At 42.6% G+C, this 116147-nt stretch overlaps 5 protein-coding genes across 12 annotated transcripts; 2 read left to right on the top strand and 3 right to left on the bottom strand.

The window, feature by feature from the left end:
- The first annotated feature begins 5753 nt into the window (after positions 1–5753).
- adam22 (ADAM metallopeptidase domain 22) lies at positions 5754–75676 on the top strand. 4 transcript variants are annotated; one of them, XM_020041230.3, is made up of 31 exons: positions 5754–6182; positions 6517–6677; positions 9612–9694; positions 29245–29311; positions 36220–36302; positions 49161–49224; positions 58564–58633; positions 58882–58958; positions 59622–59696; positions 60259–60330; positions 61466–61632; positions 61726–61810; positions 61920–62010; positions 62120–62171; positions 65401–65500; positions 65642–65713; positions 65807–65899; positions 65991–66122; positions 66206–66269; positions 66406–66511; positions 66640–66759; positions 67745–67913; positions 68142–68253; positions 68975–69065; positions 69195–69248; positions 69377–69577; positions 70051–70151; positions 70230–70296; positions 71378–71467; positions 72375–72498; positions 73088–75676. In XM_020041230.3, exons 1-31 carry the CDS (start codon positions 6098–6100, stop codon positions 73106–73108), a joined length of 2949 nt encoding a protein of 982 aa, XP_019896789.1. In that variant the 5' UTR covers positions 5754–6097; the 3' UTR covers positions 73109–75676. The 4 variants fall into 4 exon arrangements, with proteins under 4 accessions (XP_019896789.1, XP_019896790.1, XP_010900799.1 ...); XM_020041231.3 differs by having other exon boundaries at positions 5755–6182; positions 69377–69484; XM_010902497.5 differs by lacking the exon at positions 71378–71467 and having other exon boundaries at positions 5756–6182; positions 69377–69484.
- On the bottom strand, positions 52514–58127 carry cldn12 (claudin 12). 2 transcript variants are annotated; one of them, XM_010902494.3, is made up of 3 exons: positions 58018–58127; positions 54626–54881; positions 52514–54465 (listed from the first exon to the last, which is right to left on the bottom strand). In XM_010902494.3, the coding sequence occupies exons 2-3, from the start codon at positions 54842–54844 to the stop codon at positions 53632–53634; spliced, it is 1053 nt and encodes a 350-aa protein (XP_010900796.1). In that variant the 5' UTR covers positions 54845–54881; positions 58018–58127; the 3' UTR covers positions 52514–53631. The 2 variants fall into 2 exon arrangements, with proteins under 2 accessions (XP_010900796.1, XP_010900797.1); XM_010902495.3 differs by having other exon boundaries at positions 54626–54849.
- A 712-nt stretch (positions 75677–76388) lies between the features above and the next one.
- gtpbp10 (GTP-binding protein 10 (putative)) lies at positions 76389–80329 on the bottom strand. The gene is made up of 10 exons (XM_010902498.5): positions 80178–80329; positions 79816–80009; positions 78956–79047; positions 78655–78799; positions 78250–78323; positions 77828–77880; positions 77580–77687; positions 77386–77463; positions 77130–77253; positions 76389–76997 (listed from the first exon to the last, which is right to left on the bottom strand). Exons 1-10 carry the CDS (start codon positions 80208–80210, stop codon positions 76756–76758), a joined length of 1143 nt encoding a protein of 380 aa, XP_010900800.1. The 5' UTR covers positions 80211–80329; the 3' UTR covers positions 76389–76755.
- Positions 80330–84682: 4353 nt separating this feature from the next.
- Positions 84683–96244, top strand: osgin2 (oxidative stress induced growth inhibitor family member 2). 3 transcript variants are annotated; one of them, XM_020041380.2, is made up of 7 exons: positions 84683–84825; positions 84962–85136; positions 91410–91504; positions 91661–91797; positions 91899–92090; positions 92207–92301; positions 92565–96244. In XM_020041380.2, the coding sequence occupies exons 2-7, from the start codon at positions 85063–85065 to the stop codon at positions 93766–93768; spliced, it is 1797 nt and encodes a 598-aa protein (XP_019896939.1). In that variant the 5' UTR covers positions 84683–84825; positions 84962–85062; the 3' UTR covers positions 93769–96244. The 3 variants fall into 3 exon arrangements, with proteins under 3 accessions (XP_019896939.1, XP_010900794.1, XP_010900793.1); XM_010902492.3 differs by lacking the exon at positions 84683–84825 and having other exon boundaries at positions 84893–85024; XM_010902491.3 differs by lacking the exon at positions 84683–84825 and having other exon boundaries at positions 84893–85136.
- A 91-nt stretch (positions 96245–96335) lies between these two features.
- nbn (nibrin) lies at positions 96336–114070 on the bottom strand. 2 transcript variants are annotated; one of them, XM_010902489.5, is made up of 17 exons: positions 113883–114069; positions 113048–113169; positions 109628–109755; positions 109360–109519; positions 109172–109275; positions 108194–108311; positions 105490–105680; positions 105126–105226; positions 102709–102847; positions 100479–100690; positions 99859–100033; positions 99195–99729; positions 99018–99107; positions 98794–98937; positions 98546–98659; positions 98033–98082; positions 96336–96755 (listed from the first exon to the last, which is right to left on the bottom strand). In XM_010902489.5, the coding sequence occupies exons 1-17, from the start codon at positions 113911–113913 to the stop codon at positions 96725–96727; spliced, it is 2445 nt and encodes an 814-aa protein (XP_010900791.2). In that variant the 5' UTR covers positions 113914–114069; the 3' UTR covers positions 96336–96724. The 2 variants fall into 2 exon arrangements, with proteins under 2 accessions (XP_010900791.2, XP_010900790.2); XM_010902488.5 differs by having other exon boundaries at positions 96336–98082; positions 113883–114070.
- Positions 114071–116147: the final 2077 nt, after the last annotated feature.

Genomic DNA, 116147 nt, shown 5'->3' with positions numbered 1-116147 from the left:
AGTGTACTGTTGTACAAAGATTATTATAGATGGATAGCTAATAGCTGTACATCCTACTTATAACAAAATAATGACACCAATCACTCCATGGCTGGTTCCTTTCTTTGGAAAACAATAACAGTATAAAACAGGTCACGTAATACAAATATTCTCACAAATAAATGAAAATCATGGTATTTCAGACAGGTATTGTTGTGTGAAGGCTGAAAAGCACCAAGTGGAAAAGCATTTATGAGATACAGAATTTGGAATGTCTGAGAAGGGAATCAAACTGGGGTCACAACATTGAAGGACCGGGATGTTCCCACTACAACACAGTGCCAGCTGGCAGACTGAATAGTCTCATCGGGTTGGGATCTATAATACTCGAAATAGCACACATGCATATTTTGAAAATCCACCAGAAACATTTACAATAATATAACATTTAAAGACAATGGTCCAGTCGTCCTTTACACTAATTGTCATCCAAATCCATTCAGCTGTTTTGGAGGAAATGTCGTTTAAGTGTGTTTTTATCCTATGGCAAAATCGTGAGAAACATCGATTATGTTTATAGCACCCCCAAGCGGTATTTCTGTATGGGAGTTTTCCTGTCTATTCTAAGCAGACACAAGTATGTTTCATTTCGTAGCTATTTGATGTTCCATTTGGGTTTAATGGACGTCTAAAGTCATAGACCCGCCCAGCTCAATTTCGTTCGCTGATTTTGGCCATATTGTTTGAGATATCAACTTTCCTTATATAACATTTAAAGATAATGGTTCAAAGGTCCTTCACACCAAACGGCATGCAAATCCGTTCAGCAGTCTCGGAGGAGATGTTAACGAGTATTTCACAGAAGTCAAAATGAAGGAAAATCCAAGGGGCGAATTTGAAAGACCCAAGATACTTTTTTTCCATGATGTACCCTAGATAATGCAAGATTGCATACAGACATACAGGTGCTGGTCATAAAATTAGAATATCATCAAAAAGTTGATTTATTTCAGTAATTCCATTCAAAAAGTGAAACTTGTATATTATATTCATTAATTACACAGACTGATATATTTCAAATGTTTATTTATTTTAATTGTGATGATTATAACTGACAACTAATGAAAATCCCAAATTCAGTATCTCAGAAAATTTGAATATTACTTAAGACCAAATCAAATTATTTTTAGAAATGTTGGCCAACTGAAAAGTATGAACATGAAAAGTATGAGCATGTACAGCACTCAATACTTAGTTGGGGCTCCTTTTGCCTGAATTACTGCAGCAATGCGGCGTGGCATAGAGTCGATCAGTTTGTGGCACTGCTCAGGTGTTATGAGAGCCCAGGTTGCTCTGATAGTGGCCTTCAGCTCTTCTGCATTGTTGGGTCTGGCATATAGCATCTTCCTCTCCACAATACCCCATAGATTTTCTATAGGGTTAAGGTCAGGCGAGTTTGCTGGCCAATTAAGAACAGGGATACCATGGTCCTTAAACCAGGTACTGGTAGCTTTGGCAATGTGCGCAGGTGCCAAGTCCTGTTGGAAAATGAAATCTGCATCTCCATAAAGTTGGTCAGCAGCAGGAAGCATGAAATGCTCTAAAACTTCCTGGTAGACGGCTGCGTTGACCTCAGAAAACACAGTGGACCAACACCAGCAGATGACATGGCACCCCAAACCATCACTGTCTGTGGAAACTTTACACTGGTCTTCAAGCAACATGGATTCTGTGCCTCTCTTCTCTTCCTCCAGACTCTGGGACCTTGATTTCCAAAGGAAATGCAACATTTACTTTCATCAGAGAACATAACTCAGCAGCAGTCCAGTCCTTTTTGACTTTAGCCCAGGTGAGATGCTTCTGACGTTGTGTCTTGTTCAAAAGTGGCTTGATACAAGGAATGCGACAGCTGAAACCCATGTCTTGCATACGTCTGTGCGTGGTGGTTCTTGAGGCACTGACTCCAGCTGCAGTCCACTCTTTGTGAATCTCCCCCAAATTTTTAAATGGGTTTTGTTTCACAATCTTCTCCAGGGTGCGGTTATCCCTATTGCTTGTACACTTTTTTCTACCACATCTTTTCCTTCCCTTCACCTCTCTATTAATGTGCTTGGACACAAAGCTCTGTGAACAGCCAGCCTTTTTAGCAATGACCTTTTGTGTCTTGCCCTCCTTGTGCAAGGTGTCAACGGTCGTCTTTTGGACAGCTGTCAAGTCAGCAGTCTTCCCCATGCTTGTGTTGCCTACAGAACTAGACTGAGAGACCATTTAAAGGCATTTGCAGGTGTTTTGGGTTAATTAGCTGAGTAGAGTGTGGTACCAGGTGTCTTCAATATTGAACCTTTTCACAATATTCTAATTATAATCAAAATTAAAAGAAATTAACACTTGAAATATATCAGTCTGTGTGGAATTAATGTATACATTATACAAGTTTCACTTTTTGAATGGAATTACTGAAATAAATCAACTTTTTGATGATATTCTAATTTTATGACCAGCACCTGTAGATCCAGGAGTCATAGATAATCATAGAATGTCAGTTGCCCAAGCAACTTGGTAAAAGCTCACACATGACAACAGGGGCATGTTACTATTGGTGGTTTTGTTAACTCAACTCTCCCAATAAGGAATAGAGTCCTGTTCACCTCTATAATACAAGGAGCAGGAGCCCCACTGCTCCTATTAAGACGTACCCCCAAAAGGAAGACTTCTAGTGGTTTCTGCTAGGCCCAAGGCCTAGTCTACCACACATAGATGGAGACTAGGAGCATTACTCAGCCGACATTCCATTCATTACTGCCCCTGAACACAGAGACATCACGAGTTGCTGACAGGGAGAGACAAGTTGTTGAGTATATGTAATGTTTCATGCATACAGAATACAAAGGCCTTCTAACAGAAAATAAAAAAATAAGGATATAAAAATACATTAATTTTCTATAAAATCAATGTGCTGACAAAGACTGATACCCCTACCTGTATGTACTGCATGGATCATGCTTTGTCATCCCATTAGATTCAAACCTGCAATCCTAGCATAACAAGCCCTTACCAAGTGAGCTACACAGGACCTTAAAAATTGCTAATCAGCCCAGCCACTCAAGTCTGCTGTAAGTCTGTTAAGCAATTAATACTGCTGTGTTGATACTTTACCTTTTTTCCTTTTATTTTTGGTTTTAAAAGTGTTTTTTTCTTTTTTGGGGTGGAGGGGCTAAGAACTTTGTTGTTAATGATGCTTGTGAAAAAAAACATTGTATTTGATTTGTAGGTGTAAGTCTCTAAATAATGGCTTGCATAATTTTAGAACTAATAGAATTAATTAGCCATCATGGAACTTCAGAGCAAGCGGTGTCTGCACAGGGCACGCAGCATCATCAGAGATACTTCACATCTATGCCACAAACTGTTTGCCCTCCTACCATCAGGCAGGTGGTACAGGTCTCTTCGTCCCTGCACCAGCAGGCTCAGGAACAGTTTCTTCCCATCTACTGTAACTCTGCTGAACTCTATGACCTATCCCATCACTAACCACACCCACCTGCCCACCACTTAGTACCGCCTCTCAGGGACCTTTTTGCACTACTCCCTTGTACTATTTGTCTACCTCGGGAACCTCATTGCTGCTATCCCCACATTCAGTTGCACAGACTACCTTACACCTCCAACTTGCTCAATTGCACAATCAGAATTGCCATTTATACTTGAATTGGACTCATAACACTATTCATTCCCACTTGCACATACATACACTCACCTAAAGGATTATTAGGAACACCATACTAATACTGTGTTTGACCCCCTTTCGCCTTCAGAACTGCCTTAATTCTACGTGGCATTGATTCAACAAGGTGCTGAAAGCATTCTTTAGAAATGTTGGCCCATATTGATAGGATAGCATCTTGCAGTTGATGGAGATTTGTGGGATGCACATCCAGGGCACAAAGCTCCCGTTCCACCACATCCCAAAGATGCTCTATTGGGTTGAGATCTGGTGACTGTGGGGGCCATTTCAGTACAGTGAACTCATTGTCATGTTCAAGAAACCAATTTGAAATGATTCGAGCTTTGTGACATGGTGCATTATCCTGCTGGAAGTAGCCATCAGAGGATGTGTACATGGTGGTCATAAAGGGATGGACATGGTCAGAAACAATGCTCAGGTAGGCCGTGGCATTGAAACGATGCCCAATTGGCACTAAGGGGCCTAAAGTGTGCCAAGAAAACATCCCCCACACCATTACACCACCACCACCAGCCTGGACAGTGGTAACAAGGCATGATGGATCCATGTTCTTATTCTGTATACGCCAAATTCTGACTCTACCATCTGAATGTCTCAACAGAAATCGAGACTCATTAGACCAGGCAACATTCTTCCAGTCTTCAACTGTCCAATTTTGGTGAGCTTGTGCAAATTGTAGCCTCTTTTCCTATTTGTAGTGGAGATGAGTGGTACCCGGTGGGGTCTTCTGCTGTTGTAGCCCATCTGCCTCAAGGTTGTGCGTGTTGTGGCTTCACAAATGCTTTGCTGCATACCTCGGTTGTCACGGGTGGTTATTTCAGTCAAAGTTGCTCTTCTATCAGCTTGAATCAGTCGGCCCATTCTCCTCTGACCTCTAGCATCAACAAGGCATTTTCGCCCACAGGACTGCCGCATACTGGATGTTTTTCCCTTTTCACACCATTCTTTGTAAACCCTAGAAATGGTTGTGCGTGAAAATCCCAGTAACTGAGCAGATTGTGAAATACTCAGACCGGTCCGTCTGGCACCAACAACCATGCCACGCTCAAAATTGCTTAAATCACCTTTCTTTCCCATTCTGACATTCAGTTTGGAGTTCAGGAGATTGTCTTGACCAGGACCACACCCCTAAATGCATTGAAGCAACTGCCATACGATTGGTTGATCAGATAATTGCATTTATGAGAAATTGAAAAGGTGTTCCTAATAATCCTTTAGGTGAGTGTATACTTAGTACTTGGCCTCCCCTATTTGCCTTCATTGCTCATTTAAAATTGCCATTTTGCACTGTATTTGCCTTCATTGCACATCTATACATACCACAACGTACACTTTACTTAATACTTGTACATCTCCTGCCCTCTTTTGTTTGCAGTTCTACTTAGATGCTAACTGCATTTTGTTGTACTTTACTGGTTCTGTACAATGAAAGTGAAGTTGAATCTAATCTTAATGAATCTCACTTTCACTAAGTATGGCTCTTGGGTGTGTAGTATTCCCTTTTGCTGAGGTATTGTAGATCAAATGAAAATGTCTGGTCTGGTAGGCCAGTATAGGCCTATGTGTGTGGGAAAGGAAGAGTCAGTCGTGTGCACGAAAGACCTAGTTACTGTAGCCTAGATAACTTGCAGCAGACTTGCACTAGAGCACATATCTAGTGAGACCATGCTCAGTACCAACATGCCTTTCCATGAGTGCCAGACCTTGCATGTTTGCTGGTCAGTCGTATTGCACAGGGGTAGGCCTTACTATGTTGAATTTACATTAATATATAACCGATATATACAGTGACGAAGAATAGGAAAGGATGTTTTACTATTTGAAAACAATTGAATAGGCCACAGCAGCGTTACAGTTTAAGTATATTGACCGCGTCATAGCCTTTTACGATTTTTCGCCAAGCGTTCAGTGGATAGCTTGTCTTAATGGAGATGAAGCTGCACACTACATTTCCCAACATTCCATTTGAGTTCTCGCTGTTCTCCACTCATGTTTATGCATGAGCCGCTTCTGCAGTGAGACGCTGGATATTGATTTGCTTTAAGGAGGTGTCCCCTCTCCTCCACCCCTCTTTCCTCTCTACTCCGTCTTCGCTCAGTGGTCTGTAGAGACTCGGTGCGTTCAAATGCATTCGGTGTTCTATAGCAGCAGCACCAGCCGAGGCGTCTCAGTGCAGGGGCAGCACGGGCACCCCGATGGCAGTCAGTGCAACAGACTGCGTTAGCCAGACGACCAGCGCGCGCTTGCATCCGTGCTTCTTCTCAACCCCTAATATCCTCTAACGAGAGGGGTGCCCACGTCCGTTTTTGGATTATCGCTTTCTTTATTTTTTTTTCCTCCCTCATTCAGTCCGATGAGGAAGAACTGGTGACGATGTACGTGCGATGGTGGATTTCCCTTTTGTGGGTCTATGGAGTGTTCTTCATCGTTTATTCCAGCAATCTTATGCCTGAAAATGGTAATGTAGCTTATTTATGGTAACACATTTTGGGATTTATTTTATTTGAATTGACTTGAATGGCCCCCAACCTAATAACATGTCCCATATTAAATATTGTGATGCTGCCGGAGGGAGCATGACTCTTCGACGTAAACAGCCTTTAAAATATGCATAACGTTGCCTTATGAAATAATATAATTGCTATAGTCTGAATTTAAACCCTATAATGAAATATATTTCAAAATCACCTTTTTATATTTAATTTGGATTTATGTTTTGTTATAGTCGCTGGCATGTTTTCTGCACCAGGAGAGATATTGCCGTCATTAAAATGTATTTCCTCCCTATGCAGGAGACGCCTTGTTGAAGACGAAGGCTGTTCGTGATGCGAGCAGGTTCGTTGGGAAGGAGGATACAGTCCCTCTCCGTCTACTTTACAGCATGCATAACCGCAGCCAAATCCCGCACGATGTCCTCAACACCAGAACTAGAGCCAGCACCAGCCCCACACAGGTAGGCTAAACAGCGGCAGAGGTGACCGTAATGATGGAGCCCCGCAGTGTGCACGGATAGATGCCTTTGATACCCGTTGCCATTGGAGACGTCCCGCTTCCTCGTCTTGTTTATGTTTTTGTTGAATCATGGCCTAGTTTGCGACATATTTCCACCAATTTCACACAAAAAATATATCCTATTTTCAGCATTTCAATATCCTATTTTCAGCATTTATTAGCTATATTTTCAGAACCAGATTTGCAATTTCCCCAAATCTAAAAGCATAGGCAGTGCTTTTTAATTGAGCAGAAAGGGCAGCCTAGTGGCATTTTTTCTATGCACACCCACTAACAAAACACAGGACATTTAAGTCTGTGTTTGCTTGGGTCTTATAAATAAAATAGCTTGTTCATGCCACACATTGCTGTAGTGATGCACAATAAATATATGTTCCCTATAAGATTAGCAGTTGGTGCTATTACCATTATAAAGTTAATCTGACCTTACACAATAACGTTTATAATCTTTGAATAATGATATGTTCTTCAAGTAATAGTAATAGTCCAGTAATAACCCAAATGCCCATAAGTCTGAGATGCTCTGACTCTGCAATGGTTAATATAAATCTGCTGCTTGTCTGTTTGGCTGTCTTTAAAGCTCAGCATCTGGTTGGTTGCATTGGCTATTAAATAATCTGTTTGATGAATAGCTACTATAGATGCTCTAATTGAACCGTAAGAGCCTTTGCAATGCATGTAAACCTAATCTTACTTTATTGCTTTTAAAAAAATTTATGTTTCTTCTCATATAAATTGAATACAACGAGAAGTCTGGTGTACTCTTTTGTTGTGTTTTTGTGGTATGCATTTTCATGTTTGTGCCTTGTGTTTTGGGGCATTTAACTCTTAGGAAGCTCGACATGCATTTAGCAGACACTCCAGAGCAACTTACAGTAGTGAGTGCATACATTTTCATACTGGCCCCTGTGGGAATCAAATCCACAACCCAGCCAGTGCAAGCACTATATTCTTAACAAATCAGCTACATGAGACTGCAGATTTTGCTAGTTTTTGCCAGAATCATAAGAGATATGAAGGTTTGCCTATGATTCTTTTTTTCACCAGCTTATACTGTTCTATAAGATTCCCTGTTTAAATTCCCTGTTCAGAGATCCAATAGGGTCAAGAAAAGCATGGTGATGGACCAAGCCGTTGTATTTACACACTCCTGGGCTTTAGAAGAGAAACACAGGCTAGTCAGGATAACCAAACTAGTTGTGACCCCACCTAAGGAACCCAGCTGTACATAATTAGAATCTTGGGACTGGAACATGTGTGCTAGATACTGATAAACTGGTTTGGCTTTAATTGGTTTAAAAAAAGATTCTAGTGTGACCTAAGATCCAGTTTTCATGTAGGGGAAACACTGCGTCATCTTTTCGCCACTCTTTAAAGAATATATGCATCTGTAACTTTGTCCAGGTGCTGTTATACTACTAAACAAATTGAAAAAGCCTGAAACAGAAAGAGTGAGACTGTCTTTGAGTTTCCTGTGAGCATTCTAAACTCACCTCAAATCAGCCACATCATCACACAAACTGAGTTGGAATCTGCGTCATATTGTCTGTTTGGGCTGTTTTTAGCTCTGGATCATTACATCTGAAAGGGACCTGTCAAATCATGCTTATATGTGTTACAAACATTTGTATTTATAGACATGGACTGAGTCTATTATTTTCATTTTAAGGCGTAGCCTAGTGTACACTTCAAAAATAAGGACTGTGAGAGAAGTTCAGCTAAGTGCTGTTTAAGTGTTTCTGTGGAAGAATAGCTCTTATAGTTATTGGCCCGCAGCCATCGGATGTGTGTGTTTGAGATTGTGTAAGTGGGTTTGAGAGTGAGTTTGCGTGAGAGTAAGTGTGTGTGTGTGTGTGAGTACATGTGTATCTGATTGTGTGTGTTTGTGTAGAATGGACAGTTTATGTTTTAGTAGGATAACAGCACTCAGTGGGAGGTTCGTAGCTCGATCAGTGGAGACATGTCCTGCTATGATGCAGTAATCAATGAAACAGGAGTCGTTGATGGTCTCAGGGCCTCGGCCAAACTGTGAAATCTGGTCCGGCAGAAAACAATTACGGGCACCACTTTGCGTGGATTCAGTCTGCTTAATTTCATTTCATTTTCAAGTGTGCCCCTAAAAAAGGGATTGCATATACTCAGCTACTCAGTGGTATTAACGCATGCCTGCAAACACATACTCACGTACACACGCATGCAAGCATCCCCCCCATCCCCTCCAACACACACACACAGAAACAGTGGTGGCTATTGTCCCAGGGGTCTCTGTGGTCTGAGGTCGATGTTGAGGCCCTGTGTCAGCCTGGGGAGGGGGACATCCCGGTGTCATCCTGAGGAGGGGGACAGCCCTGTGTCAGCTTGGGGAGGGGGACAGCCCTGTGTCAGCCTGGGGAGGGGGCAGCCCTGTGTCAGCCTGGGGAGGGGGCAGCCCTGTGAGGGGTTTCCATGTGTCCCCCTGGGGCCTGTAACATAGCGCATGCCATATGTGCCCCACGCTAGGGATGTAAAAGACCCTCCCCCAGCTGAATCAATCAAGCCTGGATGAGCCATCAGGGAGAGCCTGTGAATGTGTACGTGTGTGTGTGTGTGTGAGTGACTTCAGGGGGAGGTGTAAGGGTCTGAGTTATACAGATTTGCATGGTTCACTTCAGCTCTGTTTTTAAAATCAGAGAGAGTAAGATTAAAGCCTTGGTGAAATTTCTGTGGATGTACAGTATAATATCACAGTGGATGGTCACAGTGAGTCTGGGTTCAGTCCAGCTTCCTGCAGAAGTTGTATTTATCATATTTTCTATGTATTTTTGCGTGATTGTAGTACATTTCTTCATTGGTATAAAGATGATGTTGTACTTTTTTTCTTCTTCATGTGTTTCAGTCACAAGTGAATCATGTGGCCCAAGCCAGCTTCCAGGTGGACGCTTTTGGAGAGAAGTTCATCTTGGATGTGGAACTGAACCAGTAAGTATAATGTTTGACCTATGACCTACATTTTGGGTATCTACTATTAAGTCTGTTATGTCAGATTCCAAGTGACCTCCTTTTTCAGTCGATGTCATGGTTTTTACCTGTGATTGTAACTAGATGTAACTAGATGTTATTGTAATACGTGACCTCCTTTTTCAGTCCATGTCATGGTTTTTATATGTGATTGTTACTAGATATTATTGTAATACTCTGTAACATTGGAACTAGTTTCCTGTACTAGATGTTATTGTAATACACCGTAACATGGGAACTGGTTTCCTATACTGGATGTTATTGTAATACACTGTAACAGCGGAACTAGTTTCCTATACTGGATGTTATTGTAATACACTGTAACAGCGGAACTAGTTTCCTATACTGGATGTTATTGTAATACACTGTAACAGCGGAACTAGTTTCCTATACTGGATGTTATTGTAATACACTGTAACAGTGGAACTAGTTTCCTATACTGGATGTTATTGTAATACACTGTAACATGGGAACTGGTTTCCTGTACTAAATGTTATTGTAATACACTGTAACATGGGAACTGGTTTCCTATGTTAGTCAGTACTAGATGGCGTTTGAAATTATTGTAAGCTGTTTAATTAGTCTCTGATGTTCTCTTTACATCTTTGATCTCTGTCAACATGTTAGTGTTATTGCTGTATGCATATGGAATGCACATTCTTATTTACACTATTTAAAATGATGCTTCCAAGCTGATTATTAAACAGGTAAAAGCAGTTTATAAGGCTTTTAAATAAGTTGTTGACACAAGCTTTAGTTGAGCGTATGATAGAACCAGCTTTTGGTGTGAGCTATGTGAATGACTTGATGAAAGTGGAAGGGAATATTTTTCATCTATGGCTAATCTTAGTTCTTCTCATAACCAACAGGACCATAATTTCCCATTCCTGTCTGGTGTTATGGGGTTATTTGGTGAGGTGTATTTTGGTCTGATTGTGGTTTGTTTTGGTCTGGGTGTCTTTTGGTCTGAGTGCGGTGTGTTTTGGTCTGGGTGTATTTTGGTCTGAGTGTGGTGTGTTTTGGTCTGAGTGTGGTGTGTTTTGGTCTGGGTGTGGTTGTGTGTTTTGGTCTGGGTGTTGTGGTGTGTTGTGGTCTGGGTGTTGTGGTGTGTTGTGGTCTGGGTGTTATGGTGTGTTTTGGTCTGGGTGTTGTTGAGTGTTTGGATCTGGGTTTTGTGTGTTTTGGTCTGGCAGTTGTTGAGTGTTTGGATCTGGGTTTTGTGTGTTTTGGTCTGGGTGTGGTGTGTTTTGGTCTGGGTGTTGTGGTGTGTTTTGGTCTGCATGTTGTTGTGTGTTTTGATCTGAATGTGGTTTGTTTTGGTCTGAATGTGGTGTGTTTTTGTCTGGGTGTTGTGGTGTGTTTTGGTCTGGGTGTTGTGGTGTGTTTTGGTCTGGGTGTTGTGTGTTTTGGTATGGGTGTTGTTGTGTGTTTTGGTCTGTGTGTGGTGTGTTTTAGTCTGAATGTTGTTGTGTGTTTTGATCTGAATGTTATGTGTTTTGATCTGCATGTTTTTGTGTGTTTTGGTCTGAATGTGGTGTGTTTTGGTCTGGGTGTGGTGTGTTTTGGTCTGTTTGTTGTGGTATGTTTGTCTGGGTGTTGTGGTGTGTTTTGGTCTGGGTGTTGTGTGTTTTAGTCTGTGTGATGTGTGTTTTGGTCTGGGTGTGGTGTGTTTTGATCTGGGTGTTGTGGTGTGTTTTGGCCTGGGTGTTGTTGTAGGTTTTGGACTGGGTGTTGTTGTGTGTTTTGGTCTGCATGTTGTTGTGTGTTTTGGTCTGCATGTTGTTGTGTGTTTTGGTCTGGGTGTGGTGCGTTTTGGTCTGGGTGTTGTGGTGTGTTTTGGTCTGGGTGTTGTTGTGTGTTTTAATCTGCGTGTTGTTGTGTGTTTTGGTCTGGGTGTTGTGGTGTTTTGGTCTGGGTGTTGTGGTGTGTTGGTCTGGGTGTTGTTGTGTGTTTTGGTCTGGGTGTTGTGGTGTTTTTGTCTGCGTGCTGTGTGTTTTGATCTGAATGTTGTTGTGTTTTGATCTGCATGTTTTTATGTGTTTTGATCTGCATGTTGTTGTGTTTTGGTCTGAATGTGGTTTGTTTTGGTCTGAATGTGGTGTGTTTTGGTCTGGGTGTGGTGTGTTTTGGTCTGGGTGTGGTGTGTTTTGGTCTGGGTGTGGTGTGTTTTGGTCTGGGTGTGGTGTGTTTTGGTCTGGGTATTGTTGTGTGTTTTGGTCTGCGTGCTGTGTGTTTTGGTCTGGGTGTTGTGTGTTTTGGTCTGGGTCTGGGTGTTTTATTGTGATTAGAACCCTGTGTATCTGGACATGCTTATTGTGTGATTTAAGGGTCATATCATAATAGCAGTTGATTTACAGTAAAGGCTGGAGCACTGCCCTGTCAGACACTGATATCGATCATTCCACTGCTGATGGAAGGGAAGGCTTTTACTCTCTCTCCATCTCCACCTCTCTCCATCCCCACCTTTCTGTCTCTCTCCATCTCCACCTCTCTCTCTGTCTCTCTCAACCCTCCCCCCTCCATCTCTGGCCAACTCCACCTCTCTCTGTCTCTAACTCTCTCTCTGTCTCTCTCTATCCCCACCTCTCTCTGTCTCTCTCTATCCCCACCTCTCTGTCTCTCTCTATCCCCACCTCTCTCTGTCTCTCTCTATCCCCACCTCTCTCTGTCTCTCTCTATCCCCACCTCTCTCTGTCTCTCCATCCATCCTTTTCTCTCTCTGTCCCTTTTCATCTCTAAATATCTCAACTTTCTCCCTCTGCTCAGCGTTGAACCTTTACTGTCCATGTCTGCTATCTCTCTGTTTGGCCTTTGTTTCTCCCTTTCTATCAGTCAGGCTGGCCCTTATCCTCTGGTGTGTGTGCTGTGTGGAGTGGTATTCAAACAAATTGGTATTTTATTCTTCATCTTTCCCATTCTCTGTCTCTGTTTGTGTTTTTTTGTGCAGCTCACCAAACAGGTAGTTGTCTTTAGAAGTGAGTGTGCAGTCAATACTATTTAGCTTCTTTACAGCCCAAGTCATTTGTCGCTCGATGAGCATGTATTTCCCCTGTCATACAGAGCCACCAACACATCACACACTGAGAGAAACAGAGTGGATCCCATAGGATTTCTCAAGCAGACAGCACAATAGGGGGGCAGCTGAGCCATGTTTAAGGTTACTATGTGTGTGTGTGTGTGTGTGTGTATAGATACATTTCACACACATATGTCTGTCATATGCAGTGTTTGTGACCTGAGGGTACTGGATGTCATCTGTCATTAGGAGTGTGTGTGTGTTGTCTTCCATGCTGCTCTGCTGTTGGCATCCTGTCCTCCTGTAACCATCATAGACCAAATATTTTAGGTTCTACTCTTTCTTGTTTTCTCTATTTCTCTCTCTGTCCCTTCTCTTCCTTTCTGTCTATCTCTGTCCCTCTCCGTACTACAGTGTGGTGGCTATGTGTGTTATTAGACTATGGCGTGTGCTGTGCTATAAGGGTAGTGACAGCTATACTGGTGCTCCAATCCAAGTCCCAGTTATGCAGGTCTCCTAGGAAGAAATCCGGGCTTGCGGCTGTATGGCTGTATCCCAGATTCCACTCCTATCCTCTCATCTCTATGCATACCCTGCTCCCCTAACGCTGCTCAATGCCCAGGCACAATGCCCTCTGCCTTGTTGATGAGATTATTTTGAGTTGTGTGTGTGTGTGTTTGTGTGTTTGTGTGAGCTGGGCGTTGAGTTTGAATGAGCCTGGAGGTTTTTTCTGCTTTCTGCAGATAGACCAGTTTCCCTAGGTTGATCAATAACCTCGCCCCATACTCTCGGTCTGTATGTGTGTCTGCGTGTGTGCTTGGGTTATTGTGCGTGCACACATCTTTGTTTCCGTTACCAACACAACAACAAGGGTCAGTTGCCGGTTGTCATTCCCACCTTGTTGGAGATGTGTTGTTCCTCACTGACTGATATCTTGTAGTAGGACAGATTTGATGAAAATAACACTTCAGAAACAGGCATCAGGCATTTTCAGTATTCTGCATATACAGTTAAGCCCAAATGTATTCATACCCACGCCAAATTTTGAGCCATAGTGAATTTTTTTATTTTATTTGACCAATAGGTTTGTTCTGGCTGGAAATCACATAAACAAGTGACAAAACACAGTAAGACATTGTGCTGGAGACACAAATGAATGACGGAACTATTCTTTCAATTTTTTACGAAAAATGCCTTGTCCAACATTATTCATACCCCTTGAAGTTGTTGCAAGTCTTTAAGAAAATGCACGTTTCTATACCATTTAATGTGGTCTTGTAATTTCTATCATGAGAGAGCATTCTAATCACCTATAAATTGAGAACAGCTGAACAGTAGTAGTTCTGTAGTCTGTTACTAGTCAACTGCAAGTCATGGCTAATAACAGAAAGAGTTAGGTTATTCATTTGTGTCTCCAGCACAATGTCTTATCGTGTTTTGTCACTTGTTTATGTCATTTCCAGCCAGAAGAAACCTATTGGTCAAATAAAAATTAACTTTGGCTCAAAATGTGGCATGGGTATGAATACATTTGGGCTAAAATTAGTATATATATATACATATACATTTATATTTGCACACTGACACAATTTTCATAATTTTGGCTCTGTACGTCACCACAATGGATTTGAAATTAAACAACCGAGATGTAATTGAAGTGCAGACTTTCAGGTTTAATTCAAGGGGTTGAACACAAATATTGTATGAAACGTTTAGGACTTGCAACCATTTTCATACACAGTCCTCTTATTTCTGGGGCTCAAAAATAATTGGACTGATTTACACAATCATAAATAAAATGTTCATTTTTAATACTTTGTGGAGACTCCTTTGCAGGCAATGACTGCTTGAAGTCAGGAAGGCATGGATGTCACCAAACACTGGGTTTCGTCCTTTGTGATGCTTTGCCAGCCCTGTTTTCAGTTGTTGTTTGTTCACGGGTCGTTCTGCCTTAAGTTTTGTCTTCAGCAAGTGAAATGTATGTTCGATTGGGTTGAGATCAGGTGATTGACTCGGCCATTATAGAATATTCCACTTTTTTGCCACAAAAAACCCCATGGTTGCTTTCGCAGTATGTTTTGTGTCATTGTCCATCTGTAAAGTGAAGCGCCGTCCAATTAACTTCGCTGAATTTGACTGAATCTGAGCAAACAATATATCCCTATACACTTTAGAATTCTTCCGGGTGTTTCGGTCTTCTGCTCATGATCTGTCTGATCTGCTCATAAGCGGTTCCAAGCCTTCTCTATACTTTTTTCTTCAGGTTGATCTTAGTTTCATCTGTCCAAAAAATGCAGTCCCAAAAATGGACTGGCTTTTTAAAATGTTTTTTGGCAAAGTCTAATCTTTCCATTCTATTCTTGAGGCTTATGAATGGTTTGCACTTTGTGGTGAACCCTCTGTATTTGCTCTTGTGAAGGCTTCTCTTTATGGTAGACTTGGATAATGATATGCCTACCTCCTGGAGAGAATTCTTCACTTGGCTGGATGTTGTGAAAGTGTTTTTCTTTACCATGGAAAGGATTCTACGATCATCCGCCATTGTTGTCTTCTATGGACGTCCAGGCCTATTTGTGTTGCCGAGCTCACCAGTGCATTCTTTTTTTTCTCAGAATGTACCAAACTGTTGATTTGGCCACTCCTAATGTTCCTGCTAGCTATTCTTTTTTGCAGCCTTAGGGTGGCCTGTTTCATTTGCGAGCTTGAGAGCTTGTTTGACCGCATGCTGTGGGTTCACAGCAACAATGCAAATGCCACACCTGGAATTAATTCCAGACCTTTTACCTGCTTAATTAATTAAGAAATCTTGAAGGAATTGCCCACACCTGTCCATGAAGCAGCTTTTGAGTCAATTGTCCAATTACTTTTGTTCCCTTGAAAAAGAGGGGGCTACATATTAAAGAGCCGTTAATTCCTAAACCCTTCCTCCAATTTGGATGTGAATACCATCAAATTAAATCTGAGAGACTGCACTTAAAGCCCATATTCATTATTTAACTATATACTACTGTGTTTGTGAACACGGCTTATGGAATTACATTGCTCACCCCTGAGTCATTTTTGTCCTCTGGAGGCTGTATCAGTAAATTATCTTTCCTCAATAAGCCTCCAGTAGCACAGAGCTCATTCTCAGTTCCTCTAGATCCTCCAGTACCTCCACACTGCTGTCTACTGGTGTCTGTGTCCATATGAAGATGTCATGACCTGCAAAAGCCCTTCTGCCCACCTGCTCTTACCATCAACACTGGTGGAGAGGCAGGACACAGGAGCAGAGCTGAAGAACATTTCTTTAATTCCGAATTACAAAAACAAAAGAAACCAAGGAGAGCCACCAACTATTAAATGAAGCATAAACAATAATCCACAACTCAAATGAAAAAAGGAGCAACTTAAATAGGATCAACAATTAGAGACAACGCAGGGCAGCTGCCTCTAATTGGGGACCAGCAAATCTGAAGAGCGGTGGTGCCTCGAGGCACCTCTGCTGTTAGGCCCTGACACAGAGAGTACTTTACTAAGTCCAAATTAAAGGTCCAAATAATGACAAAATGAAAACGGAATTACTGCTCAATTTGACTGCTTCTTTAACAGGTTTCATCCAGGCAGAAGTGTGTCTGTCTTTAATGTGTTGTGTGTTTAATCGCCAGGTCAGAAGTGTGTCTGTCTTTAACGTGTTGTGTGTTTAATGGTTAGGTCAGAAGTGTGTCTGTGTCTTTAACGTGTTGTGTGTTTAATCATTAGATCAGAAGTGTGTCTTTGTCTTTAACGTGTTGTGTGTTTAATGGTCAGGTCAGAAGTGTGTCTGTCTTTAACGTGTTGTGTGTTTAATGGTCAGGTCAGAAGTGTGTCTGTCTTTAACGTGTTGTGTGTTTAATGGTCAGGTCAGAAGTGTGTCTATCTTTAATGTGTTGTGTGTTTAATGGTCAGATCAGAAGTGTGTCTGTCTTTAATGTGTGATGTGTGTTTAATGGTCAGGTCAGAAGTGTGTCTGTCTTTAACGCGTTGTGTGTTTAATCATTAGATCAGAAGTGTGTCTGTGTTCTCATTACTCCCACAGCCTTCTTTGTCCTCTCCCCCTTCCATCTTTGGCAACCTAAACATTACCATTCATGGGCTTTGCGTGGTCCGGCGGGGGGGTTCTTCTTTTGAATGATGCATCTCACCCCTTGCACCCCTTTCCTAATACCCCCCCGACCTCACTCGTCCCCTCCCCCATCCTGCTCCTCCCCTCCCACCTGCTCAAGCTGAATAATTGATGTCCCTGTAAGATTAAGGGGGCCACTGAAATGGTATGCATGGGTCTGTATATGTGTGTTTGTTAGTATAATGGTTTCTGTCTCTGATCCACCATATGGTGAAAATGAAAGATGAAGCACAACGCACACACTCATGCAGGTAAACACACATATTGAGGTCATTATTGCTGCATTCTATTGAGGGCAGGCGTGTGTGTGTGTGTAATTGGCTGAGTTTGTGGCTTTTACTGCAGTAGCAATTAGGACTCAATGTGTTTTTTTTTATAAACCAGGAACCATATTAGAGCCTGGGGGCCCATGGAACAAACATATTATACTAAGTATATTATACTACTTATGTTACAACTAGTACAAACATTATTTACATTACAACTAGTACAAACATTCTATTTACATTACAACTAGTACAAACATTATTTACATTACAGCTAGTACAAACATTCTATTTACATACCACCTGTACAACATTCTATTTACATTACAGCTAGTACAAACATTCAATTTACATTACAATTGTTACAAATGCACTTTTACATTACAACTAGTGCATATATTCTATTTGAATTCCAACTACTACAAGCATTTCAAATACAGCACTTGGTTGTGTGGTTGTCTGCTAAATTATTAAAGCATAAAACACTACAACTAGATTACAATTATACAATGAGGTTACAAGTTCTTTCTTGTCTAACTATGTTATGACTGATCATGAAATATTTACAATGAGTTCTAAGTTCATTATTGTATAAATACCTATATACATCCTATGAAGAACACTATACATAATCATGTTAGTGGTTGACAAACTAGACAAGTGTGTGTTTTGTGTGTATCCCCAAACCTGTCAGTTTATGAAAATGATGTTATGACTGATACGGATCCAGACTGGTGTTATGACTGATACGGATCCAGACTGGTTTTATGACTGATATGGATCCAGACTGGTGTTATGACTGATATGGATCCAGACTGGTGTTATGACTGATACGGATCCACATTGGTTTTATGACTGATATGGATCCAGACTGGTGTTATGACTGATACGGATCCAGACTGGTGTTATGACTGATACGGATCCAGACTGGTGTTATGACTGATACGGATCCAGACTGGTGTTATGACTGATACGGATCCAGACTGGTGTTATGACTGATATGGATCCAGACTGGTGTTATGACTGATACGGATCCACATTGGTTTTATGACTGATACGGATCCAGACTGGTGTTGCGGATCCAGAGCTAAGCATGTTCTTTTCTGGTCCTGTGTGGACTTTCAGGTGTGGACTTTTAGAGACTGAATGTTCTCTTTCCACTGCTCTGCCATTTAAGCTTATGGAGACACACTCTTTATGCTAATGACAGAGTAAATTACTTTTTGACAGAAAATGCATAATGCATTAAATCTACAGAATGTAATGAGTCTGTGTGTTTGGGTGACTGTGTATGTGTGCATATGCTGCACACAAAGCTTGTGTGTGTTTGTGTTTAAGTGAGAGAGGTAGTAGTTGTTCTCAGGTAGAGAACAGTGTTGGCTTACTGATACGTGAGATGTGGAAAATTAAAAGCTTACTGCTAAGTTCCTGTTGTGTCTCAGGTGGAATGAGGACCAATACAGAACTGTCTTAGGGATGGAGGGTAGCTAGTTCAGTAAAAACCTATTGATACCCATCCTGATACCCCACCTACTGATACCCGTCCTGATACCCCAACTACTGATACCCGTCCTCATACCCCACCTACTGATACCCACCCTCATACCCCACCTACTGATACCCTTCCTGATACCCCACCTACTGATACCCGTCCTGATACCCCAACTACTGATACCCGTCCTCATACCCCACCTACTGAAACCCATCCTGATACCCAAACTACTGATACCCATGTTCATACCCCACCTACAGATACCCGTCCTAATACCTCACCTACTGATACCCATCCTCATACCCCACCTACTGATACCCGTCCTCATACCCCACCTACTGATACCCGTCCTGATACCCCAACTACTGATACCCATGCTCATACCCCACCCACTGTTACCCGTCCTCATACCCCACCTACTGATACCCATCCTGATACCCCACCTACTGATACCCGTCCTCATACTCCACATACTGATACCCGTCCTCATACTCCACATACTGACATGGTCTTACATCTCATTCTATTTTGTTCCTTGTCTATTCTGATGGATTAATGTTAGCGGTGTCCATTGCAGTAGGTGATGTGAACCTGTTCATGATTCTGTGCAGTATTCCAAATCCTCTCTATGTCCAAGCACACATCTTCAAGTTCTATCCACTTTCAGTGTGTGTTGAAATATAGGTGACACAACATCCCTGTCAGTAGTATCTCTTATGTTCTCTTATGTTCTCTCTTTTCATTCCCTCACCACTCCTTTTATTGTCCTTGTAAATGTTACCTCAGCGTGTCCTTTACTGACACCTTCACATGTCACCTACCCAAGCTTCACTATTGTTCACTCTTTCCCCCCCCTCCTCTCTCCCCCTCCTCCTCTCTCCCCCTCCTCCTCTCTGCCCCTCCTCCTCTCTGCCCCTCCTCCTCTCTGCCCATACTCTCTGTGATCACCTGAAACTCCTAGCCAAGTGGTCCCATCACATCATTATTGCACAACAGATGAAGGGCCTCATCCGTGTTTATGTTGCCCATCTGACTTTGTAAGCGTGTGTGTTTGACATTGTGACATATGTGGATGTTCTGCTGTTTTCCAGTGTCCCCCTGTGTGCTTGTGTCCCATATAACTTATGTAATATTACATATTCACTAGTATGCAGCTAATGAACTAGTAATTGAACAACATTTTGCTGTAGTTTGGTGGTAGTAGAACTAACTTAAAATGTGGTTAGTGTTTTCCCGAAATAAATATGGGTGAAATGGGCAACCATTTCTTCCTTCTAACTGGAAAAACTATTTTTTATATTTTTCAGAGTTTAAATTGCACATTCTGTTTACATATGACCCCCAGGTGTTTTTGTTCTTGCAATGTGTTGTCTATGCCCTTTCCAATTTACATATCATAATTAACTAAATGTTTCCGCCGATAGCTTTGCCGTAGCTTAACGTCTTCCAGTGTTATGTGGTTTATAGTAATTGGTAATTTCATTCTAATGTCTTCCTCAACCCTGCAAGTATGACACATTCTCTGTCTTTCTCCCTCTCACCCTTTTAGAAGCGTATCTACCATCTTCCCTCCCTCCTCCCCTCTTCACTCCCCTACTTTGCTCCTTTTACCCCTCCTGTTCTCTCCATGAGTGACTCACTTCATGGCTCATCCCTGTTTCCTATGAACTCAGCAGCACTGATCTGATTTACAGGGTCTTAACGAGACACACACAACAGATGAGAGGGAAAAGGGAGAGAGAGAGGAGGTGAGAGTGAGGGGGCAGAGAGAGTCGCTTGTCCTTCGTGTACCCTTGACTCAGTGGTGGGGTGTGTTTGCAGGAGAGAAGGATGGGAGGGAGGGAGGGAGGGAGACCATAAAGTCTCTATCTCCTCATCTCTCTCCCTCTCTCCCTCCCTCTCTGTTTCTGTCTGCTTCCCTGTCTCTCTCTGTCTGTCTGAGTCTCTCTCTCAGTTCTGTGTCATCTGGACGGACAGATGCTTTAATCCCCTCAACATATATGAGCTCCGATGCACCCTGTGTTCTTTGATCATCCCATAATTTGATCGGCATCCACCTGTTGCAAATGTAATTGGCATTTTTAGCAAGGTGCCACACTTCAAAGTGCATGTCACAGCAAACACCTAGGCAAAACAAGTCAAAGGAACTCTCCCTGAGATAGAATGGTGTCTAGGCATTGATCTAGGGAAGTTGGTAAATAAAACAAAGCATTGAAAGTTCCCAGGGGCTCAGTGGACTTCGTCATTCTGAAATGGAACCACAAAGACTTGTCCTAGAGCTGGCTGTCCAGCCAAACTAAGTAATAGGGCAAGAATGGCCTTGGTCATGGAGGTGACCATGTCCCCAATGGCCACTGTAACAGTGGTTCAGAGTTACTCTGCCACCTCCGGGTAAAAGACATAAGACAAATGCAGCCTGAATGATTCTAATTGCTTGAGGAAAAATATTCTCTTGTCTGATGAACTACCATGCTTCTCTTTCTATTCACTATTGTTATTTATATTTTGTATTTTCTGTTATAATTTTTTCTTTCTATATTTCCTGATTACTACGTAGATGTCACGTGCCGTGGCCCAAGAATGTCATTGTTCAGAAGGACCCATGTTATTCGGTGCACTTTACTTTGACTTTGAATGCACAGGGCCATGACTGAGGAAAACAAGGTACTGCTGTAATCACCTATGTAATCCCATCCTGCATCGTGCTATGGGGATGCTTCTCAGCGGCGTTTGAAGACCCATTGAGAATGAACACTGAGCCTCAGTAGTTCTTTCATCCAAATAAGCCAAACACATAATCAGTCAAACACTTAATCACAAACACACACACACACACACACTCTCTAATTAATGGGATTGTCGCTACCCATCAGGGGTTAGAGGGCAAAGGCCATGACCTCATAACACCAACACATGCTTATTATTGCAAAAGACAAATGTGTAATTTTTTTACATTTTTTATGTTGTTGTTCATGCTTTGTTTATTAAATCCAGTTCCAACAGGTGTTTGTATGACTCCACTGTATTCTGGTGTTGAGCGGTTACTGTATGTTCTGTCTGAGTATTGTTTCTAGAATAGAAGCAGTGTGTTGTGAACAAGGCATTGGTCTTCCCTGTTTCACAAGTGATTGTGGAGAGTGAATTATAACTGTGGTCCCCTAATGAGGGGCTGTGGGAGGGGGAGGGGCAGAGCAAGGGGGAGCAGGTGAGACTATATGTAGCTATACCCTAAGAGAAAATCACCCCTTCATATTCTCTGTCTTTCTTTCCCAATTCCACCCCCCCCCCTTAACATACCCTCCCCCAAACTCATTACAGACCTCTGACACAGCACACATCCCATTCTTTGTGTGTGAATGTATGTGTGTGTGTGTGTGTCTGTGTCTGTAAACATGCTACTTTTGGTTTGTATTGTTGTGTATTTGAAAGGTATAGAGGATCTTTATGGTCCCCTTGAAAAAATGTGGAACTGAGGAATACACAGAGAAAAACACTCTCCCTTTCTTACTTTCTCTCTTTGCTCCCTGACTATCTCTCTCTGCCTCTGTGCCTTACTCCCACACTCTCTCTCCCTCTATCTGATGTGACCTTTTTGAAAAATTGTGTGCTTTCTTTGGTCCTTTTTTTCTGCTTTGTTTTCAAGGGAGGTCCACACACAGAAGGTATCTCTCCCTTACACACACAGGCTCACTCATATCCGTGTCAGCAAGTCCCCCAACCGACAGCTAGGTCACTTAATTCTCCACTTGTTACAGCAGTGTTGTATCTGGGTTATGTAAAAGGGACAGCTTGGTTACTTATTTCTCTACTTGTTACAGCCATGTTGTATCTGGGTTATGTAAAAGGGACAGCTTGGTTACTTATTTCTCTACTTGTTACAGCAGTGTTGTATCTGGGTTATGTAAAAGGGACAGCTTGGTTACTTATTTCACTACTTGTTACAGCAGTGTTGTATCTGGGTTATGTAAAAGGGACAGCTTGGTTACTTATTTCTCTACTTGTTACAGCAGTGTTGTATCTGGGTTATGTAAAAGGGACAGCTTGGTTACTTATTTCACTACTTGTTACAGCAGTGTTGTATCTGGGTTATGTAAAAGGGACAGCTTGGTTACTTATTTCTCTACTTGTTACAGCAGTGTTGTATCTGGGTTATGTAAAAGGGACAGCTTGGTTACTTATTTCTCTACTTGTTACAGCAGTGTTGTATCTGGGTTATGTAAAAGGGACAGCTTGGTTACTTATTTCTCTACTTGTTACAGCAGTGTTGTATCTGGGTTATGTAAAAGGGACTGCTTGGTTACTTATTTCTCTACTTGTTACAGCAGTGTTGTATCTGGGTTATGTAAAAGGGACAGCTTGGTTACTTATTTCTCTACTTGTTACAGCAGTGTTGTATCTGGGTTATGTAAAAGGGACAGCTTGGTTACTTATTTCTCTACTTGTTACAGCAGTGTTGTATCTGGGTTATGTAAAAGGGACAGCTTGGTTACTTATTTCACTACTTGTTACAGCAGTGTTGTATCTGGGTTATGTAAAAGGGACAGCTTGGTTACTTATTTCTCTACTTGTTACAGCAGTGTTGTATCTGGGTTATGTAAAAGGGACAGCTTGGTTACTTATTTCTCTACTTGTTACAGCAGTGTTGTATCTGGGTTATGTAAAAGGGACAGCTTGGTTACTTATTTCTCTACTTGTTACAGCAGTGTTGTATCTGGGTTATGTAAAAGGGACAGCTTGGTTACTTATTTCACTACTTGTTACAGCAGTGTTGTATCTGGGTTATGTAAAAGGGACAGCTTGGTTACTTATTTCTCTACTTGTTACAGCAGTGTTGTATCTGGGTTATGTAAAAGGGACAGCTTGGTTACTTATTTCTCTACTTGTTACAGCAGTGTTGTATCTGGGTTATGTAAAAGGGACAGCTTGGTTACTTATTTCTCTACTTGTTACAGCAGTGTTGTATCTGGGTTATGTAAAAGGGACAGCTTGGTTACTTATTTCTCTACTTGTTACAGCAGTGTTGTATCTGGGTTATGTAAAAGGGACAGCTTGGTTACTTATTTCACTACTTGTTACAGCAGTGTTGTATCTGGGTTATGTAAAAGGGACAGCTTGGTTACTTATTTCTCTACTTGTTACAGCAGTGTTGTATCTGGGTTATGTAAAAGGGACAGCTTGGTTACTTATTTCTCTACTTGTTACAGCAGTGTTGTATCTGGGTTATGTAAAAGGGACAGCTTGGTTACTTATTTCTCTACTTGTTACAGCAGTGTTGTATCTGGGTTATGTAAAAGGGACTGCTTGGTTACTTTCCCAGTGAGTGTGTGAAGCAGGGCTGAATGAGTTCAACTTGGCCCAGGACTGAGGTTGAAAGCAGCTCAAAGCAGCCCTCTGAAGACATTGCCCATGTACACACCATGGACCTTCCCCTGTTCTCTCCCCCTCTCCTGTCCCCCTCAATCTCTCTCTCTCTCTCTCTCTCTCTCTCACACACACACACACACACACACACATACACACTCAGAGGTCCTGCCAATCTAGACTCTTTGTGGTCTTTCTTTCCTCCTGGTACCATGACAATGCCCAGTGACTAGGGTCGTGAGAGGATTCTCAGAGCAGATCAGAGCCTAAATTGTGTGAGGGCGCGTGTGTGTATGTGTGCGAGTGCCTAGAGAAGGGTACCTTCAGATATTTAAGCTATTTAGTTGCAGCTTGAATTCAGTGCGACTTACAATAAATGTATTCAGATGAGGAGGCTATGAGTAGAGGAACACTTTTTACGGGCCGAATGACTGCCTGGACAGCTCACCTCAAACCACCCTCTCACCCCAAACTGCCCCTCCTAAAATGTGCTCCATTCAAAACCTTTATGGAAAGTCCAATCAATTAAAAGGGCTTTTGGACACAGCGTTTTCCCATAAAGCAGACATTTTGGCTTCCCTGGTGTTGCAACGTGGTGTTTTGAGGTGCCCGTCTGTCTGCCTCCATGCCCACCCTCCTGTCATCCCATTTTCCCTGTCATCCCTGCCTTTTCTGTATTGACAGTTGCGCTCTAGCTGGCTAACACCTGTTACCAAGGCAATGAGGACACGCACCCAGAGGAGAGAAAATCAAGTGTTCGAAGGGAGGGGTGATTGGATGAGAGGGACTGGAAGAGAGTGATTGAAAGATGGTCATTGGACGAGAGTGAATGAACAAGTTACAGATGGAATATGCTGTAAACGGTGAAAGATAGGGAGATACTGACCATTGTAAACATGGTGTGCACAGTTTCTATTACAGTTTCTATCACATCAGACCATTTGGAGTTGCCGTGGTACAGTAGATATCCTAGCGGTTTAGATCACCTGACCAAGGTGCGAAGTCTGTTTTTCTGTCCTTGAGCAAGGCAGTCCCTAGTTAATCACCTTAGTGGCTCTGGGTGAGTCTCCTAAATGTAAATGTAAACTTCAGATGCCAGCTGTCTGACCTGTGTCTCGCTCTCAGCACTATCCACAGCACCTCCTCTCTCAGCACTATCTACAGCACCTCCTCTCTCAGCACTATCCACAGCACCTCCTCTGGCTCTCAGCACTATCCACAGCACCTCCTCTGGCTCTCAGCACTATCCACAGCACCTCCTCTGGCTCTAAGCACTATCCACAGCACCTCCTCTGGCTCTCAGCACTATCCACAGCACCTCCTCTGGCTCTCAGCACTATCCACAGCACCTCCTCTCACTGCGTTGGTTTCCGTCCTTTTGAACGTTTGTGTACTAATTTACTCTGGTTTGTATGTGTGCAAGGGGATGCGCGTGTTTTTATGTCTGCCTTTTATCTGTGTTTTTCTCTCCTCTCCTTACTTTGGTTACTTGAACCATCCTCTGTGATCGTCCCTCACACTGTCTCTGACGTGACTTGTAAAACACTCCACAAAGAGATCACCTGCCACTAGCACCCTGGGCCAGTGTGCCTGTACATTTGTGTGTGTGTGTGTGACTGAGAGATATGGATATAAGAGTGCGTGGGTGTGTGTGTGCATGTGTGCGATAGAGCGGTTGGTTTTGGGCAAAACGAATAGGCTGACTTTGCGTCTTTGTCTGATAAATTATTTAAATCCCCAAATAATTAAAGCTGGAATCTGTTATCAGTGTCCCCCATTACGTCCCGGTATGTATTCCGTGCCGGCTCGGCACGCGGTCCTGGTCCGATACAGATCAGAATCTAAAACCTCCAGCCTGTCACAACAAAGACGTAGAACTGTGTGTCTCAGTGTCAGCAGACGCTTTGATAACAGCCCTGCTTCAACAGAACCTCTGCCCTGTGGGTTTCAGGACAGCCATGGAGGCTGGGACAAAGGAGACTGAGCTCTCCCTCCCTCCCTTCTTCCTTTCGCTGCTGTTAAAGAATGTCCTTAAGTCCCCAAAGACACACTGACCGTCACCCCGCCCCCCATCCACCACCACCCCCCCCCCCATCCACCCCTCTCCATCTCTCCTTAATTCTCTCCCCTTTCCCTGTTTGTTGATTTCTTGCCAAAATGTGGATTGGGTGTGTGAGTGCCTGACGGTTGTATGGTGTTGCTGTGGTCATGTGATTGAAGACCGCTCTGTTTTTGTGATAGTGATGTCGCAACAGCACTGGTGTTTCTTACAGACAAATGAACACACACACACACACAGACACACACACAGACACACACACAGGCGCACACACAGACGCAACATGCCAACAAACGGTGACATGGGAAAATGCTATAGACATAAACACAGATATCGTAATTGTTTTCATATTATCCTCCACTTCTCAGATGTGAGACACCCTACTCCACTTTTTAGTCACTGGGACTACACTCCCCACATCCACAGCTCTGGGTGTTGATTGGGTGCTGACAGGCGGTTGGAGGTGATTGATGGCTCACTGGACCAGTGTGGTGTGTGGGTCTGTTAAGGCTCAGTGCACTGCTGTGGTTATAGATTTCGGTGTCACTCCTGATGCTCTGACTAATAAACATCCAGGAGTAAAGAGAGATGCTGGGGTACAGCCAGGCATTCCTATAAAGATACACCTTTGCAGGACTTTGATGCACCAAACACTGAACAGTGTAGGTGGAGGCCTGTGTTTGGTGTGTGTGTGTGTGTGTGTCAAGCTCATATATCTTTGTCCCAGATTGGAGCTGCAGTGAGTAGCTCCTCCTGGGGAATCAGCTTTGCTGAGAAAGCAGGAGGTGCACGTATTTACCCCCATAGAAATTAGTCTCTCTCTCTCACTTCCGATCTTTCTTCTTAGTTTCTCTCTCTCTCAGTTTTTCTTATCACTCTCGCTCCCTCCCATTCAATCTTTCTTTTCTAATTCCTCTTGTTCTTTTTTCTGATTCCCTTTTAGAAAACTATACGTTTGGACACTTTCTTTCCCTCTCAAGTACAAACATAAATCCATGACATGCGTTTAAGTCTTAGCAGTGGCGTTTTTATATGTAAAAAAAATTGGTGGGGCACAAACTATTTCAAAATATAGGATATATACCAGTAAAGCTACAAAACTCCCTCTTGCTACTGATGTGTTTATTTAACACAACAACAAATAGCTTGGCTCCACAAAACCCTTTTAACGACAGACCGGCTTGCTTCTACCAAGTGTTGTAGTACACATACTGGAGAGAAAGAGAGAGACCTTCTTTTGTAATTGCTCTCCTTCTCTCTCACACATGTAAAATTACCACTGTCACATTTACAAACCTAAATTAGGAATGCAACCAAGCTCAGAACCAATGTGCCTACAGGGCCATACGCGAACAGCAATGAGCTCAACACCACTGAAGGCCACAAGGAAGCGGAAAGACAACTTCTTTGGGAGATCCATTATATGACAACAACCTTATAAGATAAGCATGGACACACTGTCACTCCTCACCATCTATATAAATCGATCCAGCACAAAAATATGACCAATGCATGGACCTGCACCACAAAGGCAGGATGATAAAATATGCTTTCACTCACCAAGGCTGAGGGCTCACTTGAAGTGAAAGGTCAAACATTTCGATGACTTTGGGAATGAAGTCATGTAGCTACTGAATCAACTGGCTTTCGATGGACAACATGGCCAATGCGTTGAGTCGGGGCTGTCCCATGGTATTGCGAGTGAAGTTTTTATCCTCTTCAAGGTGGAAAAGCTCCTCTCTGACTCAGATGTCGTCATAGGTGTTGTTATGCTAATTTTCAGCAGAGTGACGGTCTCAGCAAAAGCCTCCTCTAGGTTGTTCTCATGGATGGATCTTAACAGAGACAGGGCCGTCTTACCAGTGTGAAGCTCAGTGTGGCGGTACAGAGTGGTCAGCTCAGACTTCAACTTTTCCTCGTTTCCTAGAGGCCATAGTTTCACCGCACAGTCAAGCTCAGATGTAGGGAATGACAGGACAAATTGTGGGAAGAGCGAGCTGTCAACCAGCTTGGCAGCGATCAGGTGGTCACTTTGTGAAATCCTCTACTCCACCTTGGAGATGACTGTGTCGCATACCTCCTTCATCACAGGCGCGGTGTTGGTTACTCCTCGGTCTGGCTCGTCTGATCCATTGTGAACGGTGGCATCAGTTGTCTCATCTGCCTGTATGACAGCAAATGATGTCTCGTCCACTTGCTTGGCCATCTCCTCCCTGTACACTTCATTCATACAGTCTAACAGTTCGTTTTGTACAGTGCTAGATGTCCCTGTGAAGATGGGCTGAGCGTCATAGTGCCTCTGAAGTCTTGAATCGCCCTCACACGTAGTCTCTAAAATGCATCTGAATATTCCAGGATTCAGGGAGTCCACCGACTCGTTGTGCCCCCACAGTGCAGTTTCACATTTTCCACACAGTTTAATACATTATGATCCGACTGAGAACGTACCTGTTTTGCTCCACTTGTTATGCTGCTCAATGGAGCGCCTGTATGCACTGTCAACTTGGGCTGCGACATTTACCCTTCCAAGTAAGCCCAATATCACAGCATTGTCCAGATGACTCACGCTGCTCTCATGTTTTGCAATCCTCTCAAAAAGATGTTTCAAATCTTTGTAACCCGTCCTCAACCAAGTACCATCTCCACCAAACAGCAAACATGGAAAACAGAAGAGTGCCTTCTTTTGTATGCTTAGCCACTTTTTAGCCACAACGAACATGAAATAAAATTTAAATAATAAAACAAATAATATGCAATTCAGGAAGATGCTATATTCATAGATAATAAATTATAGGAAGTAATCTTTGAGAAATAAAAATAACAGTTTTGTTGCAGTTCTTTCTGTTGCCCCACCTGCCCCTAATGAACAGTCGCCCCTGAGTCCTAGACTTTCTCTTGGCTGAGTGTCTGCCTGCCTGCCTGCCTGCCTGTCTGCCTGTCTGTCTGTCTGTCTGTCTGTCTAACTGTCCTTGCACACTGAAAATAGTCTTCTTTCTGTAGCAGCTGGTTATAGGGTATATCAGTGCCAGGATACACAGAGCCTGGAGGTACAGAGAGAATCCTGTCTTTTCATAAACACTCTTCTATCACTTCATCTAGCGCAGAGGTCAAAGTTCAAATGTGTAGGTGTATAACTTCATCTTCCCTCTTTTCTCTATCTCTTCTCTCCTCAGTGATCTCCTGTCTTCAAAATACGTGGAGAGGCATATTTCCGACGATGGGAAGGCTGTCGTCTCCAAAGTAAGGACCTGAGACCTTTTTTCCCCAGAGAGGAGAATGTTGCAGTAGAGCTGGTTATATTGTAGTGTTTTGTCCATAGCTTCCACTATTGTTTATCCTTTAAACCCTCCTCCTGATCCTGCTGGTGTGTGTGTGTGTGTGAGAGAGAGAGAGAGAGAGAGAGAGAGAGAGAGAAAAACTGTGTATGGAGAGTGTCTGTGATTGAGTGTGTGTGTTGTGTGTATGTTGGTGTAACTAATGCTGTAAGGAGTGGTTGTGAGTTTGCCACAGATCAGAGTGCATGGCATGCCATTTTCCATGTTCCTGACCCTCTGTCTATAGACTTTTCTGCATTAGCTTGTAGAGACGAGGTCCTAGATGCCTGGCAGTGTCGTCCCCTACTGCAAACAATATGTAGATATGTCTGTAGCAACACTTCATCATACGTTTTCTGTAGTCAACAACCTCTACATTTATTTACATTTATGTTGTCTTACGAGTCACAACAAGCCGGCAGGCAGACAGACACGCTGAATAATCCATCAATTAGACAGGGCTGTCACTCTCGCACTCCATTTCCCTCTCGCTATCCTTCACTTTCTGTGTTCTTTCTGTCTTTCACGTTGTCCTCCAATGAGAGAGGATAAATAGTTCAAATGTAGGCCATGACTACAACTGCTTCACAAGCGCTCTCTATTTGTCACACACGCACAAGCATGCCCTGATGCACACATACTCAAAGGGCAGTGTGTCCTATCTGTTTATGTATTGTCTATCCTGACCTTCATTGTCTCGCTGTTGCTTTCAGAGGCCCGATTGTTTGAGACGATTAATCACTCTTATCTGGGCCCTCTGAGATCACTGATCACACCGATTTAGCATGTACACACAAAAACACACACGCATGCACTCACACGATCCTATTTGCTGGGTGTTTCTTGCATTTATGAGAACTGGAGCAGAAGGTTCAGGGGAGACGGGAAAGAAGACAGAAGATGAATAGTGGAGCACAGCCCTGTTTAGAAATATCTTCCTCTCTTTCACTATTTCACTCTAATTTCCTCTCCCCTGCCCCTTGTGAGGTCATGGCTGGGGGTCTCTAGGCGTCTCTATGCACCTGGGGGCCACAGTCAGGGCCGGACTGCGCTGCTGTTTTGATTGGCCTCAATTAGAGGCAGCTGCTCCGCGCTGTCCCTGATTGGGGACCCTATTTAAGTTGCCCTTTGAGTTATTTAGTTTGTGGATCATTGTTTGTGTCAGTTGTGTTGTGCCTCAGTTTGCGGCTCCTTTTGGTGTTTTCATGCTTGATTAATAAAAATATTTTTCCTCAATCTCGTTCTGCTCCACGTGTCCTGCCTACCTGTGACCGTGACACCCCTTCTTGTTTGTACTTAGTTTCCTTGTTGGTCTGTTTTTACTTTTTTAGCCACTGTTTCTCTCTCTTGACTCCATCCACTTCCCTGATAGTGATGTAACAGCAGTAGTTCCTCCATAGAAAGGAACAAGGAAGCAGGGGACAGGAACTCGTATTAAAAGACAGGGCTTTCCTCTCTTCCACTGTTAGGTGGTGAAGTAACATAAATGGGTTTTGTGGGCTTTGGCGATCAGTATCTCCCAACCTGTTTAACTCTTTTCTGTTGTCCTTCTCTACACCAACCTCTACAGCATTGGTGGTTTAACCAGTCTTTCAAGAGAGAGAAAGAGTAAGAGAGATAATCCTACGTTCTTGGAAGTAAATGTGTGGTGAAGGACTTATTAAGGACTTTTAAGGTTCTAGACTTTTCCACTACAGCAGAAACATGGGAGGGAGGGGTTATATTTTGAGAGAAAAAAAAGATATCGTATTAGTTGTAATAAAGTATAGGTGTGGCCTGTTGGACCAGGGTAACCTCATCTCATTATTTTCTAGTGACCCCCTGTGGTAGGTTGGGCACATGCAGGCTCAACCATGGTTGTTGTCTGGTGAATATATCGATTACATTGAAAATAAATTCTGCTAGCAGTCAGTTGGTGTACATGCGATTCAGTTAAGCTGGAGGAGCCTGCCGTGCTCAGCACCATAGTCTAAAGTGTGTGCTTTTCAGAGAGGTTTCAGAGAGGTCCCAAGATTTTCTTTTTTTTAAGTTAAACCTCAATTACCTCAATTATAGGTGTGTGTGTACCACAGGCTGTACTATAAGACTGGCTTTTTGCTTGGTTTTATGCTAATTGTACAGTAAAATACATATTAAACATACAGTACATATTGCCCTTTTATGCTGGGTCTGTGTTTTGTTTATACAACCCTGTTTCCAAAAAAGTTGGGACGCTGAGTTAAATTTTAAGAAAAACAGAATGCAGTGATGTGCAAATCATTTAAACCCTATATTAAATAGAAAATAGTACAAAGAAAACATATCAAACGTTGAAACTGAGAAATGTTATTGTTCCTTGAAAAATACACTTTGAAGCCAGCAACACATTTAAAAAATGCTGGGACAGGGGCAATGAAAGGCTGGAAAAGTTGTGTAATGCTAAAAGAAAACCTGGTACAACATTTCACAACTTATCAGGTTAATTGGCAACAGGTCAGTAACATGATTGGCTGTAAGAGCATCCCAGAGAGAATGAGTCTTTCAGAAGTGAGGATGGGAGGGGTTCACCACTCTGTGAAAGTTTGGGGATCTCATCTCCTATGGTACATAATATTATTAAAAGATTCAGAGAATCCGGAGAAATATCTGTACGCAAGGGACAATACCGAAAACCAATATTGGATGGCTGTGATCTTCGGGCCCTCAGACGGCACTACATTAAAAACAGACACGATTCTGTAGTGGACATCACTGTATGGGCTCAGGAACACTTTTGAAAACACAATGAACACAATATGTTGCTGCATCCACAAATGCAAGTTAGAATTCTACCATGCAAAGAAGAAACCATAAATAAACAAGTTCCAGAAACGCTGTCACCTTCACTGGACCGGAGCTCATTTAAGATGGGCTAAGACGAAGTGGAAAACTATGCAGTGCTCTGATGAATCAAAATGTGAAATTACTTTTGGCTAAAGAGGAGAGGGACCATCTGTCTTTTTATCTGCACCCAGTTCGAAAGCCAGCATCCGTGATGGTATGGGGGTGCATTAGTGCACATGGCATGGGTGACAACGCACATTCGTGAATGCACCAATTAATACTGAACAATTTATACCCATTTGCTGCCATCCAGACGATATCTTTTTCATGGAAGGCCTTGCTTATTTCAACAAGACAATGCCAAACCACATTCTGCATGTATTATAACAGCATGGCTCCATAGTAAAATAGTCTGTGTGCTAAACTGGCCTGCCTGCAGTCCAGACCTGCCGTCCACTGAAAACATTTGGGGTATTATGAAATAAGAAATACGACATAGGAGGCCCCGTACTGTTGAGCAGCTGAAATCTTGTATCATGCAAGAATGGATTTTTTTTTTACTACTGCAATTGGTGTCCTCAGTTCCTAAACAATTACAGAGTATTGTTAAAAGAGGTGATGCAACATTGTGGTAAACATGCCCCGTCACAACTTTTTTGAAACATGTTACTGGCATCAAATTCACAGTGGGTATGTATTTTTCCCAATGCAATAACATTTCTCAGTTTCAACATTTGATATGTTGTCTTTGTACTATTGTCAATTAAATATAGGGATAAATGAATGCATATCATTGCATTCACTTTTTAATTGCATTTCACACATCGTCCCAACTGGAAATCAACATTTTTAATTGACAGTTTAATCGATTATCAGAATAGTTGTTAGTTGCAATAAGACCATAAACGCAGATTTGACAAGTTTTGGTGGGGTAATGTGGTAATATCCAGGGGGATTTGGTGATACATAGTATATGTCAGTATTCTATCTTGACATGTGTCGCAGTTGATAGGAAGCAGGAGACGTGGAGCAGAGTGAGGTCGGTTAATCATCCTTTTAATTCCTTCTTTTAGTATCAAATGAAACAAAAGGATACTAAGGAGAGTTACTGATTAACCGATGCTTAACGAATAACATAAACAATGAACCACAACCTGAGGAAAAGAAGGGCAACTTAAAGGGGTCCCAATTTTTTTTGCTTAAAACCACCCCAATATTGCCTCCACTCCAGAGTTCCACTACATTAAACCTTCTTATTTTGTTCCAAGAACTCCTCAACTAACCAAAGGACCAAATATGTACAACTGACCAGCAGTAGTTACTTGAGGATCTTCAGGGTTAGTCAAGTTACCACACATTCAAGTGTGGAGTGAGGAATCAGAGTGCCCGCATTGGACAAGAGAGAATGCAAGGTCAATTGTTATATCATTCAGATATTTTTACAGATAGAACTGACCAGTGATTCCACTTCAACAACTTTGGCACATACAAACAGGGATTAGCTTCATATACTGCCATGAGAATGAGAGGGGGGGAGCGTTTGGAGATAGCGCTTGCAGAATGGGTTGTGGAGAGGCAGTGCAGAGCTGCCTTTCAGTGTCCAGCCCAGGGGAGGATATAGTAAGGCAATTGATCCACTGATAAAAGCTGTTTCTGTGAGGACGGCTTCCTGTCTAATGGCAGTTAGATCCTGAGGAATAGACCAGGAGGAGAGAGCACTTAGACAACTTACACATCTAAACCAATAAATATAGCTTTATGTATCTCATGCAAACTCAGACATGCACCAAGACAGGCATGCACACACAGGGGGCACACTAGCGCGCACACACACACACTCATCAGTATGGGCCTAAGCACTCAGTGGTTTGGAAAAGCTATAAGGACGGAGAGAAAAAGAGGGGGGGGGAGGGTCATCACTACACTAAGCCCTTCCTAAAATGTGCTATATACACATATTAATATACTATATATATATGATGATATGATGCACATGTGTACATATTGGCAAAGTACAATCACAATGTTTGTGATTGTACTTATTAACAATATAAATATAAAATCTATAATCAATAGATACATTGAAAATACAATACATATACAAATCAAATACATGTACAAATACACACAAAAACAGAAAACAGTGAGACAGGTGTGTGCTTTGTCCGTCACTGTCCCTCAATTTGTGGCAGGCAGCAAAATACTGCGCTGCCGATACACAGCTCTCCATGCTGCCGATACACAGCTCTCCATGCTGCCGATACACAGCTCTCCATGCTGCCGATACACAGCTCTCCATGCTGCCGATACACAGCTCTCCATGCTGCCGATACACAGCTCTCCATTCTGCCGATACACAGCTCTCCATGCTGCCGATACACAGCTCTCCATGCTGCCGATACACAGCTCTCCATGCTCGCCCCCAGGATAGGCTGCCATTCCTCATCAGAAAGATTGCTAAAACCTTTAATGATCCCTCAAAAAAATAAATCTGATAGCTTGGTACTTTTTACATCGTGTCAGGAAGTGCAGCTCTGTCTCAGGTTCTGCTATGTTGCAGTGGTCACAACTTTTCCTCTACAGGGAGCCAGGTTTTTCTGTGCCTTCCCTTCACAATGGCAAGGCTGTGGTCACTGAGCCTGTACTTTGTCAAGGTGTTTCTGAGGTTTTGTTCAGTCACCATGGTCAAATAGTTTGCCATGGTGTACTGTCTGTTTAGGGCCAGATAGCACTGCATTTTGCTTTGTGCTTGTGTTTGCGTTTCCCAGTGGGTAATGTAGTTTTGTTTTAACTGTTTTGTAATTTGGTTAGTTCTGACTGCTTGTTTGTTCTGATGATGAGGCCAATTATTTCCAGACCTAACTGTATATATTGGAATGACAATAAAATGATTAAATTACAATAAAATGTAAATACACTGTAAAATTACACTGAAACATTTCTATTCATATTTGTGATTGGATTTTCTTGGGATTGACAGAACCTGGAAAGAGTTGGACTCCAAACAGAAGAGGTAGACTTAGAGTTTAAATGAAACTGGCAGACTTATAGTTTAAATGAAAAAGTTTGTGTTAAAACTCAAGTAAAATAGGTTGTGTTAGAGTGAAAGAGGTAGAGTTTGTTTGCCATGTTTAATCTTATCTGGGCAGCCTTGTGGCCTGCAGGAGACCTCAGTGGGACCCCTGTTTGTCCCGTTGATGCTGTAAACCGGATAGGTATCTGTGAGTATGTGAGTGGTGGAGTGTAAAGACGGTGGTTCTGTATAAATATTTGAGGCCTTGTTTGAGGCCGTCGATTATTTTGTAGTGTGGAGTAAAAGGCCTTATGTTTTGGATTACGATGTGTTAAGAACAAGCTCAGGAAGCACGAGAAGCACTGGAATAAGTTGTGCGTTTTAATAACAACACTGAATGGGCATGTGTGCAACCATGCCGATGTGTATGAGGCTCTGCCCACCGTATAATCTGTCGCATTGCGTGCTGTGACTGGCTGTGACTGGCTGTGACTGGCTGTGACTGGCTGTGACGGGCTGTGACGGGCTGTGACGGGCTGTGACTGGCTGTGACTGGCTGTGACTGGCTGTGGGCGGTGCTCGGTGCGTTGCAAAGTAGTACATCCATCTAGTTGTTTTATTTCATGATTGGTTGACGTTGTTAGATTTTTCGTACAACAAGTTGTTACGCACTGGTAAATGTAATAATGGCCCGTTCATCTCATGAGTTATTTCATTTAGGGGATGCCAGACACCAACACACCACACACCACACACTTACCACACCTCAGTCAGGTTCAGATGACTTCAGTCACGTGTTAAATGGATGGCTGTAGTTGTACCTTTTGCCACACTGTCACACCTTTGGTTGTTCCCGGGCTGGACAGTGTGTGGGACTTGGTTGGATTGGCTCCGTCCTCTAAGACTCTGGGTCTCAGACCTTCAGCCATTGTGGGTCTTCACTGCTCCACTGCTCTTAGTCCCTGACTGTTAAGTCCATGACTGTTAAAAACTGCTCTCCCTTCCTTGCTCTCTTTCAGGGAGGAGAACATTGTTACTACCAGGGGAAAGTGCGGGACATCCCTGAATCCTTCGTTGCCCTCTCAACCTGCCATGGCATGCAGTAAGTAGTGTGTGTGTGTGTGTGTGTGTCCCAGTCTCAAGGCCTAAAGAGCAATTACACCATTTAGACTTTAGGCCAGTATTATTATTGTAATTATTTTTCTCCCTCCCTCCATTGATTACAATGTAAATATTGACAAAGGCTACTTTGTACTTTAATTTACAATGTAACATTGAAATAATAATACAAATCAACATTGTCCACTGGACAATCAGTAGAACAAGGTAAAACAAATAAAAAAGAACAAACCATGTATAGGTTAAATAACAATGTCATTAGACCGGTTGGTTGTCAGTACTTTATGGCAGGCATCACTGTAGTGTACTACAAATCCAGAGCGCCGTCCCTAAAAAGGAAGGCTAATGTGTTTAATGAATAAATATGTCATATTTAAGGAAAAGCAGATCTGTCTCAGGTCTGCAGTAGTGCAGTGATTACACAGCCTTTCCTGTGTCTACTGAGAATGTGCAAATAATTTGGTATGCAGTCGATTTAGAGCCCAGATACCACGGCATTTGCTTTCCAGCTCTACCTCCCCCCTGGTCCTGTGGGACGTCTCTGTTTCACCAGCTGGTATTTTTAGTATTTCTAAACCAGCACGTTCTCTGACAGAGAGATGGGTCAGCTAGAGAAACCCAGCAGTGAGGTGTCTGTGCTTGGGGATTGGGAATCTGGAATGCAGAGGAAACACCTGCCTGAGATGAATGGGGGTCGGTCAGATAGATACCCCTCTTTTACAGCCATATCTCTGCAAAAGTGCAAACTGAAAGAGAGGGAGAAATAGAAGGACGGACAGAAAAAGATAATGGAGAGAGGTTGCAAAGGAAGGTGGGAGTGAGAAAGAGAAGGATGGAGAAGGAGAGAGACAGAGGTGGAGTCAGAGGGTAAGAATGATGGAGAGAGAGAAGGAGAGAGACAGAGGGTAAGAATGATGGAGAGAGAAGGATGGAGACAGAGGGTAAGAATGATGGAGAGAGAGAAGGGTCGAGGGGGATAAACTCACTGTGAGCTTTCTATCAACTGTGACAGTGTCTGATATTATTCAGTGGAATGACACTGTCATGGTGTGGTCAGCCTTTAAACGCTCTTCAACCCTTACAACACATGTATTTGATCATTACAAAGACATTTTGCCCTAGATTGTTTGGAATTCGGTCACAAACATTTGCTTTTGACATTAAGTGACTTAAAGGAGGTATTAGTGTATAAATGCCATATCCATGGGCACATCAACTGATTATCTTTTCAGCTTGGGATTTGAACCAGCAACCTTTAAATTACTGTCTCAGTGCTGTAACCACTAAGCTATCTGACACCCCCCTGTACCCGGTACTAACTATATTACATTTTCACACACACAAACACCGTCTCTCTCCTAAACATCTGACCGCTGAACTCTTGTTTAGTGTAAGCTGCCAGAATGGTCATATGAGGGACAGATCTCTGTCATATCCAAGGTGACATTTTGTCTCTCATAAAACTGTGTGTGCATGTGTATGTGCGTGTGCGTTTGCGCCTGCGTGCAGGTGTGCTGATCCATCTGTGCTGGAGAGAAGGTCAGTGAACTCCCAATAAAGCTTTGACAAACCCATCATAGCGGCCTGATCTATAGAGCTAGACGCTCAGAGATAGAGAAAGTGCTTGTGTGTGTGTGTGTGTGTGTGTGTTTATAGCAGGAGAAGCGATCTGTTTCCAGATGTCCTAAAATGTGCAATTTCTTTGTGTAATGAATTTGATTTGTGTGTGTTTGTCATGTCTGGTGGAACCGTTGGTGTGAATGTGAATGCAGCTTGTGGAGCAATAGCCCAGCCTTTGTTTTGTGGGTGTTTGTGTGTGTGTGTGTCCTAGTCACGCACATACACATGTTTACATTTAATTAGTAGTTAATTCAGCAGTGACATACAGTTAGTCTATTCAGCTTAAAATAGCTAACTGCGCCAACCATTTTACCCAATAACAGTCAGAATTACTGATTTTTAAGAAGAGCAGGTGTTAGTTCACCAAAACAGTGGGGGTGGACACGCCTACATGTCTTTGCCGTGGCAGGAACAAGGGGACCTTCACATAGACGCTGGATGATGAATTGATCTGTGAATTTTTAAATTATTCCTACCCGTAATGACGCACATCAATTTGGTCACTGCAGAGGACATCCACTTGATCTTCACAAGTATGCCTACTGTGATTGGCCCGAACCAATCATAGTACAGAACTGTGCCAGAACTATCTTCAAGCAAATTAATATATAGCTGAAATAATTAGTTTAATATCCTGACCAGATCTAGAAAAACGTCCACGGTTTTATTGGCGATAGTAGGAGACAGTAGGTTGGACTACTGTAATGGCCTTTTTTCAGGTCTCTCTTAAAAACAATTGCAGCTCATTCAAAATTCTGCTGCTTGAGTTCTAACAAAAACTATGAAAGCTGAATATATTACACCAATTCTTAGGTCTCTGCACTGGCTTCCTGTATCTCATAGAATTAATTTCAAGATGTTGTTACCTACAGTGGGGAGAACAAGTATTTGATACACTGCTGATTTGACAAGATCTCGCGATACATGGCCCCATCCATCCTCCCCTCAATACGGTGCAGTCGTCCTGTCCCATTTGCAGAGAAGCATCCCCAAAGAATGATGTTTCCACCTCCATGCTTCTTGAGATGGTGTTCTTGGGGTTGTACTCATCCTTCTTCTTCCTCCAAACACAGCGAGTGGAGTTCAGACCAAAAAGCTCTATTTTTGTCTCATCAGACCAAATGATCTTCTCCCATTCTCCTCTGGATCATCCAGATGGTCATTGGCAAACTTCAGACGGGCCTGGACATGCGCTGGCTTGAGCAGGGGGACCTCTCATGCACTGCAGGATTGTAGTGTGTTACTAATGGTTTTCTTTGAGACTGTGGTCCCAGCTCTCTTCAGGTCATTGACCAGGTCCTGCCGTGTAGTTCTGGGCTGATCCTTCACCTTCCTCATGATCATTGATGCCCCACCAGGTGAGATCTTGTATGGAGCCCCAGACCGAGGGTGATTGACCGTCATCTTGAATTTCTTCCATTTTCTAATAATTGCGCCAACAGTTGTTGCCTTCTCACCAAGCTGCTTGCCTATTTTCCTGTAGCCCATCCCAGCCTTGTGCAGGTCTACAATTTTATCCCTGATGTCCTTACACAGCTCTCTGGTCTTGGCCATTGTGGAGAGGTTGGAGTCTGTTTGATTGAGTGTGTGGACAGGTGTAATTTATACAGGTAATGAGTTCAAACACATGCAGTTAATACAGGTAATGAGTGGAGAACAGGAGGGCTTCTTAAAGAAAAACTAACAGGTCTGTGAGAGACAGAATTTTTACGGGTTGGTAGGTGATCAAATACTTATTTAATGCAATAAAATGCAAATTAATTATTCCGTCTCTCACAGTTGAAGTGTAACTATGATAAGAATTACATACCTCTACATGCTTTGTAAGTAGGAAAACCTGCAAAATCAGCAGTGTATCAAATACTTGTTCTCCTCACTGTATAAATCACTCTGTGGTTCAGGACCGAGTTACTTCACAGACCTACTCACTCAGTAGGAAGCCTCTAGAACCCGCAGGTCATCAGGGTCTGGTCTTCTAACCGTTCCCAGAGTAAGGACAAAGGTTGGTGAGGCAGTATTTAAATCTAGGTTAAAAACCTTTGTTTTCTGCTGCCTATCATGAATCTTTTGAAAATTATTTAGCCCTCTTAAATGTGATGATTTATTTGTATGCTATTTTATTTACCCTTATATTGTACCTTTTAGTTGGCCATTCTATTTGACTGTTATGCAGCCTTTTCATACTGCATTGTTCTAAGCCCTGGGCTATCCTAGCCCCGGGCTGTCTTAGCCTGTGTTCACACTAGAGTTTGTTAACCCTGGGCTAAAGTTTAACCCTAGGCTAAGAATTCACACTTGTATTTCTAAGCTGGTTAATTTGTCACCATGTTTCTGGGGCTAGCCGTGAAAAGTCAGTGCTAACCCTGCTCCAGAGCAGTGCCAGCTAGCCCTAGGCTAAGGGTAGTGCTAGCCCACTTCGAAATATGCAGGTGTGAACACTGTCTTAGCCCAGTGCTTAGCAGCCTCATAGCCCTAGGCTAAGGTGCTGTGTGAACACGCCTAAACGATACCTTCTTGTTGACCCTTATACTGTACCTTCTAATTGGCCATTCTAGTCGACCCTTATACTGTACCTTCTAATTGGCCATTATAGTTGACCCTTATACTGTACCTTCTAATTGGCCATTCTAGTTGACCCTTATACTGTCCCTTCTAATTGGCCATTCTAGTTGACCCTTATACTGTACCTTCTAATTGGCCATTCTAGTTGACCCTTATACTGTACCTTCTGGTGGGCCATTCTAGTTGACCCTTATACTGTACCTTCTGGTTGGCCATTCTAGTTGACCCTTATACTGTACCTTCTAATTGGCCATTCTAGTTGACCCTTATACTGTACCTTCTAATTGGCCATTCTAGTTGACCTTTATACTGTACCTTCTAATTGGCCATTCTAGTTGACCTTTATACTGTACCTTCTGGTTGGCCATTCTAGTTGACCCTTATACTGTACCTTCTAATTGGCCTTTCTAGTTGACCCTTATACTGTACCTTCTAATTGGCCATTCTAGTTGACCTTTATACTGTACCTTCTGGTTGGCCATTCTAGTTGACCCTTATACTGTACCGTCTGGTGGGCCATTCTAGTTGACCCTTATACTGTACCTTCTAACTGACCCTTATACTGTACCTTTTAGTTTAATTTTCAGTTGTGCTGCTTGGTGCTCTTTCTCTGTTTTTCAACAAGACATTGACCTCTACACTTGAATTCAAAAGAAACCTGTGGTTTGAATTCAAAAGGGCAGTCCATAAGAACAAACACCATCAAGGACTATCATGGTTTATTATTTGCCATTTCATGAAGCATGCCAGTACTTCTTGGGTTGTCTGTAAACATATACAATACATGTACTTTATGGGGTGTTCTCAGTAAATTTTCATGTAAAAAAATAAGTACTTCAGTAGTCAATGATGGCACAAGACTAGACGCTGCTTTCACAATTTTGTTTGAGGGAAGTCTCCACCTACACTGTAGGATAGGAGCCTATACTGGTCATTTATTGTGTCACGTCAAAGGCTATTTGTATCTCCTTCTTCATAAATAGTTTTCTGTAAATGTCATTGAGGGGTTCTTGGCTTCCTAAATTGACCTTTCCACTGATTCTTATTTTCCTGTTCAATGGGGTTCTGACATCTTCCCCAAAGCACCAAACCACCGTTTATAAAAATCTAAGATGGATTCTAATAAGCATTTGTCAAATGACTGTGGTACTGATTGGTGTACATTAAACATCCTTAATTTCTGTGCAAAGAAATTAAGGATGAGAGCTTTTCTTCAATTGTAATTTGAAAAATGTGTAATTTTCCACTTGCTCAATTATCTTTACTTTAATCTCCAGAGCTGGGATGTGAGGGTCTTTCCAAAAGCTAGTAACCAGGTCTTTGGATCATCTCCTCACACCAATCTTGAATGAGCGACTTAGAATTTTCCGGTAAACGTCCTCAGTATTAGTTTGTTCATAAAATACCACACACTCAAGTTCCAGCATTCATAGCAGACATAGGCAGCCTTCCTAACAAAATGGCGATCAGAGAATATAAAATATCTCAATAGTTAATTTCCACAGTCACGGTTTTTAATACCAAAGACTCAAGTCAATTGATGTTTTATTAGATTAGATTAAACTTTGTCATTGAATAAGTACAAGTACAGTACAATGAAAAGCAGTTTGCGTCTAACCAGAAGTGCAAATAGAAGTATTAAGTATATGTTTGTACAAGTGGAATGTATAGATGTGCAATTAATGCAAATACATTACAGATGGCAATTCAAAATGTGCAATGGAAGCAAAACGAGGAGGGCAGAACATTTTCTAATATTAAATATAAGGTATGTACAAGTGGGATAAATAGTTGTGCGAGTACAAATGGCAATTCCCAATGGCATTCTGAATTTGCATTTGAGGCAAATTGAAGGAGTAGGGTAGCATGTGCAACTGAAGGTTTCCGAGGTAGACATGTATATGTAAAAATTGTAAATGCAACTACAGTGGCAGTTCTAAATGTGCAATGAAGGCAATTTTAAGGTGCAGGTCAGCATGTGCAAATGAAATACAGGAATACCAGCAACGACACGTACCTGTAGACAAATGAAAACGTCCTTATCAGACTTTGTAAGGCAGTGACAGAGTCCAGTAATACAAAGGGTGGGTATGGTTAGTGATGGGTCACAGAGTTCACCAGGATTACAGAAGATGGAAAGAAACTGTTCCTGAGCCTGCTGGTTTTGAGAATGGAGAGTCCTGTACCTTTGTCGCCGGTTCTGTTCGTAATTTTTATGGACAGAATTTCTAGGCGCAGCCAGGGGCCGGAGGGTGTCAGGTTTGGGGACCACACAATTTCGTCTCTGCTTTTTGCAGATGATGTTGTCGTGTTGGCCCCTTCTAACCAGGACCTTCAGCATGCACTGGGACGGTTTGCAGCCGAGTGTGAAGCGGTGGGGATGAAAATCAGTACCTCCAAATCCGAGGCCATGGTCCTCAGTCGGAAAAGGGTGGCTTGCCCACTTCAGGTTGGTGGAGAGTGCCTGCCTCAGGTGGAGGAGTTTAAGTATCTAGGGGTCTTGTTCACGAGTGAGGGAAGGATGGAACGGGAGATTGACAGACGGATCGGTGCAGCTTCTGCAGTAATGCAGTCGATGTATCGGTCTGTCGTGGTGAAGAAAGAGCTGAGCCGCAAGGCGAAACTCTCGATTACCAGTCAATCTACGTTCCTACTCTCACCTATGGTCATGAGCTTTGGGTCATGACCGAAAGGACAAGATCCCGGATACAGGCGGCCGAAATGAGCTTTCTCCGGGCGATCCCTTAGAGATAGGGTGAGAAGCTCGGTCACCCGGGAGGAGCTCAGAGTAGAGCCGCTGCTCCTCCACATCGAGAGGGGTCAGCTGAGGTGGCTTGGGCATCTGTTTCGGATGCCTCCGGAACGCCTTCCTGGGAAGGTGTTCCGGTCCCGTCCCACCGGGAGGAGACCCCGGGGAAGACCTAGGACACGCTGGAGGGACTATGTCTCCCGGCTGGCCTGGGAACGCCTCGGTGTCCCCCCAGAAGAGCTGGAGGAAGTGTCTGGGGAGAGGGAAGTCTGGGCATCTCTGCTTAGACTGCTGCCCCCGCGACCCGGCCCCGGATAAGCGGAAGATGATGGATGGATGGAGTCCTGTAGTTTTAACAATTGCAGCCATATTCAAAAATGAGTATGCTATACATTTTACAGTGGATAAGATTGATGATCTCGTTATCATGGCACCTGTCAGTGGGTGGGATATATTAGGGAGCAAGTGAGCATTCTGTCCTCAAAGTTGATGTGTTAAAAGCAGGGAAAGATTGGCAAGCGTAAGGATCTGAGCGAATTTGGCAAGGGCCAAATTGTGATGTCTAGACGACTGGGTCAGAGCATCTCTAACACTGCAGCCCCTGTGGGGTGTTCCCGGTCTGCAGTGGTCAGCACCTATCAAAAGCGATCCAAGGAAGGAAAAGCGGTGAACTGGCAACAGGGTCATAGGCGGCCAAGGCTTATAGATGCACGTGGGGAGCGATGTGATACGATCCAACAGGCTAGCTACTGTTGCTCAATTGCTGAAAAAGTTAATGCTGGTATTGATAGAAAGGTGTCAGAACACACAGTGCTTCACAGTTTGTTGTGTATGAGGCTGCCTGGCCGCAGACATTTTACATCACGTGGATGGATGTGTGCATCACTTACCTGGAGAACACATGGCACCAGGATGCACTATGGGAGGCAGTGTGATATTTTGGGCAATGTTCTGCTGGGAAACCTTGGGTCCTGCCATTCATGTGGATGTTACTTTGACACGTACCACCTACCTAAGCATTGTTATAGACCATGTGCACCCTTTCATGACAACGGTATTCCTTGATGGCTTTGGCCTCTTTCAGCAGGATAATGCACCCAAAAATGGTTCAGGAAAAAAGTTTTAGGAACACAACAATGAATTCAAGGTGTTGACTTGGCCTCCAAATTCCCCAGATCTCAGTCCAATCGAGGATCTGTGTGATGTGCTGGATAAACAAGTCCAATCCATGGAGACCCCACCTCGCAACTTACAAGACTTAGAGGATCTGCTGCTAACGTCATGGTGCCAGATACCACAGCACTGCTTCAGAGGTCTAGTGGAGTCCATGCCTCGGCAGGTCAGGGATGTTTTGGCGACAAAAGGGTAACAAAAGGGTATATACAGTATCTCACAGAAGTGAGTACACCCCTCACATTTCTGTAAATATTTTATTATATCTGTTCATTTGACAACACTAAAGAAATTGCACTTAGCTACAATGTAAAGTAGTGAGTTTACAGCTTGAATAACAGTGTAAATTTGCTGTCCCCTCAAAATAACTCAACACACAGCCATTAATGTCTAAACCGCTGGCAACAAAAGTGAGTACACCCCTAAGTGAAAATATCCAAATTGGGCCCAAAGTGTCAATATTCTGTGTAGCCACCATAATTTTTCTATCACTGCCTTAACCCTCTTGGGCATGGAGTTCACCAGAGCTTCACAGGTTGCCCCTGGAGTCCTCTTCCACTCCTCCATGACAACATCACAGAGCTGGTGGATGTTAGAGACCTTGCGCTCCTCCACCTTCTGTTTGAGGATGTCCCACAGATGCTCAATAGGGTTTAGGTCTGGTGACATGCTTGGCCAGTCCATCACCTTTACCCTCAGCTTCTTTAGCAAGGCAGTGGTCGTCTTGGCGTGTGTTTGGGGTCGTTATCATGTTGGAATACTGCCCTGCGGCCCAGTCTCCGAAGGGAGGGGATCATGCTCTACTTCAGTATGTCACAGTACATGTTGGCATTCATGGTTCCCTCAATGAACTGTAGCTCCCCAGTGCCAGCAGCACTCATGCAGCCCCAAACCATGACACTCCCACCACCATGCTTGACTGTAGGCAAGACACACTTGTCTTTGTACTCCTCACCTGGTTGCCGCCACACACGCTTGACACCATCTGAACCAAATAAGTTTATCTTGGTCTCATCAGACCACAGGACGTAGTTCCAGTAATCCGTGTCCTTAGTCTGCTTGTCTTCAGCAAACTGTTTGCGGTCTTTCTTGTGCATCATCTTTAGAAGAGGCTTCCTTCTGGGACGACAGCCATGCAGACCAATTTGATGCAGTGTGCGGCGTATGGTCTGAGCACTGACAGGCTGACCCCCCACCCCTTCAACCTCTGAAGCAATGCTGGCAACACTCATACAACAATTTCCCAAAGACAACCTCTGGATATGACGCTGAGCATGTGCACTCAACTTCTTTGGTTGACCATGGCGAGGCCTGTTCTGAGTGGAACCTGTCCTGTTGAACCGCTGTATGGTCTTGGCCACCATGCTGCAGCTCAGTTTCAGGGTCTTGGCAATCTTCTTATAGCCTAGGCCATCTTTATGTAGAGCAACCATTCATTTTTTTAGATCCTCAGAGAGTTCTTTGTCATGAGGTGCCATGTTGAACTTCCAGTGACCAGTATGAGGGAGTGTGAGAGCGATGACACCAAATTTAACACACCTTCTCCCCATTCACACCTGAGACCTTGTAACACTAACGAGTCACATGACACCGGGGAGGGAAAATGGCTAATTGGGCCCAATTTGGACATTTTCACATAGGGGTGTACTCACTTTTGTTGCCAGCGGTTTAGACATTAATGGCTGTGTGTTGAGTTATTTTGAGGGGACAGCAAATTTACACTGTTATTCAAGCTGTACACTCACTACTTCACATTGTAGCTAAGTGTAATTTCTTCAGTGTTGTCACATGAAAAGGTATACTCAAATACAGTGGGGCAAAAAAGTATTTAGTCCGCCACCAATTGTGCAAGTTCTCCAACTTAAAAAGATGAGAGAGGCCTGTAATTTTCATAATAGGTACACTTCAACTATGAAAGACAAAATGAGGGGGGGGAAATCTGAAAATCACATTGTAGAATTTTTTATGAATTAATTGGTAAATTCCTCTGTAAAATAAGTATTTGGTTACCTACAAACAAGCAAGATTTCTGGCTCTCACAGACCTGTAACTTCTTCTTTAAGAGGCTCCTCTGTCCTCCACTCGTTACCTGTATTAATGGCACCTGTTTGAACTTGTTATCAGTATAAAATACACCTGTCCACAACCTCAAACAGTCACACTCCAAACTCCACTATGGCCAAGACCAAAGAGCTGTCAAAGGACACCAGAAACAAAATTGTAGACCTGCACCAGGCTGGGAAGACTGAATCTGCAATAGGTAAGCAGCTTGGTGTGAAGAAATCAACTGTGGGAGCAATTATAAGAAAATGGTAATCTCCCTCGATCCGGGGCTCCATGCAAGATCTCACACCGTGGGGTCAAAATGATCACAAGAACGGTGAGCAAAAATCCCAGAACCACACAGGGGGACCTAGTGAATGACCTGCAGAGAGCTGGGACCAAAGTAACAAAGGCTAACATCAGTAACACACTATGTCGCCAGGGACTCAAATCCTGCAGTGCCAGACGTGTCCCTCTGCTTAAGCAGGCCCGTCTGAGGTTTGCTAGAGAGCATTTGGATGGTCCAGAAGAGGATTGGGAGAATGTCATATGGTCAGATGAAACCAAAATATAACTTTTTGGTAAAAACTTGAGTTTGGAGGAGAAAGAATGCGGAGTTGCATCCAAAGAACACCATACCTACTGTGAAGCATGGGGGTGGAAACATCATGCTTTGGGGCTGTTTTTCTGCAAAGGGACCAGGAACACTGATCCGTGTAAAGGAAAGAATGAATGGGGCCATGTATCGTGAGATTTTGAGTGAAAACCTCCTTCCATCAGCATGGGCATTGAAGATGAAACATGGCTGGGTCTTTCAGCATGACAAGGATCTCAAACACACCGCCCGGGCAATGAAGGAGTGGCTTCGTAAGAAGCATTTCAAAGTCCTGGAGTGGGCTAACCAGTCACCAGATCTCAACCCCATAGAAAATCTTTGGAGGGAGTTGAAAGTCCGTGTTGCCCAGCGACAGCCCCAAAACATCACTGCTCTAGAGGAGATCTGCATGGAGGAATTGGCCAAAATACCGTGTGTGGAAACCTTGTGAAGACTTACAGAAAACGTTTGACCTCTGTCATTGCCAACAAAGGGTATATAACAGAGTATTGAGATTAACTTTTGTTATTGACCAAATACTTATTTTCCACCATAATTTACCAATAAATTCATTAAAAATCCTACAATGTGATATTCTGGATTTTCTTTCCTCATTTTGTCTCTCATAGTTGAAGTGTACCTATGATGAAAATTGCAGGCCTCTCATCTTTTTAAGTGGGAGAACTTGCACAATTGGTGGCAGACTGAATACTTTTTTGCCCCACTGTATTTACAAAAATGTGAGGGGTGTACTCACTTTTGTGAGATACTGTATATATATAGCTCTGGAAAAAATTAAGAGACCACTGAACCTTTTTCTTTCCTTTCCAAAAATTTTGAAAAGGAAGGTTTTGAGTGAAGAACAGAGGCATTCAATTTGGTCCTTGCCGATTATGAATGAAACAAAACTCACTGCCCTGGAATTCTCTCAAACATAATATAAACCAACTAAGGGTCTCCCAGGGTGAAATGCCCATTTATGGTCCAGTTAGTTCTGGCCACACCAGAGGGAAAACCTATCTATTTCAGCCCTGGGTTTCTCCAGACTGGTGTGTATGCAGTGTATTAGGGACAGAACTGTGTCATGAACACCCCTGTGCCTTTTTAATTTGAACTTACTTTTGTAGCTAGGGGAGAATCAGCCTTTCAGAGCTCTTTATCTCTAACGTAGAGCTCAGAGGGAGGACAACTCTTTGCCACTAGTCTGAACATTGTTGTGAGCTTGCAGTTGGATGAGTTGCTCTTCATGTAATGGGCATATGTGGAGGATTTCCATATTGTTGGTGAGGAATCTTCTGCCAAATAGCAGTTAAAACCGCTCTCTAGCAATTTAACATCAGAAATACTTAATTAATAAATGAACTTAGGAAGTAAGCTGAATCATGCAATTATTTCCTGGAAATCCATCTAGATTTTTCACAAGCCCTGTTTCAACCTGCAGTTTGAATTAGTACTTTGTCTCTGCTATTAGCTAGCACATGTACATGTAGCACCACAAAAGTTTGACATTAAATAATTACTACATTATCTGGGTAAAAAATTAATTGATAGACAGGCAGGCAGACAGGACAGGGAGACAGGCAGGCAGGCAGAACAGAGACAGACAAGCAGGATAGACAGATCAGCTTCTGTAAAGAAGAGAGAGTAGTGGCATCCATCTTGTTTATGTCTGCAGTAGCTGCCATATTGATCTATGCCTCTTTTCTTGCCCCCCTTCTTCCCCTTCTATTGCTCCTTAAGGACACAGGTTTTCTGCGTCTGTGCTGGGGGATTCAGTCTATGCTTGGGGAGTCAGTCTGTGCTTGGGGAGTCGGTCTGTGATGGGGGAGTCGGTCTGTGATGGGGAAGGCACCCTGTTGCAAATTGATATGAAACCTGTTAGTTGAAGGAATAATAATGCCAGACTAGAATTGAATGTGCAGTTGTACTATCTGTATTTGTACTGTAGGTTCTTATGTCTTTCTTTGTGTTTGCACATTAATGACATGTGTTATGTAATGTTCTATGTTCTGTGTGGACCTCAGAAAGACCAGCTGCTGCAATTGTCTGTGGCTAATGGGGATCCTAATGAAATCCTAATCCTCTCTCCTCTCTCTCAGTGGGATGTTTTTTGATGGGAATCACACCTACATGATTGAGCCTGGAGGGAAGGACAGCATCGGCGTAAGTACCTTGGTGAACCCTATCCTTGCCACCCATTCAGGAATGCACACACACACACCCACACACACACACACACACACACTCTGTGTAACAGATCTCTTCAGGACTGAATAGTATCACAGCTGCAGGCAGACCTGAATGCAGGAGAGAGGGACAGACGGAGACAACGTGGGGGTGAGTCAGAAGGAGTGGGTCTGGGAGATCAAGGGGGTGAGGAAAAGAGAGGGGTCAGGGAGAACGAGGGTGTGCGGGAGAACTGGAACAGCACTCAGACTCTGTGGATTTGTGACGTCTGTTTTAGCAGCCTCCTCCGTATCGCCTTCATCTCTCTCTTCTCTTCTTTCCTTCCCCCCTTCTGTCCATTCCTCTCCTTTCTTCGCTCCTCTTTTCCCCTTACTCACTCTTCTTCTGTCCCTCTGCAGTCGTTCTGATGGGACTGAATTATTCAAATGATAGAGTGAGTGGGAGAGTAAGAGAAGATTTCGCTTTAAGATCTCTTAACTCAGAATATCTCTGCAGTGCTCTGCTACACACACACACACACAACCTGTTTACATCTGTAGGCTTAAATGGTCACCAGTAAGCTTTCAGAAACTCTGTGGCATCTATATGCTGCTCCCTAGTTAGCCATTAGCATCCTGGTTCCATGACAAAGCAATGCTGTGCTGCTTTCAAACCCAGTGTCGGCTGTCTGTTTCTGGACTCAGAGCAGCTGATATGTCTGCCCTTCTGGCAGGTACTCTCCTTTTCTCTCTCTCTGACAGTCGGCTTGACTCACGCACAGATGCCTGCTGGAAAGACAAAGCGTTGCCCTCGGTGCCCTGTATGCGCGGTCTGTCTCACACTGCCGTGCTTGCTTGCATAGAGATGCAGCGTTCTGTTAATAAATCCACAGTCAGCAGACAGTGTTTCTGAAGTTTATTTTTAGAGATCCTCTCAGGCGGTGTTCTGTAAACATGCCCCACGGCTCTTTCTGTAGACCTGTCTGTCAGACAGGCAGATTATACAATAAGGTATTTAAAAAAACTGTCCGTCTGATTTTTAGAGCTCTTCGCTTGGTAATCACAGTGTCTGAGTCCACTCCCCAAGCCAGCAGACAGCTTCCAAGCTGATACCTGGGTGATCCAATGAAATGATCCGGTTGGATTAGATGGTTAGAACACAGAGACAGCAGGGCTCCTGATGGCCATATGGCTCACCCATATGCCTTTATTCCACCTCGGCAGAACCAGAACCAGAACCGGTGAGTCAGGCAACTAAGATGCTGACTAATGTGGACCTATATGGGGAAGATGTTGAAGGTGTTCTGGGACCGGTTCTCCCCAATGCTGCTTCTGCTGAGTGTGTTATCTTTGTACAGAACCCCGTGTCTGACTGTCAGAGTCCTGCTTCCATATTCCCCGCCTGGCACTTGGCTCGTGGTTTCAAAACAATACTGATCTGCTTAGCATAGAAATATGATAAATAGAATATGCCTAAAGGACATGCCGACTAAATAGACCTCAGGGATGCCAGGGGGAGGTGGGGGATGGTGCGGTTGGAGTGTGTAAAGACGGGTTGTGGGGTGGAGAGTGTGGGGGTGGCCTATGAATGAGGAGGATGGAGGTTGGAGGGGAAGTGGGGAGATCCTTTGTGGCGTTTAGCCAACCCCTTTTACACACACACGAACATATTCACAGAAAAGAATCATTGGGACATCTAAGCCTGAATGAAAGGGCAGCCAGCTCCCCCCCCCCCATATTAATTAGCCAGCAGCCTGTATCCAAGATCATTTGGACTCCTCCAGCATGCAGGCCACGCCCTTTTCTTTTGTACAAGGACATTTGGGGGCCCATCTGTGACCAACCCATAATCCTAGTCACAGCTCATACCATATTATGTGTGTTTGGTGTCAAAATATATAATTAAGAAAGGCTATCCTTCCTCACCCAAAAAACAATACTTTGGAAAAGGAACACAAGAACATTATAGCATTAATGTAGTGCTAAGTTATAAAACAAAGACTCCATATTTAAATACATTCTAATTATATTTAATATTAATAAATGTCCGTACATTCTGAATCATTAATGTCTACAAAATAGTATTCAGCATAAGCTCAAATACTCTGAAATGACACAGCATATTAATCTACATGTATTAGTGAAAAATCATTATTTACAAAAAAACATTCATGACTGATTGGTCATTTGACACGAAAATAAACCTTTAGGCTGGTGAGCCACCAGGTGTGACAACTTGGTTGGTCTTCTCTGCGGGTTACTAGCGGTTGCGGTTCACAGTCTGTTGCGTTTGACAGGCCAAACCATCCCAGTAAACTCCCTGGGGGTCACTGTGTGTGTGTGTGTGTGTGTGTGTGTGTGTGTGTGTGTGTGTGTGTGTGTGTATTTTTCAAAGATGAGGCAGCATACTGACAGCACTACCTCTTAGTGAATCAAAAAAATGATAAAAAGTGCAGAATCATCAGCTAACCAGGTAAACGAAAATGTAAAAATGCAGTTGGGGTTTCTAAGCCGTGTATTTTCATGTTTTGTATGGCTGTGTGGCTGACTGATCTGAAGGATCGGTTACCCTTTAGCCAACTCTGCTCCTTAGTATGTGTGGACTATTAATGTAGCCTGGGACGATTTCTTATAAATGCTTCAAAATGTAATTTTTTATTCCAGAAAGCTACATCCTTGTCCAGCTTTCTCATCCTTGCCTTTCATTATGTAACTACTACATAGAGACCTAATTTTCTAGATTGTCTTCCTTTGTCTCCTTTCCACCATCTGAATTGGTGTGAAAGAACTAGGCAGGTACAAACACCCCATAGGACCTATCCAGTCTCTTTCTGATCTGTTCAGATCAAGTGGAAAATACAAGGAGACTATTTGTTTCAACTACTGTCCACTCTGAAGTCAGGTGAACAGAGCATATATTACTATTATGATTATTATTATGACCAATCAATGAAGTGCCAAATTGGAGCCATAACCAACTGACACGGCACTAACCCCAAAGCCCGGAAACAACCCATTCCCCCGCTGCTTGTAATCCAATCAGCCCCAGATACCCAGCTCCATCTCAAGCCCGGCGCCACTCCCTCAGATTCTCTGCCTTTCGACAGAACAAGGTCACAGAGTTCAAACCTCTCACTGTCCAAAAAGGTGATTAATTTGAGTGTGTCCATTCTCTAACCCTGTTAATCATGTTAAGTACTTAGTGGCAGTGAATACATCTCTGGTGGTCCAGTGACACCATTCCCAGTTATCTCCAGGCCATGCCGAGGAACATTGATACAGTTTAATTCGATTAACAAAGTTTTATTGAAAACAATCCCAGTGAACAAAGACATTTTACAGCCAGACAAGCACCGTTGACTGTACTATAAATACAGTACCGCAACAGGTAGCATGTCAGGTAATTTAGGGCTAAAATGTATTGCTTGGTAAAAAAAATAAGTGATCGAATGTGACAGGAACCGTTGTCTACAGATAGTGTTAACAATATGCACAGTGCAATTCATTAATTTGTGACCCCCTTAGATCCAGCATCGCCAATGGAAATTGATATTGCAGCGTAGTGGTAGATGACAAATGAGGTGGAAACCAGGCTAGTTTAGCTTTCGCTTGTACTGCTCCGTGTAGACACTCCCTCACTCGAACCCAAAACAAACAGTTGGGGGTACTGTACCTGAGGGTCATTTACTTTCCTATGGTCTTAGTAGAAGACAAGCACAGAGCTTGAATGTGTGGCCTGTTTCAGCGCTATCGCAATGGCTTCATAGATGTGCTGTTTTCCACTCCACCTGATATACACATACCTACACGATATACAGTGTTACAGTGGCATCATGATGTGAATAACATTCCAATAATATATGAAATGCATCCAACGCCAGAATTAAATGTGTATAGGACTATAATAAGAAAAGCCTCTCTAACCAGTTAAAGTATTCCCATCATCTAACACAACAAACAAGATAATGGATAAACAAACAAGGCTCCTCTAAACAAGGCACAACCATTAGTGAATGTTTTCAATGATAACAAACGAGACAAGGTAGTAGGCAAATTACAAAACATTAGTAAGTGTCCTTTTAAAAATCTAACTACATAAAGATTGGTTCATTTTTTAGTGGTTCAAATCTCAGAAGCAACAGACATTAGTGCGGCGATACTAGACAGCCTTGCATGTAGACAAGACATCCAACTATGGATTTAGAAACAACTGGATCCCACTTCATGAGGGGGCACTAATATGTTTCTTTTCTCGGTCATGAAGCCTGAATGTAACTCATGATACTACATTTTCTCCAGCAGTGCAGTGTTAGGTTGGGTGACACAGTAGAACTAGTAGTGCAGACTGACACTGTCCTTCATGGCTGGAGACGCCTCAGTGTGAGCCTGCATCAGTCTCCCTTCCTCAGAGTCCTTGTGTTAGGACAGGGATGTCTATCTCAATGCCAGACAAGCGTGATCGTGTGGAGTAGCGCGGGCCTGAATAGCTGGGGGCGTAGCCCACCTGAGACGGGGCGTACCCCACCTGAGACGGGGCGTAACTCTGGGACGGGGCGTAGCTGTAGGCCTGGTTCACCCCCACCTCGGACCCGTAGCCATCAGGGGCTGACACCTGGGACATGTAGACCTGGGGCGGCTGGGCAGGGGGAGCCACGCTCTGGGGGTAGCCCTGGGGGGGCGCATATGCCTGGACGTCCATCACGGTGGGGGCGTACCTCTGTGGAGGGAACGTCTGCGGGAACGACTGAGGCGGGGCGTAAACAGGGGAGGGGTATCCGTTAGCTGTAAGGGGCTGGGTGGAGATGGAGTTGGGCAGGGTGGGTAGAGGCAGCCAGAAGGGAGAGGGCAGCTTTTTACACATGCAGTACCACATGAACATCAACAGGGCAGCGAAAAAGAGGCCGCCTGAACAACCAATGGCAATGTAGACCGCGAAGCCGTCTGAGAAGATGTGGTCGTACTTGATGTTCATCTCCTTGGTCCGAAACAGGAACCACACGGAGGGCGCCATGGAAATGCCCCCCCCCAGGAACAGGAACATGCCGGCCACCAGGTGGCAGCCAGGGCTGTTGACCAGGAAGCGGATGCTCTTGATGTCCCCTTCAGGCTTGTCAGAGCAGCAGCAGGTCTTACACATGCCTGCCATGCACAGCAACAGGGCCAGGCAGCCAAACATCAGGGCTGTTGGCAGGCAGAACTGGAGTAGTCTCAGGTCCAGCTGATCCACTTTAGAGTACCACTGTGAAGGGAAGGAAGCACTGCATTAGAAATGATTCAGGCAAAACGGTTTCCTGTGTAGAGCACTACTCCAGAGCCCTGAGTGGGCCCACGTGGCTCCGGCTAAAGGCCCCACAAGGGCGGGTTTATGGGATAGACCATGTCCTCAGACTGTGCCATACCTCAGAGTCATAGTAGTAGCAGCCGGAGTAGCCATCTTGTTTCACACACTTAGCCCACAGGCCGTCGTAAACGCTGACGTTCTTGGCGTTCTTATTGAAGGTGACGAGTTGTGTCACTCGCCACTGTGGGATTAGAGCCGCCACCGTGATGCCTCCCACCGAGAGGAAGGCAATGATGAAGGAGAAAGCATTTGTGGCGTGAATGTCCCGGCACGACATAGTTGCTGCAGGAAGGAAGTGATGTCAAGAGGACTTCCTGTTATTTGGAGAATGGGAGAACAAGTTCTATGTTTTAACCTCTTTTTTATTTATTTTTTTATTTATATCTTTACTGTATAAAGATATAAATAACTCAGTTCATACATTTTATCAAAGCATTACTTATTAATTGATTTTATTCTTGAAATGTTGTACAAAATGTGCTATATAAATAAAGTTTGATTTGAGTTAGCCTACTGAAAATGACTTGCCTGGCACTGAAGATTATACCACACCAAGTCCTTAAGTCACCAGCTCTTGCCCATTCTAACATTCAATCTAACAGTAAATGAATGCCTCAATGCCTGCTTTATATAAGCCACAGCCATGTGACTCACTGCTTGTACTAGCAATCACATTTTCATGAGGAAGATGGTGTAACCCGGCTACTGAGTGTATATATTTTTACCTACTGTCCATAGCACAGATTATATTAGGCCTACAGGCTAGCATGGGAAGTATGTCTCATTGTATATTTACTACAAATTTACTGTCTAGCTACAATCACCTTTAAAATACACAATTACTTGCCTATCCGGGCCTTTTCATTTTACATGACTGCAGTCATTTCAGTAATATTTTGATACTATGCAAATTACAAATAACAGGCTACATTCTAAGGCTACTAAGATTGAATAAAGCCAATAAGCCATTAAAAAGCGTTCAGATTGTAGCTTAGCAGCAAAATATGGGATAGCCTAACAATCTGCTTTTGCTTAATTGCTGGCTGCCAGACAGAAGGCCTGGTAAGTTGACAACCCCCATGTTTTTCATTCAGCCCAAAATATTGATTTAGGCTCTAGGTCTACATTATAAGCTGTAGGATAAGTGATTGATGAGAAAACTAATAAATATAAGATGCACTGCTGACCTCCACTTATTTGCCCAGCCAGAGATTAACAACCAAGTCTGGGCTTCAGATGGAAATGTATTTAACTGCAATTCCATTGATTTATCATCCGACTAAGTGTTAGGTTGAGTAGACCAGGCTACTATGCAAGTGAAGAACAAAATATTCTACTGTACATAATGAGGATGGGCATTTTCTTATGACAAAACAAGCCTCTTATTGTTGTAAATTGTTACCTGCAACGTTAGGATTTTAAGACCCGTGCCCTAATCAACATCCCATTGGGACGGGGGGTTTAAAACGATCATTTCAATATATCAGCGGGGAGACACATGTCTAACTAAAGGTTGGCGTAAATAACAGTAACAAATAGGGCTGCAACGGTACACGTATTCATAACCGTACCGTACGGTCCTCGGTGCTATTCACGGTTCGCACAAGAACCTAAATAAATTGAAATACAAAATAAATAAATAGCTACAGTATGTTGAATGTCTCTCTTCATTAAATCAAGATTGATATGAATATATTCTGTATATAGTTTTTCTGATAAAATAAGTCATTGCGCATGTCGCCATTAATGAAGGCATTTGCTGCAACTTTTCCAACTTTGTGAGCCTAACGCAGAACACAGCTAGATCTACAATGTCGAGGGGTGGTGATGAAAGTCCTCCAGCTTCATTTATATCTAGTCTTTTGGCTTCCCAATGGACTACACAAAGGATGGACGGAGAATTGTTGATAAAACATTAACTGTATGTCGCCACTGTTCGACAAAAGTTACGTAGGCCGCTGCTGACACTTTTGCCAATTAAACTAAAAACTGATCTTTAATAACAATATGATTTTTCCCCTCCTCTGTACCGAAAACCTAGTTCTCTGATTAATCAAAAAAAATGTTTTTACTTGGAATAAAGTCATGAGACAATAGTGCTTTTAAAAACACAATTTCATAACCAGACTTCCCTTTGTATGAACATGATAATTTGAAGAATTAGAACACAAACGTTTCTGTGAAAAATGCATGGTTTTGTAAAAGTGTTCAGTTGTCACATCAGAATTCATAATAACAAACTACCTATATAATAATGGGTGCTCGCTTCAGATGAACAAGTTATCTTCAAGACATCAAACACAACACAAAATGCCAAATGAACATGCTTCTATCCAATTAGTGGTGAAGACATGATCGTTGAAATGGCAATTTTGGTTAAGGCCGAGGTGTCTCGCGTCAATTTGGGTCTCTGTATCATGTGCATATGTTTGAGCCTTGAAAGTGCCTCTAGTTGACAAGTGGGTAGTAGCTTGGAAACATATTTTCCAGTTAACAGGAGTTTGGGGAATGTTAGACCGATAGCCAATAGGCATAGGAATTAATCTCAATGAATAAAGTATAACCTCAAAAAAAGTGATAATTTTTTATTTTGACCCATAAGAACTCCAAAATTCTTAAGGGCCAAATATATAAAACTTAAGATTCACTGTACAAATCAATACTGATGGGACAGTATGACTCAGTCCTATTCAGCTTGAAGACAATCCAATCCATTTACACTCATGTACTCTTGAACAATAACATTGTCAAAGTTCATTTCAGGGGGAGGTGACCCAGCTATGGGCAACCCCCACATATGTCCCTATTGACTAATCCAGCTGACCTAGAATCTCCATGTCTCAAAAAAAACAATGCTCTGATTTAATAAGAACTCAGATACTTACAAACCAAGACTATTAACATCTCGGATAGTACTATTGGTACTTCACCACAAGGGCTGTCAAGAAAAAAAATATATACCCAATACAACAGAAATTGGTGTAAATTTGAAACTGTTTAAAATGTGTGTTACAGTAAAATGCATAACCAAAGATCTTTGTTATATTGTAAATGTTGTGGTAGAACCAGTTTTTACCTCAAGTGTACTGTCGCTTAATATACAGTACAGGAATTTGTTGAAAATCTCATCGTTCTCCTAGCTAGTTTTTCTCCCTGTATTTGTTCGGGCGTTGATATGTAATTTAGCTGTTGAAACAATATTGCGGTAAGCTAACAAGGTAGTTAGCTTGTTATTACTCAGCAGAGTAACTACTGCTGTCTAGCTACTTTAGCTAATACCTTAGCAGCATACTTGGCTAGCTAACTAGCCCAAGCCAAACAACCCACCACCAACCAACCTGTTGTTGCGCCCTGCGTAGTCGAAAAGATGCAATGCTAACTAGTTTAGTTACAGTTAAGGCTGGAGTTCACAAATCCTGAAAAAATTTAAATAGAGTTGAACCTTCATACCTTATATTGTTGTAATGTTACACGGAAATCGTAGGCATTCCGGTTTGTTTGTGTTTGAGCTGTTTATTCCCTGCCCATTCTCTGCGAGAGCGCGCACTCATTTCCGTTGAGCGTACCAGAAATCGTGACGTCACACGCGCGTTCATATTCAGTGTTAAATGCCTGTGTTTTCTGAAATACTATAATGAGATATTTTCAATTTTTTTTCTATAAGATAGGCCTTTTATTTTAATACTTTTGTTTTGTCTTATTTTGCTTGTATGAGATGTGAAAATGACATCTTTGATGTAGTGATGTTTTTTTTGTACTGCTGGCTTTATATTATCGATTTAATAAAAAAATAAAAACATGCCAGTGCTGTGTATATGGTATATGACGACAGAACAATGAATAACATTTCAGTGTATTAATGATTTTTTTTAAAGAAAGAGACAAAGCAATGAAAATGTATCCAATCACTAAGGTAACGCACTCTGGATAATAGCATGGGCAAAAATGACTTTAATGTAATTATAAACCACTACCTCTCTTTCCAATGTGTTTCAGGGCGATATCCAGATCCACATGATCTATAAATCAGCTGGACAAGAGGCTCTAGTCAACTACCTGCCTAATGGTAAGCAACCAGATTTAACATTCATTAGGAATTAATTTAAATGAACATAAATTATAAGAACTCTATTAGTTCTTGCCACACTCAGATTGGTTTACCTTGTGTTCTAGCTGTGCCTGTATTCAGTTGCAGAGCCAAATGTAGACATGTCTGACTAAACATACTGAACAGCATAGCTTGGTTATTGTTAGATGTTGAGAATATTATAATGATTGTAAAAACTCCACTGTTTCTCCCTTGCTATTCTCTAGTCAACCTCCCAGAGCCTCCTTTCCCAAGTCCTCCATTTCCTGGCTCAAAGGTTGCCCACAAGAGGAGAAAGAGACAGGTGAGTGTCCCAATGTTCACAATAACCAGGGAGTTTTAATTTACGGTTACTGTGTGAGAAATGCAAAGGTTGGAGTCCAGTTGAGTGTTGTTGCCTTCCTAATCCCTTACATTTGTGTGTGTGTCAGAGACAATGAAATAGTCCCCTGCGTGTTTACAGTTCTTCAGATTTTTTTGTCTATGCATGCTGTATGTTTATTCCGTAAGTTAGAAATGAAGGTGATTTCCTGGTTCTCCTCCCACATGCTCCCTTGCTTCCTCTTCTCATAAAATATTCACATTTTGAGTGGAGGTTATTCTCTGTGCCGCCTTATCCTCTACTGCCTGCAGACAGACAGACTTGTGTGTATGCATCTGTCTCTCTCTCTCTCTCTCTCTCTCTCTCTCTCTCTCCATCCCTCTTTCTCTCTTTATTATCTTTCTCTCTCTCTGTCTTTCATCCCTAAGAGCAATGCTGACGTGGTTTACTGGAAAATTATCTGATGTTGTTGAAACCTCCAATCATTCCAGCATAATTTTCTCTCTTTCTATAATTTTTTCTATGTCATTCTGAAGCAGTAATCACACAAATATAATGTTTTTACCGTATAAGAATAGGAGATTGCTATTGTGTGTTACCGTAGATTTATTGAAGTTTACAGGCTACCGTCTGTTTTTCTCATAGGCCGTGCGGTTCGGGACCAGTGTGGATGAGGAGACCAAATACATTGAACTCATGGTGATCAACGACCATCTTATGGTGAGACCAGCCACTCTGTGGATCCTTTATCATTGTAGCCAAAATCAGTCCTCTCTCCTCTGTCCTCTTCCTGGTTGAGGAGATTTCAGTTTGTTAAGATGCTAACTGAACACTGTCCTCCCAGACAGCCGCCTTCCTTCAGGGATACAGGTGTATCGTGCCATGGGAGATTTTAGAAATCTGCCACACGCCTGTTAAATCAAGCCTGTATAAATAACTACCTTGGTTTTGATCACTTTAAGTATGTTTGGGGACCACAGGAGGAGGAGCCTCTGGACATGAAGTACTGGGTATCTGAATAAACAAATCAAGAAACATTGGCATATATTTGGGGATCCACACCTGTATGTCGTTTGCTTGATGACATACGATTGGAGACTTACAGTCTCATTTGAAACTACTTGTATTTTCCCTTTGCTTCTCCCTGATTACATTTGAACCTTTATTAAAAGGACGTGAGAGCGGACAAAGCAGAGAGGACATAGGAGTTAAACACATCTAGCCTTCTCTCGCCTGCTCTTCCCCTCACTCCCTCTCTCTCTCTCCGCCTCTGTCACTCTAGTATAAGAAGCATCGTCTGTCTGTTGGTCAGACCAATAACTATGCCAAGTCTGTGGTCAACATGGCTGATATGGTAAGTACCTGAACAGAATACTTCTGAGATTGAATGTTAGTAGCTGGCAAGGAACATCTTGCTGCCACATACTGTAGCTAGAGGGACAGTAGAATCGTATACGTCTCCCAACTGATCAAGGCCTCAGTCTTCTGTGTCGTCTCCAGTGATAACTAGCCTTCCCAGCCATGTCTGTCTGCTGTGCCGCTGAAATCCGATAGGCCCATTGCCCCGGAACAGGGTCACATTTGAAAGACGATAGCCTGGTGGAAAACGATCATGTCTGTTTTTGTGCCCTTGGGATTCGGTGATCCTATGAATGTATGGGGATGTGTGTGTGTGCATGTGTGTAGAATAGACTGTTCTTTAGGTCAGAATATTCAGTAGAATCTAAAAGAATGATGCGTCTAAACCCCAGAAGTTATGATTAAACGACATCATTTGAATGAACGGTAAAGCAGCCCTTTTCAGTGGGCGTCACAATGCAGAGAGATGGTGTATGGCCCGCTGAACAGATATTCCACTAGGTTCTTTCAGAAATGCTCAGTGCAGTCCCCCCAGATCTCATGGAAACAAAATAGACACCCTTATTTCCATTTCTTTGCATTAATAGACAGTTCTTTGCTTACAACAACAGACAAACAGAAAAGCTTGAAAAAAGTTGCCCTCTCTCTTAACAGCAAGCCCCTTCCCCCTTACTCTTTTGATTTCTCCATCTCTGTGACTGTTCCCCACTGTTTCCTTGATGAGACTGTTTAGCCTCTTTGTGTTCTCTCAGGCCGGAGAGCAGTGTTGTTATTGGCTGCTGCCAAATCAGAATCACAAACATACTCAATAAGCACCCTTAGACATGAATTGGTGAGAATTAATGTTGTCTTTACATTTTAGTGAGTTAACAAAGCCATTATTTTCTTGTTGCTGTATCTCTATAACCGCTTTGTGTTTGCTGATATAAAAATAGTGTTATAAAATACATTTGATTGATTAATGTCAGTAATATTCACCCTAATGTACACCATTAATTGACAAGGCCTCAGTTAGCCACACTGTATAGATGGATGGTACCATTATGGAGTGAATGATCTGAAGTAAGTAACTCCCAAGAGACAGAAACCCATCTTTCCTGCCTGGATTTATTGTCCTCCTACCTTCACAGATCTTCAAGGAGCAACTCAACACCCGCATCGTTCTGGTCGCCATGGAGACATGGGCAGCTGACAACAGGTTCAACATCAACGATGACCCAATGGTGACTTTGAGGGAGTTCATGAAGTACCGACGAGACTTTATCAAGGAGAAGTGTGACTCGGTGCATCTCTTCTCGTAAGGCTGTCTGTCTCTGTGTGGGGTGGGGGAGAGGGGCTTGGATGAGTGATATGGATTTTTTGTTTTGATCACTTTCTCTCTTTTAACCAGAGGAAACCGGTTTCATAGCAGCTGGGGAGGAGCTTCCTATATGGGAGGAGTCTGTTCTCTAACTAAAGGAGGAGGAGTCAATGAGGTACCCTCACTTCAGTGTGAAAATATCCCTTTAATTTTCTACAGACAAATTCTTAATACATTATTCCTGTCTCATCTCATCCTCTGTCCAACCGCTTGGCCCCTGTAAGTATGGGAAGACAGATGAGATGGCTATAACCCTGGCCCAATCTCTGGGACAGAACATTGGCATCTTTTCTGACAAGAAGAGGATCCTCAACGGTATGGTCATGTTCATATCAAAACACACACGCACACACACGCACACACACGTGCACACACACACACACACACCGGCAATGCAGTTCCATGTATTCTTTGTGCTCCACAGGCGAGTGCAAGTGTGAGGACCGTTGGTCTGGCTGCATCATGGATGACGTTGGGTGAGTTTCCACTAAAGTATATCGCTGTCCCACATTGCTACGGTAACAGACCACATCGCTCGCTGCCACGCCGGCATTCCAAACGTGTGTCACTTTCTGTGCGTCTTAGTATAGCTGTGATGTCATAGTGTCTTACTCAGCCATTAGTCTCCTAGAGACGAGGGTCATCACTATATGAGCACGATAGAAAAGATGAAACTACTGCACTTCAAACCACCAAACCTCACTCTTAATCCGTGACCTTCAAACTAATAACCGTCACCCTTAACCCTTGCCTGGCTTTCAAAAATCATTTCTCTGGGCAAAACATTTCTTTTGTTGTGGTAGTGAGACAACTCTGATGCCAGTTCCAATAATATGTCAGTTTATCTTAGCTTAGCCAGATCGTGACTAATGTTGTGGTAATCCATACAGAAATAAAAGGTAGTCTACATACCAACCAATTAATCCTTATTAAAATAGGCAGAAATAAATGAGCAACCTTTGCACAATCAAATGCTGCAGGTTACTTGTTGACAAGAAGTCGTACCCAGGGTTAAATAGAATGGAATCTGGGAGTGGTTTCCTGGAAAGGGCACCCTAATTCCCTATCCCCCAGACCAGTAAGCATCCATTATCTTTATTAGCCAGGTGGACTACTAAAACAATAAAAACTGTTAAATTAGTTTTCTGCTCTCTGCATACATGAATGGACAGACAAGGCATGTCAGCAAAAGATCACAGGTCAACAAAAGTTAACTCCCAAATATTAACAGAGGGCTGTACACCCAGTTACACAAAGTTGCATGAATAGAGAACTAACAGAGAGCTCTGACAGAGCTGTAACATAGAGCTTTAACAGATCTTTAACAGAGAGCTGTAACAGAGAGCTGTAACAGAAAGCTTTAACAGAGAGCTTTAACAGAGCTTCAAAAGAGATTTAACAGAGAGCTCTAACAGAGCTGTAACAGAGCTGTAACAGACTGCTTGCTTCTCCATACAAAGATTTGTTTTGTCTATCTGAGTTTGACATCTAGACTAACAGAGACCTTGCTTCTCCATATAAAGATTTGTTTTGTCTATCTGAGTTTGACATCTAGACTAGCATCTGAGTTAGTAAAGAAACAATACCTTGTCTTATCAGAGTTGACTGTGGATTAATAAAGGCTTGAAGACTGTTGTAGTTCATGTTGTTTTCCACTAGGTGACGGTAGAGTTTTGTTTACTCCAGACAACCATCCCTTTGCCCTCATTGTTAGGCTAGGCATTTAAAAAAGTTTAAGTATCTGTAAGTGAAATAACGAATGTCCGGTACTGCCAAACAGAGTTCCACCTATTACATCCTACATTCTGAATTACAGGGTTTTTGACATACATTGAATATACCATTGCAAATTGCTATATACAGGCACACTATGTTGTGTTGCGCTTAAGAAAGCCATTTGCCATGGTATACTGATCATATACCACACCCCTTGGGGCTTTTTGCCTAATCATATGTCCCACTTCTATTTGTATTCAGATGGACGTTCTTCTACTTTACATACTTTTTTGCCAAATGTTTACTGTTCAGTGTCTGTTTCAGTGTCTGTTTCACAAGTGTGTATATAGTTGCTGCTTTGCTGCTTGTGTGTGTGTGTGTGTTTGTTAAAATGGATCTTAACTGTGTGAGTTCTGTGTGTATGCGTTTTGTGTTAAGTCTGTTTACCCCTCTTCTTTAATACCTCTTGCTTTTCCCACAATCCCAAATGGGACAGCAGGTGAGCAGATGTTTGGCTGGAACGCTGCTCATGCGGTTTGAACCAATCGGCTGCCTGGAAGGGTTGTCTGTCATCCCAACCTTTCCCATTCCATCCAATAGAATTACAGCCTCTGTGGCTCAACGTCCCACATTAGCTGCTTCTACAGATGATGATATAAAGAAATACATCTCTCTCTTTGATGCTCAGCTGTATTTTTTTATATTCATTATGTATATATTTTTCATGTATATTTTAAATTTTGGGCTGATGTCACTCGCTAAGCACTTTTAGAGCAACCGATTGAACTACAATTATTATAATCATAGGAGGATCCCTTTTCCCTCCTTTAAGCTTTGACAATGAGCCCTACCCATCATGTATTTTCCATCTAACCGATTGATACAGTCTGCAATGTCATTCCCATCCAAAGCCAATATAAGTCCTCCCCTTTTATACAGCACCCGACCCCTCTAAGGCTTTCTGATATCGTTACCATAGTTACCTGATCTCAGCAGCCCCCTTCGTGGGTCAGCATGCAGAGTGCCAAAGGTCGGAGGTAACTAGTTTCTCTGCCCAGCACACGGCCCTCACCCGGACTCCCTCTTTAAGTAGAGGTCAAATGGTATTTCAGACACTCGTATTCAATGAGCAAGCCTCTGTCACGCCCATTGATGGCATTTCTTTTCTCAGTGCCTGCATGTCTGTTCCTGTTCACTAATACTGACAATCTACTGTGTGGTTCTCTCCAAAGGGTCGGGTTTTATCTGGGCAGCCCTCACAAGTGTGTTCTATTTGAGTTTTGTCTTTAGATTATGTGTAAGATCCAAACATGCCAAGCCGTTCTGCTTTTCCATCACACCGCTCGAATAACAAGGAAGCTTCGGCTAGTACAGGCGCTGAAAAACAATGGATTCCCCGGCCAGCAGCCGCCATCAAGCTCACAGGTGCTCGACCGACCACAAGGAGTCGCTACAGTGCGGAACCATTGTGCGCCGCCCCCTGCTGGACCCCCCAGGGCATTGTCAGGATGGCAGAACAAGGATTCATAAAAGACAGGCCCTTCATTTAGCTGTTATTTGCTTAAGTCAATTGCTGCCATATGATGACACAGAAACGACAACAATAACACAGTGTAAAACGCACTATTTCCTCTATGTAATATTGTATGGAAATGCCATACCCTATCGTCTGTCTCTTACTTTGACTGTGGCCATCGACAGATGTCAAGGTTTGTGGGTTTTTTAGTGTGTTAATGGTAGGCCTTAAAGGATTTGGTTGAATTAAGTCATTAACAGTGCTCCCCGGTCTTGCTGAAAACGTTTTGTGGGGACATTTCCTCCATGCTCAAACGGTATACTGCACAGATGGTAAGGACGTTCCACGGGTCTGCTCTCTGTAAGGACATAGCCAAACTAAGGCAGCTGTGGCAGAGCTCTGCCTGTATTCTGGTTGCTGCTGGGCAATGGTCATTTCCAGTGTAACCGTGACTCTGTGGTTGTGTTGAACAGCTTCTATCTGCCTAAGAAGTTCTCTGACTGCAACGTGGAGGAGTACCAGAACTTCCTTAACAGCGGTGGTGGAGCCTGTCTCTTCAACAAACCCCTCAAGGTACGCCCGCACGGACATCCAGTACGCACAGCTATGAACAGAATGCCCTGAAGGTATTAAGGGAAACCATAACAGACCCCACCACTTCTCCATCTCGCTCCTCTCGTTCTCTCTCCGCTCTCCGTCTGTGTCTGAATCCAGCTGTTGGAGCCCCCTGAGTGTGGGAATGGTTTTGTCGAGCCGGGGGAGGAGTGTGACTGTGGCAGCCCAGCGGTGAGTAGCTCAGACGGCCGTCTCTCCTGGACCGGTCGGCGGGTCACACTGGGTTTGTTGGGTTTCACGCTGGCTTGTGTTCCCCCCCATTAGGAGTGTGAGAGGGAGGGAGAGAAGTGCTGTCAGAAGTGTACACTCACACAAGGCTCAAAGTGTGGCAACGGACTCTGCTGCAACAACTGTCAGGTAGAGCGCATGACACACACACACACACACACACAAATATCCACACACTAAGAGCCCGCCTGACATGGCTCTGACTTGTGCCGTTGTGTAGATGGAGTTCATGGGCGTGGTGTGTAGGGAGGCTGTGAATGACTGTGATATCCCAGAGAACTGCACCGGTAATTCCAGCCAGTGTCCTCCAAACATGCACAAGATGGACGGCTACTCGTGTGAAAAGGAACAAGTGAGAACTCTTCAGAATCCTCAGGCTAGACTCATGGATGTGTGAACGTGAGTTTGTGACCGGTTCTGTTCCTCTGTTTCCAGGGACGGTGCTTCAATGGGAGATGCAAGACCAAAGACAGACAGTGCAAGTACCTGTGGGGAGAAAGTGAGTGAGAACCGAACACACTGTATTTAATGACCGCCGAACACTTTGTTTTTCGTGTTCATCTCCAAGAACCGTTATTGCTGTAGGTTGTGACGTCTTCCTTGTACAGCGTGATGTTGATTGTTTGACTTTGCAGAGGCAACTGCTGCTGACAAATTCTGTTATGAGAAGCTGAACATTGAGGGGACCGAGAAGGGGAACTGTGGGAGGGACAAAGACACATGGATCCAATGCAACAAACAGTAAGGAAACGTCCTGTAACAGAAATGTCGTTACTTAAGCAGTGACATGCCAATGCACTGTACTCGTATCCAAGCAACGTTTTGGGTGTGAATCATGAAGGTTCATCACTACTTCCTGGGTTTTTCAGAGACGTGCATTGTGGGTACCTGCTGTGCTCCAACATCTCTCCAGCCCCCCGCCTGGGAGAACTGCAGGGAGGGCTGACATCCTTCTCTGTTGCGCAACATAGTGCTTCTCTGGACTGCAGGTATGCACACACCACCCACACACACACACACACACCAACATAGAAACACTTATGCACACACACTGGTCCCCTCCAAGAGGGACAATCAGAAGTCAAACTCTTCTTCATTTTGAGTACAATGGATTTCGGTGATAATATATAATATATTATCTTTACGTGACTCACAAACAGATTGTTAAAGTGAAATGTGAGATTTTTCAGAGGAACACAATTCCTACTTATTTGAACCATTCATTTCCAGAATAATTTCACTGTACATATAAAAAATCTTATTTGTTCTGGGGCAGATCATTTATGTGTCTGGCAACAGTCAGAATTTACATCATTTCAATACCACTCCTTTTTAAACACACACAAACATATTCATATACAACCCTGTTTCCAAAAAGTTGTAACGCTGCGTAAAATGCTAAATCAGAACCCAATGATGTGTAAAAAATGTATCCCTATATTTAATTGAAAATAGTACAAAGACAACACATCAAATGTTGCAACTGAGAAATTTAGTTTTTGGAAGAATTCATGCCCGTTTTTAATTTGATGCCAGCAACACATTTCAGAAAGGTTTGGGGCAGAAAAACTGGCTTTTGAACTGTGCACTGATACGAAGCCGGATGGTCCCTCTCCTCTTTAGTCCAGAGGATGCAGTGTCCATGATTCCCAAAAATAATACAAAAATGTGATTTGTCAGACCACTGGACAGTTTTCCACTTTGCCTCAGTCCATCTTAAATTAGCTTGGGCTCAGAGAAGCGGCGGTTTTCAGAAGTGTGCACTGATTTCCACTACAGAATCAGGTCTGTCTTTAATACAGTGCTGCCTCAGGGCACGACCATCCCATATTAGTTGTGAGATGTTTCACCAGGTCTTTGGATTTTCTCTAGAACTTAAATTCTGTCATTTATGTATTGCACAGTATCTGTCTCTGTGTGTCTATTTCTGAATTGATCATCTGTACGTTTCATTCTGTGTGCCCTGTCTGTCAGTGGGGGTCATGTGATGATAGACGGGGACAGTGATCTGGGCTATGTTGAGGACGGGACCGCCTGTGGAACGGAGAGGGTCTGCTTCAACCACAAGTGTCTTCCCATCCAGGACTTCAACTTCAGCACCTGCCCTGGGACCACAGAGAAGTCCATCTGCTCTGGTCACGGGGTACACAAACACACAAGCACATACACACACACACACACACACATACAAACACGTACCCATAAACACACACGTACCCATAAACACACACACATACAAACACATACACGTACCCATAAACACACACGTACCCATAAACACACACACATACACAAATGCATGTATTTAAGCATTCTCTCTCTCTCTCTCCAACTCCTAATGATATTTGTGTGTGTGTGTGTGTGTGTGTAGATATGCAGCAATGAGCTGAAGTGTGTGTGTCACCTGGGCTGGGCTGGGGATGATTGTAACTCCACATCTCCTCTCAGCTACCTGGTGGTTGGACCTACAGCCTCTGCTTCAGGTACAAACAATTTCTCCCATCTGTTGTCTCTTTCTTTCTTTCTTTAGTTTTCTTACTCTCACATACATTCCCCCTCTCCTTTTCTAAAATAGGCTCAGTGACAGGTTTTGGTTGGACATACATATCCAAGCACTTACGTTTATCATAAATCATTTGGTTTATTCATTCTTTAGTTCTTTTCCTCGTAACCATTCTGTTTAGACTTTATAGTCGGTTTGTCTTTGTGTTTATTTAGGCGGCTGCGTTAGTATCTGTTCACAAAACCACCATGCACATCTTTATTTTTGTTTGTCGTTTATTTTCACCCTCATTCTTTGTCGACAGGCTCATGTCATTGACGGAGTGACGTTGAGGTCAGATCTGAGTTCCTCTTTGTTGTTTGTCATGTCTGTGATGTCATTTCCTCTTGCTCCTCGCTCACCCTGTACTTAATATCAGCTCTCTCACGTCCTAGTTTTTTAACCCTACTGTTGACATGTAGTTTTAAACTGAAGTATGAGTATTCTGACACTCACTAAATGTGCTGTTCATGTAAGTCACCCCCAGAAAAAAAGAAAAAGAAAATAAATGTTCAGTTAAAATCTGTGACCTCCCTGTCCAGACCGCTTCCCTCTGATTGTTCTGTGTTTTAGTGTGGTGTATCTCCTGTAGACTCCTTTTGATTCAGCTGTACTACCATTGGTTTATTGGGTGCCCGCCTTCCTTCCCCCTCTTCTGTCAGGTATCACCAGTACTAACGTCATCATTGGGGCCATCGCAGGCTCCACCCTCTTCCTGCTTCTCATCCTGGCCGTCACAGCCTGGGGATACAAGTAAGTCCTGCATGACCACATATCTAGGCCTGGAATAGCTGACTAGATTAAGGTTTGGGAAACGGTCCGGGATCGTGTCATTGGTCAGTGCATCTGACCTAAGTCTGTCTGTCTGCACTTTGCTACTAGGAACTACAGACAAAGGCGCTACGTTGAGTCAGAGGTGCACAGAAGATTCTGCCGGTTTGTTATCCCTTTTCCTTCCCTTAACCTTTTTTTAAATGAATGTCTTCCACATGTGTCAAGGGTCGGTCAGTATCTGTTGTGTTATGCCAGTTTTCAGGTGTCTAACGCTTGTTGCCATTTCACAGTCAAATGCCTCCAGGTGACTATGTTAAGAAGCCTGGTGATGCTGACTCATTCTACAGTGACATGCCCCCTGGAGTCAGTACCAACTCAGGCTGCAGCTCCAAGAAGAGGTCTGGCTGTCTGTCTCACCTGCAGATAAACACGCTGTCCTTCACCCACTCCATCACCTCCATCTCACAGAACATCTCTCTGTTCCCATTCAGGTGTGACATCATCACACTGCCATCGCAAACGCCATGCTTGTGTTTGTTTCTGGTGGGGTATTCTTATTCTGTGTGTGTGTGTGTGTGTGTGCGTGCATTGTGTGTAGAGGATATCTCTGTTTGCAATGTTGTTGTTGGTTGTGTAGTGCTGGCTGCAGTATGGCTCTCTCTGCACAGTCATCTTGTCATGTTTTTATGGAATTACTCCCTCTTGTCATGGTATCGATCTTTCTCATCATTCACATTTATCGTTGTGGTGCTGCCTGTTGTCATGGAATCCACCGTCTGGCTCTTCCTCCTACTACGACCTGGCTTTTAATTTTCAAGTTCAAATTCAAAGTTTCACTTAAACCTAAACACGAGTTGTAAGTCTGTGGCTCAGGTTGTGAGTTGTGACGATTATGATGTTAATGTGTTGGCCCGGCCTCTGCGTTTGTGTGTGTGTGTGTGTGTGTGTCTGTCTGTGTGTGAAGGTCTAATGGTCTGTCCCACTCGTGGAGTGAACGAATCCCTGACACCAAAAAGATCTCTGATATCTGTGAGAACGGTCGACCCAGGAGCAACTCATGGCAAGGTACCGGCTCGCCCCCCACTCAAAGACACAAGCACAGCCCAGTCATATTTCCCTGTGATAACTGTCCTCTGTCTGCAGGAAATCTGAGTGGCAACCGCAAGAAGTCGAAAGGGAAGAAGTTTCGTCCTCGCTCCAACTCTACAGAGTAAGTTGCCTGATATTTTCATAACAGGGATGGATTCCATCTGTCCCGTGACTAGATATAAATCAACCCCAATAGCAGCAAGTCAAGAGTAACTGTGTGGCGAAGGAGACCCAATATTTCTGTTTGTAAATCCAGCATTTTCTAAGTATATTAATGGCATTGTCTATTACCACTGTTACTGTGTTTGGAACCTTACAAATGCCATTGTTCTAGAACTTTGTAAACAGCGTTTCCCAGCCTTTAAGGACTAACATTCACATCATTTTCTAACAGCCATGTGTTGTTGGTAAAATTAAGTAAATGTTTGTAGTAAATGAAACAAATAAGGACATATTTCTATTATTATAATAAACAATGGGCACATTGAGAAAGTATTCCTTTTTAGAATAGAATTATTAACCACCCAAAACAAAAAAATAAACCTTAATTTGGAGACCTCTGTTACAGCATACCCAAGGTTGGGAACCCCAGTATGCATGTGGAACCAAATGACAGTCACTAAAGCCATGCTAAAATTGACCAAGGATGTAGGTTCTTCATGGAGGGGTTATTGTAAAGGGAAGGGTTAAGGTCAGGGCTAGTGGTTTAAAATGTTCCATTAATGGTACATTCATTTCGGTCCTTTCTGGCATGGCCTCACAAGGATTATCCTAACTGCAAATGCTACACAACATATTGTTGACCTCTCAGCCTGTTGTTGTTTGTTTGTTTATTTGTTCCCTGGTCTTGGCATCAGAGGCCATTGGCAATGCTCTGTTTAAAAGCATGGGAGTGAACAACGATAATTTAACCGCTTGGAACGATTTGTGACACCCAACCAAAATGCAAATGTTCTTATTAACACATACACACTCAGTCATGTAATCATGATGTTCATAGTGAGTTCCTCACAGTTCCATCTTGTCTTTCTCTCACTTGCATCTTGGTGGTGTGTTTTCAGAATGTCTTTGCTCTCTTAAAATATCTCCTTTTCCTTCTTCCTCCTTTCCTTATCTCCATCCTTCTTCATCTTCTTCTTCCTCTTCTGTTCTCTTCTTGATATGTCCACCCCCCTCCACCCCCACTTCACCTCTTCCTGCAGGTATTTAACCCCTCGCTTCCAAACAGAGTATTATGATGTAACTAAGTGGGTAGAAGATGTGAATAAAAACACTGAAGGACCCTACCTTAGGTATTACCTCAGTTCATCTCCTATTCCTATTTAACTCCCCATTGGTTTCGTTTCTGTTTGGCCAGGAGATGTAGGGAAATTTTCAACGATCGGTTCACAAATGGGGGTTGGTTCCCTTTCCAGGCAGCATATCGATGCGTAGTCCCGGAAAAGATGACAGAGCTTTTTGATTGACAGCTTTCATTTCTGTTGTCTTTGGACTCTCACAAATCATTGCTTTTAGTGTAGGATGGTCCCTTCTAGAGTTTAGAAAGGTTGGATGTGCCAATAGCTGGACTTCATTTGGTTGAGTTTTGAGTAACATCTTTGTTTCTATGTCATCAAAATTAATGTCATTACCAAGAAGAATATCTGCTGTTACTTTAAAGATTCTATTGCCTCATTTCCCTCTGTTGCTCTTCATGTTCTGTCTCTTTATCTCTGCATGCTAGTGTTGTCTTTGTGTTTGCTCTGATGTCATCATTGTGCTACACACATGTCCATGTCTGCCTAATGAATGTCTCTGTGCACCCCGGCCTGGTCTGTCTACAATCACCCACCATGTCCCCATCCCTACTGCATCTTCCCCAGACCACCCTAGATATGCCTTTACACAGGCTCACGTCAGACTACTGTACTCAGTGGGTGACTAACCTGCAGTCCCGTCTACTGTTGATGATGTCATAGGCAGGGGCCAGGAGAGGTGGATGTGACTGTTCCCAGACCAGGCTGTTCCCAGACCAGGCTGCTCAGGCTTACCCCGTCTCCCTAACAACAGATTTAGAATCAGACAACCCTACTTCCAACCTGAACCGTAAAGATTTAGGTTGATGAAGTAATGTCATGCATTAGTGTTTAGGGGCAACATTTGCCTATTCTTGAGTGATCAGTGTCACTGTTTATAATGAGGTCATTTCCATTTTTCCAGGACTCTTTCCCCGGCAAAGTCGCCAACCTCTTCCACAGGGTCCATTGCGTCCAGCCGGAGGTACCCGTACCCCATGCCTCCACTTCCCAATGATCAGAGGAAAGCCAACCGGCAGAGCGCCAGGGTAACTACTGTAATTACACACTGTAGGAGTCACTGGTAGCTTGGTAGTTCGAGCATTCAACCAGAAACCAAAAGATTGCCAGTTTAAATCCTGAAGATAGCTTGTTGGAAAATAAATCTGCTGTTGTGCCCTTGAGCAAGCACTTAACCCTAATTGCTCCAGGGTCATTATCGGTGACTGATTCCAGGTGGTAACCCCACTCTCCCAAATTCACCCTATTTTACAATTTTGACTATACATGACATTTCATACATGTCTTAGACTGCACACTTCCTGGAACTACCAACAGATATTTCATTGCACTTCAAGACTGAGATAAAAGTAGACATGCTTATCTACAATGACTGGATGTGAGATTAGTGACACAGCAACAGATTTTTCCCCATTATGGCTCAAGGGATTCAAACAAGCAATCTTTCAGTTATGGTTCTAACCACAAAGGCTCTAAAAAGTAGGGTATCTTCTTTCACTGAGGTGACACTACAGTTAAGGTACCTCGCACTGAAACCAAAACCTAAATATAGTAGGTAATTAGTTAATACCCTGTCTTCATCTGTCTCATCTTCTTATGTTTTTTCTCCTTCTGCAGCTGTGGGAGACTTCGATATAAAACTCCTCATATCTATTCTGCCAAGCTACTTAAGAACTACATTTTCGTTCCGCTTTTCTATGAATGAAAAAAAGTTAACTACTACAAAGCACCTAGTGGGAGCAGGGAGCAGACAAACGGAGGAAGATGAGGCATGTGTATTCTGTACACACGAGTGTGCAAGGTCCTCCAGAACTGACCTGCCCAGTAGGGGACACTACAGAGGCAGCAGACATTCCTACAACCACAAAGCATGACCAGAAGGGGGCAAGACTTGACCACTATTAGCTGGAGATCCACCAGAGATCAGTTTCAGCTCAGGCCCCTCTTTCAGGACACAGGACCCTTTTACTCATTGGTGGGAACGGTTGTCAAGGTACTGGTGCAGACCCAGTTGGGGATGTCTGCCCAAAACACTACACTTCAACATTCCCCCCCCCACACACACACACACACACAGACCCACACTCTCCTGCCACCACCTTCAGACTATCCAGACTTACTCCCCAGTCACCTCTGCTCTCAGTGTCCCCGATAACAATCCTCAGCCCCCAACCTTCCCTGTCCCTCCAAACCCTGTCCAGCCCCACCCCCGTGATAACGCTCTCCTCTCTAATGAGAGGTGGAGACGGCTCACTCGAGTCTATCGTATCGCTGGATTTCTTTACCATTTTGAAGCACGCTGTTGAATCACTGTAGAAAACTCCAACACTGTATGCATGACGAACCCCTGTTTATTAAATCCTTCCAGTGTCGTGAAGAAGACATCTGTGATGGACAGCATGCGGGGGACCAGTTTCTTTACATTACTAGCTTCTTCTGTCCTGAAGATCAGTGAGGCATTCTGTACTGTATCAAATATTATACTAGCCAACTGCCCCTGACATGGGCCCAAGGCCCTCCCAGTTCTTTCTCCGTCTGGTTTTCCCTGAATGATTTGAATGTCGTTGTAAATATGTACAGCATAGAAACTGAGTGGTGTTTTTCCTTTTTTTTTTTTTACTTCCCAAGGACAAATGGAAGACCCTTGTCTTCTCCTGTTGCCGTGTTTCATGTCGTAGACAGACGGGGTCTCTGTAGGTCTGTGTAAAGACCCCCCACTCAACCTTTTTCTGTCTGTGTTTTTGTATTCTGTCCTGTAGGCCTGTCTCTCTTTTCTCTTAAGTCTCTGGCCTCCCGTGTGGCTGTGACCTCCGCAGCAGAATGTAGTTGTTCTGTAGTTCTTCTGTGACAACCCCCTCATCCCAGTACTGCATACTCACAGCCCATAAGAAGACCCTAAACATAAGGATGTCAGTGATTTACAACATTGCTTGAGTATGTTATGGTTTTGGATATTGATGATAGTAAACATCAACTAAGATTGTGGGGAAACAGACACTAGATAGTTTCATGAACCCTTCCTTGCTACAGAGGGAGAGAACAAGTGTTTTGGTGTAGTTCTAGATGTGAAATACATTCATCTTCATTGCTTTAATCTGGTCATGGTGGTTTAGAGAATGTTGCGTTACAGTCAGCAGGGCAGTCCTTCCTCACTCTGGTCTGTATGTACAATATGACATCACACAATTGGAACCTACACTACCGCTGAGACTCGACTGGAAACTGTCAGTGGTTTCAGAAAAACTAGAGAAACTGGAATATTTTCTTAATAAGATTATTTGATTTCTTTTTTCCCTTATGTACTTTTTCCTGACCTGAATGCAAATTATGAACTGTCCTGTAAAGTGCTGGCAGTTTCAGCTTTATGAGACCAACAGACTGACGAGTGAAGCTACAAACACTCTAACCGCTGTACTCCAGTAACCAGTCTGTGACAATGTAATATGAAATAAGCAGGTCCTTGGAATACCTTTTCCTTGACTGCCAATTGCTGTTATTTTTGTCAATTTTCATACCACAAACTTACGTTCAGTAGTGAAGAATTTTTCAACAAAATAAACCAGGTTTTATAAATTATTTTTGATGGCCCAAGGAATCTAGATGTGGCTAAATATTCAGGTTAAGGTCCTTACCCACTCAGAGTAGGTAAAGTGTGTATACGCACTGATCCAAAGTCAGCGATGTATTTGACCTTCCCCTGAAATGTCTTGAACTGGGAAGTGGTAAGATGATCTTAGATCTGTAGCTAAAGGGCAATTTCCCTGTACACAACTCACAACCCTCATCCTGTAGATACTGTACTGTCCATATCAGTTAGGCCTGTTGTGTTGTTGCGTAGTTTAAAATGTGGGCACTGGTTGTTTTGATTTTCTACTGTATGCACTATGACTGTATAAATATTAAGGTCACCACCACATCGCGTTAATATTGCTAATGTACGAAGTATCAAGGTTTTTCTTTTTTTTACTCTTAAGTACTAGTTTACTCTTTACAATGTTCACTATTGCTCAGTGTTGTGTACAGCCGTTAATCAGACAAAGTGCATTATTGTTCTTACGTGCATTGATGATGGAGCAAGGACATGATACGGTAATTAACGTCTTTGTTATTGCACACGCGTCATAGACTGCTGTGGCATGTGCAGATCTATATGGCATCTATGGTATGAGGATGGAACACAGCTTACGGCAGCATGGGGGTGTGTTTAATGCTATAGAGATCTGTGCAGGTGAGCTCACATTTACCAGAGCTTCACTGTTATGTTTTTATTAACCTTCGACATAATAACAAATTGGCTGGTGCTTAGTAACTTGCACTTCGATCAAGGGATCTGGAAATATGAAAATAAAACATTGGATAACACTTTTCAAGCAATATTTCAAACGTCATACTGTGCTACTTCTAATAAACTATGCCATTCACCTAGAAGTCATAGGGATTGTTGTATAATTATATTTTAGTAGGGTGACCGGCGGTCCTATTAGGGTCTCCAACCCAGACCCTAAAGCCAGAACATTTATAGATCGTGCGAGGCAGCCCGTCTGTCCAGAGAGACTGGTCCTGTCCACCAAACCGTGATGTAGCGTCCCCACCGGGAGGCAACCGGTCTCAGTGGTTGGACGGACGTCATCCAGCGGGACCGCAGAAAAACAAATACGGCAAGGACAGAATCTTGAATGTATCAGTGTAACCAAGCACCGAACAGCCAGCCGTAGCCTACCGAGCTATGTCAGGTCGCTGCACCCCCCACCCTGCCTACTGCCGACACAGCCAGTACCGACCTACTGCTGCAGAAATGACAGATTACTGCTCTGTTCTTTGTGGTATAATATGTACATAGACCGATAATTCAAAAATCAATGCCCATATTTTTTTCTTTTCTTACAATATCTTTCAGTATTGTAATATTTAATATAAAATAAAACTTTCATCGATAATGTCTGTGTGTGTTGGGAGTTATTCCTTTCCCCATTGAAGGGGTTTTGCTGAAACAGGCTTTCTTCATATTGCATAATGGAAAAGCACAATGTTACCCAACATCCAGAGACCTTTAACCAGACTCAAATACAACAGTTGCACTGGCACGTTTTAGACACAACACAACCGCACCCCTAGCCCAGTCAAAAGGGGAGCACAGGAGAACATCACCCTGCCTGGGTTATGAGGGTGACTTTGCCATGGTCACTGGTTTCCACAATATTGAAAATGTTCCAGGCTGAGTGACCCCCTTTCAAGTTCTGTTTATTCCAAACTACAGAACCCAGTAACCCTGAACGTTTCGCAGTTCAAACTGACGGGCTTGAGCCCCATGCGAGTGTGTTTTTGGCTGGTACCACTCCTCTGAGCGCCTGTAACTTATCACGGTGGAGGGACTCCGTTGCCAAAGAGGCATCTTCGTCCAGTGATTGGCGGATGTAAGTCTTAAGGTGAGTGATGCCTAAACCAGTGACGGCTGAGATGGGAATCACATGTCTGAAGACCACGTTGTTTTTGGGAACCATATCCTCTGGTAAAAGGTGGGAGAACTCTGCAAAGGAGCAGAACAGGGGAGCATGATGGGTAATAATGTCATAGACAGCATATCCCTAAATTACTTTGAACTGAGTTGGATATTATGCTACTAGCTATATAATGTGTACAGAACATCAATATAGATTACCTTGAGGGGTTTGAAGCTGCTCCTGTAGCTCAGTGAGTTTGTGTTCTGCACCAGGCAGGTCCATCTTATTCACCACCAAAACAGCAGGCTTACATAGGAGCTCCTCTTTATACAGCTCCAGCTCCTGAACAAGGAGGGGTGAGAAAGGGGGTGGGAATATTGGGGATATGGAGAGTGAGAACATTGTGATACTAGAGCTCAGTGGTGGAGGGGAAGTGAGTTGGTGGTTTCAATGTACGTGTCCCGGTTACCTCACCTTGCTTAGAAGTTGCACAGCTTCAAAGGCTGACCTAAAAGGTGTTTTGCTTGCCAGCTGAAAACCACAAACATCGACCTATGACCAGAGAGAGGAGAGACTTCGTCGGTATTGCATTCTGAATATAGCTAGAGATGCTCACTAGAAATCTTGAGAATTTTTACCATAACTTGCGGGTCGCATTTAGGTCATACCACAAAGAGCAGCTGTTTGGTCCTCTCCACGTGTTTGAGGAACTGGTGGCCCATGCCTCTATTCATGTGGGCCCCCTCAATCAGCCCTGGAAGATCTGCCACTGAGATCTACCCCAATTGGAAGAGAACAAAGAATGAACAAACCATGAATAGGGAATCTTTTAGATGGACCAATCAAGTTAACACAGACTCACAAAAGGTAGAGGACCACCTGATCCGCCTCGGTTTCCATTCAGTGTTTCTCTTACCTGTTTATGGTCATCATACATGACTGTGCCAATCTCTGGCCTCAGGGTTGTGACTGCAGAAAGACAAATCAAAACATAAATCCAACCGATGAACAGTGTGTCCTCTGCTATTGAAACTTTTAACCACAGAACATTGAAATGCACAGACATACAGTATCTCTCAAAAGTGAGTACACCACTCACATTTTTGTAAATATTTGATTATATCTTTTCATGTGACAACACTGAAGAAAAGACACTTTGCTACAATGTAAAGTAGTGAGTGTACAGCTTGTATAACAGTGTAAATTTGCTGTCCCCTCAAAATAACACAACACACAGCCATTAATGTCTAAACCGCTGGCAACAAAAGTGAGTACACCCTTAAGTGAGATACTGTATACTTGAAAGGTATGTGTGTAGATGAGGTACTCTATACTCACAGGCATAGCTAGCAATTTGGGGTTTAGCGTGAGAGAGAGCGGTCAGTAGGGAAGACTTCCCAGCATTGGGGAACCTGATACCAATGGAGGGAACAAAATGCAAAAGTACATTGACCCTGAAAATAATTCAACCTCTTTGCTATGACACACCTGAATGAGCTATAGCGCAACCAATTATATGTAAAAGTCACATAACTATTTGAATGTAGTCTAACGCCCAACCGCTGCATCTAAAATGGAGCTCAGATGGACCCACAAACTCAGACATTTACTGCCTCTGATGCAGTTGTGTCAGAAGGCTGTGTAGTTGTGGAGGCTAAACCAGACTTTGGCACTGTCCTATTGTTTTGTAAATGTAACCATTGTATTCAAATGAAGCATTTTTAAATGTGTGTCCCATCTCACCCCACCAGGCCGATGTCAGCAATGAGTCTGAGGTCCAGTCGTATTATTCTGGCCTGGGCCTTTTTGGGCAGAAAACCTGAATGGTAGGAGCCTCCCAGACCTCCTCTGGCCACAAGCACACGATCCCCCTCATGGTTTAGCTCACCTTCAGAGAGGGATGGAGGGTATTGAACTACGATCAGTTTAATTTACAACCAACTCCTACGTCCACATATCACCATCATCATGTTCAAAGAAGGGACGCTGCACACTATGCCCACAACATTTCATGTGTTTTGCGTGTGGCGTGTTGAAGACATACCTAGAGCCTTTCCATTATCATCGGTAACAGTAATCCCAGGAGGCGTCAAGATTTCCTGGTCCTCTCCTTTCTGCCCCCGCAGAGCCTGTACACTACAAGCACACACACACACCCATACACACACACACACACCCATACACACACACGCGCACACCCATACACACACGCGCGCACACCCATACACACGCGCGCACACCCATACACACACGCGCACACCCATACACACACGCGCACACCCATACACACACGCGCACACCCATACACACACGCGCACACCCATACACACACACGCACACCCATACACACACGTGCACACGTTTGACATTAATATTGCTTCTAGTTCAAGTCATTACCCTTCCAAAACTTTTTTAACAATTTCATGTGTTTTCTAACATGTGCCATCTACATGTATAATATATTGATATGGTAGGTCAATTCTTATGTGGAGCCTTTTGTGTCTCCAGGAAATCATTTATTTTATTTGGTCTAAGTGGTAAACAATGGGCTTTAAAGAAAATATTTGTATAGGATGTAGGAATTTTTGCCATTCCCACAGGTGCAAGGACATAGATTCAATTTATCCAATGTATCAAATTCGTTGCACAGACAGTTTACAGAATTGGAAATAAAGGGTGAATGTTTAACTTTTGTTGCACACAAACCAAGATTGAGCATGCATAACATTAAGTCAAATGACAATGTATGTTCAAAAAGCCCATCCTGTTATTATTATGTTGCCACAACAAGAGCAGCATCCCCTCGCTACTTCAGGCAATGCTCAAACCCTATGCATCCCTACCTGGGTTCCTTGTTCAGCTACCTGACAAAGCTCACCATGGTGGGTTGTGATCTGGACGTACCTACTGTTGGCTCCCACTCCAGCGGTGAAGCGTTTTTGGGGATACTTATCCTTCATCTTCTTTAGAGTAATTTCCTTCTGAGCCACCACCCACACATCTCCACCTTTCCCCCCTTGACCCCCCAAACGGGGCAGCCCCATTCCGCCACTGCCCCCTCGTACGTACAAACGCAGGTTATCCACGAAGTTGCCATACTGGAGGAAAAAAAGACAGAAAACGAGGATGAGGGAAACTGTTTCATTCTCCAATGACAAGTACCATGACGTAGCTACTCCATGAGCACTACTCTGGTTCGCTAATGTTAAAATGGTGTTTCTAGCTAGCGAAGTATAATGCAACTGAATTTGTAACCGTTTACAAACCTTCCGGTAACAAATCCTACTTATCCAAACCATTGTGTAAATACTTAGATGTTACAGTAGACCATTTGTGGCACGTTGAACCAAGCTTCAATCTGTCAGTCACCTACGTCTTGGTGGCAACATTTATAGAAAGCACTTCCGGGTCACAGAATTGTGGACTATTTCTAAATAAATGTCGCCGAAGTATTAGTAGAAAATGTATATAATGCTGTATTCATTATTTATCACATATACAATTTCATCATATTCAAGTGAAACATTCCATAATATTTGGGTTTTAGAACATGTTCCAAGATAAATGCAGTCTATGTAAATCACTACTGATGGAATACATATTCGACTCATAGCGCAAGAACTAACTGATCATTCGTAAAAAAGCTAAGCAAAGTTCTAGGCAAGGGTTTGCTGAACACCGGGGGGCGCCGATTGCTCTCGAAAATGCACTGGTAGTTGGCCAATGGACAGCCGTTGGGTCGACGCGTTCCTGATCGTACTTTGGGTTGTAAAATGGATATTTCCATTTGGGGCGTTCCATACTGAAAATGCCATGTAGCCCAAGCAAATTCTTAACCCCAGGAGTACACCTCCATCCGCCTGAAGGCGCTGTTGTGTTTAGGTCATTTACAGAACTCGTTGTCTAGTGGTATTTTAGGAGGGAGATTATAGAAAGCCTACTTGGCTTATTCTTTTAAGTGCTTTTGCCCCGTCTCGCCTTGGCCTAGCGCTGCCAATACATATGTGAAGCATACTAACGCTGCCAATATGTGAAGCAGCAAATAAGGCTGATTTCATATCATACATACAGCGTTAAAGCGCAGACAAAATACAATACGAAAACCGGAAGTCCTGTTGCTGCTGCTGCATCTGCAATCTATGCAGTTAGATTGCAGGCCTAGCACATGCCAGACCAAAATGGAAAAAGGAATATCTTAACCTAAATCACTTAAATATATTTTGCAGCTTAGACCGATATTCTATGCAAGGCTGTTCTGTGTCCATGTCATTTTCACACACAAGTACAGGTGCGCCTCAAAAGATTAGAATATTGTGGAAAAGTTCCAAAAGTGACACCTTCATATAGTATAGATTCAATACACATGAAGTGAAACATTTCAATACTTTTTTGTTTCAATCTTGATGATTATGACTTACAGCTCATGAAAATAAAAAATCCAGTATCTCAAAACATTAGAATAAAAGATTTACAATACAGAAATGACAACCTGAGAAGATTTCTAATCAGCGAATTAACTCCCTGAGCCTTAAATCATTCAGTAATGGTTCAGTACACACATACACAATCATGGGGAAGACTTGACAGTTGTCCAGAAGACACTCATTGACACCCTCCATGAGGAGGGTAAGCCACAGAATGTCATTGCTGAAAGTGCTAGTTGTTCGCAGTGTGCTTTACCAAAACATATTCATGGAAAGTTGACTGGAAGGGACAAGTGTGGCAGGAAAAGGTGCACAAACAACAGGGATGACCGAAACCTTGAGAGGATTGACAAGCAAAGCCGATTCAAGAACTTGGGGGAGCTTCACAAGGAGTGGACTGAGGATGGAGTCATTGCATCAAGAGCCACCACACACAGACGTGTCCAGGAAATAGGCTACAAGGGTTGCATTCCTAGTGTCAAGCCATTCCTGAACCATAGACAACATCAGAAGCATCTTACCTGGGCGAAGGAGAAAAAGAACTGGACTGTTGCTCAGTGGTCCAAAGTCCTCTCTTCAGATTAAAATACATGTTGCATTTTATTTGGAAATCAAGGTCCCAGAGTCTGGAGGAAGAGGCACAGAATCCAACTTGCTTGAAGTCCAGTGTGAGGTTTACATAGTTAGGGATGATCTGGGGAGCCATGTCAACTGCTGGTGTTGGTCCACTGTGTTTTATCAAGTCCAGAGTGAATGCAACCATCTACCAGGAGATTTTAGAGCACTTCATGCTTCCATCTGCTGACAAGCCTTGTGAAGATTTCCTTTTCCAGCAGGATATAGCACCTGCCCACAGTGCCAAAACGACAGGTAACTGGTCCGCTGCCCAAGGTATTGCTGTGCTTCATTGGCCAGCCAACCCGCCTGTCAAGAGGAAAATGAGATACACCAGACCCAACTACACAGACCAAGCTGAAGGCCCCTATCAAAGCAACCTGGGCTTCCATAACACATCACCAGTGCCACAGGCTGATTGCTTCCATGCCATGACGCATTGATGCAGTCATTGGTGCAAAAGGAGCCCTGACCGTTTTTGAGTGTTGAGCCCCGACCTTTGTCGAGTATTGAGTGCTCTTCTCAGGTCGATTCATTACGGAAAAAAACACCTTTCCACGATATTCGATTTTTTTTTTTTTATGCACCTGTAATTAACTTAATTCCTATAAGCGCATTATAGCCTACTGGTGTCATGTCGTTATGCGGTCTTAAAAAACAGTAGTGGACTTTTATTTTGAACATGAAACCCAGAATAGCATGCGCTGTAGTGGAGCACTGTATCCTCTCGAGCACTGGGCTAGCGGTCCAACGTATCGTTTCTTCACAGCTTCGAACAGCAACGTTCGGGTGGTGTCTTTGCAGATGCTACGTTACTATGGAGACAGATTGAGCTCAAATGTATTGACCGTATTTACAGTCAATACATTTGAGCTCAGCTTGGCTCCATACGTTACTGACAAACGTTTGTAGGCCTACGTAGAAAAAAGATTCGTAAGTAAATAAATGGAGACGTAAAGTAAGAATTTAACATATAAAAAGTCGTAAAGGGGTTTGTGTACATTCACAGATTCAATTTCACAATTAGTTTCATGTTTTACGTATGGATTGTTTTATAGGTTTTACGTATGAACGATCATACGTAAATTGGGACTTCCAACTTCACTGATTGACTCCGTTCGGATTTGCCAATTCACTTAATGGTAATTGACTACTTTAATATGAAGATGGTCTCAGTAATACCCTAAGTGACATCCCTACATCATACTTCCAGATCCACTGACAATCTCTTCATTACACTAAAAGATGAACTAATCAAATTCAAGAAAACGAATTTTTGTATAATTCTTACCAAACTCTTTGATTTCTATCTGCATGTGAGTGGAGGAATACACAGTCCATGACATACAAAAAGCTTGGTTGTACTTATACCATGGCAGGACAGGCTTTAGTAATTGTATGACATTGTATAACGTTAACTAAATTGCAAAGCTAGCTATCTAGATTGCCGCCAAAGCAATCTAGAGCAGTATACATGCTACTCCCCTTATGGACCCCCTTAGTGCCCTGAACGTACGTGTTTCTGCTTTGAGATTATAAATTATATTAATAACCAGGTATTGACTTACCTTTTTTTCTGAAAATAGTGTAAGTAAGCCAAATTTAAACTACATCCTTGTTAACTTTCTCAAATGTGCCTGTTCATGTTTGTTCAGCAATACACCTAGGCTCACAGTAATGTGAAAACCTGTTTGTTAGGTTTATGTTTTTTTATATTAGATCAAACTCCAACTTGTGCTCAATGCCAATACAGACAGTTTCTCTGTTTCTCTGGATTTCCTTGTGTCCCTCAAGGAATTGACCATTCAGTACTGTTCATCAGATGCAGACAGCTTTTTGGATCTTCCACTGTGTTTTCTGTGTTTAATTGTTCTAGCTTCTTCAAATTTCAGTGTGACATTTCCATCTCCCATATCAATTAACTTTTGGACCACACAAGAAAGTCTTGTTGACTATTATTTTATGAATGTTTATTTGTATTTATTGTAATCTTACATAGTGTTTTCACAAGAAAATGAACAATTATTGCGCAGCTAAATAGCTTTAAATTAATTTTCTCAGGTGGCTGAGGATTTTGCTCAGTATTTTAAATGTTTTCATAAATTTGACAAGGCAAAGTTGAAGCTTAGAAAACAAGAATCAAGGGAGAAGGACTGACATAATCGTGGTGCAGAAAGCTGGAACAGAAGTTCCAATCATGACAGTCACTATGAATCATCTTCTGTATCAGATGGAGATTATTCTAAAAGTAAAACATCAGTCCATTAGCCTACTCTAACTGATTCTGAAGAGCACATTGGTCATGTGGCAAGACACTGATCCAAAACCCAAGGATGTGTACATTAATCCAATTCAGATACAGCTGGATCAGAAACAAAGAGTTTGTGCTAAACCCCCCACACATTTTGCTCAGATAATGCAGTTATGTGCTCTATCTCCCACAGCAATGTGAGAGACTACTGAACAACCACTCCAAACAAGTTGTTTAAAATAGCAAAACCAGGTATTGACTCTTATAAGGTCTAGGAGGCATGTTGGGTGGTTCTATTATTTATAATTATTAAGTAGGTTTTAGGTTCCTTTAACTTTTGATTAAATAATATTGGTTATTGAACCAAAAGAAAACATCAGAAATAATAAAGGGGCGAATACTTCTCCAAGCCACCGTATGACGAATTGTGTCCACGTCCAGTAGAACCGAGAGAAGGCGCGCGATGTTCTGCACGCGCTCTTCACAGCAACCACAAATCTGTGCATGCGCTCAAGCCTGCCCAGTAGGTGCAGCTTGAGTTGTGCATGTGATGATAAGTCAAACACAGAACCTGGTTTCTTCCCTATGGAAGAAAGGAGACCTATCCTTGACGTGGATGGATAGGTGAGAGAGAGAGTGAGTGTGTGTGTGTGTGTGTGAGAGAGAGAGAGAGAGAGAGAGAGAGCGAGAAAGAGGTCTGTGTGACATCTCATGAGCTATAGACCCTCCCACCCGCGACTGCCTATTTATACCCTGACAGCGTCGGCGGTTGGCCGTACAGAGACCGAAAGAGGAGATCTGTTTGGAGATAAATCCTACCGAGGTAAGTCACCTACAGAGCTGCCGCTACACATATGAAGGATGAGGCTGCTGCTTTCTCCTGGCGGGATGCGGAGAACTAGAGGATGGCCGGAAGTGTGTGACCTAAATTATAGGTACCTATGACATTGCTGCTATACACATGTGCGCGTGTGTAGGATAGAAACACTCGCAAAATTACAATGGAGGGGGGTGTGTGTTGAGGACTGGCAAAGGCTACCCTTATACAGGGTGCTGTCTAGATTCTTTACCAAGCAAAAACGCATTGCCTTTTTTGTAGACAATTGGGCTGTGATTAATTAAAATTCCGCAATAGCAATTTCAATGTCAATGTCAATTTCCAATATTAATCCTGTGACTACACTTTTAATTCTGAAAAGTGAGAATATACTTGTGAAACGGGTCACCCTCGTAGCAGTTGTAGGTTTTTATACAATAACCAAGATCAGATTGAGTTAATTTAACCAAAAATGGCTACTGCAATGTGGATTTGATTGATTTGAGCTTCTGAGCGGGGTTAGGCAACCGCAGACGCTTCATGGTTTTATCTAACCATTCTGATCTATTAGATCAGGTGTGTCAAATGTAGGTAATCACTGACTGATGAATTAACTCAAACGTGGGGAAAAACTACATTATTTGCAGAACTATACAGAAACAAGGGTTACATACCCCTAGACTAGACGAACAGTTAGTCCAACAGCCAGGTCAAATAAACACGCATTTCTGGAGTCATCAAACTTGATACACTCATACATACCTTATAGCTGGGATCCCTCATTTAAACATACTTTTTTAACTTATGACTAAACGATATACAGTGTACCTATTGATTCTTAATGAAAATAAAGAACTGTGTAGTACATTCTCATCAGAAACCCAAAACAGCAGGTTTACTCCAATGTTGGTAAACAATGCAAATGTAAACAAACACAGCATAGCCTCAAAATGGTTTGATAATAATGTTCAAATACAGGAGGGTCAGGGCTTGCTTGGACAGCTTTTTTTCTCATCAAACAGGACAGTTCGATTAGCTTGACTAGGTGAATTTAATCTTCCATTTAACATACAGTATGCCTCAGCTTTTTATTCAATATGTACTGTAGGGGTGATCGGCTGCCATTCAGATTTCCTGTTACGTCTCCTCTACACTGCAACCATCAGAATGAAGCATTGGGGGAACAATTCCTTTAGTATTTGTTAAGTCCTCTGTGTACTGTCTCTGTTTTTTGTGACAGCTTTTATGTAGTCTGTGATACATCACCATTACGTCTAATGGTGGCGTCCAAGTTCAAGATCGTCAACATTTGATTCTTGGTTGCTGCTGTGTCATGAAGTGAAATAATTAAGGAGAAAAAGGCTTTTGGCTGGTTTCTAGTATAGCTGGAAGAATTTCGCTTTGACGTGTGGGTGATGTGTTAAAAGAAAACAGGGGTTAAAATAATTCCAAAATGACCTTCACTGCTAAATAACCCCTGCAGATAATATGGACAATAATGCTTATGATAAATTACTCTTTAAACCTGTCAAGGGTGTGTTTGGGTCATTTTAAGCTATAGTCCAGCAGCTACACATGAAATCAATTGGAATTAGTTGAGCCACCAAATTCAACACACATCTTAACTAAAATGTTTTGGAGGTTCCTTAGGGCCATTATCTACCTAGATTACATCAAACCGATATAAAATGTATAGGGAAGAAGTCATTGACATGAATAGGGACTATATTCTATTGATTCTATGCATTTTCTGGGTGGCAAATAAGATGTTTTAGGATTAGTTGTAAGTGAAACACATCAATTTTGGTCTTGATTTAAACAGTTAGTTTCTGGTCTTTTAGTAATAAATCTAGCAACTTTTTGCCACTGGATTTTCAACTATTTCAACTTCGAGACAGATTGCAAAGGCGCTCCTTTCTCATAAAGGTTCTTACTGTTGTGTGGTACTGCCTTAATGCTTGCTAGAAAGATGGGTAACAAGGTGCAGGAGTCTGTGGGAGTTAGAGAGTTGTAGTGGCAATCAAGCAAGTTACATTCAATTGTTTTTGCACATTTCCAGGTTGCAATAGCTTTCAGCAAATATCTGCTATGCATACTGATAGCTACACCAGAGTAGGTAAAAAAAGGGATGACAATCATCAGGAATTATGTGGACGATGGTTAGGTGTGATGATATGAGTAGGAGTAATCACATTTTTAAAATGATCTGTGGTTGGAAGAAAGTTGGCTAATTTCACCTGATACCTATCATTCAAACCGTTTGAATCATTGCTTGCTCTAAAGAAAAAATGCTTGTGGCAAGTTCTGCTCCCTGTCTTTAGCAGTGGGGGAGACAGTAAGGCTAAGCAAAGAGATGCGAGTGAATTAAACAAGGTGTGGGTGCACATGCAAGCAGCGGCCTAAGAGATGGATACCCCACACTTGCAAGGCACCAAAAGACACAGTGGCAAAATTAAAGTGAATTAACTTGTCGCTAGACTCATTTACCAAGAAAGATTTTTTGGGGAGCCTAATTCTAGTGACAATCACATAATTGTTATATAAAAATAGGTAGGGAGTTACCCTTTCAAATTTGACCGGTGACACTGCCAAAAAAACTAGATTTTTCACATCACTGAGTGTAGAATTGGCTTAGTATATCACAACAAAAATTATTTTGAATTATAGTTTGGAATAGTTTTACAATCTTTTCAGAAAATCCAAATGGCAGCCATTTGAATAAATGGGTTTCTCTGAATACCTCAAATCTAAAACAGATTCCTTAAGGTATCCGTAATGTTCCAAATTTAATGATACTATGATAAAATGCAAAATCTGGGGTATATTTAATTCTTGACTGTTGGATGATATGATAGAGGGTTAACTGTTTTTGTTCCATTTGTCAATAGAAATGCCTATTTGGAGAGACTGAAAATGTGTTGTTATAATTGCCTAACAATCACAAATGTATGTCTTGGTAAAATGGCAAGTTAGGAAATTTTTATTGTGGTGTAGGTTTAGTCACACAAAATTGTGACTATAATTATACGAAAGCTAAAGTAACACAAAACCGCATTTTAAATAGAACGGATGCTGTAGGCTTATTTCATATTCCAGCTCAGAAAGCCAACCTAATGTGGTTTACTTTATATTGTGATCTATATTACATGAGTGAGTGAATAAAAGAGGAAATAGCAGAGAGTAACAACAGATACCATTTATTATTTGTCATGGAATCTAAATGAAGTTCACTATTTCTATGTATTCAAAATACAATTCTGTTTTAAACAAAAGTTGGGACGCTGTGTAAAATGCAAATGAAAACAGAATGCAAATGTATCCCTATAATTAATTGAACAAGTATAAAGACAATATCAAATCAAATGTTGAAACTGAGAGATTTTATTGTTTTGGGAAAAATAGTTGCCCATTTAGAATTTGATGCCAGCTACATGTTTCAAAAAAAGTTGGGACTGGGGCAAGTTTACCTCTGTTTTGCATCACCTCTTTAAACAATAAGGAACTCAGTAGACCAGTTGCTGTAGTTTTGAAAGTGAAACTTATCCCATTCTAGGATTTCAGCTGCTCAACAGTTTGGGGTCTCCTTTCTTGTATTTTTGTTTCATAATGTGGCAAGTGTTTTCAGTGGGTGACAGGTCTGGACTGCAGGCAAGCTTGTCTGGCATCTGGACTATTTTACAATGGAGCCTTGCTGTTGTAGTACTTGCAGAATGTGGTTTGGCATTGTCTTGCTGTAATAAGCTAGGCCTTCCCTGAAAAAGACGTCGCCTGGATGGCAGCATGTGTTTCTCTGAAACCTGTGTATATTGTTCAGCATTAATGGTGCCTTCACAGATGTGCAAGTCACCGATACCATGTGCACTAATGCACCCCCATACCATCACAGATGCTGGCTTTTGAACTACGTGCTGATAAAAAGCTGGTTGTTCCCTCTCTTTAGCTTGGAGGACCCGGCTTCCATGATTCACAAAAATAATTTCTAATTTTGATTCGTCAGACCACAGGACCGTTTTCCACTTCCCCTCAATTCATCTTAAATGAGCTTGGGCCCAGAGAAGGCGGCTGTGTTTCTGGATCTTGTTTATATATGGTTTCTTTTTTGCATGGTTGAGTTTTAACTTGCATTTGTGGTTGAGTGGTGAACCCCTCCCCATCTTTACTTCTGAAAGACTCATCCTCCCTGGGATGCTCTTTTATAACCACACATGCTACCGACCTGTTGCCAATTTACCTTCCACCAGGTTTTTTATTTTTTGTCTTTTGTTGCCCCTGTCCCAGCTCTTTTGAAATGGGTTGCTGGCATTATATTCAAAGTGGGCATATATTTTTCAAGAAACAATAAAATACTATTTTCTATTGGAATATATAGTTTAAATGATTTGCACATCATTGCATTCTGGTTTTTATATTTACACAGCGTCCCAACTTTTTTGGAAAGGGGGTGGTATTAGCATACCTTGCACATTTGTGTTGCGTTTATTTAACTGTTTATTCTTTATCATATTTTACACATCACCTACACAGATGTTAGATAAAGATACAGACACTATTTGGCCTTGAGAATAACTGAATTACTTATCTGGTGTAGTTTGTGTCCTATTAGTAGATAGAGTTGAGCTAGTTAAGCACTGATTTGAGACCCCCACTCACCTCATTCAAACCATTAATAATTGTTTTTACACGTGCATAGCGCTTTTAGACAAAACACATACAGTAAAAGTGTAGCATATTTGGCTTGAAAAGGGGGTAGGGTTGCTGCTCTTTTGGCCTAGTAGACATTTTAGAAGTGTTTAGAAGTTGTTGATTCAAGTACTTATTATATACCCCCCATTCCCAATAGAAATGCAAGCTTTAGCCAAATAGGCACATGTGTACTTTTTCCTGCTCCACGCTCTTCCACACACTTCACTACAGTACTCCTGCCCAGAGTACAGCCAGTGCATGGAATCATGTCACTGAAAAAGGTAAACAGCCCAATATTCCCCAAGCTGGAAAGAGGAGGTGGAAATCGGGAATAGTTTTGGGAAAAGGTGGGTGTAAGTCAGAGTGGAGGTGGCAGAGGATGGGCTGGCTGGAGGTGGGGGAAACCAAGAGAAACCTGGGGAACTGCAACGAGGTGTATACTTGAGGCAGGGTTGGGGGGGACATGGTTGGGTGGGTGTGTTCAGGGATGGCGGGTAGTGCCAGGGCCACATTCCCAACGCGCCGGCTGGCTAAAAGGGCGGAAAAGACATAAACAGGTCTGGCAGGATTAGGGCCCACTGCAATGAGTGGTCAGGGGGATTTACACCCGCTGGGCACACAATGGCAATGCCCCATATCACACACACGCACGTACACTCCCTAATACACACTCCACAAACTGCCGATTCCTTTGTATATGGTGTTTGTGATTGTATTTATCTGTATCTCTCGCAGTATGTATTTGTTACTGAGTGTTGCAGTTGATATGCAGTTGATATGGCCAGGTCATCAACGTAAATGAGAATTGGTTCTCAACTGGCTTAACTTGTTTAATAAAGGTAAAATATAATATAAAAATATCAATTTAATATATAATATAATAATATATATATATATAATGTAAAAATGCATAGATATCAGAAAAATATGCTCCCACATGCATAAACTGTACATAAACACGCACACACACGCGCACACACACACACACACGCACACACCGGCATTGTGGCACTGCAGACCCGAGCTTCCATAAATCTGACTCTTTTGTTTGGGAAGTGAGGGTTGTCTAGCCATGAGCTGTGTGTGGTCGAGGGAGGGGGGGTGTTGTGGTCCTGATTGGACGTGTCCACGTGTGTATATGAGGGGGGTCATGGCTGTGTGTGTGTGTGTGTGTGTGTCAGAGAGACAGAGAGAGGGCCAGACACAATAACAGGATGAATAGAGTTGTTTTATTCTCTGTGTGTCTGTGGTGGAGAGTCAGCTGAGCTCTGTTGAGAGACCAACAGGAATAGGACCCCCCCTCATAAAATAACAGGCGACCACCGTCCCAGTCTGGTTTGAACCTGTCACAGTATACTGAGAAGCAGACTGAGAAGGGACATCTTAATTTAACAGACTGTAAGTCTCGCTCAGCTAAAAGGCACTTTTTATTAAGAGCCCCTCTAAAGGATGACAGCTCTAGTTGACTTGGCAGGCCCCCACTCACTCTTCTGTACCCAACCCACTTAACCGATGAATGAACTATCAGCAACCGACCATTGTCACTTTGTTCACGAGTATCTATCCATTCACTATCGCCATGTTGACTCCACTTCTGTATTTCACTCTCTCTGTCACTCTATCCTTCTTTCTTGTTCTTTCTCATGAACTCACTCTCTCTCATTTACTCATATTCTCTCTGTTTCTGTCTCCCCTCTCTGTCTCTCAGTGTGCCAGCACTGGCCCTGGCTGCAGCCATGCCTCTTCTGGAAGAGACCACTGTCCCTCGAGAGCACCCCCCCACACTGCCTGTAGTCATAATTGGTGGGTTTATACCCTATCCCCTGACCCTTAACCTCTAACCCCTTAACTTCTAACTTTGTAAAGCACCCTTTCCCCACTCCAGTTACCTGCAGTGATGCAATTCGTAGGTAACCTCTGACCTCGTAAACATTTACCGAACTCTTTGTGTCTGTGGAGGTAACGGGCCGTCTGGCATCTGCTTGTCCTACCTGCTGAGTGGCTACAAGCCCTACCTGGACCCGGCAACTGTTCACCCAAACCCTGTTCTGTACAGGAAGCTACAGGAGACCAAACACCTGCCGATCACTGAACAGGTACAAATCACAGCACTACACATGCATACCGGACACCAAGGCACACGCACGTCACCAGTGACAAACACTGAAACATGACAGAAGCTGCTCTCTCTGAGCAGGATCTGGAGTATCTGAGTGAAGGCCTCGAGGGGCGGTCAGGAAACCCTGTAGCGGTGCTGTTTGACACCCTGCTGCACCCAAATGCCGACTTTGGCTATGAGTTCCCCCCTGTGCTGCAGTGGAGACGAGACAAGCAGCAGCACGTCCCTCACCTGGTGCTGGGAAGGGCAACACCTGGGGGGGCTTGGCATGTGAGTCGCTGCTTCACCTTACACCCTTATGCCTTCCCAAAACACCTACCCTGCTTTCCGAATGTATTCACCCATGCTAAATTCACCCCCTCCCATCCACTCTATCTTTCCCCTAGGCGATGGAGGGTTCTATGCTGACCATCAGTCTGGGCATCTGGATGGAACTGCCAGGAATCAACTACAGAGACCTGACTAGCAATGGGAAACGCAGGTATTGACCGATGGACTGAGAGGCAGACAGACTGAAGTAAAACAGATACAATATTCAGATAAAACATGATACGTTATTGCTGTTATGAACCGCTTAACAACACCATTTGAACAGTTAAGTTGATGTGATGTCATACCCGTGGTTGTTTTCAAATACCATAATCAGCATTCAGGATTCAAACCACTCGGCTTATAATAAAGGATATTTCCTTTGACCATTTGCACTGTTCCTCCCCTTATAACCTCTTTTCTTGCTCCCTCCAGGGGTGTGACCAATGACCGGGCCACTCCAGAAGAGATCTCCTCTTATTACCGTAACTATGTCAAGCTGATGGGCCTGAAGAAAAACTTTGTTGACAACATCTATGTTACCTCGGTGCAGAAACTCTTCCGGGGTCATGAGGAGGAAGGCCTAGAGAATGGTTATGGAGGGAAAGTGGATGTGGTGCTGGGGGACGGGGGAAAGGCGGTGTACGAGGGGAGTGAGGGTGATAGAGTGGGCGTAGACGGAGGGGGAGGTGGGGGCCTGTGGGAGGTAAGGGGGTACCAGCGGGTACAAGGTGACACCCATGTTCCTTTCTGCCTGTTTTCTGAAAATGTTGTTCTGGCAACGGGTGCATCTGATTCGCCAGTTCATCTGGGCGTGGAGGGAGAGGACCTTCCCTTCGTTTTCCACTGCATCTCTGCCCTGGGATTGGCTGTGAGCCGACGGAAGCTTGGGCCGAACTCTGACCCAGTGCTGATTGTGGGGGCGGGGTTAAGTGCAGCAGATGCAGTTTTGTGTGCTTGTAACAACAACATTTCCGTGCTCCATGCCTTCCGCAAACACACAGATGACCCTGGTCTCATCTTCAAACAACTTCCCAAGACCCTGTACCCAGAATACCACAAGGTCTACCACATGATGTGCTCCCAGACCCACATTACAACAAAAACAGCCGCCACTTCAGCCACCGGTGGCCTTCCCAGCATGGCGGCCTCTGTGTGCTCCAAGATGTGCTCTAAGCCCCAACACGCCAAGACCAGCGTGGTCACTGGCGGTGGCCCTGTTCTGTTCCCAGATTACACCAGCTTCCCAGAGCACTGTGTGGTGTCCTTCCAGCCAGACATGAAGTGTGTCCTGCAGGGAAGCAACTCCCTCAAGGCCTTTAAGATCTCCATGGCCCTGGTGCTCATTGGCACCTACCCCAACCTGTTCTTCCTCAAGGACCAGGGCCAGTATCTGGGACTGGACCCCACCAAGCCCATCTCCTGCAAGCAGAACCCAATGGACGTGCATCCCTACACATTCGAGTGCACCAAGGAACCTGGCCTGTTCGCCATGGGTCCACTGGTGGGAGACAACTTTGTTAGATTCCTGAAGGGCGGCGCTCTAGGCATTGCCTCCTGCCTGCTCAAGAGACTGAAGAAGAAAGGCAAGCTTATCGCTGACGGAGGTGGAGGAGAGAGGGGGGGTGACTTTATCTAGGTGTGGATGGTGAGGAAGGAGCTGGAAAATGAAATGCGAAAGAAGAGGGATCAACATTTGGGTAAACAGAGTAAAAGACTGGAAGAGAGGTATATAAAATGAGGATGGTAGGAACAAAGAGATCATTGGAATATAAAGAGACAAAGGATGATGGAGGAGAGAGAGGGAATGAGGAGAAAGGGAGAGCAGGGAGGTGAAAAAGAGGAGGTTTTGATGGATAATCACCAGTTATGCTCCTGTGAGAGTGGATTATGGGTTGGTACAGTGCTTATGGCAGGTGAAATAACCCTGTTATGATGCTTGAAATTACTCTACCTATGATTGTTTACATTTTTATGCTTTATAACCATGTTTTGTTTGTCATAAGACTTGATTGTCATTATATGACACTTTTATTAGTGTTGTTGGCTTTCTAATAACTGTTTCAACTGATATCAATACCAACAGTCATGAGTTGGCAAGCTCAAAAGCCAAACTCAAAGCCAAACTTTAAAAAAAGAGATATATATTTTCATTATGTATGCAGTGGAGAAATCTATTTAAACTCTCAAGCTTTCTTTCCACTTCTGAGATAATTGAAAACAATGGGAGAGGAGGCAGCCCAGATGTACTAAACTAGGCTCAGTTCAGCCCACCACCTGACTATACCTTTTGGGTATCTACTGGGAAGGGAAGCTATCAGACAGGGGTTAGCATGTCCTCAAAGTTGTTCTATTCAGGAGTCCAATCTGCAGTGTGCCAATGTATTTTGTTGTTGTACTTGCGTGACATTTTGTAACTTCTACTGGACCTTAATATCTTGAGTTTTTATTTTAATTTGCTGACTGTCTTTTTCATTGAAATTGCATTTACGGATTTCCCACCTGTCAGTTTACACCTTTTTTAAACATTCTCTTTGATGGCCTTCACCATGAGATGAATAGTGAATAACTACAACTACCCTTAAGTCTTCAAGGAACTGGAACCTTGTAGAGATGTCTATCTACTTGACTGCCATCATCTCAGTCCAGGCTACAGACACCCAGCAGTCCCTGGCAGACAAGGATGTAATAGAAAAATTTAAGTAACGCATCAGCAACTGATGAACACCACCTTTCTAATTAGACTTTAGGTTAGAACACTCCTCAATGCTTTTCCTATGCAAACCATTTCACTCACACACCACAGACTGGAATGTATTCTGGATCCGATAACTCATTGTCAAGTTACTATATGTCAGCTTGAATACAGTTGACCCACCTTCTTGTCCTCCAAAATTCTACATAGTTCGCTCAATTTCTGTTCAGTTGAGAAAAAAAAACACTGAATAGTTTTGGGAATTATTGTGCCATTTATATCGCTATGAAATATCTTTAAAATATGAAAATATAGTATTTACAACTTGGTCAACCAAGATAAGGAACTTATCTTACTTGCCACAATTGTGAGGTAATTGGTTCTATAATGGACTTCAGAATATTCAGTGAATATTTGGTTTCTCTCATCAATATCCATATGTAGAGAAACTGACTAGCGAGTGAATGTCCACGACCAATGTTACCTAGCTTAAGTGGGTAATTTTAATTCAAAGTGTTATTGTTGCAATTCACATAGTGTCCGCATGGAGAATAAATTCTACATATTGCCTCTTTAAACGCACAAATCCTGGTTGCCATTAAAGAGTAACTGTTTTGTCTGAATCCAGATCTGTATAATATCCTCTGTGACATTTTACATTCAATGTCACTTTTACACAGCCACCATACGCCTCATGTTTCTCTGTCATTTCAAATACCTGTAACTGTGTGAAAAGCTGTGAGGACTGAGGGTAGAGATTAAGTAATTTATTCATCCAGTCAGCCACCTTTGAGATGTGTGTGTGTGTGTATCCATAAAGAGTTCCTCTCCGCATGCAGCTATAGATTACCCAACAGAATGAAGCTGCATGCAGGAAAGTAAAAAACAACTACAATTGTGGAATTAAGATAAAATATAGATTGTTTATGAGCTCAGCTTACTGATCAGTTCTTGATTAATATGCCCTGGCCCTTTGGGACTACATGTAGATCTGAAAGGATGAAACAAAGTTGTAGCCACTCCGGATACATGTCAGATCTAAACAGTATGTGCATTGGTGGATAGTTGAAACAATAACAAAGCATCCTCCCTAAAGATAAATGCTAAAAAAAAAAGAAGATAAAAACCACTAGGACATTTAGAGTTATGGGGAAAGGACTGATCATGCATGCTGATGAAATTATATTTTCAATGGTGTTTTGAGGCTGTAGAATGCTTGTTTACATTTACTTTTCTTTTTTCTTTTTTACAAATGTTCGAGTCAAACAAGCTGACATTTTATGATGTGATTGGGTCAAACAGTTACACTAAACTTAGGAGGTGTAAGTTAAATTCTTCAAGAATCAGTAGATGACCAACTGTGTGGTCTAACCAGGGTTTTGTACCACTGTCTTACTATTGTATACAACATCATACCAGTGTCTTCTCCTGTTCAGAACAGACTGACCAGCTGCTTTGTGCATGGTAGAGTCTGACTCTTCTCTAGTAATCAAATTTGTTCTAAATACATGTTTTATATATTGTCTTTTTTATTATGGACAAATAAAAATCTTTTTATCTTGAAACACAAAACACACATTTTGTTTACATTGCTTGCCATCAGTGACTAAACCAAATAATTAGTGTACAGATAAACGTACATTTCTGCCCAGATCCATCCGACAACAACTGTTTGAATATTACTTTTGCCATTGACTGTAATGTCATGACTGCTCTAGTCATTTTAAGTGCAATGATGAAGTGTCACCCAAACAAGGTCCATTGATGAACATCATTAATGGAACAAAGAAGGTAGTTCTACCAAGCAGTTCTAAAACCCAAAACATTCCCTGGATGTTGACATCACTTCCTGTGCCTTAAGGTCCGGTCGGTTTGCAGGGCTTTGTGTTGCAGCCTACTCTCATCTTCTCTTGGTGGGTTTGGGGTTGTACCTACACAAACACAGGCAGACACTGGTTAGGCTGGCTCACACACATACATTAACCATTCCTACTAGACCAATCCTTGATGTATTTCGGTCTAATATTCAAAATAATCCAAATTATTCTAGTGCTGTTGAACTTAGGTTGTTTTTGAATAGCTCAAACCAAAGATCCTCCCAATAAAGCAGGTCTGGGAGCTAGACTGACCCAAAAACATAAAAGCCTTGTTTTCTTAGTAGCCGGCACTGTCCTCTGGTCATGGATGACTGAATAAGCATCATGACTCAAAGATCAAACAACACAGGCTTGCTCCAGACACTCTTCATCTCCATTTTCTGCTTAGCCAGGGAAAAAGCAGCAGCCTTCACCAAGGCTTACCTCACCAGCGTTACCCAGGCAACCACTCACAGCAATGACGCAGGAACTGCTGGGCTCTGATAGGTCGGGGACAGAAACACAGTAAAACTGCCCCAAAGTACGAGCCACTCACATCAGGACATTTTAGCTCTTCATATATACGGTTTTCTTTATTTTTATCACAAAGTTATAAACACAATTCTTTCTCCCACAGAATTAGCTTTGAAACGACACTAGAACTCAGGAAATCCAGTTATAAACTGGCAGTAGATTATTTCTAAAACGCTGAAAAAACTAATTTTAGAAGCTTTGTGGCTAACATGACATTAGGATACCTTTAAAGTAGCCATATGATTTTCATCATGGTAATAAAAATTATAAATGGTAGCTTACAGTCTTTTCATAAGTGAGGCCTGCTAGTAAAGCAATTATTCTGTTTTCATGGAATGGTTTGTTTAAATTCTTTGCGTTTTGGAATTATGGATCAGGAAAATACTAGATGAACGTGGGGGTAGTCAGGACTGCTGAGTCCTGAGCAGCTGTGTGACCATCACCCGGGGGGGTGGGGGGTGTTGTCTATTAGTGACATCTTTGAACACACAGCAATGCCCCCTAGGAATGTGATGTTTGTGTAAGCCGGTTGCTCCAACCCTTTGGCTCCGCTGCAGACAGCAGATGTGGCGGCCAACTTCTAACTTGGGCACTGGAAGGGGCAACATCACCAACGTCACTCCGCATCCAGCGATTTCTTTCCTCATCATTTACTCAACCCCGTTCCCAGCCGGGCCCCAAGCCTTATCCAAACCCCCCGCTTGGTTTACACCGTCCGATAGACTCCGGTAGTCCATCTGAAATAGTTTAACCCCTGTCGGTTTCGTTTGATTGTTTTGGCGTTTGCGGTCCACCATGTTGATGCCTTGTTGCCGTACCTGAAAAGGTCATCCCCCACGGTCTCCTCCTTCTTGCTCTGACGGTCATCCTGAAAGAGACACAGACAGCTTTGACTCACAGACCCCCACTGGTCCATCTTTTCCCAAGACAGCCTTGGTTCCTCTATCCCTATGTTACTACATCATTTCATGGTATCATGTACTTCACATGGGAGTGTACAACAATGCAAAAATAACATGCTTCCTCAAAAATAAGAAAGAAATACTTGAATTAGCCCAGAATATCTGACAGGACAGTGATTCTATTTTGCTTGTTCCAAATGGTAGCAAAGGCAGCTCAGCCCGAGTCAGCTGTGGCTTAGAAAACAGAACTGTCTCGTTTCTGAAGCAGTGCCTTAATTGTTGGCGAATCACTGGAAAGCGTTTAGCCAGTAGCCAGTTAAATGATGTGCACTCAGCAGGGAACTCAGCATTCATGCACTGGATACCTAAAGGGCACAAAAAGTAGTGACAGTGAGTACTGCTGTAAACTGCTGCTGAAGGCCAGTGTACCTCTGCTGCGTCTCTCAGCCACTCCTCCAGCTCAGAGTTCTTGCCCCGGCTGTGAGCCAGCAGGTCTGATCCTCCGATGATTTTGGGCAAACCCAGGGCTCCGGGGACTGGGACCTGAAACACCACACATTCTTATGACTACATGTCCAATGTGTGTCAACTCCACACAGAAACAGAGAAACAAAGGTAACTGGTGTTTGACCCAGACCCTCTCGGGACCCTGGGTCATGGTGCATTCTCTGGTCTACCTTGCGGAAGCGTTTGAAGTCCTTCCTGTTGACATTCCCGTGTGCCTCTGTGGGGCCTGTTTTGGCTCTTGCTGGAGTTGCCACGGTGAGGGACTTGAATTCAACCACTAGCAGTCTACTGGGAAGTTTCTTGTCCTCTGAAACCTAAACCAAAACAACACAGAGGAGTATTACAGCCGTAACACCTCCCCACTAGCACTTCAGACAGACAGACAGACGCTTACTGTGGCCTCCTGTTTAAATGGTTTGGTGGGTTTGGTATCAAACGTCAGTTCTTCCAGACCTCCAGAGGCCACGCCGTTAACTGGTTCTGCCTTGAAGGACAGTTAAGGAAAATCACATGACAGAAACCCACTGAAACTCTTTCTGTACGATTATGTTTACAGTGATGTTCCTCTCACCTCAACGAAAGACACCTCTTCCTCCTTGAACTCAGCTACAGGCTTCGCTTTTGGTCGTTTATTGGCAGATGAGCCCTCCTCTGGATCCAAGCTTGGCCTATGATTGGCTGTGCTTGGTTCCAGTAAATCAACCCGCTGTTTCTTATTGGTTGAACTCGATTGTTGGCCTTGGCTATCTGACATGGGCTTGTCTGATTCATCCATATCCTCAGACATGATGGACTCAAGTTCGTTCATCTCAATCTCTAAAATATTTTCCCCTTTTGTGTTCTCTTCCATCTCCTTCCTTTTTCTGGACTGGACCCCCTTTGTCAGAGCAGGAGTTTGTCCCGAAAACACACCTGCTCCTGATCTCTGTTGGCTCTGGAAACTGCAAGCGGGAGTTTGCACAGTAGGACAGTTTGAGGGACTACGGTTCTGTGTGACGTTGTGGGTTTCTGTACACAATGGTTCTGTCATCTTTGTTTTGCCTTCTTCGGTCCTGGAGAGCTTGGCCCCTGATTGGACAGAAGTGGACTGCTCACCCTCCCTAGGTCTGAGAGAGGAAGAGAAGAGAGAGTGAAACACTGGGTGTTTATAATGTCACTATCAACTCAATAGTGAAAATAGGACTGCAAAGCCATTGTGAGGAAATATGTGGTTACATCCAGAAAGCTGCACTTGCCTTTTCTTGCTGACAGGCTGGAAGAAACTAGTGAGAGTAGACTGTTTCTGGGGGGAATCTGTCTGTGAGATCGGTTTGTAGGAAGAGCGTTTCTGTGGGGACTTTGTTTGTACCTCCCCATCGGTCCGCGGGGCAGCGACTAGGAATTTGGCGATCGCGTCACCTTTACCTCCACCTATTATCATAGAAATAGAAAAATGCAATATGGGAGAAATGACTTTTTAAAGTGTCCCATACTGTATATTAATTTTCTGAACTGAATGTACTGTATTGTAACCTGCACCCTCTGTGCCGAAGTCATTAGAAACTATTCTACCCGGGTGTTTAGTCATTAGAACCCACTCTACCTGGGTGTTGAGTAATAGAAACACACTCTGCCTGGGTGTTGAGTCATTAGAAACCATGCAACCTGGGTGATGAGCCATTACAAACCACTCTACCTGGGTGTTGAGTAATAGAAACCACTCTGCCTGGGTGTCGAGTAATAGAAACGACTCTGCCTGGGTGTCGAGTAATAGAAACCACTCTGCCTGGGTGTCGAGTAATAAAAACCACTCTGCCTGGGTGTTGAGTAATAGAAACCACTCTGCCTGGGTGTCGAGTAATGCAAACCACTCTACCTGCATGTTGTGTCTCTGCATTCTTTTTGCCAGTGCCACCATCACCAGCACTATCTACGGCACTGAATGATGTCATCATAGTCTCAGCCACTACGCAAGTCTCAGTCAGCTCTCTGGTTGAGCAGGGTTTGGGTCGGTCAAGATGAGAAGCGGTGCGGCTTTGGTCCCTTTCAGGGGTCTCTCCAACTGCACTCACCCCAGCCAAGTCCAGCCTGCCCAAGGGGAAAGACAGATCAGCCTGATGCACTCAAAACTACCTTTCATTTCCTTTAGGAGTACAAAATCCACTTGCCACTTAAATCTCACTGGATTGATGGCCTTAATTTAGACTATTTCCTACTCCTGCTTGTACCCTTGATTTAGGAGTTATACCTGGGTTTTACGTGAAAATCTAAAGCACTCCAGAAACAGGATTGGAGACTTAAATTGTGTATCTATAGGATTACTAGTTGTGACAGACTTGTTGAATTAGGCAGGAGAATGACAACAACAATAATGAATAACTACAGCCATTTAAACAGTGCAGATAAGCACAGCAAGGCCTAAATAGAACTTGTATTGGGTGTTTCACCCTTTTGCTCCACCCATTTATATTCATATGTTCATACACACAATATACACACACACACACGGCACAAAAATTTGTGAACAATAAATTGAATTTAAAAAAAAATGTAGTCAAAAGTCCATTCATTATTACGTTCCAGGAAAATACTCAATGTGCTATAATTCCATAAATATGGAGTATCTACTTTTTTCTTTAACTATGACATTTATATGACTTTTGATCAATCTATTACGATCAATCTACTATATTTATTTTATAAAGCTCTTTTTACACTTTAGCAGTTGTCACAAAGTGTTTTTACAGATACCCAGCCTGAAAAAAACCCAAAGAGCAAGCAACAACTCAAATTGTTGCACAGTGGCTAGTAAAAACTGGTTAGTAGGGTCAGAACCCAGGAAGAAACCTAGAGTGAAGCCAGACTCTTCTGGCTGTACTAGGTAAAGATTATAGGGGTACATAACCGTTTGGGTCACATCGTTTTTATAATTGATTTCCAACCTGTAGCAAATTCATGAATTAGAAGGACATTTCTATATAAAGTCCCACAATTCACAGTATGTTAGAGCAAAAACGAAGCCATGAAGTCCACGGACATGTATTTGGCATAATGGGGTATTGAGTTTAAATTGATGGAAAAATATGTAATCAACTACTTCTTTAAAACTACAAAATGTGGAAAGTGAAGGGGTCCGAATACTTACCAAAGGCACTGTACATAGGTTTGTACATGACACATTTGAAATAAAAATTAAAATCTGTTTAATAAGAGAAATAACCGATAAAATCTATTGAATTAAACAAATGAATGTTCCATTATTTTAATTCAGATCGTTTGCCGATGGAACTCATCAGTTATGATCTGAACTAATATGTATGTGTGTTACATTAGTCAGTTTTGGCAGTTCAAAATGTTTGAACTAGTTATCTATATCTTTAAAAACACTGAAAATAACAAGCTCATATACAGACGCATCTCAAAAAATGTGTATATTGTAGGAAGTTCATTCGAGTTAATTAGCTGATTAACACTCTTCTCAGGTCGACATTTCTATATTATACATTTTATATTCAAATATTTTGAGATGGATTGATTTGGATTTTTGATTGCCATGAGCTGGAAGCTGTAACCATTAAGATTGAAACAAAAAAGGCTTGAAATGTTTCTCTCTATGTGTAATGAATCTAGAATATGAGTGTCACTTACTGATTTGAATTACAGAATTTTAAAAAATTCCCATTATATATATATATTTTTTTAGATGCACCTGTAATCAAGTGGTTTTGATTGTTTGACACAGTTGATTTAATCAACAAGCCATTTTACAAGGATCTGATTTCTGAAGGTTCCACACAGATGGAAGAAACAGCTTACCTCTCATAGAACAAAATGCATTGCAGTCTGACTAGGCTAGAAAAACCTCCTAGACAAGTCCTGCTAAATTACAGTAATTATAGATCAATTACTATCAATGCAGTTGCACCGAGAAGAGGTGTAATAAAATACTATCATGAATAACAAGATGTTTAGTGAACCAGTAACTAGTAAATTGTAAATACAGTACATTGGACCATTTAAACATTTAAACCTGGGGGTCAACGCTTATCCATGAGTTCCATCCTTTAATCTCAGGTCACGTTTGTGTTATCAAGTACGTCTCTTACCCACTGATGCCCTGTGACGGCTCAGTGTTCATGGCGTAAGCTGTGATGTTCTGAGAAGATGTGGGCAGCATAGTCTCATTTACTGGTGGATTCTGGGATAGCGTGGCACTGGGGATAATGGGTGTCCTTCTCATGGATTCTAAAGGAAAGAAAAAAAAATAAACATTGATTCCACAAAATGAAACCAAATCAACATAAAATAAATAAAAGACCAAAAGTCTTGAAAAGTTCAGCAGCTAAATGCAGGAATTTAGTGCACTTTTCTTTTTGGGAATCATGGACGCAGCATCCTCCAGACTAAAGATGAAAGAGACCATCTGGCTTGTTATCAACACAATTCAAAAGCCAGAATCAGTGATAGTATGGAAGTGCATTAATGCACATAGCATGGGTGTCTTGCACATGTGTGAATGCACCACTAACGCTCAACAATATATACAGGTTTTGGAGCAACATATGCTGCTATCCAGACAACGTCAGACAAATAAAGCACAGGTAATATGGGTACTGATCTAACTTTGGATCTGATCAGTTTACAGACAGTTTTATGAAAGGGTCATATATCATGGACCCTCAAAGGATCCTGGGCTAGACGGAAAGGATCCTGGGCTAGAACTTGGCTAAAGGCAATACTGCTGAAACCTTGACACTAAAATGTGTCTCCGCTTATATTAGAACACTGGTGAAGCCACTACTTCCTGTTCGAAATGGGATAGTGGGTAGTGTATCCGGGTGTGGAGCCAAGGGTTGCGGGTTTTAAACCTAGGCCAGCCAAATGATACAATAAATATTTTTGGACAGAGAGTATTTACCTATTAACAGTTCATTAATCGGTATCAGCTAAATTCCCATCATGAATCACAAATTGACATAACAGAAGCATTAACCAATTGCTTTTTAATACAGCCCACCAGGGACACCAATGATATCTGTCACCATTTCACACGCTGGATTTTGTTCATGTAATGTACGTACATAAAAAGGGTCACGTCATACAATTATTCTCTTAAATATATTTTTGGGCATATATTCACTGTGATGGAATAACAGATTGGATAGATATAGCGGAGAGACAAGTTGAACAGGGGAATAGAACAGGGATAGAAGTGACACGCTCTTCAATTTCGGGTCTGTTACCACTAAACCACAGGATCTGCTGATGTTATTCAATTCCAAGAAGCCTCTAAAAGCAACTTACACCTTCTCCACTCCTGTCATTTTCCCCAAACACAACATGGAAAGCTGAACTTTGATTAATGGACATACAGTTGATTCCTGTGAATCCCAAGCAAGTCCAGTGGTGTCATTTGTTGTTAACAAAGCACTGAGTTGGCAGCTACGTGCTCATATGGGATTGAACGTTTGTTTGACTAAAAATGGTGGTGGGGGGTTGATTTGGAATCTTACATTGGTTTCACAATCCCAAAGACATTCCAGCAAGACCCTGACAGGAACACTAGCTGGTGATTTGAATGATCATTATGATGAATAATGATAGTTTTTTATAAAATGTTGACAGACTCCATTGCCAGGAATACTGAAAATTAATATGTTGGGAGGTATAGAAAGTCACCACCCCCTTTCAAAAGGTTCACCTTTCGTGGCCTGAAATAAAAATACTTAAGATCAGACTTTCTCCAGCTAACACACAGTAACCCACAATATCCAAGTGGTTATTACTATTTTTTATTGTTTTTAAATACCCCATCTAGATAAGTGATGAGACTCCACATTAAGAATCCCATACCAACAGTCAAGCATTGTGTTGTCAGTGTCATAGTTTGGGGATGCTTTCCTGCATCAGAACCTGGATAACTTGCTATCATTGATCGAATCGTGAATTCTGCTTTGAGTCAGACAATTCTATAGAACTGTCAGGACAAAAGTCTGTGAGCTGAAGTGCAGCTCGGTCATGCAGTGAAACAATGATCCAAAACACACAAGCAAGTCTACATCACAATGTTTGAAGAATTTTTAGAAAGTTTTAGCAAGACTTAGTCAACTTGGAGACCTAAACCTCAATGGTATTTGGGGGGCTGGATGTGAAATGCGCAGTTCATGCTCAAAAACCCACAAATGTCACAGAGTTAATGCAATTCTGCATGGAGTGGGCTGAAGTTGATCCAAGGCACTGTGAAAGACTGAATGTGGCACAACGAGCTTACTTTTGCAAAATGAGTTGTTTGTTCACTTCTCCATCAAATATTAGGTTTTCAGATCAGATAACATTCAGGACCAAAAATATGCATGAATAAAAAAATCAGAGGGATCGAAAACATATTTGAATGTCACTGTAAAGGTCTTGTTTACTGCTTGTTTTGACGGCACTACCCTCTATGAGGAAAGACTGCTTCCATACCACCCTCATCACCGCTTGTTTGAATTTGGTTGAAAACAACTATGAAAGCCCCACCCACCTGAGTCAACCAGCACATTGGAGGGATTGCAGAACTTGTTACAGCTGACATAAATGGCAGCCAATCCGATCTCAGACTCTGCGATGAATCGAAGACCTTTACTGTTTCAGGTGGGAGAGGACGAGACAAAAAGTGAGAAGCGAATAAAAACCAATTATTTAGTCCTGGCCTGGCTCATTTCAGAGCTGCAGCAAGAACACGTAAAACAACCACAGTGAATTCACCCAGGAACCCTCTTATGTTGAAATTAGTTATCATTCAAACTAAAATACTTCTTGTTGCTTTCAAAAGTCTTGAATACACAAACTGCATGTACCATATGTACTGTATTCCTGTGTGTGTGTGTGTGTGTGCTTGTAAATACCCCTGTAAAATCCTGCCCACAGAGTCTGCCCAGTTCTTAGTTGAGGAAGGCAACGCAGCTTGGGGGTTGCCTGCTGCCAATTCAATCACACAGCTTGCCGGTGACTCCAGCAGTGACAACGGCAGAGACCCCTCCTCAAGGAGCTGGCACCTCCCACCTCCACAACTCAGTGCTAAACTCAGCCGCTTTTGCTGTAGGGGAGAAAAAGTGGTTTGTATAAATGTGCGATAGAAAGGCAGAAACAGCGGCACTATACAGTGCACTCACGGTGTTCCATACAGATTTACCCCAACTGCCACGTTCAAACAAGGCTTCAACAACAACCAATTTAACTAGAGCTAATGTCCTAGCATTAAAATACAGGGCTTTAACTGGGGAACCTTTCAATAATTATTTGACAGGGAAATTTAGCCTTTTTTTTGTTGAAGAATCTGAAAAACTGGCACCTCAGACACTGTACGGTATACCTTGAGATGAGACAATATGCCGGACAGAGCTTGTCATGTAACTGTGTTCTGTAGCCGACAGTGCTTTTCCGCTCGTGATTTAGGACCTCTTTTATGAATTAAGACACATTTAACCACAAAACTTACAAGAAACCTTATTCTCATATTATACAAATCATTTTGTGATCAGTGCACCTAACAGCAAAAGCTGTGCCTACAGAGTACAAACGTATGTAGTAGCCTTCACGGCAGTTTGACAGCATGACAACAAGCATTAGTTATGAAATACTATGGGAATAAAGCTTTATGCGCCGCATGGAAACTCCTTTTCAAAGTCGAGATGGTTTTATATATATTTGACAATCTTGAAATAGTTAAGATTCTTTTTATAGTATGTAATTTATATTTAATAGTTTTTATAATAAGTATGTATGTAATTTATAAAAAAAAAATTTAAGGTTTTTGAACGCAACGTCTCCCACTTCCGACATCGCACCGTACAGCCTTTCCTTCCTCTCTGCCGTTTTTTCAAAGAAACTGGTGCACCTCCGTTACTTGTAGGGTGACAGTTAACTTGGTGGAATATATTTTTTACTGACATACACAATGTGAGTGCACCGCGCTGAATTAGTGTGTAGACATTTCTGTAAAATAAATTATTATACAGTGACAGAAAACAGAAAAATTTAAAAAATAAACACTGGCTAACAAAGTATCCAAACCCCACGCGTTAATATTTAATAGAACCACCTTTCACTGCAATAACAGCTTTAAGTCTTTGGGGGTAAATATGCAACAGCTTTGCTTCTTGGCAGATTAAATCCAAGTAATGAACAGAATGTGCAACAGATTCTCTGTGGGATTGAGATTTGAACTTTGGTCTCAATCCCATTGAGACCAGTTGCTGAAAGGTGAATTTCCTCCCAAGCTTAATTTTTCAGCAGACTGAAGGAGGCTCTCTTGCAGTATTTATTTTATTTTTCTCCATCCATACATCCATCACTTTTAACGAAATACCCAGTTCTTGCTTATTACAGACAGTCCCACAGCATGATGCTGCCACTACCTTACTTCACTGTAGGGATGGTCTTGAAGCATGGGTAGTGTTAGGTTTGTGCCACACATAGTGCTTTGAGTTTGGGTCAAAAAGGCCCATCTTAGTCTCATCTCACCATAAAGGGTCACACTCATTCTTTCTTGTATTGGAGAGTCACAAAAAAGAAGCTTTTACTCAAAAGGTTCATTTCCGAAAGCCCATCTGGAGTAAGCACTTTTTGAGTAAGGGCTTCTTTCTTGTCACTCTCCAATACAGATCAATGTTATGAAGAGCTTTTGATATGATTGACTGGCGCATCACTATTCCACTCCAAGCCACTGAACTCCGCATCTCCTTCAAAGTGATTGTTGGCCTCTCGTCAGCTTATTTCAAAGGTCTTCTTTTTTGAGTTTCGGGGTAGAGTGATGCAGCTTCTACTACCTGATTATTGATGCTCACTAGGATATCCAAATACTTGGATATTGTTTTGTACACTTTTCTAAATCTATGAATTTGAATTACTTTACCTTCAACTTCAATAGTACGCTCTTTGGACTTTATTTTTCTTCAGATTAATTGCTGGACAAATGACCCAAGAAACAGTGATATTTTTACCCAGAAAATGTAACAACTGTAATGCTTCCCAGGTTAGGTATGTGTACTGGTTAGGGCAATTTCTTTCACCTATGTAAAATTGGAGCTTCCACAGCAGGGATTGAATACTTATGCAATCAACATATTTCAGTTTAATATTCAACATAAAACAAATGTCAAATTACAATAGATTTTGAAAACTGCACAGAATTCAATTTCAACGTACCATTTGTAATGAGGTAATATAACAGATTTAGTCATGAATTTGAATACTTTTGCAAGGCACTGTATAACTGAGTGATCGCACATAAGAACCTTACATAAATGTCCTGTCATTGCCTGGTCTCCAAGATGATGAGAAAAGCACTCCAAGTTTAATGTGGATCAGAATAATCAGGCCATAAAGACTAATGGAAGCACTAAATTTATTTATTCAGACTCTCACATTAAGGAGCTATGTGAGGTGAGGGCTGTTCTGTAACACTGGATTCGTTCATGGCTGACGACAGAGAGGTCCGGGATGGTGTAAAATCCTGAGGTAGTCATACTGTGTATGTTTTTTGTGCATTTTAGGTGGTTCACCAGACTGAAAAAGCATGATGTCAATGGATGCGAGGTAGACAAGTACCTGTTTGGCACTGAGAAACAGGAAGGTCTTGCCGGAGAAGAGTTGTTTACGCTCGGGCTTCTCGGTCAGATCCACTTCATCCTTATTTAGACTGGGCTCATCAATCTCTGGCAAGAAACTAATAACGAACCAAAACCATAGTCAAATAAGGTCTATCCATTTAGGCATGGGCTTGGATTGTTGGATTTAAAAGAAATATACAGGTGTGTGAGGTGTGTATTATATAATAGGTTTCAAATAATGAGATACTAATTACTAATTATTGTTTTCCTGCTTCCGGTCTATTCCCAAGCAAATAGTTAAAGAAATGTTTTCATATTCCATCAAGTCTTGATATGTTTATGAAAGACAGGGAGGAAGAACACCATAAGCTCCGATCAGGGAAGTGGACGGAGAATAAGACAATGAATATCAGCGATTATTCACAGGTTTATGGAGGAGCTGAGCATCAGCTTGTCTGACTGTGTGTGCGTCTGTCTGTGTGTGTGTCTGACTGTGTGTTTGTGTGCGTCTGACTGTGTGTGTGTGTGTGTGTCTGACTGTGTGTTTGTGTGCGTCTGACTGTGTGTGTGTGTGTGTGTCTGACTGTGTGCGTCTGTCTGTATGTTTGTGTGTGTGTGTGTGTCTGACTGTGTGTGTGTCAGACTGTGTGCGTCTGACTGTGTGTGTGTGTGTCTGACTGTGTGTGTGTGTGTCAGACTGTGTGCGTCTGACTGTGTGTGTGTGTGTGTGTCTGACTGTGTGTGTGTGTGTCTGACTGTGTGCGTCTGTCTGTGTGTGTGTGTGTGTGTGTCTGACTGTGTGTTTGTGTGTGTCTGACTGTGTGTGTGTGTGTGTCTGACTGTGTGTGTGTGTGTGTGTGTGTCTGACTGTGTGCGTCTGTGTGTGTGTGTGTCTGACTGTGTGCGTCTGTGTGTGTGTGTGTGTGTGTCTGACTGTGTGTGTGTGCGTCTGTGTGTGTGTGTGTGTTTGCAGTACCTTTCAGCTTTAGGAAGGGGTTGATTCTGCTGCAGTGCTCTACTGAGTTCTGTAAAGAACTCCTGTTTGACTATGGGTCGACAACACAGTAATGCACAGATAGTCTGCATGGAAAGAGAGCACATACTGTGGGTAAATAATAATTAACATTAACGTGTGTGTGTGTGTGTGTCCTGTCCTGTGCTGACCTTGATGGTAACTTTAACAGTGGGCATGACCAGGTGAGTGCAGTCCCGTGTCCATGTGGTGACCAGCTGGCCACCCAGAAGCTTCAGGGCTTTAGACAGAGAGACTTTTCCTTCATTATCCACACAGGATGAACACACCACCATGGCAACACTCTGAACACTGCAGACAGGGGGAGAGATGTTTCATTCTCAAAAGATAGATTTTTTTAAATTCTCGTACGCATCAAAAAATTCCTGCTGTTATTATTGTTTGAATTCGGATGAGCACCTGAACTTGCTGTGGAACACCCCAAATGTCACTCTGTCTCCTGTACTCAGAGTGTGAGGGGTGTCCCCTGACAGACGCTGCTCGTTAACAAACGTCCCATACTTTGAGCTGTCTTTCAGGGTCAGGGCCTAGAAGAGAACACAAACACATAGCCCTCAACAAACAACAAAATAAAAGCAATGGATGTTGGCCTCACTCAACACGAAGGGCCACGCCCACTCCAACTCCTCAGCAGCCAAGTGTCATCCTCAACTACGCTAGGTACACTAGCAAATAATTCATTTTCCTAATGCTGCTGTGTGCAAAACAAAGTAGGCTAAATGATTACAAATACTTTCCTGATAATTAATCATTAATCCTGGTCAAATGCGCGTACCTTACTATTCACACTAATAAATCACACACACTTCTAGGGAATTTCAACATGGCTCCTATAGTCTAGCTAAGGTTGATACAATATCACAGATGGATCTACAAACTGAGTTATAAAAGAATACTGTTGACTACATGCTATGATAATTATTGTCAGTATGTTTGCGACGAAGGCTGAAAAGAGGTGTACAGTAATTTGAGAAAGTATTTGTCTTCTTTCTGATCTTTTCGATTTTTGTAGATTTGTCACTGACTACATTCAAATCATCAACCAAAAGCTTATATCAAATGAAGGGAACCAAATTATCAATTTTCAAGGTGATGACTTCTTAACACAATACCGCAATTAATGCAAGTCCACTTTCTGTGAGTTAATTATCCTGACAAATTCTCAGGGGCCTCGGTTTGGTATAAACATTGGTAGGAATTTTTTTTATATAGTAGGGACATACTACACAGAAACATTACACTGCATTTGCATGTTTTATTTGTGTTTTGCTATATTTGTAAAACATTTCTTCATTTTCTAGAATCATTATCTACTGTGTGTAGTGCTAGCTGGTTGAATAGCTATGGAAAGCTAAAAAAAAATCTGCTACTTACGTGTGGTCTTTTTCTATAAAACCTCCTTATGTGGAGGAGGAGCAACGGGGATGCTGAGTGTTAAACCTTTTTTGGTTGCGGAACATTTGAAAACAATGGAAAACTTAATTTGACTTATTTATTGGTGATTGTAGTTAATTGGAATATCAAAACCAGATGATGAGGTTCCCTGAATTTCACAGTGCCTTGCAGTTAACTGCCTAATTGTGAGACCAGGACATGAATCCTGATCGCAGATTAGCCAAGGGGTCCCATGGAGGGAGGGGGGAGGTTAATTGCAAGCACCATACGGGTTTTGGGAATTATTAGCTGATTACGGTCATCATGCTCTGGCAACTACTGTTGGCAGCTGGGCACTTTTGAGCTCATTCAAGGTAGAAGGCCAAACAGTAACTTCTTTCCGGCTCATTACGAGTTCTGTCACATAGAGGAGAATGTCATCCGCATACAGGGAGATTATTTACTGTTACATGGGACCTCATGGTTTGAGCCTGATGCTAGATGGCCAGAGCAAAAAGAAGTGGGAAAGTAAGCCACCTTGTCTCATCCCTTTATGTAGGTCAAAGCGGGGTGAGATAGACTGGAGATTATTGTAGTGCAGGGAATCATGGAAGAGTCCATTTCATGAATCCCAAATTCAAATTTCTGAAGAAACACACACAGGTAGGGTCATTCCACATGATCAGACGTGTGAGTGTTTTGGCAAGAGCTTTGGCGAGAATCTTCAGGTCCACATTGAGCAGCAATGTTTGTAGGCCCACCCACTTCCAAGTAACTCAGTTTTGAGAAATTAGTTGCAAGATATAATAAATGTAATTATCTTCTCAAGAAGATTTGGGCAGATTGGCTAATAGGAGAAGCTGCAGTAGTGGCAAGCCATTTCAAACCAATAATACACATGCGCTGGCCCCATAGTGTGCTTTTTATGTAACACACATATTATTAGGAGAAAACCACCACTGTTTTGTAATGAGGTGAGACACGGGCAGGTTAGATGGTGATCAATGTAAGAGCACCATCTATTGCAAGACAGATGTATGACAGCAGTTGATTTAGTTGGGACAATGACGAGTCAGCCTACAGCGAGGAGGTCAAGTGCCTGGCTATACATGGGGCACTGACAACAACCTGGCCCTCAATGCAGAGAAAACCAAAGAGCTTATTGTGGATTACAGGAAGTCTAAAGGCTGCAGTCATGCCCTAGTTCTCATCGACGGCACTGAGGTGGAGCGTGCGTCCAGCTTCAAATTCCTGGGTTTCCACATCTCCAAGGACCTCTCCTGGACCCTCAACACCTCAGCCCTGGTCAAAAAGGCACAGCTGCGCCTGTACTTCTTGTGGAGGCTGAAGAAGGCCCGTCTGTCTTCCAAGATCCTTGTGAACTTTTACAGCAGCACAATCGAGAGCATTCTGACTAACTGCACTACATTGTGGTTTGGTGGTTGCTCTGTAGCCGACCGGAAGGCCCTGCAACGGCTGGTGAAAACTGCTCAGCACATCACAGGTACCCAGCTCCCAGCCATCGTAGGCCTATAGTGCAAGCAGTGTCTGCACAGGGCACGCGGCATCATCAGAGACACTTCACACCCATGCCACAAACTGTTAGCCCTCCTCCCATCAGGCAGGAGGTACAGGTCTCTCAGTTCTCGCACCAGCAGGCTCAGGAACAGTTTCTTTCCATCTACTGTAACCCTGTTGAACTCTGTGACACATCACTAACCATACCCACCCTTTGTACTACTGGACACTGTCACTGCCTTACTAAGTCTGACAAGGAAGTTTTCAGTTGTCTAGAGGTACGTGTCATTGCTGGTATTCCTGTATTTCATTTGCACCTGCTGACTTGCAGCCTAAAATTGCCTTAATTGCACATTTAGAACTGCCACTGTACTTACATTTCCAATCGTTACATACACATCTACCTTGGGAATCTCATTGCTGCTATCACTGCATTTCAGTTTCACATGCTTCCCTACTCCTTTAATTTGCCTCAAATGCAAATTCAGAATGCCATTGAGAATTGCCATTTGTACCCGCACAACTATTATCCCACTTGCAACATACGCTATATTTAAAACATGAACATTTTCTGCCCTCCTCTATTTGCTTCCATTGCACATTTAGAATTGCCATATGTAATGCATCTGCATTAACTACAGATCTATACAAACAACTTGTACATACATATACTTAATACTTGTAAATTTTCTGCCCTCCTCAATTTGCACTTTTAAACACAAACTGCATTTCGTTGTACTGAACTTGTACTTAATCAATTTAAATAACGTTTAATCTAATCTTCTTTGATTAATACATGCTTAAATCTTTTTGAATAAGGTTTTTACGAGTTATAGGGTACTATAGTTTAGTAGGGTGTGTTTGTGTGTGTGTGTACAAAGAGTGATCAGCACAGCATTCACAGTGAAGTACCCCAGTCTCTCTTACCTGGTCTGTAGCAGTGAAATGTGCATGCACTCGACTGATGGATTGGTCATTGGGCAGGAGAACCTGGCAGTTTTTACGCCCCACCACATACTCCTTACCTGGCAGGAGGTAGTGTGTCACACCTGGGAGAGGACATGATGTTATAAGATGCAACAGTGAGAATGTCAATATTATTCTTACATGTTTTACATTTTTCATATCCAAATTGTGATTATGGCCCTGCTTCATTGCATTTGATTTGGAGATATGTTCCAAACCACATCTGATGCTTTTCTGGTTCTTATCACACTGCTCGCTCAACCTGGAGGTCTTTACCGAATGGAATGGACCCTCTCCCTTGATTGAGCGAACAGATGACACAGATGCCACAAGGAGTCACTAAGGTAACACCAAATTCTATTTCTAAACCCCAAAACACAGGGGATGCAGGCCACGAGACCCCTGGGCTAATCAAAGAGCAGGATGGAAACTCTGGCCTTATAATGGAAATGTTACTGTATTCTTAATAACTTCACGACTGAGCCGCCATTATCATCATACGGTAAATTGTTATTACTAGGCCATTGCTTTGCAACAACCATAATGTTGCTAGCTAGCTAGTTGTTATAATTGCTTATTAATTCTGATTCGAATATAATTTCTCTATACTATTCCAAAAATATTAACAGAGAAATATAGCTTGCAAGGTAGCTACAATAACTAATGAGCTGTCAAACAGCATCAAGGTTTCTACTATACATATATAGCTAGCTTCCTTGGTTTAGCAGATGAGTAGTTCATCCACTATGGCAAAACTAGCTAACGATAGCTAGGTTGATCTGCGCAAATCAATTACCTCCGGATTCTAAGGGATTCAATATCCACATGTTTTGACGGTACACGCTAAGGAAACACCGACCATTTGTTCTTATTCCTTTCAATAACTACCAAGTTAAGCACATAATTTTCAAAACATAAACAAATATTTCACTGAATTCGCCACGTGATTCCGAGAACTATGTAAAGTAAGCCACAATAAGGATTAGCCACATGCGTGGAATCTGAGTTTCAGAATAAAAGTTCCTAATTGAAAATATTGTAAAATCAGTCCAAGCTATGAATCCCATACCAGCCCCTCTGTCCTGCGCACATGCCCTCCACGTGGACGTGTTGCTGATGGAACTTTGAAGACGAGGGCAGCAATTCGTGGTCAATTTTTTAAATAAATAATAATAAAAATCTCTCTTATCGTAGAAATAAACCCCAGTGACGATTCAAAATGTAATTTCGTTTGTTTGTGTGAAGTCTCAAAATCAGAAATTAGCAAATTCATATTTTGAAAATAATAGTGCCCTTCAAACTTTGCTTTCATCAAAGAATTATCCATTTGCAGCAATTACAGCCTTGCAGACCTTTGGCATTCTAATAGTCGACTTTTGAGGTAATCTGAATGGATTTTATCCCATGCGTCCTGAAGCACCTCCCACAAGTTTGATTGCCATGATGGGCACTTCTTACACACCATACAGTCAAGCTGCTCCCCACAACTGCTCACTAGGGTTGAGATCTGGTGACTGTGCTGGCCACTCCATTATTGACAGAATACCAGCTGACTGCTTCTTCCCTAAATAGTTCTTGCATTGTTTGAAGCTGTGCTTTGGGTAATTTTCCTGTTGTTGGAGGAAATTGGCTCCAATCAAGCGCTACCCACAGGGAATGGCATTGCGTTGTACCTTCTTCAAGATCCCTTTAACCCTGTACAATTCTCCCACGTCACAACAACCAATGCACCCCCAGACTATCACATTGCCTCTATCATGCATGACAGATGGCGATAAGTACTCTTCCAGCATCTTTTCATTTGGTCTGCGTCCAACAAATGTTATTCTTTGTGATCCAAACACCTCAAACTTTGCATTGTCTGTCCATAACACTTTTTTCCAGTCTTCCTCTGTCCAGTGTCTGAGTACTTTTTCCCATCTTATTCTTTTCTTTTTTTTGGCCAGTCTGAAATGTATTTTTCTTTGCAACTCTGCCTTGTTGAGACTGGTATTTTACAGGTACTGTTTAATGAAGCTGCCAGTTGAAGACCTGTGAATGTTTCTCAAACTCTAATGTATTTGTCCTCTTGTTCAGTTGTGCACCAGGGCCTCACACTCCTCTTTCTATTCTGGTTAGAGACAGTTTGCGTTGTTTTGTGAAGAGAGTAGTTCACAGCGTTGTTCGGGATCTTCAGTTTCTTGTACATTTCTCACAGGGAATAGCCTTTATTTATCAGAACAAGCATAGATTGACCAGTTTCTGGCTTTTTTCAGCCTGCAGTTGTTCATGCTTCAGATACTCAACAATTCTAAAAAGAAGGACAGTTTTAATTGCTTCTTTAATCAGTATCAGTTTAATCAGTATCAGTTTAATCAGTAACAGTTTCAGCTGTACTAACTTCATTGCAAAATGTTAACGTGGATTAGCGAACACAGTGGGCCATTGGAACTCAGGACTGATGGTTGCTGACAATGGGCCTCTGTACGCCTGTGTCATTTCCAACTACAGTAGTCATTTACAATATATATATACAGCTCCGGAAAACAATAAGAGACCACTGTACATTTTTCTTTCCTTTCCAAAAAAAGTTGAGGAAAGTTTTGAGTGAGGAACAGAAGGGTTAAAATGAAGAGACCACTCCCAATTGAAAGCTTCCGTTCCTCACTCAAAACTTTCCTTTTCATCTTTTTTGGAAAGGAAAGAAAAAGGTACAGTGGTCTCTTAATTTTTTCCGGAGCTGTATATATACATATATATTTATACTAGAATCCAAATGCGTCTGAAGGAACTCACTCTCCAAATTTCTACCTTAATAAAGCCTTTTTACTAACCCCTCAAACCCAGACAGTGTTGGCCTGCTCTGAGGGACCAAAGGCTAATGATGCAGCTAACTGTGAGGATGTGACTTTACTGCTGAGCCATTCATTGGCCCCCTTCTACATTGATATTGTGGAAATGTACTTATACAGATTCTGCATTATTTCAGTTTTTGTAATAATTTGTATCACTTTAAATGGAGGTGCTTTTATCTTGAAAGGGAAACGCAAATTTCTCTAGTTTAGCTGATCCTAACTGCATC

Source organism: Esox lucius, chromosome 20, assembly GCF_011004845.1.
Source record: "Esox lucius isolate fEsoLuc1 chromosome 20, fEsoLuc1.pri, whole genome shotgun sequence".
NCBI classification, from domain to species: Eukaryota; Metazoa; Chordata; class Actinopteri; order Esociformes; family Esocidae; genus Esox; species Esox lucius.
The sequence above is the reverse complement of the archived record's forward strand: the minus strand, read 5'-3'. Positions and strand labels throughout refer to the sequence as shown.

Coding starts and splice junctions, on each gene's coding strand:
- nbn (XM_010902488.5), bottom strand. CDS start 113,913: ATGTGGATATTGAATCCCTTAGAATCCGGAG. Junction 102,848..105,125: donor CAATGTGCTGGTTGACTCAG/GTGGGTGGGGCT, acceptor TCTTTCCTTTAG/AATCCATGAGAAGGACACCC. Junction 100,034..100,478: donor TGCAGAGACACAACATGCAG/GTAGAGTGGTTT, acceptor CTATGATAATAG/GTGGAGGTAAAGGTGACGCG.
- osgin2 (XM_020041380.2), top strand. CDS start 85,063: ATGAGGCTGCTGCTTTCTCCTGGCGGGATGCGGAGAACTAGAGGATGG. Junction 85,137..91,409: donor GTGTGTGACCTAAATTATAG/GTACCTATGACA, acceptor TCTGTCTCTCAG/TGTGCCAGCACTGGCCCTGG. Junction 91,798..91,898: donor ACCTGCCGATCACTGAACAG/GTACAAATCACA, acceptor CTCTCTGAGCAG/GATCTGGAGTATCTGAGTGA.
- adam22 (XM_020041230.3), top strand. CDS start 6,098: ATGTACGTGCGATGGTGGATTTCCCTTTTGTGGGTCTATGGAGTGTTC. Junction 59,697..60,258: donor TGATCAACGACCATCTTATG/GTGAGACCAGCC, acceptor CTGTCACTCTAG/TATAAGAAGCATCGTCTGTC. Junction 65,900..65,990: donor TCTGCTGCAACAACTGTCAG/GTAGAGCGCATG, acceptor GCCGTTGTGTAG/ATGGAGTTCATGGGCGTGGT.
- gtpbp10 (XM_010902498.5), bottom strand. CDS start 80,210: ATGGTTTGGATAAGTAGGATTTGTTACCGGAAG. Junction 77,881..78,249: donor CCAAATTGCTAGCTATGCCT/GTGAGTATAGAG, acceptor GTCTTTCTGCAG/TCACAACCCTGAGGCCAGAG. Junction 77,464..77,579: donor CCAAACAGCTGCTCTTTGTG/GTATGACCTAAA, acceptor CTCTGGTCATAG/GTCGATGTTTGTGGTTTTCA.
- cldn12 (XM_010902494.3), bottom strand. CDS start 54,844: ATGTCGTGCCGGGACATTCACGCCACAAATGCTTTCTCCTTCATCATT. Junction 54,466..54,625: donor GCTACTACTATGACTCTGAG/GTATGGCACAGT, acceptor TTCCCTTCACAG/TGGTACTCTAAAGTGGATCA.